General features: G+C 32.9%; 9 protein-coding genes, 2 long non-coding RNA genes and 3 pseudogenes across 19 annotated transcripts in view; 4 read left to right on the top strand and 10 right to left on the bottom strand.

Moving 5' to 3' along the window:
* LOC105761375 (ubiquitin carboxyl-terminal hydrolase 15) overlaps positions 1 to 4,148 on the top strand; it is a 7,606-nt gene extending 3,458 nt beyond the window's left edge. For 3 of the 4 annotated variants that reach the window (XM_012579168.2, XM_012579163.2, XM_052623195.1), the window contains 11 exons: positions 1 to 413; positions 492 to 643; positions 768 to 856; positions 1,353 to 1,438; positions 1,544 to 1,706; positions 1,866 to 1,989; positions 2,062 to 2,219; positions 2,303 to 2,387; positions 2,641 to 2,853; positions 3,058 to 3,119; positions 3,433 to 4,148. The exon at positions 1 to 413 is cut by the window's left edge and continues 104 nt beyond it. In XM_012579168.2, the coding sequence (XP_012434622.1) occupies positions 1 to 413; positions 492 to 643; positions 768 to 856; positions 1,353 to 1,438; positions 1,544 to 1,706; positions 1,866 to 1,989; positions 2,062 to 2,219; positions 2,303 to 2,387; positions 2,641 to 2,853; positions 3,058 to 3,119; positions 3,433 to 4,099 (2,212 nt within the window). In that variant the 3' untranslated portion in view covers positions 4,100 to 4,148. The remainder of the gene's footprint in view (positions 414 to 491; positions 644 to 767; positions 857 to 1,352; positions 1,439 to 1,543; positions 1,707 to 1,865; positions 1,990 to 2,061; positions 2,220 to 2,302; positions 2,388 to 2,640; positions 2,854 to 3,057; positions 3,120 to 3,432) is intronic. The other variant, XM_052623194.1, reaches the window with a different exon arrangement.
* Positions 4,149 to 6,504: 2,356 nt separating this feature from the next.
* LOC105761376 (rust resistance kinase Lr10) lies at positions 6,505 to 9,601 on the bottom strand. The gene is made up of 4 exons (XM_052623900.1): positions 8,862 to 9,601; positions 8,256 to 8,365; positions 7,821 to 7,850; positions 6,505 to 7,734 (listed from the first exon to the last, which is right to left on the bottom strand). The coding sequence occupies exons 1-4, from the start codon at positions 9,599 to 9,601 to the stop codon at positions 6,557 to 6,559; spliced, it is 2,058 nt and encodes a 685-aa protein (XP_052479860.1). The 3' UTR covers positions 6,505 to 6,556.
* A 1,061-nt stretch (positions 9,602 to 10,662) lies between these two features.
* On the bottom strand, positions 10,663 to 11,499 carry LOC128034886 (uncharacterized). Its single transcript, XR_008190972.1, has 2 exons — positions 11,276 to 11,499; positions 10,663 to 10,916 (listed from the first exon to the last, which is right to left on the bottom strand). It is a non-coding gene; the product is annotated as an uncharacterized LOC128034886 (long non-coding RNA).
* Positions 11,500 to 23,183: 11,684 nt separating this feature from the next.
* On the bottom strand, positions 23,184 to 28,591 carry LOC105761377 (LEAF RUST 10 DISEASE-RESISTANCE LOCUS RECEPTOR-LIKE PROTEIN KINASE-like 2.4). 2 transcript variants are annotated; one of them, XM_052624246.1, is made up of 8 exons: positions 27,656 to 28,591; positions 26,869 to 26,972; positions 26,741 to 26,770; positions 25,500 to 26,644; positions 24,250 to 24,342; positions 24,008 to 24,165; positions 23,709 to 23,770; positions 23,184 to 23,598 (listed from the first exon to the last, which is right to left on the bottom strand). In XM_052624246.1, exons 1-5 carry the CDS (start codon positions 28,345 to 28,347, stop codon positions 24,322 to 24,324), a joined length of 1,992 nt encoding a protein of 663 aa, XP_052480206.1. In that variant the 5' UTR covers positions 28,348 to 28,591; the 3' UTR covers positions 23,184 to 23,598; positions 23,709 to 23,770; positions 24,008 to 24,165; positions 24,250 to 24,321. The 2 variants fall into 2 exon arrangements, with proteins under 2 accessions (XP_052480206.1, XP_052480207.1); XM_052624247.1 differs by lacking the exon at positions 23,709 to 23,770.
* Positions 28,592 to 32,100: 3,509 nt separating this feature from the next.
* On the bottom strand, positions 32,101 to 36,027 carry LOC105761374 (LEAF RUST 10 DISEASE-RESISTANCE LOCUS RECEPTOR-LIKE PROTEIN KINASE-like 2.3). The gene is made up of 5 exons (XM_012579162.2): positions 35,019 to 36,027; positions 34,249 to 34,352; positions 34,117 to 34,146; positions 32,875 to 34,019; positions 32,101 to 32,145 (listed from the first exon to the last, which is right to left on the bottom strand). Exons 1-5 carry the CDS (start codon positions 35,708 to 35,710, stop codon positions 32,119 to 32,121), a joined length of 1,998 nt encoding a protein of 665 aa, XP_012434616.2. The 5' UTR covers positions 35,711 to 36,027; the 3' UTR covers positions 32,101 to 32,118.
* Positions 36,028 to 38,325: 2,298 nt separating this feature from the next.
* LOC105801349 (AT-hook motif nuclear-localized protein 24-like) lies at positions 38,326 to 51,209 on the bottom strand (annotated as a pseudogene).
* Positions 51,210 to 53,379: 2,170 nt separating this feature from the next.
* Positions 53,380 to 70,632, top strand: LOC105801348 (putative callose synthase 8). Its single transcript, XM_052623831.1, has 41 exons — positions 53,380 to 53,912; positions 54,254 to 54,354; positions 55,217 to 55,338; positions 55,457 to 55,538; positions 55,647 to 55,754; positions 55,997 to 56,116; positions 56,254 to 56,346; positions 56,433 to 56,524; positions 56,792 to 56,918; positions 57,820 to 57,957; positions 58,028 to 58,104; positions 58,220 to 58,376; positions 59,017 to 59,142; positions 59,216 to 59,333; positions 59,727 to 60,055; positions 60,723 to 60,775; positions 60,861 to 60,921; positions 61,751 to 61,832; positions 61,916 to 61,965; positions 62,339 to 62,425; positions 62,487 to 62,606; positions 62,696 to 62,787; positions 62,869 to 62,950; positions 63,030 to 63,190; positions 63,379 to 63,502; positions 63,607 to 63,701; positions 63,789 to 63,936; positions 64,161 to 64,312; positions 65,060 to 65,166; positions 65,444 to 65,614; positions 65,719 to 65,787; positions 65,924 to 66,092; positions 66,187 to 66,298; positions 67,143 to 67,262; positions 67,339 to 67,454; positions 67,910 to 67,993; positions 68,417 to 68,529; positions 68,622 to 68,851; positions 68,958 to 69,806; positions 69,919 to 70,104; positions 70,272 to 70,632. The coding sequence occupies exons 1-41, from the start codon at positions 53,645 to 53,647 to the stop codon at positions 70,500 to 70,502; spliced, it is 5,922 nt and encodes a 1,973-aa protein (XP_052479791.1). The 5' UTR covers positions 53,380 to 53,644; the 3' UTR covers positions 70,503 to 70,632.
* A 441-nt stretch (positions 70,633 to 71,073) lies between these two features.
* Positions 71,074 to 75,154, top strand: LOC105761363 (pentatricopeptide repeat-containing protein At3g14580, mitochondrial). 4 transcript variants are annotated; one of them, XM_052624585.1, is made up of 7 exons: positions 71,074 to 72,723; positions 72,942 to 73,463; positions 73,553 to 73,606; positions 73,723 to 73,846; positions 73,920 to 73,999; positions 74,109 to 74,163; positions 74,850 to 75,154. In XM_052624585.1, the coding sequence occupies exon 1, from the start codon at positions 71,126 to 71,128 to the stop codon at positions 72,374 to 72,376; it is 1,251 nt and encodes a 416-aa protein (XP_052480545.1). In that variant the 5' UTR covers positions 71,074 to 71,125; the 3' UTR covers positions 72,377 to 72,723; positions 72,942 to 73,463; positions 73,553 to 73,606; positions 73,723 to 73,846; positions 73,920 to 73,999; positions 74,109 to 74,163; positions 74,850 to 75,154. The 4 variants fall into 4 exon arrangements, with proteins under 4 accessions (XP_052480545.1, XP_052480546.1, XP_012434606.1 ...); XM_052624586.1 differs by having other exon boundaries at positions 71,074 to 72,728; positions 73,723 to 73,800; XM_012579152.2 differs by having other exon boundaries at positions 71,074 to 72,728.
* A 1,205-nt stretch (positions 75,155 to 76,359) lies between these two features.
* On the bottom strand, positions 76,360 to 105,201 carry LOC105761353 (putative disease resistance protein At1g50180). Of its 2 annotated transcripts, XR_008191089.1 has the most exons (5): positions 103,859 to 105,201; positions 103,714 to 103,779; positions 92,367 to 94,244; positions 91,965 to 92,190; positions 91,612 to 91,879 (listed from the first exon to the last, which is right to left on the bottom strand). XR_008191089.1 is itself a non-coding variant. In XM_052624145.1 (4 exons), the coding sequence occupies exons 1-3, from the start codon at positions 105,066 to 105,068 to the stop codon at positions 92,389 to 92,391; spliced, it is 3,132 nt and encodes a 1,043-aa protein (XP_052480105.1). In that variant the 5' UTR covers positions 105,069 to 105,201; the 3' UTR covers positions 76,360 to 76,463; positions 92,367 to 92,388. The 2 variants fall into 2 exon arrangements, 1 of the variants encoding a protein (XP_052480105.1); XM_052624145.1 differs by lacking the exons at positions 91,612 to 91,879; positions 91,965 to 92,190 and adding an exon at positions 76,360 to 76,463.
* On the bottom strand, positions 76,654 to 84,162 carry LOC105761357 (probable disease resistance protein At1g58602; annotated as a pseudogene).
* An 11,129-nt stretch (positions 105,202 to 116,330) lies between the features above and the next one.
* LOC105801347 (probable purine permease 11) lies at positions 116,331 to 118,009 on the bottom strand (annotated as a pseudogene).
* A 2,781-nt stretch (positions 118,010 to 120,790) lies between these two features.
* On the bottom strand, positions 120,791 to 122,134 carry LOC105801346 (probable disease resistance protein RXW24L). The gene has a single exon (XM_012632660.2). The coding sequence runs from the start codon at positions 122,132 to 122,134 to the stop codon at positions 120,791 to 120,793; it is 1,344 nt and encodes a 447-aa protein (XP_012488114.2).
* A 13,743-nt stretch (positions 122,135 to 135,877) lies between these two features.
* Positions 135,878 to 136,758, top strand: LOC128034855 (uncharacterized). The gene is made up of 2 exons (XR_008190921.1): positions 135,878 to 136,210; positions 136,468 to 136,758. It is a non-coding gene; the product is annotated as an uncharacterized LOC128034855 (long non-coding RNA).
* Positions 136,759 to 139,200: 2,442 nt separating this feature from the next.
* LOC128034714 (uncharacterized) lies at positions 139,201 to 140,913 on the bottom strand. The gene is made up of 4 exons (XM_052623535.1): positions 140,154 to 140,913; positions 139,924 to 140,033; positions 139,648 to 139,803; positions 139,201 to 139,596 (listed from the first exon to the last, which is right to left on the bottom strand). The coding sequence occupies exons 1-4, from the start codon at positions 140,911 to 140,913 to the stop codon at positions 139,201 to 139,203; spliced, it is 1,422 nt and encodes a 473-aa protein (XP_052479495.1).
* Between the last annotated feature and the right edge of the window lie 3,266 nt (positions 140,914 to 144,179).

Below are 144,179 nucleotides of genomic sequence, written 5' to 3'. Positions count from 1 at the left end.
GCATGAGAATCATAAACATCAAAGCCAATGCGGAAATAAGTCTGAACCAAAAAGCAACTATAAATTTTCCTGCCCACCATATTCTGCAAAAGATGGTCTGAGTGCACGTGAAGCTGAAAATGCATTATTCCAGAGTTCAGAGAATTTAGTCAATCGGGAAAATGGTTATAGTGGCGAATCAGTAGAATTAGACTGTTCTGGGATGACAGCCGTGAAGGAATGCACAAAAGCTAGAAGTTCGGTGCATTCCTTAGGACCCAAAATCTCTAAATCACCTAAATTAGCAGCGAAAGTGCCCGGAGAACAATTATTAGGACCCAAAATCTCTAAATCACCTAAATTAGCAGCGAAAGTGCCCGGAGAACAATTATGTCCGGAAATGGGGAGGAAGGGACAAATTCCAAATGAATTAAGTAATATTTTGGCTCTTCTTTCTTGATATTTAAGCCTTTTTTAATGTAATTTTTCATAGTTTTACGATTTTCATGCAGAAGTTTCGGGAATGGCGGGTGCCATTCCGGCACAAGGAACCAATGGGGCAGCTAGCGGTGGAATTATGGAGATGATGGGTTTAAAGAAGTCAACAAAGCCTGCCAGGAGCAGTTTTTCTGTGCTTTGTGGCGAGAGACGGAAGAAAATAAAGGTCAGTTTCATACTTTCTTTATGTTTATATATGGTCAATATCTATTGCATCCCTTTTAGTTTCATTTGGCTCTTGAATTGTGAAAGGAAAACTCTGACTATGATCCGTTATTGTGCCGTCTCAGACGCTGTTTCCTTATGAAGAATTTGTAAAATTTTTCCAGTGTGAAGCCTTCGACTTATCACCAAGGGGACTTCTAAATATAGGGAACAGGTATCAATGTTATTGCTTTATGGTCCTATTTTCTACCATATCTGCAATATTACTTGGAGTATGGTCTTCATTTTTCTTGAAAGCATCCATGCTCGGCACATATATGGACATGATTATGGATACTTCAAATACATGTGTTGTAGGACCATCAATTACATGTAAAAACATAGAAATGCAGATACTCATGTTGGACACATTCCTCATCTAACACACTCACCTGAGTCCGAGCAACATGACGTGTAGGATATATATGTTCCTATTAACAAAAAGAAAGAAATAATGATGATTGACTTATAGTTTAAGCGTGCTATACTTATTCTTGATTGTTAATTACAAAGTATTTGTAGTTCATTACCTAAACTTCGCGATTCAATAGTTCTACTTGTAATCCGGGGATGCGTTTTTTGGAGTTTCCTTAAATGGATGGCTTGTTCGTAAGTACATAAAATAATAGGAGCTAATGTTTTAAGGATTGATTGTTGTTTTTATTTTGCAGTTGTTATGCCAATGCTGTTCTGCAGTGTTTAACCTGCACAAAGCCTCTCAGCATCTATTTGCTGCGTCAATCACATTCAAGAGCCTGTACTTTTTTTTTAAAATTTTTATGTTCACTTGTTTGTTATTTGTACATGAGAATGATGTCACTGTTTGGCCACATGCATAGCATAACTTTTTAATTCATTGTAGGTTATGGGAAAGATTGGTGTCTTATGTGTGAGCTTGAACAACATGTGATGTTGTTAAGAGAGAGTGGGGGCCCCTTGTCTTCTACTAGGATCCTTTCGCACATCCGAAGTATTAATTGTCAGATGGGTGATGGAAGCCAGGAAGATGCACATGAGTTCTTGAGGTTTACATGATTCAATATCCAATATCCCCCCAAACCCTTAATTTTCCCCCTCATTATGTGTCGAGATTTTTGAGTTTTGCTTCATGTTTTTACGTGTTTATCATGAGAATGAAAATTTCATCTCCTTGGCTCTCTGAAAGTTCATTTCTTGTCCATTAGACTCCTGGTTGCTTCAATGCAATCCATATGCTTGGAGAGATTAGGTGGGGAACACAAGGTTGACCCGAGGTTGCAAGAGACGACATTTATACAACATACTTTTGGTGGGCGTCTTCGATCAAAGGTGTTTATAGTTACTTTACTTTGTTAGCCTTTTATATTACACAATATGTATGATCGATCTCCATGTAATCAGGTAAAATGTCTACGATGTTTTCATGAGTCGGAAAGATATGAAAACATTATGGATCTTACTTTAGAGATATATGGTTGGGTTGAATCATTGGAAGATGCACTAACTCAGTTTACGACACCCGAAGATTTGGATGGCGAAAACATGTACCGGTGTGGAAGGTGTGAAAACCTTATTTTATTGTGTTATTGAAAATTCCTTTGTTAGACTAGATCTGAATTTTTCTGGTTTATCGGCTCTGCAGGTGTGCCAGTTATGTTCGGGCTCGTAAGCAGTTGTGCATAGATGAGGCTCCTAATATACTGACAATTGTCTTAAAGCGGTTTCAGGTACCATTCCGCTCTACGCCATACCAACTCCTCTATTAATGTCATGTTATAAGTGCTATAGCATATCTCAGAACTTGCTATGTTGCTCCGACTTCTCATTTTTCTTGAAATATCCGTATGGTTATGGGAATATGACCTTCCAAGTCTCGCATTCCTGTCTCCGTATCTGTTGACTTGAAGTATTTGCTAAAACTGCTTTTTGGTTTGTTTGTTATTTGATGACTATTTTTTGATATGGCTGTTGCTTAATCAGGAGGGAAAATATGGGAAAATAAACAAGTGTATCACTTTCCCCGACATGCTCGACATGGTTCCTTTTATGACTGGAACAGGTGACATCCCCCCACTTTACATGCTTTATGCTGTTGTGGTGCATTTGGATACCCTGAATGCATCTTTTTCAGGACATTATGTGTCATACGTAAAAGATTTGCGAGGCAACTGGTTCAGGATAGATGATACTGAGGTATAAAAGATAGCCAGTGATTGTTTATTCGAACTATAGCTTTCGTTCTGTTATTCCATGAACATTTGTCAGCATGTTGTATATTTCATGAGTTAACACGATTGTTTGCATTTTTTTAAATATGTAAGTTCTAGCTATTTTGTCCGGATTCTTTTTCATTGCAACCGTATTGAAATACGGTTTTGATTCCCTTTTCATTTACAGGTATGTCCAGTCTCAATGAGCCAGGTGATGTCTGAGGGCGCATACATCTTATTTTACATGAGGTAGACACCCATCTTCCTTTCCGTGTTTTCTCCCTTATTTTTATTCCCTTTTCCCTTACTCGGTTTTCTAGCCATGTAGCCGGCTAGATTTTGTCGATATTGCCTTACAATGTTACTTCTTAGCAATTTCTTGCATCTTAATTATCACCAATCTTCTATGTGGATAACATATAAGTTATGTAATGTTGCGGCTTTAAATGTTGAAACTCCAGTCAGTTTTGTTGCTATAATATCTTTGTCGTGTTGAATCTTACTTTTGGTTTCTGTATTGATGCTCTTTTCTATCTCTTGAAATTATATGATTCTTCCAAAGGTCATGTCCTCGTCTTCAAAGAGAATTCACTGAAAAGAGCATACGGAAGCAAGTTCCTACTAGGCACCTCGTATCAAAAACCGAGAGGCCTTCACGAGCAGCACAAAGTAAATCTGGCAACTGCTCTGTTGGCCCCAAGCATGTATCAGATTTCAGTCCCAGAACTGCAACCGGTTGTTACAACCACAATGGTAATGACATTCTTAGGCAGAGCACAAATGGTAACATTCCTGATCCTATTAACATGGAGTTCTCCGATGCTACATCAAGTGATTGGTCCCTTTTCACAAGCTCAGACGAGGCATCTTTCACAACGGAGAGTGCTAGAGACTCATTCAGTACCGTAGATTATGCTGATGCAAGCAATGGAGATACGTTCTCAATCTTCAATAACTTATCAACACCGGAATCCTCCTCTTACAACACGGTTTCTTGTAGAATGTTTTCTACTAGTAGACCCTATACTCGGTTTGCGTTAGAGGAGACAGGTTATGTTTACGATTCATACTCATCTATGCAACCCGACTTTGGGTATCACGAGAACCTGGAACAGGTTAGTGATTCGTTGTCCGAATTTTCTTTAGCCAGTGACTATGGCTTGTTTGTAAAATACGGGAACAACCCGAAAAATAGTCTTGATAGAACTGCTAATTATGAACCCTACTAGTTCATGGAAATTCCTACTGATAATTGTTTTACTCCATTTTTGTTTTCAATGCTTTGTTGATCACATCAAAAGATGCAAAGTAAAGGAATACTGAAAATGTTTGTTCTCTTTTGAAAGATTGAATAGGGCAAGCACTTCTCTTGGGCTCTTTTTTGTGTTATTTCTTGCCATGTGACTCTGACTCTCGAATATTGGGTACGGGTATGCATTGTCTATGGAAATATTTAATTTTTTTACAGAAAAAATGTCACATTTGAGTTAATTTTAATTTGAAAACATAAATTTAAGAGATTAAATTAATTAATTAATTTCAATATCATAATATCAATTTGGTTATACTATTTAGGGATAATTTTCTTAATAATTTATTTAATTGATTTTGATGTTTTGAAATTTAAGATTTTAATATAAAAATTAAAAGGAGTAAATAAGTATATATTGACAATGCATTATTATATATTTTTATTTCTTTTTACTTTTTACTTTAATCTTGAGTAATTTTTACTCTGATCAATATTTAAAAAAATATTTTTTATAATTAAAATAAAACGATTTAGAAGTTAGGTGATCAAGATGAAAAGGTAAATGTGATATGGCGTGTATAGTCAACAACTATTGTTTGATGTTTAATGTTTGAGTAATTAGAATGAAAATACCTAAAATTAGATGACGAAATTGCGAGAATTTCATTTTAGGTAAACGTCTTAAAAATTGGATGACTAATTAAATAGTTTACTTTAATATTTTGTATATTTGTGTATATATAAAATATTACAAAACTATCATAAATTATATAATTTAATAAGATTTAACTTATTTTTAAAAAATTGATTTTTTTGAATAATTTTATTATAGATTTTGATTACATCATTCTTTTTGACACAATATAAAAATTAGATATAGATCATTTCAACCCGTAAATAAGAGGATAATGTACTTTAATACATTCAAACTTAAATCTTCTTACATTGATAATGATATTCATACCAATCAAAATCTATACAAATTTTGAATGTCAACATAATATCTAAAAGTTAAATTTCACGGTGTCTTGTTTTTGGGTATTTCCATAATGAAACGTAGCGCTTTGAAAATGGAAGGCAATGTGAACGTGAGCACAGTTGCCGCAATTGAGTGTCTTCTTCCCTTTTAATTATTTTCTTGTCCTAAAGTCTTCTCCTTTGAAAATAGAAGCCAATGTGAGCACACTTTTTTCCTTTTTTTTTTTTTTAAATATAGTCACACACATGTCTAAGTTGAAAACATTGTCAAGTTAAAATAGTTTTATATGAGAAAAGTCCTCCATTTTATTAATTACTAATAATCCTTAATTATTTAAATATTCTTTTTAAAGTATTTTTATACGATATTGGAGGTAACATGCTTGAACTAATACCAATAAGTGTACGAGAGAGTTGAGATAAAAATATTAGCATTATATTAATACGTCTTTTCATCAATTTGGTAATCAATTTAAATAGTAAATGTCAATTCAAATTAGACTTATTAGGTCAGGCTATTTGAATAAGTCCAAAAACTTGCTCATAACTTGAGAGGGTTGAGATAAAAATATTAGAATAAAAAGGAGCTTGGATAAAATAATCAATCCCGTTTAAAATATGAGTTAAGTTAAAGTTCTAATATTCAAAACTTGAGTTTAATTCATTTTGAAGTTTATAATATCTTTTAAATATTATGTAATTTATATAATGTTAAATTTTTATGTTTAGAAAATTAATAAAAGAAAGAAATAGCATGGTAATAATTATACTAAAAATAAAATATAATATGGGTGGGCCTAAACATGTTTGGTTATCTATTTATAAATAAGAACAAACGGCTTGATTATATTTAAAACTTGTGAATCAAATTGAAACATATGTATCTACGCCATAAACAATTTGGATATGATAAGTTTAAAACATATATTGTCAATAAAATATAGGAAGGTTATTTTTTAAAAATCCATCAAACCCAAGTTATTTATGCAATAGGTGCATGTATTTACAATTACAATCTAGTCTATGTATTTTAAATATATTTTAGATCGAATTTGAGCAAGCACTTAACACCCAATCTAATGATTAGTTTATAAAAGTACTTGATTGATACGATACCAATATTTTAATAACTCAATTAAAATGTTTTAAGATTAGGGATCAATCTAAAATATAGACCATAGTTCAAACTCATTTTATCCTATTAACCCTTGATTAATCTTATAATTTGACTTTGTTTTGTAATGAACATGATAACTTTTTAATACAATGCTTGCATATACTCATACTTTTTAAATATTTAATTCGAAAAAAATACGCTTAAGTGCATTTAAATCCACACTCTCTTAATTATTGTAACAATAATGATACTAATTAAATTAAAACTCGATGTACGAGATAAGACGCTTGTATAAATATAATCAGATCTAATATATTGCAATAATTAAAGTTTGATGGGTTACATAATATTTAAGCTAGATTCCTTTGAAGAAGAAGAAGAAGGAAACTTAGATGTCCCTGTAGTTGTAGTGCCATGTGATCGATCTTCGGCTGAATTGGTTGAATTATCATAGGATTGATCCTTAGTCGATACTTCAAAAGGAAGTTGAAAAGGTCTCGGAGGCATTTGGAGAAGCGTGACATCAGTTTCAAACATCTCCAAGACTTTGCTCATTGAAGGACGTTCGCTTGGCTTGATTTGTATGCACCAAGAAGCTGTGATCACCATCTTTTTCACAATAATCTTTTCATCATCCGTTACATCTTTCAAATCTATATCTTCTCCTCGATGATATCGGTCGTAAATCCATGATGGGAAGTATGTTTGACTTGTTTGTTCGACCAATGCATTCATATTCTTCCTCCTTCCAACAATTTCCATTAATAACATTCCGAAGCTATAAACATCGGCTTTATACGAGATGCCTCCGAGGTTTTTGTAGATTAGTTCAGGAGCAATGTATCCAATTGTACCTCGTGCTGCAGTTAGTGATACAATGCTATCATCTACAGAATATAGTTTAGCAAGACCGAAATCCGAAACTTTGGGTGTAAAGTTCTCATCTAAAAGAATATTGTGTGGCTTGATATCAAAATGTAAAATCTGCATATCACATCCTTGATGCAAGTATTCTATCCCTCGAGCAATCCCGTGTGCAATATCAAACATTTTTTGCCAACTTAGAAGTGCTTTATCATCTTTGCCAAATACGATTCTATCTAGAGATCCATTCGGCATAAAATCGTAAACAAGTGCTTGTTTTGTTCCCTCCACACAAAATCCAATAAGTTTCGCCACATTAACATGATGAATCCTTCCGAGTGTAGCAACTTCATTAATGAAATCTTGTCCATTACCTTTTACATTACCCAACAATTTTATCGCCACAAGATGATTGCTACGAAGCTTCCCTTTAAACACCGAGCCATAACCCCCCTCACCTAGCTTATCTTTGAAATCTCTCGTCATTTTCTTCACTTCATAATAAGAATATCTGATAGGCATTAAATTATTTTGACTTTGAAGAAACTCTTCAATTGTATCATCAGCGGATAAATGTCTCCTTCGGAATTTGATTGTAACAACCACAATCAAGATGAAAATCCCCACCAACATTCTTAATAGAATCACTCCCCCTTTTTCCAAAAAAGAAAATTACATTAGTCTATATCTTAGAAAATATTTAAATTTTTTCAATTTATATTTATATTTAAAAACATACCTGTTATTCCGATACACATGATATATGTCCCTGAAAAAAAAACATATAATTATATGTACATAAACAAAAGTATTGTAGATCGTTATATTAAAAAGTGATTATTGAAGAACGATATACCCTCAAATTTTGTCTCTTGACTCTGAAAAGAATTTACGAATGTTTCTTAATATCTGAAGAAGCAAAACCATGCTATCACGCAAAACTCTTCAATGGTAATGGACTCGTATGTTCAGTTATCAAGAGGCAATTCTAAATTATCTTCAGAGCCAGGGACAAAACTTTGAGAGTGCATCAATCTCGTTCTTCAGTACAATAACATTTAAAGACGATAATACATTCGTGTATTATCAACATGATGCTCGAACAATAACTTCATAATAATGAATTATAAAGACAATAAAAAAAGTAATACATAAAGAGATGGAGAAAGCTTACTATCAGTTTCAGGTGGAAAACCATTGAAAGCGGATATAAGCGGGCGATGGATAATGTAATATGTAAAGCTGTTCAGGTAGTCTATTAGGGCGTCTCGAACCTTCGCCAATCTAGAAACAATAGAAGAAGAAGATAATTTAGGGGTAAATTATGTATTAGAGATTTAAATAATGAATTAGCAAAATAATATTCATTTTTTTGTCTAAAATAATGATAAATATAAGTTAATAAAAAATGCATCCATACTTGTAATAATTACGATCTTTCATTATAATTTTTTGCAATAGAAGCTTTTTAAATGATATGATTCAACTCAACCTATTTAGATTATATAATTGATTTTTTTAAATTAAGTTGATTTGTCTTAAGTTTTTATTTGGTAATAATTTTATTTAAATTTATTTATAAAAAATATAAAAATTTATATCACATAAAATTTAGTTTATATATATAAACTTTAAAAATGTACTTTTCCAAAAATCTTTAAAAAATTAAGTGGTTGCTTTTAAAATTCGTATGATAAATTTAATAGATGGGTTATTATTTTTGTAATTATTTTTTATAATTGAGTGATAGCAGGAAAAAGAGAAGTTTAAAATGTCTCACATTTGAGTAAATGAAAGCTTGCCTGAGCAGAGATCTTGGCCCTGTGGATTGGACCAGGTCAACTCGAACCCCATTGATAGCTTTTCGTAGATTTCCGCAGTAGAAAGGGCTGTGATATTCTTCTTACCCTTAATCGGAATCCAATCGGCGACGACTGTGCAGGACTGATCGAAATCGCGAGGGAAAGTGGTGTCCCAATCTAAGAAATAAAAGAAGGAACCCGTCGGAAACGAATCTGACGACCTATTCCGGCACCGGTCGGCAGCGACATAGATCGATGAATTTACCGGCGATGTGCAATTCACAATATACAAAAATCTATATCGGTCCCTAAGTTTTTCATCGTCAATGAGCCATGCCGGGAAGAGAAGCTTCTCACAAAAGAAAAAATCTTCGTTGAATCGACCGGTCGGTGGAAGAGAGCAATTACCGGTGACCTGATTTTGATACGAAACTGTAAGTGTTGAATTTTCGTAAAAGATTTCATGGACTTGGAATTTATTATATCGCCTGTAGAACGTGAGTTGGTTGATATCGGCTTCGCAGTCGAGTTCGAAGCGGCGGTCGCCGCACTCCGGCGGCTGAGTTTTTAAGCGAAAAGGGTGGCTGATGTTAACGTTTCCACACTGAGTAACGCCGCAGCGCTTGGTCAGGGTCCTGGAGATGGAAGATTGGGGACATAGAAACAGAAGGAAGATGAGGATGAGGCTTGATAATAGAGGTAATTCTAGTTTCAGCATTGTGAAAAAATGTGATAGAATTTTGTTAACAAAATATATCTATTTTTGATTGGTTTTATATGGGTTTTTTACAAAATTATTATAAAATAAAAATAAAAAATAACTAAAATATTATAATTTTTTTTTACTTACCAAATTTTTTTATTTACTAAAATATATAAAAAAAACACTTGCAAAAAGTCTGCACCGAAAATGACAAGACCCTGGTCAAGCCAATGCCATTGGCGGATTTTAAGTCAACGAACCATTTAAAATTTTTTATTTAAGTGATTTGGTTGTTAATGTTTTTTTTATATATAAAAAAAGTCCTATCAGCGAGTTTTAAGTGACGATTCGACAATCAGTATGATGGGTCGATAGCCATCGATAAGTAAAAAGATATACCTTAGATTTAAGTCAATCTGACGGTCAGTGTCGGAGATCAGAGAAATAAGCTATTTGAATTTTTAATTCACGAATTCATGATATCCAAAGTTAGTTATGTAAAAAGAGCTTTTAATTGGTGCAGATAGTGCAAATAGAGAAAATCATATAATATCGATTTTAATAGTCCAGTGACTTAAACGAAAAATTTAAATAGTTCAATGACTAAATTGTAAGTGAACAAAACAAAAATTTATTTATAGTTTAATAACTAACTATGTAAGTTACTCTAAAATTAATTAATAATCTTTGACTCCTATAGTTGAATTATTATTTGATATTTGAATTATTCTTTTATTAGTTTAGTTTTTTATTAATTTGGTTACCATACTTTCATTTTGTATATCCATTATCCATCTGTACATTTTATGTTAAAAAATTAAATCAACTAATGACACATTATCATGGGTCAACGAAAGTAAAACAATTTATGTTTAAAAATATTTTTAAAATAAATAATTAAAATCCAAAAAGTTATATCGCTTATTCTATATATATTAAAAACTATTATTATGTTGACTAGATTCTATAAAATTTAATAATTAATTAATATAAAATAAATTTATATAATTTAATATGTATACTATATTAGTTAATTGAATAAATTACATTCAATTATATTTTTTTAAAAATTAAAATTAAAATTAAAATTATTATGTTTTAATTTCATAATCATATTTGTACAAAGCCCAAATTTGCCCCAGCCCAACAAACTAAATTAAACACAAAAAAAATAGCAAGCCCAATGGCCCAATCACCTAAAACATTTCAGCAAAAAACCCTAATCCCCAAACCTAGGGCGCCGCATCCCTTGCTGCTCCCATGTGCGCCGTACGCTGCTGCCATACCTGCCCTCTGCTCCACCTGTTCGCTGATACGTCTCCGTCAATGCCTGCAAACACGAAAAGGAAACAGAGACAGAAAATAGAAAGAAGCAATATGGACAATAGCTCTTTTGATGTTTCTTTCTTTTCTCTTTGGCTATATAAAAGCCAAGCACAGATTTGTAATAATGGGGCAATTTTTGTAAGGCAAAAATCACTGTAATCGGGGGGTTCTTTTTCTTTTTCTTTTCTTTTTTTCAACATTTGTAACAAAAATAGATTAAAACAGAAAATAAAAAAAGATTCAAGAGGATTGCCGTTATTTTTCATTTTTGTTTTCCTAGTTGTTTTATTTTTCTATGTTTGTTATTCTCTGTTTATTTATTCGCATATATATGTAATACAATAGGGAAAAAGAAAAACTCACCGGCCAGGGCTTCGAACGCCCGTTCTGACCCTTCATCGGCCGTCGGAAACGGTGGCGGTGCGGCGAGCGCTACGGCGGCGCGAACAGAACCCCAAGAGTCAGAAGTTTGAGAGGAAAATAAGAGGGTTTCTGGTTTTTTTAATGGTGGTTAAAATGTTTTTTTCTGAAAATTTTTGATTTAAATATCCTGACCCGCATTTGACCCGACCCGAATGCGGTCAGGATCCGCGTGTTATGCTTGGAGGGGCTATTTTCGCTTTTAGCCCCTCCGCTTTTTAATGCCTCCGCAATTAGTTTTTTTATTTCTTTAAATTTATCCCTTTAGTTTATTTTAGTTTTCAATTTAATCCCCTTTGAAGCTATGCGTTTTAGAGGAGAAGGGAAAATTTCCCTTCCAGCCCCTCTATGTTATTCGCGTGTTCAATGTGGTCCCTTCCCTTTAATTTATTTATGATTTAACCCCGAATTTCGTTTTAAATTTTTAGTTTAGTCCTTTCGTTATTTTGTTTATTTTCTTAATAAATTATTATTATTATTATTATTATTATTATTATTATTATTATTATTATTATTATATATCATTGTTATTCTCATTATATATTTTCATTTATATTTACTTATGTAATTTTAAATGTATGTGTCTTATTATATTAATATTATTATATATTTGCTTATATATGTATATACGTATATGTATATGTATCCTTTTCTAACTTATTTAATATATACATAAATACCTTTTTATATATGTATATCTATATATATGTATATCTATATACTTTCCATTTTTCTCACGAATATACGCATACATATTTATATATTTTATATGGCTTCTTTTATATCTATACATATATATATATTTATCTTATTTTATTTTATTTTTTTATATCTCACATGCACATTTTTATATGTATTATATATATATATTTATATAATATTTATACGTATTTGTGCATTTTATTTATATGTTATGGTTTATTATTTCACATGTTATCGATTGTTCTTTTTCTTTATTTTATTTTAGTATTATTGTCCGTATTATTTTTATACTTTTGTATTCATCATGGTTTTGCCATGCATAATAATGTAATTTGCTTTCACATTTTTACTACGACTTCGTGTTTTTATTTCACTCGATATAACAAAATTTGTTTTAAAAAATGGCACTTCGTGTTTAGATTCGAGAAGATCGTACCCTAACTTACTGGGTTTTTATTTTCACAATAAATCTAAATACACGAATCTTTTCAAACTCAAGTTTTAAACAATCTCGGGAATTAAGAAAAGATTGTGTCTTAACTTACTGGGCATAATCCATTTTCTAAACTCGAGATAATTAAACATCTTTTAAATAAGTAAATTTTGACATTCATTCGCATATCGGAATTCGAGACATTGTGTCCTAACTTCATCGGATACGATGCTTTCTTTCTCGATTAATGTGGAACGCGCCCCTTTTCTCAAAATTTTCAACATTTTATTACAAGGATCGTATTTTTAAATTTCTTTAAAGTTTTCAGTTTTTCAACACTAAAACATTAAGTAATCAACTAGGTACCATTTTTGGGCGTTACGAGGGTGCTAATCCTTCCTTGTACGTAACCGACTCCCGAACCCGTTTTCTGAATTTCGTAGACCAAACTCGTTGTTTTAATAAAATTAAATTGTTTATTAAAAACAACCGCTTTTAAAGGTGACCCGATCACACCTCATCAAAAAAGATTGGTGGCGACTCTCACTTTCGTTTTCATTTTTCAAAACCCAAGTCGACCCCGTTTTTCATCCAAAAAATGGTGTCAACTGGGGAAAAAATACGAGAGTCAAGCCACGAGTTGATTACTTCTTGTCTTTTTGTTAGAAATCAAAAACTTAGTTTAAATATACGATCCTTTCGTTGCAATTTTATTCATCTTTATTACGGTCTTCATCATTGTGATTTATAATCGCTGTGTTAGTTTAAGTTCGGATATATTTCTGCGCATTGCATTGCATGACCGTTGGTCACACCCTTTTAAGTGGGAGTGAGAAACTACGCCTTCGTGAGGTTTTCACCTCCGCATGGGATAGTGAATCGCTTCCGGGATACATCTGTACCTATGTCTTCGTGAGATTTTCATCTCCGCATGGCCATAGGGAAATGTATTCCCCTGAACTGAACTCGGTCTGCATGAACCTATAATGGGTGGGATCGAGGAATCTGCTGGTTCGGGTACCCTTGCTTTAGAACCAACCCTCATATAGTAGACTTAGGAACTTAACCTAGGTAGAGCCACTCCAAACCCTTAGTATCTACCTGATTAGGTACTTTTTGTTTTCTGTGCTTGCTTATGTTTTGTACTAACCCCTCTTGTTTTGTTTTGATTATGATTGTATTGCATCTGCATCTTAGGAAAAGGATATTGATTCAAATCCAATTACTAAATTAGAAAGTTTGTCATGGAATACGAATTCCTTGATAAAGTGGAAAACAATACGACAGCCTGAATATATTCTGAGAAGCACAAGAAGGACAATGGAAGAGTTCGTGACCTTGCTTCGTGGCCTGAAGATTCAAGGTGATTGTCTAAGAGTCTTCAACGTTCCAACTCCCTTAGAGAAGCTGACGAGCCTTATGAAGATGGGCAGATGATGGATCGCGATCAAAATCAAGACAACGAGCTAACAGTGGCATCTATTGGAAATTGGCGAGATTATCACAAACATGCGGATAAAGAAAAAGATCGATGTTGTCTCTTGGAATATAAGGGCGAGGCCGTACATGCGTCTCCTTTATGTAAAGGAATTTGCTTTCTAGAAAAGTTTCCTAAACGTAATTGAATCAGAATCAACGTCTCTTTAGGCATTCATTTTATGCATTTGCATCATATTGCATTACATGCATTAAAATCCATTGAAAGAGTCTAAACGAGTAAATTTATTTCAGCTAACCTGGAAAACCAACCAACCAAACACCCTTACGATATCCAAGCAAAGGCTAGAGAAATGGAACGAAGGTTGGAAAAATTAGAGCGAATGCAGATCCAGATGCAAGAGCAATTGACTGAATTTCAACAAGAGATGAGAGATCAGATGCTAGAATTACGGAAAACTATGATAAACCAGTTCAACCGATTGCTAGCTGGAAAGTCAAAAGAAGTACAAGACCCGGTGGTTTACTTTGGGGTTAATAATAAGGATCTTGTCTATTCCTCAGATTGTACTCCGACAAGTGTCCAGGTCCAGTCAGATGGGCGCCCACAAGGAGCATTCTTTACTATCGGATCCCAATATTATCAGACTGGTACATCGACACCAGTGAATTGCCTGACAGGCTTAGGATCCAATTTGAGGAACGATTTAGCTAATCCTGTTGCTAATCTAGCCGAAATAAAGCAGATGAGGGTAGAGTACCTAGATACTATAAAGGCCCCAAGGAAGAAGGGAAATAAACGGGATAATGCAAACGGATATAACCAGGGCCACTCAAAATCTATCACTGTAGGCCAGCCAAAGACAGAAAATACCAGACATCGGAGTCCTTTAAAGCAAGAATCTGGAGTGAAACCAGGTACCGAGAAACTTCAGTTCACACCAATTTCGACGTCATATAAAAAGCTGTATCAAAGCTTGATTGATGTGCATGTTGTTGCTCCTCATTACTTAAAACCCATACAGCCTCCGTATCCCAAATGGTATGACACGAACGCATAATACAACTACCATGCGGGAATTACGGAGCATTCAATAGAGAATTGCATTGCCTTCAAGAAGCTAGTCGAAAAATTCATCAACATGGGTATTGTCAAGTTGGGTGACTCATCTAGTGCAGAAAGCCATCTACCCAATCATATTGACAACGGGATGAATGTGATGTATGAAGAAGTGTTGGGAAATTTTCACATCGACGAAAAAGCAAATGAAAAGGGACCTTGTTAGATGTCCGCCCTTATAAATTTGGGAGCGTTCTAAGCAATTGGACTGCAGAAGAAATCCTTGTAGTTTTTGTTCTTATTTAGAGTAATGTTCAGAACAATTTTGTTATTTTTAGCCTAAAAACGATAGAAACTTCTTTGTGAAATAGGCTCATGTCTGAACGTCATTATAAAATACATCTTTGCATTCATTTTTGAGCCAATATTCTTTTATTCTTTTTGAATAATTATTCTTTTATTTTTTGGATTTTCTTCCACATCATCCTTTCATTCATAATTATATAGTACAAATTTATACATTCTTTTGTATATTTTTTGGTACTTGCTATGGGTCCCCAAATATCAATGACATGAATGACACTGCTACAGACTCAGATTTTCTTTTTGAGCAAGGCATGTGTTCAGAGGGATCTCATGACTTTGGAAATGACGTAGATTGTAGCTTACCTCCAAACTTGTTGAGGATGGTGGAGCAAGAGGATAGACAGATCCTACCTCATAAGAAATCTTTAGAAGTGGTGAGCTTGGCGAAGAATAGAATTGATATGACCGTAAAAGATGAAACAAGACCTCATTGAGTTATCTCAAGAATTAGAGGATGTCTTTGTACGATCATACCAGGATATGCCCGGAATAAGCGCTGATAATGAAATCTACACAACAGCACAACAGTGTGTTCAAGAAAATTCTTTGCCGGGGCAATGCCTTTCTCATTGAGTCAGCATGGCTTTGTGCATTTGAAGTCGAGTTTCCATCCCTTCAAGATGTTGTTGGATTTTATCCTGATTAAAGAGGAAGATCCAAAGTTTTCTGTTGTAGTTGTGCCCCAAAAGGCTCTATGAAAGAAATCTAATACCAAAGAAGGTTTTTCACATACAAGATGAAAGTGAGAGATCTTATGTGGAAGACTTTGGAATAACATTGATTCTGATCGAAAAAAATCAAAAAAAATTGAAAAAAAATCAAAGTCAAAAATAAGAAAAAAAGAAGAAAAAGAAGAAGAAGAAGAAAAGAAAAATAAAAAAATCAAAGTAAAAAATAAGAGTAAAGAAAGAAGAAAGAAGAAAAAGGAGAGGTCAAGGCGAAAACCCGCAAAGGGCGCTTTTACCAAATGTGGATTTGAGTTGAAAACCCGAAAAGGGCGACTCAAATTTTGAGTAAAATGGGGCATGGTTGTCACCCTTATCGAAGACTTCTAATGGGCATTGCTTCACTGTTGAGGTCATTAAACATATAGAGGCTGCTTCATGCGTCAATGTCATCACATGCCAATTCCAGAGAAGCTGGTATTGGAAAATACATTGAACTTGAACAATAGCACGATAGCTGAGGTCTGAAATCAATTCAGAAGCAGACACCATAATTCATCACTGAATTGCCTAGAGATGAACTTCAAGAAAATTGAAGAAAAATGACTGAGATTTGCAAGAACTGGCATAGGAAATTACCATTTGCCCTCATTGTTGTCGAACATTTGTATTGGGGCAACACCTCTCTCTTTGGTTTACAGGATTGATGTAGTTTTACTTATTAAAATCCCCTCTCTCTGGGTATTAGTTGAGCTAGAGTTGGAGGGGTCCAACCGCGACGTGATCAGTTGGACCTAAGAAAAGGGTTAAAAACTATTCATCAGGGTCGGATGTACCAGAAATAAATGATATGAGCCCATAATAAACAGGGTCGTCTCAGAGAATTCCACGAGAGGGCTGGATGTTGAACAGATCCTTCGAAAGGATTCTAGATGGAAATGAATGCTAAACCGGGAATGTCCCTATATTGTAAAGAAGACATTTTTCAGAGGAGCACTGATCTTGAGTGAGATTGCTAATCCTATAAGCTCGGATCTAGTCGAGAAATATTTCGTTTAAAGAAGAAGAAATGACCAAGGTGAAAACCCGCAGAGGGTACTTTGAGTCAGAAAAAAATATGAAAAATGAAAATGAAAAATGAAAAATGAAAAAGTAAAAGTGGAGAGGCTAAGGGAAAAACTCGCAAAGGGCACCTTAAGCCAAAGGGGATTTGAGTTGAAAACCCGGAAAAGGCAACTCAAATATTGATCAGAAAGGGGTGAAGTGATCAAAGCAACTCGAATCTTGATCAGATTGGGGCATGTGGTAATCTTGTTATACCTGAATCAATAGGAAAGGGTAGGCGACATCTTGGGGCATCGACAAAGCACTGTAGATCTCCTAAACACATGTGAAACTCAGAATGGTCTTCAAAAAGTTTGTATAGAGAAGTTCAAGCTGCGATACTTGGGGCACCCAATTTTTATATTATTTATATTGAATTTGTTGTTCTTGGAATACTTTATTCTTTTCCAAGATAAACATTCCCAATCAATTTCTTTATTATCCTTCTTTACTATTTTTGATAATTTATTCATTTTGAGCTATGCTCTGAACCGACTTTATTCTTATCCATTGTTATGACCCTTTTTTGCAAGAATGTTGCATTGGAATAATAATTAATAGACTAATAAAACTTTCACAAAGGAAATTTTGCATATTACTCTAAAAAGTTTCTAAAGAATATAAGAACCTGAAACAGGACTATTGTTTAGAACACACCAATTTTAAAGGTTGAAAATTTGAGAAGGAAAAGTCTAAACTTAGACTTTCTCTTTGGATTTTGTTGACAATTTGATTGAGGAAAGTGACAGGATGCAATGATCACCAGGCAAATAGGAAGAGGCTACCTCGGAGAAAAGAGCCTTCATTTGCGCATGTGTATTTGGTACGACACCTTAGCATTGGTGTAAGAGACCATAACGATTTAGATCTTGAATTGTGATAAGAGAGGATTGAGGAAAAGCCATATACCTTTAGATTACAGTGGAAAATGATGGTACAAATTTGGCGCCCCAATGGATTAAACTCTGAGGTTTACGATGGGGGCAACCTGATTAAATACTTCTTCAGAAAAGTCAGTCAAGCAAGAAGGCGTTGTAGCACATCAGTGATAAAGCCTTAATAAACTTCGAGTAATGACAACTTAAGCGGGATCATTCTCGAAAAAAATAAAATTCTGCATTCATGCAAACACCATTCACACATGTCTAGTTAGGAGCATTTGATTCATTTTGATCATGCCATCCTAATCTTTAGGCATAATTAAGTTCATTATACAGGTAATGTTCCCCAGAAAATAGGTCGAAGATGGTAGTCCTATCTGCCTAAGCAGTAGTGGAGCAAGTTAAAGATGGTAGATCTTATCTCCCTAAGCATTAGTGGAGCAGATCAAAGACGGCAAATCTTATCTTCCTAAGCAGTAGTGAAGTAGATTTAAGCCACCAGTCCTATCTCCCTAAGCAGTAGTGGAGCAGGTCGAAGATGGATCCTATCTCCCTAAGCAGAGTGGAGCAGGTCAAAGATGGTAGATCTTATCTCCCTAGCGATGGCGGAGCGAGATCGAAGACGGCGAATATTATCTTCCTAAGCAGTAGTGAAGTAGATTTAAGCCACCAGTCCTATCTCCCTAAGCAGTAGTGGAGCAGGTCGAAGATGGATCCTATCTCCCTAAGCAGTAGTGGAGCAGGTCAAAGATGGTAGATCTTATCTCCCTAAGCAGTAGCGGAGCAGATCGAAGACGGCGAATCTTATCTTCCTAAGCAGTAGTGAAACAGATTTAAGCCACTAGTCCTATCTCCCTAAGCTGTAGTGGAACAGGTCGAAGATAGTCATATCTCTCTAAGCAGTAGTGGAGCAGGTCAAAGATGTTAGATCCTATCTCCCTAAGCAGTAGTGGAGCAGATCGAAGACGGCGAATCTCATTTTCCTAAGCAAGAGTGAAGCGATTTAAGCCACCATCCTATCTCCCTAGCGAAGAGCGGAGCAGTCGAAGATGTTAGATCCTATCTCCTAAGCAAGAGTGGAGCAGATCAAGACGGCGAATCTTATCTTCCTAAGCGATGAGTGAAGCGATTTAAGCCACCGTCTTATCTCCTAAGCGAGAGTGGAGCAGATCGCATCAGGTATTATCTCCCTGAGATTACAGTGGAGCAGATTGAAGCTAGAAATCCTATCTCCCTGAGATTACAGTGGAGCGGATTAAAATAAAGGATCTTATCTCTCCGGGTTACAAGAGAGTAGATCGATGACGAGTCTTATCTCCCGAGATTACAATGAGCAGATTGAAGCTAGTAATCCTATCTCCCTGAGATTACAATGGAGCGGATTAAAATAAAGGATCTTATCTCCTTGAGATTACAGTGGAATAGACCGAAGAATTTCAGATCTTATCTCCCAAGGTGGAGAATATTGAAGATGGCAGACTTTACCTCCCTGCAATTACAGTGGAGTACATTGAAGCCAGTTTTTCTATCTCCTTGAACAACAGTGGAATAGATTGAAGATTACAAATCTTATCTCCCTAAGCAGTAGTGGAGCAGATCGAAGATAGCGAATTTTACCTCCCTAAGGTTACAGTGGAGTACATTGAAGCTACAGGCCGTATCTTTCTGAAGTGCAGTTGAGTAGAGCGAAGCAACAAGCCACAGTGGACTGAAATAAAGCTACTTGAAGAAGAGAAGCACTCAAAGAAGTCAAGACTTGGCATGATCGGGAAAATTTGGTCGTTCTTGGTCTTTGCTTTGTTCTCGTTACACGACAACGAGCAAAGAGGGGCAGCTGTACAAAGCCCAAATTTGCCCCAGCCCAACAAACTAAATTAAACCCAAAAAAAAATAGCAAGCCCAATGGCCCAATCACCTAAAACATTTCAGCAAAAAACCCTAATCCCCAAACCTAGGGCGCCACATCCCTTGTCGCTCCCATGTGCGCCAGACGCCATACATACCGCCTCCGCTCCACTGTCATTGACACGTCTCCGTCAATGCCTGCAAACACGAAAAGGAAGCAGAGATGAAAATAGAAAGAAACAATATGGACAATAGCTCTTTTGATGTTTCTTTATTTTCTCTTTGGCTATATAAAAGCCAAGCACTGATTTGTAATAATGGGGCAATTTTGTAAGGCAAAATCACTGTAATCGGGGTTCTTTTTCTTTTTCTTTTCTTTTTTCAACTTTTGTAACAAAATAGATTAAAACAGAAAATAAAAAAGATTCAAGAGGATTGCAGTTATTTTTCATTTTGTTTTCCTAGTTGTTTTATTTTTCTATTTTGTTATTCTCTGTTTATTTATTCGCATATATATGTAATACAATAGGGAAAAAGAAAACTCACCGGCCGTGGCTTGAACGCCTGCTCGACGCTTCGTCGGCCGTCAAAACTAAGCGATCTTGGCGATGCACTGGCGGCGTGAAGAGAACCCCAAGAGTCGAAGTTTGAGAGGAAAATAAGAAGGTTTTGTTTTTTTAATGGTGGTTAAAATGTTTTTTCTCGAAAATTTTGATTTAAATATCCCGACCAGATTTGACCCGACCGAATGCGGTCAGATCTCAGTTATGCTTGGAGGGCTATTTTCGCTTAGCCCTCCGCTTTTTAATGCCTCCGCAATTAGTTTTTTATTTCTTTAAATTTATCCCTTTAGTTTATTTTAGTTTTCAATTTAATCCCTTTGAAGCTATCGTTTTAGAAGAGAAGGAAAATTTCCTTCCAAACCCTCTATGTTATTCGCGTGTTCAATGTGGTCCTTCCTTTAATTTATTTATGATTTAACCTCAATTTCGTTTTAAATTTTAGTTTAGTCCTTTCGTTATTTTGTTTATTTTCTTAATAAATTATTATTATTATTATTATTATTATTATTATTATATATCATTGTTATTCTCATTATATATTTTCATTTATATTTACTTATGTAACTTTAAATGTATGTGTCTTATTATATTAATATTATTATATATTTGCTTATATATGTATATACGTATATGTATATGTATCCTTTTTCTAACTTATTTAATATACATAAATACCTTTTTATATATGTATATCTATATATATGTATATCTATATACTTTCCATTTTTCTCACGAATATACGCATACATATTTATATATTTTATATGGCTTCTTTTATATCTATATATATATATATATATATATATATTTATCTTATTTTATTTTTATTTTTTTAATATCTCACATGCACATTTTTATATGTATTATATATATATTTATATAATATTTATACGTATTTGTGCATTTTATTTATATGTTATGGTTTATTATTTCACATGTTATCGATTGTTCTTTTCTTTATTTTATTTTAATATTATTGCCCGTATTATTTTTATACTTTTGTATTCATCATGGTTTTGCCATGCATAATAATGTAATTTGCTTTCACATTTTTACTACGACTTTGTGTTTTTATTTCACTCGATATAACAAAATTTGTTTTAAAAAATGGCACTTCGTGTTTAGCTTCGAGAAGATCGTACCCTAACTTACTGGGTTTTGATTTTCACAATAAATCTAAATACACGAATCTTTTCAAACTCAAGTTTTAAACAATCTCGGGAATTAAGAAAAGATTGTGTCCTAACTTACTGGGCATGATCCATTTTCTAAACTCGAGATAATTAAACATCTTTTAAATAAGTAAATTTTGACATTCATTCGCATATCGGGAATTCGAGACATTGTGTCCTAACTTACTGGATACGATGCTTTCTTTCTCGATTAATGTGGAACGCGCCCCTTTTCCCAAAATTTTCAACATTTTATTACAAGGATCGTATTTTTAAATTTCTTTAAAGTTTTCAGTTTTTCGACACTAAGACATTAAGTAATCAACTAGGTACCATTTTTGGGCGTTACGAGGGTGCTAATCCTTCCTTGTACGTAACCGACTCCCGAACCTGTTTTCTGAATTTCGTAGACCTAACTCGTTGTTTTAATAAAATTAAATTGTTTATTAAAAACAACCGCTTTTAAAGGTGACCCGATCACACCTCATCAAAAAAGATTGGTGGCGACTCCCACTTTCGTTTTCATTTTTCAAAACCCAAGTCGACCCCGTTTTTCATCCAAAAAATGGTGTCAACAATATTATTAGCGAAACATTACAAAATTTTTAAAAATAAAAAAAATAATTAAATATAATTTAATTAACACATATAATAAATCGGTACATCCCCCCGGTAAAAAAACTAGTTAGATTTATGAAAAAAATTTATCATAGTTTGGGATGTTTACTGCAATGAACGCCCAATAAGCTTAAGAGCACGTTTGGTTCGCTGTATTGGAATAGAGGCGTAATGGAATAGAGGGGTAATTGAATATAGGCGTAATAGTAATTCAATTGTTTGGTTGAATGTAATGGAATAGAAGCGTAATAGTATTCTTGTGTTTGGTTAAATGGAATGGAGGTGTAATAGCATAAGGGAAAAAACTAAAATGACTAGAATACCCTTAGCAGAAATTTGTTTAGGTAAATGATTATTGTTATTGGTATTAAATTTTAATAAGATTATTAATATCAATAATAAATAATTTAATCATATTTTAACATAATTATTATTAAATATATTTTAATTAAAATATATAATTTAATAAAATTCTTAATAATCAATATTCTTATATGAATTTACTAAAATCATAATATATGATACTAGAAAATATAATTTAACATAATTGTTATTAAATATATTTTAATTAAAATATATAATTTAATAAAGTTCTTAATAATCAATATTCTTATATGAATTTACTAAAATCATAATATATGATACTATAAAATATAATTTGAAATAATTATTATTAAATATATTTTAATTAAAATATATGATTTAATAAAATTCTTAATAATCAATATTCTTATATGAATTTACTAAAGTCATAATATATGATACTTTATAAAATTAAAATTAAGTTCAATATCATGAATCAAAAGCTCAACATTGTATAAAATTATTATTAAATATAAATGAAAAGAAATTAAATTATAATTCAACAAGTTTAGTACTATACAAAAACAATTCAAACACCACCAAAGTTTCACAAACTAGATACATAAAATAACATAAAGAAATCTACTCAAACTCATTTTCTCCCTAAACCACAAATCTCCTAGTTTTCCATGCTCATGGTCGTGCAGTAAGATGATAATTATCATGATTTATCATTTACATATATCCATAAAAAAATCAAGCTAAAGTAACAGCAAAGGAATCACAGTCAATCAAGTTCAAAGCATGGAAAAATTGTTTCAATTGTTAGCCTTGCAATTGAAATCATACATCCCCCTTTAGGTATATCATTAAACAAACAGGACAGCTGTTTATACGCCCCCTTTTGACAACTTCAATCACATATATACATCGAAAAGCTTGTAAGATGAAAACTTCAATCGAACTACCCCCTTTTGACAGCTGTTTATACGCTCCCGATGTTCAGCTGACGAGGTTTTTCAATACTGCTTCGGCCCGATGCTCGAATTTAGGGAGTGCCCATTCATGTTAGACTATGTCAAGACCATCTGCATCATTCGCTGTGTATCATCCATTGCTGCCAAAAGAAATCACAATTTACAGATGAGATAAACAATGAGTCCACAACCAGAGAAAGTGTAGTACACAATCTAAAATAAAATGTAACAGGAAGTTCATGATCCTAACCATTTTCCTCTCCCAGAATCAGATTAAATAAACCCCTCAAACTAAACAAATTGAGGAAATACCTACAAATGAAAGAATTTGTGAATAAACTGTAGTATTAAGCCAAGAAAGTCTATAAAAATTAGAAGAGCTCAGAGAAAAAAACCAATAGCATGAGCGGCTACTAACATAGCTCACATCAACTGTGCTAAGGAGAGAAAAAAACCAATACCGTTTACATTGACAAAAAGATGAGCAACAATTCTCAATTTCTTCTGTAAAAATAAAAGTAAGCGATTAGTTATGGCGACAAAACATACCAAAGCAGTTGCGGTGCATGCAATGGATGAAGATTGTTTTCTACTTCTTCCTACACTAGGTTGTGATTGCAAGCCAAGTTCCCATGGCCTAATCCGAGTCGGAATTCTAACCAAGCCACAACGGCTACTGCATTCAATTCGTGACTCTAATCGATGTCCTGCCGAAAACCAATAGCAAATTTTATCATCATTAATCTAAGAAAAATTGAAAGAATAATAAAATAAAGTTCCAAGAAAAATACCAGTAGATAATGACGGCCGCAAGGGGGTAGTAACACTAGCAGCCAGCATTTTGCAAATAGCTACAACAAAGGCTATTCAAATAAGAACAAACCCTGAAAAATATACGAAAGATTGCATTATTAGATGAAATTTCAACGTTTAAAACAATGAAACCCCATTAAAAGAAACTGAAAAACAAATCAACGTGTAGGGATTAATAATTAACAACCCTATAGAGGCTAAAAGAACACAAAAGAAACTGAAATAAAAATGACCCAATTATTTTTTATGATTCTCAAGAGCAAAAACAACCTCAATAGGCATAATTAAATTCAAATTAAAATAACATCCATGGAATTCAATACAACAGAAATTAAAGGAGAAACAAAAAGAACTTGGAACCTTGAAGAAGGTGTTGGGCAGGAGAAAACTGGAGAAAGCAAAGGAAGATGCCGACTTTAAGAAAGGGACGAGAAGAACTGGGGAATGGAAACCCCACATCTAGGAAGAAGGAGAAGAACAGGGCTCAAATAAATGCCGTAAAATCCTGCCGACTTTGAAGGCTGTTATTTTTGTAGAGATGTGGGCGTGTGGAGAACTATGAGAAACAGAGGGAGCAAATCGGCAGAAACTGTGAGAAACAAAGGGAGCAAATCGACAGAAAAGAAAAGAAAAGAAAAGAAACAGAGGGAGCAAATCGGGCGAAACGCTTAGGGCAAATCGGCAGAAGCTAGAAGGAAGGAACAGAAGAGGCAAAGGGGAACAGAAGAGGCAGAGGGTAAAACAGGGAGGGTAAAGTGAAGCAGCACCTAAACTGAACAAAAGGGACGGATTAGAAATCGATGGATTTCACCGATTAGGTTAGTAATGTATTACACCCGTAATAGCATAACATGAACCAAACAACGGAATGAAGGGAGCTTAAGTGGGGCCCACCGATTAGGGGTGTATTGGCAGCCAATACACCCAACCAAACATGGTGTAATTGTTTTTAATAAGATAACACCATTTATATGTTTTTATATTATTTAAAATAAAAAATTTTATTTTTATTTTTCTAAAAAACAGTACTTAAAATAAGATTTTCTAATTATTAATACATCAATTTTTTTTATAAATATATAACATTTTAAACACGATTATAATATACAAACGTATCATAAAGTATATCAGAGCTCGAAATATAAGAAAAAATAAAAATAAAAAAACCAAATTAAACCAACCATGGTCAATGAATCATACATGAAAAGGTAGCTTACAATATACTTACGGTAATTTCATTTGAAGAATAGAGTAAATAAGATGTCTCATCAGTTGAACTATCATGGGGTTGATCTTTGGTTGAAGCATAGGATTGAGTAGCCGTTGCTACTTCAAAGGGAAGTTGAAAAGGTTTCGGAGGCATTTGGAGGAGCTCGACATCCGTTTCGAACATCTCCAAGACTTTGCTCATCGAAGGACGATCGTTAGGTTTTACTTGTACACACCAAGAAGCTATTATCACCATCTTCTTCACGATAATCTTTTCGTCATCCGTAACATCTCCCAAATCTACATCTTCTCCATGATAATATCGATCGTAAATCCATGACGGGAAGTATTTTTGGCTTTCGTGATCGGTAGATGTTTTCATATTCTTCCTCCTGCCTATGATTTCCATTAATAACATTCCGAAACTGTAAACATCGGCTTTATATGAGACGCCTCCAAGGTTTTTGTAGACCAATTCAGGAGCAATGTAACCTATAGTACCTCGTGCTGCTGTTAGAGATACAATGCTATCATCTACTGAAAACCGTTTAGCAAGACCGAAATCTGCAACTTTTGGTGTAAAGTTCTTGTCTAAAAGAATATTGTGCGGCTTGATATCAAAATGTAAAATCTGCATGTCACATCCTTGATGTAAGTAGTCGAGCCCTCGAGCCACCCCAAGCGCAATATCAAACATCTTTTTCCAACTTAAGTCAACCTTATTTTCTTTTGCGAATATAATCCGATCTAGAGATCCATTCGGCATAAAATCATAAACGAGAGCTTGTTTTGATCCCTCAACACAAAATCCAATAAGTTTCGCCACATTAACATGATGAATCCTCCCAATCGTAGCAACTTCATTGATGAAATCCTGGCCATTACCTTTTGCCTTCCCCAATAACTTTATTGCTACAAAATAACCACTACGAAGCTTTCCTTTAAACACCGAACCATAACCGCCTTCGCCTAATTTATCCTTAAAACCATTACTCATTTTCTCTATTTCGCGATAAGAATACCTTATCGGCATCAAATCTTTTTGACGTTCAAGAAACTCTTCGATCGTATCATCCGCACATAAATGTCTTCTTCTCCATTTGTAAATAACAAGTCCAATCAAGCAAATTATCCCGGGCAAAGTCCTTGCTAAGATAAATCCTCCTTTAAAAAGAAAATTAAGTTTCAACATATTAGTATTTTTTTTAAATATCTAATAAACTCTTTAAATATTCATTTTAGCTAAAATTTAAAGCTTACCTGTTATTTGAAGACATAAAATATAAGTACCTAAAAAACAATAAAAGTAAGAAAAATAATTAATTGAATATAAGGGAAAAAAGGAAAAAAATTACAAATAATAAGGAAGTTTTGGAAATTAACCATACTTTTAGGTGCATAATATGAATCATGGGCAATATGGTGGCCTTTGAATAAGTAATGGATGAAGCTGTCAATGTAACTTTGCAAGGCATATTCCAAGTCTCCTAACCTGAAAAATATTTGTAAATAATTAAGAGAAAATATACCTCATTTTAAATTAAAATGGTAAATATATATTTATAAAAAACAATAAAAACTATACATCTTTCTCTTTTCTGGTTACTATTCACAAATTTAAAATTTAATCTTTATATTTTTTCAAAAACTTCATACTATCTTTTTTTTTTAATTTCAAGTTTAATTGTTAATATTATAAAATTTATCAGTGTAATATTTTAAAATAAAAATATTCATTTCGTAATAATATAATTAAAAATGATGTTATAATCAGGACGTACCTAGGAGAGGGCAGACCCTTGGCTCCTCTAGAATGAAAAAATTTCATTTTAGCCCTTTAAAGTTTTTAAAATTTTAAATTAATAAAAGTAAAATTACATTTTGACCCCTAAAATAATAAAAATTTGATTTAGACATTTAAAAATTATAAAGATATAATCTATTAAAATGAAGAAATTATATTTTATTATCGTAAAAATTACAATTAATTTCGACTCCCTTAAAAAAAGTTTCCGGTTTCGCCCTATAACAAAATAATTTTAATAATTGAACTTAAATTTTAAAATCTGAAAAATAAAGATTACTAAAAGTAAAAGTATATTAAATTTACAAAGAATATAACCAGACGATTATAATGAAGTACGAATATTAATTTTTTTTTTATATTGAACTTACAAGGCATGGATAGGACTGGCCTGCTGCGACTTGGAACCGAAGCTCCAAGACAATTCGAACCCCGGCTTTAACAGCTTCTCGTAGATGTCCGAAGTAGAGAAGCCACTTATATTCTGAACCATAACAGGAACCGTAGCTTCGATTCTGCAAGACTCATCGAAATCTCGAGGCGAAGTTCGTTCACCCAGAAAATAAACGTATGAATCTGGTGGCGGATCGGAACCGGAAGAGTTAACGGGGCAACGCGAGGCATCAATATACAAAGATGATTTAATCGCCTTTGTGCAGTTCACTACATACATGAAACTCAATGGGAAAACCCAAGGATACAGCCTTTTATCCCAGAACAATAAGGAGCCGCGAGGAAGGGAACAATCATCCACAGCGAGGTTTGGGTCAATAGCTCGGATCGTAGAGTATTCGTACCAGATCTTTTGGACGTAGAATCTGCCATGGTTTAAGGATAAAACGGTGCGGTTGTTGCTGTCGCAGTCGAGTTCCAATCGAGGTTCGCCGCAGTTGGGAGGTTGGGTTGGTAATCGAAAAGGGTAGCTGATTGTGACATTTCCACAAACAGTTGAGTTGCAATATTTGTTTCTGGTTTTGGCCACACAAAGTTCCGGGAATTGAAGTAAAACAACAATAGCGGCCACGAGGGCATAGATTGGAAGCTGTGGTTTGGGTTTTGGCATGGCAGAATCTGGATGAGGAGAGATTGGAAGGTACAGAAAGAAACAAAAAATTTTGACAGTATATTGAACCAGATCGCCATCCTTGAAAACAGAGAAAGTCAAATGCCATAACTGAATGGGGGATACCTTTTATCAAGTTGATATTAAAATAATGCAGTGTATAAAAACGAATTGTTCGGTTTTGACATCATTGGGAAATAGCGTTCATCTTGTACTCATATATTATGGGATCAAATCTTAATGATGTGTACGGTGGAAATTTGGGTATCCACTGTGGATAATAATAATTGATTAATTCATTTTGTAGGTGCTCTTCTAAATAAATAAGCTTTATTTTTATAGACGAAGATCAAATCCCAATATTATTATTAAGAGATTAGGGAGCAACAATCACGTTATATTTCATAATTTCTGTAGGTAAATTATTAAAATAATCAATTTTGTTTCTCTCAAGTTATATTTAAGTCACTTATATTTAAAATGTTACGTTTAATCACTTATATTATCGTGTTGTAATATTTTAGTCACTGAAGGTTAACTTTCGTTAACAGTGTAACGGTAAGCTGACGTGATACGTTAAATCATCATTTCAAACGAAAATTTTAGGTTAAATTATAGAATTGGTCCCTATATTTTTTTATTTTGAGCAATTTTTTTTTCTTTTACGTTAAAAGAGATGGAGAATGGAGGAAAATAGAGGGAGAACCGGAGAAGTAAAAGAGAATGGAAAAAAAAAGGAAAAGAGAAGGAAAGTTAAAAGAATATAAAAGAAAAAAATAAATTGCTTAAAATGATATAGGGACCGATTGTTTGATTTAACCTAAATTTTTTGTTTAACGTGCCATGTCAGTTTACCGTTACACCACTAATGGCAATTAACGGATCAGTGGCTAAAATGTTACAGCATGTTAACGCAAATGACTAATACGTAATATTTCAAACATAAGTGACTAAAATACAACTTAAGGGAAACATAAATAACTATTTTGATCATTTACCCTATTTTTTAAAAAGTTTTAATAACAAATTTCTAGTTCACAATATCAAATTCAAATTAAGAAACTGTATGTTTAGAGAATCATTTAGTAATTGCAAATTGTTGTAATTATTTATAATTATATATATATATATATATCAAATTTTAGTAATTATTATTAGTTGTCTCATTGGATTGAATGTAATCAAGAATTTTAATTAAAATTAAAGTAATTAGAAGAATAATTACAAACAATTACACTCAAATATAATTATTTTATAGCTTTTGTAAATACATCTTATGTTATTTATGTTTAAAAATATTTTTATACAATAATAATTAAATTTAGATCATATATTTATTTTAAAAATATAATTATATGTTTTCTTTATTAATCTTGTTTGAATATTTTAAAATTTTTAGCGGTGAGAGAGATAGTTTTCATGCATTTATGATTGACCAATGATCAACTAATTATAATAAAGAGTATGTGTTTAATATTAAAAGGGAATAACACAAAATAGGATGCAATAATATTTAGAAAAATTGCATCGAATGTTTATTTTTCTTGTTAATTTTATTAGTAATTGTATTGTGGAGTACTTCTTTAGACGAACATATACATACTATAATTTAATTTTAAAATTTGTTACTTGCTTAGAGAATTTTTTTCAAGGATTATTGATAAATTTTTTATAATAATTGATATTTTTTTAAATTTAAAATTATGTAATTGTATTATTATATCATACCATAGATGCAAAGGTAAGGCCTATGTGCCTTGGTTGGTGGTTCAAAACCCCATAGGTGCAATGTGCATAATTAATATTTTGCACAATATTGACACCTTTTTTATGAACTTGTAAGTCATATCTCTACCAATCGAGGTGCTTCTTAAACTCCGTTAACCCCTTTAGGCTCTCCTTAGAGCATGGAAGACAAAATCCCTACAAAGACAATACCGTCTATTGTGCGTATGAGACACTCCAAGGCAAGCACTAACCCTCAACAAATTTCAACAATATTTTTTGTATTTGGGTTGAGCGAGTATTTGGTAGGAGTATTCAAATGGTCAATTCGATTAATACTTGAACAAAACTATCGTTAATCAAATTAACCGAAATTTTAAATCTTTTAATTATTAACCAAATTGAATTTTTTGAAACTCATTAATCGAACGAATTAATTTCAATTAATCAATTGAATTAACAAAAATTTATACATGTTCTTTTAGTTCAAAAATTTTAAATATGACAAAATAACAATGTTGTTTTCTTTGTTTTTAGTTTAAAGAAGTTTAAAAGAAAACAAAAATAACACAATAGCAAAACTAAATTAAAAACATAACGGCAATGAAATAATCGATATTGAAATGAATATGAAATTATAAAAAATAAACTAGTTACTCTAATTCTATTTAGGTCATTCTATTTTTTTAATTTAGTCATTTTAATTAAGATAATTGTTCGAATTAGTAACTACTATTACAAATTTTATTAATTACTAACGAATTGCTGATATGACACGTTAGCCCATTAAGTGACTGACATTTAACATCTTTGTAATTAGTTAAAAACACTTTGCTTTTTTTTTTTTTTTCTGTTCTTTCTCTTCTCTTGCTTCTTTTCCTTTTTTGTTTTCTGAGATGGCAGATGAGCCTTTTCTCAGCCATTTAGCGAAGATGAAACAAAACTCGGAAAATGTTGCTCAACAAACCCAGATTTCCTAGTTATAAATCAAGTTTTTTGTTTATCATTCTCTTGGCTATAGTTGAGGCTTGAAGATGAAGCTGAACTGAATTCTCCAAGTAGTGGTAATTAATGGAGATTGTTAGCAAGAACGGAGGGCGACCACCAGTGGCCCAGAATGCCTTACTTGGTAATTGAATAGAATTGAGAAGATTTGATGGTAGTCTATGAAAAAGGGGCACATTTGACTCCTTCAAGCTGTGTTGTGCTTCAATTACACCTGGCGACGATTCATCGTCAATGAGCCATGCCGGGAAGAGAAGCTTCTCACAAAAGAAAAAATCTTCGTAGAATCGACCGGTCGGTGGAAGAGAGCAATTACCGGTGACCTGATTTTGATACGAAACTGTAAGTGTTGAATTTTCATAGAAGATTTCATGGACTTGGAATTTATTATATCGCCTGAAGAACGTGAGTTGGTTGATATCGGCTTCGCAGTCGAGTTCGAAGCGGCGGTCGCCGCACTCCGGCGGCTGAGTTTTTAAGCGAAAAGGGTGGCTGATGTTAACGTTTCCACACTGAGTAACGCCGCAGCGCTTGGTCAGGGTCCTGGAGATGGAAGATTGGGGACATAGAAACAGAAGGAAGATGAGGATGAGGCTTGATAATGGAGGTAATTCTAGTTTCAGCATTGTGAAAAAATGTGATAGAATTTTGTTAACAAAATATATCTATTTTTGATTGGTTTTATATGGTTTGGAGTGAGTATGCCAAGGTTTCAAACTATTATTAATATTTGTGAAAGTCCACGCGTGAAGCTAATCAACTTTATTAGTGAATAAATTATGAGTAAGTTTTGGTTTTCCTAATTTAATTATAAAAGTTATAATTTGGTCAATAAATTATTTAAAAAATTTTATTTAAGTGATTTGGTTCTTAATATTTTTTTGTATATAAAAAAGTCCTACCAGTGAGTTTTAAGTAACAATTCCATAGTCAATATGGTGGGTCGATAGCCAGCGACGAGTAAAAAGATATACCTTAGATCCAAGTTAATCTGACGGTCAACGTCAGAGATCAGAGAAATAAGCTATTTGAATTTTTGATTCACGGATTCATGATACCCAAACCTAGCTATGAAAAAAGAGCAAACAGAAAAATCATATAACATCGATTTTAATAGTCCAGTGACTTAAACGAAAAAATTAAATAATTCAATGACTAAATTGTAAGTGAACAAAACAAAAATTTATTTATAGTTTAATAACTAACTATGGAATTTACCCTAAAATTAATTAATAGGCTTTGACTCCTGTAGTTCAATTATTATTTTGATATTTAAATTATTTTTATCAGTTTAGTTTTTTATTAATTTGGTTACCATACTTTCATTTTGTATATCCATTATCCATCTATACATTTTATGTTAAAAACTTAAATCAACTAATGAAACATTATCATGGGTCAACGAAAGCAAAATAATTTATGTTTTTAAATAATTAATTAAAAATCCAAAAAGTTATATCGTTTATTTTATATATATTAAAAATTATTATTATGTTGACTAGATTTTATAAAATATAATAATTAATTAATATAATATAAATTTATAAGTTTTATATTATTTAAAATGAAAATTTTATTTTATTTTTCCAAAAACATTACTTAAAATAAGATTTTCTAATTATTAATACAGCAATTTTTTTATAAATATATAACATTTTAAACACGATTATAATATACAAACATATCATAAAGTATATCAGAGCTCGAAATATAAGAAAAAATAAAAATAAAAAAACCAAATTAAACCAACCATGGTCAATGAATCATATATGAAAAGGTAGCTTACAATATACTTACGGTAATTTCATTTGAAGAATAGAGTAAATAAGATGTCTCATCAGTTGAACTATCATGGGGTTGATCTTTGGTTGAAGCATAGGATTGAGTAGCCGTTGCTACTTCAAAGGGAAGTTGAAAAGGTTTTGGAGGCATTTGGAGGAGGTCGACATCCGTTTCGAACATCTCCAAGACTTTGCTCATCGAAGGACGATCATTAGGTTTTACTTGTACACACCAAGAAGCTATTATCACCATCTTCTTCACGATAATCTTTTCGTCATCCGTAACATCTCCCAAATCTACATCTTCTCCATGATAGTATCGATCGTAAATCCATGATGGGAAGTATTTTTGACTTTCTTGTTCGGCAGATGTGTTCATATTCTTCCTCCTTCCTATGATTTCCATTAATAACATTCCGAAGTTGTAAACATCGGCTTTATATGAGACGCCTCCGAGGTTTTTGTAGACCAATTCAGGAGCAATGTAACCTATAGTACCTCGTGCTGCTGTCAGAGATACGATGCTATCATCTACTGAAAACCGTTTAGCAAGACTGAAATCTGCAACTTTTGGTGTAAAGTTCTCGTCTAAAAGAATATTGTGCGGCTTGATATCAAAATGTAAAATCTGCATGTCACATCCTTGATGTAAGTAGTCGAGCCCTCGAGCCACCCCAAGCGCAATATCAAACATCTTTTTCCAACTTAAGTCAACCTTATTTTCTTTTGCAAATATAATCCGATCTAGAGATCCATTCGGCATAAAATCATAAACGAGAGCTTGTTTTGATCCCTCAACACAAAATCCAGTAAGTTTCGCCACATTAACATGATGAATCCTCCCGATCGTAGCAACTTCATTGATGAAATCCTGGCCATTACCTTTTGCCTTCCCCAATAACTTTATTGCTACAAAATAACCACTACGAAGCTTTCCTTTAAACACCGAACCATAACCGCCTTCGCCTAATTTATCCTTAAAACCATTACTCATTTTCTCTATTTCGCGATAAGAATACCTTATCGGCATCAAATCTTTTTGACGTTCAAGAAACTCTTCGATCGTATCATCCGCACATAAATGTCTTCTTCTCCATTTGTAAATAACAAGTCCAATCAAGCAAATTATCCTGGGCAAAATCCTTGCTAAGATAAATCCTCCTTTAAAAAGAAAATTAAATTTCAACATATTAGTATTTTTTTTTAAATATCTAATAAACTCTTTAAATATTCATTTTAGCTAAAGTTTAAAGCTTACCTGTTATTTGAAGACATAAAATATAAGTACCTAAAAAAACAATAAAAGTAAGCAAAAATAATTAATTGAATATAAGGGAAAAAAAAAGAAAAAAATTACAAATAATAAGGAAGTTTTGGAAATTAACCATACTTTTAGGTGCATAATATGAAGCATGGGCAATATGGGGGCCTTTGAATAAGTAATGGATGAAGCTGTCAATGTAACTTTGCAAGGCATATTCCAAGTCTCCTAACCTGAAAAATATTTGTAAATAATTAAGAGAAAATATACCTAATTTTAAATTAAAATGGTAAATGTATATTTATAAAAAAGAATAAAAACTATACATCTTTCTCTTTTCTGGTTACTATTCACAAATTTAAAATTTAATCTTTATATTTTTTTTAAAAATTTCATACTATCTTCTTTTTTTTAATTTCAAGTTTAATTGTTAATATTATAAAATTTATCAGTGTAACGTTTTAAAATAAAAAAAATTCACTTGGTAATAATATAATTAAAAAACGAATTTGTAATCAGGGCATACCTAGGGAGCGGGCAGGCCACTGGCCCCTAAAATGAAAAATATTTTTATTTATGCCCTTTAAAATTAAAATTTTAAATTAATAAAAATAAAATTACACTTTAACCCTTAAAAATAATAAAATTTTAATTTAATTCATTAAAAATTATAAAAAATATAAATTTTTAAAATGATAAAATTATATTTTTATTATCGTAAAAATTACAATTAATTTCGACCCCTTATAAAAAGTTACTGGCCCTATAACAAAATAATTTTAATAATTAAACCTAAATTTTAAAATCTAAAAAATAAAGAGAACAAATTACTAAAAATAAAAGTATATTAAATTTATATTCTAGTATCAATATTAATTTTTTTTTTATATTGAACTTACAAGGCATCGATAGGACTGGCCTGCTGCGACTTGAAACCGAAGGTCCAAGACAATTCGAACCCCGGCTTTAACAGCTTCTCGTAGATGTCCGAAGTAGAGAAGCCACTTATATCCTGAACTATAACAGGAACCGTAGCTTCGATTCTGCAAGACTCATCGAAATCTCGAGGCGAAGTTCGTTCACCCAGAAAATAAACGTATGAATCTGGTGGCGGATCGGAACCGGAAGAGTTAACGGGGCAACGCGAGGCATCAATATACAAAGATGATTTAATCGCCTTTGTGCAGTTCACTACATACATGAGACTCAATGGGAAAACCAAAGAATACGGCCCTTTATCCCAGAACGATAAGGAGCCGCGAGGAAGGGAACAATCATCCACAGCGAGGTTTGGGTCAATAGCTCGGATAGTGGAGTATTCGTACCAGATATTTTGGACGTAGAATCTGCCATGGTTTAAGGATAAAACGGTGCGGTTGTTGCTGTCGCAGTCGAGTTCGAATCGAGGTTCGCCGCAGTTGGGAGGTTGGGTTGGTAATCGAAAAGGGTAGCTGATTGTGACATTTCCACAAACAGTTGAGTTGCAATATTTGTTTCTGGTTTTGGCCACACAAAATTCCGGTAATTGAAGTAAAACAACAATAGCGGCCACGAGGCCATGGATTGGAAGCTGTGGTTTGGGTTTTGGCATGGCAGAATCTGGATGAGCAGAGATTGGAAGGTACAGAAAGAAACAAAAAAGTTTGACAGTATATTGAACCAGATCGCCATCCTGAAAACAGAGAAACTCAAATGCCGTAACTGAATGGGCAAGTTGATATTAAAATAATGCAGTGTATAAAAACGAATTGCTCGGTTTTGACATCTTTGGGAAATAGCGTTCATCTTGTACTCATATATTATGGGATCAAATCTAATATGTGTATGGTGGAAATTTGGGTATCTACTGTGGATAATAATAATTGATCAATTCATTTTTGTAATCGGTGCTCGCTTTTTTTTTATAGACGAAGATCAAATCCCAATTTTATTATTAAGAGATTAGGGGAGCAACAATGACGTTATATTTCATAATTTCTTTAGGCAAACTATTAAAATAATCAATTTTGTTTCTCTCATGTTATATTTAAGTTACTTATATTTAAAATGTTACGTTTTAATCACTTACATTATCGTGTTGTAACATTTTAGTCACCGAGAGTTAATTGCCGTTGACAGTGTAACGGCAAGTTGACGTGGCACATTAAATCATCATTTTAAAACAAAATTTTAGGTTAAATTATAGAATTGGTCTCTATATTTTTCTTATATTGAACAATTTAATTTTTTTTCTTTTACGTTAAAAGATATGGAGAAGGGAGAAAAATAAAGGGAGAAGTAGAAGAGAATGGAAAAAAAAGGAAAAGAGAAGGAAAGTTAAAAGAATATAAAAGAAAAAAAATTTGCTTAAAATGATATAGGGACCAATTTTTGAATTTAACCTAAATTTTTTGTTTGAAATGATGATTTAATGTGCCACGTCAGTTTATCGTTACACCGTTAATGGCAATTAATGAAATCAGTGGCTAAAATGTTACAACATGTTAATGTAAGTGACTAATACGTAATATTTCAAATATAAGTAACTAAAATAAAACTTAAGGGAAACAAAATTGACTATTTTAATAATTTATCCTATTTTTAAAAAGTTTTAAGAACAAATTTCTAGTTCACAATATCAAATTCAAATTCAGAAAGTGTATGTTTAGAGAATCATTTAGTAATTGCCAATTGTTGTAATTATTTATAATCATATGTATGTGAAATTTTTGGTAATTATTATTATTAGTTGTTGTCATTGGATTGAATGTAATCAAGTATTTTAAATAGAATTAAGATAATTAAAAAATAATTACAAATAATTACACTCAAATATAATTATTTTATATTTTTTAAATATATCTTACTTTATTTAAGTTTAAAATATTTTTATACAATAATAATTAGATTTAGAACATATATTTATTTTTTAAAATATAATTATATATTTTTATTTATCTTGTTTGAATATTTTAAAATTTTTAGTGGTGGGAGAAATAATTTCCTTGCATTTATAATTGACCAATGATCAACTAATTATAATAAAGAGTATGTGTTTAATAGCAAAGAGGAATAACACAAAAATGGGATGTAATAATAATTAGAAAAATTGCATCGGAGGTTTATTTTTCCTGTTAATTTTATTAGTAATTACTAATTGTATTATGGAGTACTTCTTTAGATGAACATATACATACTATATATAATTTAATTTTAAAATTTGTTACTTGCTTAGAGAATTTTTTTCAAGGATTATTGATAATTTTTTTATAATAATTGATACTTTTTTAATATAAAATTTTGTAATTGTGTAATTATATCATACCATAGATGCAAAGGTAAGGCCTATGTGCCTTGGTTGGTGGTTCAAACCCCTTAGGTGCAATGTGCATGATTAATATCTTGCACAATATTGATACCTTTTTCATAAACTTGTAAGTCATATCTCTATCAATCAAGGCGCTCCCTAAATTCCGTTAACTCATTTAGGCTCTCCTTAGAGCATGAAAGACAAAATTCCTATTAAGACAATACCTTCTGTTGTGCGTATGAGACACTCTAAAGCAAACACTAACCCTCAACAAATTTCAATAATTTTTTTTTTTTGTATATGGATTGAGAGAGTATTTGGTAGGAGTATTCAAATGGTCAATTCGATTAATACTTAAACCAAACTAACGTTAATCAAATTAACTGAAATTTTAAATCTCTTAATCAATAACCAAATTGAAATTTTTTGAAACTCATTAATCGAACCAAATTAATTTCAGTTAATCAATTGAATTAACAAAATTTATACATATTTTTTAGTTCAAAAATTTAAAATATGATAAAATAAATACAATGGCATTGTTGTTTTTCTTTGTTTTAGTTTAAAGAAGTTTAAAAGAAAACAAAAATAACACTACAGCAGAACTAAATTAGAAACATAACGGCAATGAAATAATCGATATTGAAATGAATATGAAATTACAAAAAATAAATTACACCCATGGATACTTTAAATAGAGTTTATTTTATTTTAGTTATTTTATTTTTCTTAATTTAGTTATTTTAATTAAGATAATTATTGAATTAGTCACTACTATTACAAATTTTGTTAATCGGATTGCTGATCGCCTGTCAAATTATTAACATATGGCCTCTTTGTAATTAGCTAAAAACACTTTGTTTTTACTTTTTTTTTTTTTTTGTTCTTTCTCTTCTCTTGCTTCTTTTTCTTTTTTGTTTTCTGAGATGGCAGATGAGCCTTTTCTCATCCATTTAGCGAAGATGAAACAAAACTCGGAAAATGTTGCTCAACAAACCCAGATTTCCTAGTTATAAATCAAGTTTTTTGTTTATCATTCTCTTGGCTATAGTTGAGGCTTGAAGATGAAGCTGAACTGAATTCTCCAAGTAGTGGTAATTAATGGAGATTGTTAGCAAGAACGGAGGGCGACCACCAGTGGCCCAGAATGCCTCACTTGGTAATTGAATAGAATTGAGAAGATTTGATGGCAGTCTATGAAAAAGGGGCACATTTGACTCCTCCAAGCTGTCTTGTGCTTCGATTACACCTGGCGACGATTCAATTGCATATCGAAAGTTGCGATGGTTCTTCTTCTTCCATTGGAAGTCGTTCATACGCGACGTTACTATATGAAGCTTCCATAATCACAATAGGGCCCAGACAAGTTAGTGTTCGATAACATTGCCACCCATGATCTGCCCTTGCCCACCAACCAAATATATGGTTAGACCTGTGGCTGCAGGAGGTGCTGGTGGAGGCAAGAACGAACCCGACAATGATAACATCTCGAAATGCCCATGTAAGCTCATGATTGCACTAGTCGAGGTTGGTTGCCGAAGTGTAATATTAGTAACATTCCTAGTTCCGCTCATAGCGCAAACGCCTATTTGGTGTCACCGAGTGAAGGTGGATGCGCTCTCTTGACTTAGAAATTTGTCATGTTTTAGTTGAAAAATTTTGGATAAAAATTCCTTAGGTTTTTATTCTTATTAATACTTTGGATGATTTAAGTTCATATATGATATCAAATTGATTATAGTAATATATAGTAGAGATTAGCTTGGATTAGATCAAGACAATCGACTTCCCAAGTTTGGTAGATTAGAGATCAAATTAGGTAAAATTTGGAAGCATATATTGGAGATTCAAAATTTATTCTGAGCTCTTTGAAGATAATCTATACAATATTTTTAAGGAAAGATTGATTGCAATTGATATAGTATGTTAGCAAGTCTCAATTCATTATAAAATGAGGAGACTTTTATAGGTAATATACTATCTGAAAGCACTTATTTTTGTTCATTGTGAAACCTTTTTTGTGAGTGTATTAAGTGTAAAATCAAGTGTATCTTGATGAGTGTTAGATATTATAATTACTTGTTGTATAAGTTACTAATATAGTGGATAAAACCTGTAGATATAAGAAAATCGAATTGGGTAAAAATATTATGTGTTTTTACTTTGTCTTGTTCATACTAAGTACTTGACACTTGTCTTAATCTTAACTTCCGACCTTGCTCAAATTTACTTGCAAATATAATTTAATAAATTTTATTTTATTATTTAATTTGAATCCCAATCGAATAATTCTCCTTTTGTAAGATCTATGTCTAGTTAACACTATGAAAATCACATAATTAAAAATTAGGCAACACGAGCCCCGTGCCTTATTTGTCTTCTTTTCTCATTCTTAATTTGCATTGGACAAAAAAGTTATCAAAAGCTTTTGCTTATCTTATAAAGCTCTTTTACCTTTAAAACCACTTTTATTTTTCTTCATTAATTATTCTGCATATTCCTTAGCCCCATTGTTATACTTCATAAATTACTTTATATAGCACAAAATATCCTACGAATATAATAATTTTATGGAATAATAATTTATTTAGCCCTCTAACTTTGTAAAGAAGCCATTTTAGCCCTTCATTTAATTTTTATTTTTTAACATTTAAACTTGTGTTATTTGTCAAAACACCTTAAAATAGATGAAAAAAAACGTTAACTTTAATGATGTGATATCCATGTGAACGTTATGTCAGTAATTAATTAAAATTTTAAATTTTAAAATTTTAAAAATATATTTTTAAAAATGATTAAAATTAGTAAAAAGTACAAAAATATAAGAAATATTTTTAAAATATTTTTTAATTTTAAAAAATTATTAACTGTTGACATTGCATGCACATGACAATCCACGTGCATGCCACGTTAACAAATATTAATTTTTCCATCTGTCATGGGGGAGATTTGACAAAAAAAAAAAGAAGACAAATTCAAGGCTAAAAGAAGTAGAGCTAAATAAGGGACTAAAATGACATTTTTTTTTGTAAAGTTGAAAGGTCAAAAAAGTCATTATGCCTAATTTTGTTAAATATAAAATAAATATGATGGAAAAAGTTATAGTTATCATCATATTATTTGTTTTAAATAAAGGTGTGTTTGATAAATTAAAATTTAACTGCTGAAAATTTATATACTGAATTTTGCTATTAAATCTTTTAAGTGTTGAATTTATATTAAAAAATGTTTGATAAAATTAAATATTGGTTTTTAAAAGATTATTTGTTTTAATTTTAATCTTATTAATATAATATTTTATATTATTTCAAATAATTTTGGATGAAAATGTAATTTGCATATTTTTTAAAAGGTAATTTATTTCAATTTTAAAAAAATAAAATTTAATGTTTTCTTCGTTAAAATGATTATCAATCACATTTAAATTTTTAAACGTTGAAAATTTTCAATTTTCATTTTCAATTTATCAAACGCACCCTAAGGTTAATATATAGTGTTAATTATAAATATCATATTTTTACTTAGAATTTTAATAGTTTAATAATTTATATTATATTTATATCTACATAATTTAATAATAAAACATATGTACACAAATTATAAAAATATACCCGAAGTCTTTTTAATATTTTTTTCCAATTTGTAATTGTTGTTTGGGCAGATTGCAAGTAAATTAATTAATTAATTGATGCAAAAGAAAGTGAAAAGAATGGACACCATAAATGAAAAGGAAAGAAACAAAGAAAAGTGTGCATTCCAACTATAATTAAAATTTTATAGAAATTAAAAGAAAATTTTAAATTTTATAAAATAGTCAATCATAGGTTTTTGTTTCGATTTCTATTTTTATTGATTTTAAATGGTCTGCCAAGAGATTGTTCAATTTTATATCCAAATCAATATATTAACCAGTTTTCGTTTTAATCGGTCTGATTGACTGATTCGACCCGATTAAGATAAGAATATATATATATCAGGTGTAAAATTATCAAGTTTAATCTCAATTTACAGAGAGAAAGTTCAATAATTTAGTCTCTTTTTTGTTTTCTTTTACCGTTATTTTAGATAAATATCAAAATTATACATAAATTTTAATTTAATGTGTGATGTCTCATATAAACTCTGATTTTATTTGATTTTATACATGAATTTAATTTTCACAAACAATTATGTTAATCCAATTTGATGTATTCATTTCTTTAATTGTGTATAATTGAATCAAAATCAAGTTTCATGTATGTGTATATATATACCATATTTCAAGTTTCTTGTGTATAATTGCACGGGTAAACTACACCATTAGTTACTAAACTATTTAAAAGCTTTTATTTAAATCATTGGGCTATTAAAATCGATGTGATATGACTTTCTCTATTCGCACTGCTGCACCAACTTAAAGCTCTTTTTCCCCTTCTCTTCTACAATTCAGTTTTTTTTCATGAAATAACTTTGGATGTCATGAATTTGCGAATCAAAATTAAAACAATTTTTTTCTTCGATCTCCAACACTGACCATCAAATCGATTTGGATCTAAGATATGTTCTTCTATTCGTTGTTGGGTACTGATCCATTGTACCGATCTCGAATCGTCATTAGAAGCTCGATGGTAGAACTTAAAAAAAAAACTTAATAACCTAGTGACTTAAATAAATTTTTTTGAATAGTTCAGTGACTTAAATGAAACTTTCTAATAGTTAAATTACCAAATGATAACTTTTTTTAGTTAAGTGGAAAAAATGAAAACTTACCCATAGTGACACATGAGAACTTAAATGTGTCTATGATGAAAATAGGAGATATATCAACCAACATGCAAAAGCATTTGATTTGGAAAATAGGTAAAACTGCAGTAAACATATCGTGGAGGTTCTTATACTAGGTATCATATTGCATTTTGTCTTTTCAACTAATAAAATAAACAAATTAGTCCTTTTACATTAGATGAAAGAGTAAACTTGTACTTTTTTGTTAAAAATTTAATCAATTTCAACTATTAAAAACTAACATGACTGATAGAATAATCAAATAGTGACATATGGCATGTCACGTGTACCTTATACTGACGTACAAGGACCTTTTTTAACAGTAGAAATGAAAGAAATTTTTAACAGAAGGATCAATTCGATCTTTAATATAGTATATGAACTAATTTGCCTATTTTTTTAATAAATGAGGCAAAATGTAATTTGAATCCTAATATAAAAACCAAGAAGATACTTCTACCGAAAGAATGCATAAATCTAGTTGATGCATTGCTCTTGTTTTATATAGTAATATTGTAAAAAAAAAAATAGAATGTTGATAATGACAATGTATCGCAATGAAAAGAGAAAGAAAAATAAAGAACATACATATTTTTAAGTGGAAACCCTTTCGGGAAAAAACCACGAGTAGAAGAGAAGATAATTCACTATGTCGAATTCGAATGATTACAAGAGGAGTAAACTATGTCTATTTATAGGCTCGTAAAACCATATCCTAATAGGAATGTAGTAAGATTGAAACACCTTGTTCTAATCAATATCAAATAGATGGAGTTTAATAAGGTTTTAAAAAACCTTATTCTAAAATAAAATAAAAGAAGTGTAGTTCTATATGGGTTTTACTTTTATTTTATTTTACCACTTTATTTTATTTAAATAAGGATTCGAGTCACTTAATTCTAACAATCTCCACCTTGACACGAATTTTCAATGAACAAGTTCTTCATCGCGAACTCTCAACGAACAAGTTCTCCACTTTTTTCCATAAAACCCCTTAAGGGTTTAACTTCAACAATGAAGACCAACCAAGTCTAAGAAATGCTCAAACTTAGTTATAAGAAGTGACTTAATCATCATATCTATAGGATATTCATGAGTACTAATTTTGCTCACAACAATATCACTGCGAGCAATAATATCACAAACAAAATAATACCGAACATCAATGTGTTTTGTTCTCTCATGAAACATTTGATCTTTTGTAAGGAAGATAACACTTTGACTGTCACAAAATACTGTACTGATTTGAAGGTCTTCATTGAGTTCACTAAAGAGTCCATTCCACCAAATGGCTTCTTTACAAGCCTCAATAACCGCCATGTACTCAGCTTCAGTGGTAGACAAAGCGGCTATAGTTTGCAAAGTGGCTTTTCAACTGATTGCACAACTTCTGATTGTAAAGATATAATCTGTGAGAGATTTTATTCTATCAAGGTCTCTAGCAAAATCAGCATCAACATACCCAACGACTTCAGCTCTAGTTCTTCCAAACTGTAAGCAAACATCAGTAGTACATCATAAGTATCTTAAAATCCACTGAACTACTTTCCAATGTTCTTTAGTGGGATTCACCATGTATTTGCTAACTGCACTAACTGCATATGATAAATCTGGACGTGAACAAACCATAGCATACATAAGAGATCCCACTGCACTAGAGTATGGAACATGTGCTATGTACTCAATCTTATCATCGGATTGTGGAGACAAAGCCGATGAAAGTTTGAAATGGGCTACTAAATGAGTACTAACAGGCTTAGCACTTTGCATATGGAACCTGCAAAGAATTTTCTCAATGTACCCCTTCTAACTTAGGTACAATTTTCTTGCTTTTCTATCACTGAAAATCTCCATACCAAGTATCTTCTTTACTGGTCCCAAATTTTTCATCTTAAATTCTTCACTTAGTTGGGTTTTAAACTTTCTTATCTCTCATTTATCTTTCACTGCTACCAACATGCCATCAACATAAAGGAGTAGATACACAAAAGAACCATCACTGTTTTTCTTAAAGTAAGCACAACTGTCAAAGCTAATTCTTTTGAAATCATGAGAAGTCATAAAAGAATCAAACCTCTTATACCACTGCCTTGGTGAAAGTTTCAAACCATAAAAGGGACTTTTTCAGTAAGCAAACATAATCCTCTTTTTCTGAGATTGTAAAACTCTCTAGTTGTTGCATGTAAATATCCTCATCAAGTTTTCCATGCAAAAATGCAGTTTTTACATCTAACTGCTCAAGTTCAAAATCATGCATGGTCACAATACCAAGAAAAAATCGAATCGAGCTATGCTTCATAACTGGGGAGAACACATCTGTGAAGTCCACTCCTGGAATTTGACTGTAACCTTTTGCAACAAGCCTTACTTTATATTTGGGTTCTTCAACTCTTGGAGTCCCTTCTTTTTTTTTAAACACCCATTTACAGCGAACAACATTTTTGCCTTTAAGAAGTATCACAAGATCTCATGTTCTTTTTTTGTGGAGTGATTCCATCTCTTCTTGCATAGTAAACATCCACTTTACTGAGTCTTCACAACTAACCGCCTCAGAATAATTATATAACTCTTGGTTTGCATCTATATCTTTAGCCACATTTAAAACATAAGCAACTAGATCAGCCTCAGCATATTTCTTTGAAGGTTTAATCTCTCTTCTTGTTCTGTTTTTGACGATAAAGTATTGTGGTGAAGAAGCAACTCTATTCTAAATTTTTGTACTGGCTTGAGGAGTTGACTCTGTTACAGATTCTGGATTAATCTGATGCTCCACCTACTTTTGATGTTCTTTATTGGAAGAGTCTTTAAGAGATAAGTTAGGTAGCACAACAATTTTATAAAAAACAACATCTCTGCTAATCACAACTTTTATATTTTCAGGACACCATAACTTATACCCTTTTACACCAGCTTTATAACCAAGTAAAACACATTTAATAGATCTCGATTCCAATTTTCCATTATCAACATGAGTATACGTAGGACATCGAAAGATCTTTAAATCAAAATAATTAGCAGGATTACCAGACCATACCTCTTGTGGAGTCTTTTTCTTAATGGCAATGGATGGAGACCAATTGATCAAAAAACATGCAATAGAGGATGCTTCAGCCCAAAATGACTTTGGTAAGTTAGCATTCGACAACATACATCAAACTTTCTCCATGATCGTTCTGTTCATTCTGTAACACCATTTTGTTGTAGAGTATGACAAACTGTCAAGTGTCTCACGATCCTTTCTGACTTGCATAGTTCATTAAACTCATCAGAACAGAACTCTAAGCCATTGTTTGTGCGGAGGTGTTTTATTTGTTTTCTCGTTTATTTTTCAATCATAGTTTTCTAAGACTTAAACGCAGAAAACATATCGTTTTTCTACTTCAGGAAAAACACCCAAACTTTTCTGGAAATATCATCAATAAGTGTTAATATATAATTTGCTTCACCTCTCGAAGGTATTCTGGATGGCCCCCATAGATCAGAATAAATATACTCCAACATTCTCTTTGTGTTATTGATTCCTCTAGTGAATAGAGCTCTCTTTTGCTTCCGAAAAATGCAGTGCTTACAAAACTTCAGTTTGCAAATTCCTTACCCATTAAGAAGTCATATTTTGCTCAATTCTGCTATGTCATTCTCACTTATATGCCCTAAACACATATGCTAAAGTCTAGTAATATCATCATCTGAAAAGGAAGAAGAAGTGACAACTGTATCACCAGTAACAGTAGAACCCTGTAAAACATATAACTTGGCAGTCTTTCTCTGCCATTTCATTATAACAAGGGAACCTTTAGAAATCTTTAAAACCTTACTTTCAACTGTGTATTTGTACCCTTTTGAAAAAAGAGTACTTAACGAAATTAAATTTCTCTTCAATTCTGGAACATGTCGTACGTCACTAAGTGTTCTACAACTCCATCAAACATCTTAACTTTAATTGTTCCAACACCTGCGATTTTACACGAATCATTATTTCCCATCAAAACAACACCTTCAGACACTATTTTGTAAGTTGTAAATCAATTCCAATTGGGACTCATGTGGAAGGTGAAGTCCGAATCAATGATCCACTCCTCGCTCACTTTAGAATTGTTGATAGAAACAACTAGAAGTTTACCATCGTTGTAGTCTTCTATAACATCATCTTCACCAAAATTTTCTGGTTGTTTTCCTTTTTGATTCACAACCTCCATTTTGATCTTGTTCTGTAGCTTATAGCACTTAGATTTAATGTGCCCTTTCTTTTTGTAGAAGTTACAAGTTTTACCTCTGTTTGAAGACTTTAATCTACCATTAGATTTACTACGAGGATTTCGTTCCTGTGTCTTCCACAATCATCATTAGCATTCTAATTTTGTCTCCTACGAACAATGAGACCCTCTCCCTGAGAGTCGATTTTAACCACAAGATGCTTCATCTTATCATACGAGGTTAAAGGATCATATACTTCATCAACTGTGAGAGACTCGCGGCTATATAAAATCGTGTCTTTAAAGGTTGAATAAAACGGGGGCAACAAATAAAGTAGAATCAACCCTAGATCTTCCTTATCATACTGAACCTCCATGGCTTCCAAGTTTGAGAGAATTTCTTTAAACACTGTTAAGTGTTCGTGTACAGATGCATCATCCTCCAAACGATGAGCATAAAGACGCTGCTTCATATGCAGCTTGCTAATTAGAGTTTTCTACATACATATTTGTTCCAGCTTCTTCCATAATCCAACGGCGATCTTCTCCTTCATCACATCTTGTAAAATTTCGTTAGTTAAACAGAAATGTAACTATGTTAACACCTTTCTATCATTGCGCTTCTTCTTTTCCTCCGTCAATGTCGAAGGCATATTATCTACCCCTAGCAGGGCTTCCTCTAAGTCCATCTGTGCAATAACTGCCTGCATCTTTATCTGCCACAACGCGAATCTGGTGTTGCGATCCAACAACGAAATTTTATACTTCAAAGATGTCATTATCGTGATTGAGATGAACAACCAGGAAGCTCTGATACCAATTTATGAAAAAAATAGAACGTCGATAATGACAATGTATTGTAAAGAAAAGAGAAAGAAAAAAAAAGAACACACAGATTTTTACGTGGAAACCCTTTCGGGAAAAAACCACTGATAGAGGAGAAGATAATTCACTATGTCAAATTCGAATGATTACAAGAGGAGTAGATTATGTCTATTTATAAACTTGTAAAATCATATTTTAATAGGAATGTAGTAAGATTGAAACACCTTATTCTAATCAATATCAAATAGATGGAGTTTAATGAGGTTTAAAAAAAACCTTATTCTCAAAAATAAAAGTGTAGTTCTATATGAATTTTATTTTTATTTTATTTTATCACTGTATTTTATTTTAATAAATATTCGGGTCACTTAATTCTAACAAATATATATGAAATTAATGTGTTGTTTTAGTTTTGTTGTTTCTTGGATTAGTAGTGATGGAGAGAAATTGGTAGATGCATGCAGAATTGCTTCAGTGTTGTAGGAAGTACTTTATGGCTGGTCCTCAGATTCTATGATTTAGCCTTCTTTACCATAGTAATTTGTGATTATATCTGGATTTTGTTACTATGCTTCCCATCTTTTGTTTTTTTTTTTCTCCCTTTCAAGGCCCATTCTGACAGAGAGATCGGAAGGTAGAGATGGAGACGAAAGAGACTGACAGTAGATTGAAGCAAAAATTGTCATCTTTGAGAGCAATGAAAGTCAAATGCCAACTGAATGGAATACCTTTTACGAAGTTGGTGATATTATAATAATGTACTGTATGAAAACCAATTTGTTAACGTCTAACTTTTAAAAATGTAATAAAATTTAGGGTTATAAGTTGTTTTTCCTTTTTTGCCACCAAATTTAAATATAATATGGTGACTATTATAAAAAAAATTACATTTGATTTCGGTGTTTGATTTATTGGTTAAGGAACTATTTGGATGGATGGTGCGTTTATTTGCAATTAGTATAAAAATAACGGTGGCGGTGAAATTAGATACTGTAACGATATTGTAGCGTAAGACAAAAAAAAAAAAATTAAACGCATCACATTAGAGGTAAACATAAAAATTATATATGAATATTGTATGTGTGACAATGATTTGCTTTTGAAAGTGGAGTGTAACTTACCTAAAAAAAAGTTACATTTAATACTTAATTTGGCTAAGTTTTGAGATATAGTTTAAAATATTAGTATTTTTAACAATAATTTTAAAATTTTAAAAAAATATTTTGAAATTATAAAATATAAAAGTTCCCAAAGAATAAAAAGATTTCTTTTCAAATTCAATGTGATTGTTTACTTGTTGACAAATTGTTTACCTTCTAATTTTATGTATATATTAAGAACAGGCTTCTAGTTTACCATATCCAACTCAAACCTAGATGCATTTAGAAAGTAATTTAGGGTTTGTTTGAATAACATAAAGTAATTGAATGAAAATATAATTATTAAAGTAATAATTATGTTTTCTTGTAATTATAAAAATTATAATTTCCTAGACACATTTAGTTGACAAAGTGTAATTATCTTAATTTTCTATGTTATGTTTGGTAATATAAATTATAATTATATAGTTACATAATTTATATATATTTTTAAAATTAATTACTATAAAAATTATTAGTATGATAAAATAATTTCTAAACAAGTAACAAAATTAAAATTAACTTATCATATGTATTATTTTAGTCTAAAAAGTAGCCGATAATAAGATTACTAATAAAAATAACAAAAAGTAAATAAATATTATGTGCATTTTATCTAATTGTTCTAGTGCATATTTGTTGGGTTGTTCTCTCTATAACATATAACATATACTCCTTATTGTTGCGCCTCTTGGTCCTTAACCGAGTTCATCATCATTTGAATCTGAATTTACATCATTAAGATTATAATGACCCTTTTTTTTCATTCACTCTTCGAAGTATGAATCATCTCAATTCCACCTATAATTGAAGTTATGAAATACGTAACATGTTAGAACGATCCAACCTTTTTTTTTTTTTATGCTATACTAAAGTGATGTGGTTAATATGAGAAATATTTTTTTAGAATAACAAATGTCTTCTTAATCACATTTTGAAGCATTGAATGTCTCAAATTTAAGAGTTTGTGAGTTGTCTATACTGTTTGTGTCTAGCACTATTCTCTCAAATGGTATCATACCCCACAATATGATGCAAGAAAATATTTTATATTTGCATAATTAGCATTAACTTATAATATTTGAGTTCACAGTCTAAATAGCTTATATGTTTAATTATAAAAACTTATATAAACTTAATTTGGAAAAATAATTATACTAGTTTATATCCATTTTTATAATGTGTAAATTAAGTAAAAGATAATATCAAATTTATAATATATAATCTTTATAAATAATGTTTTATATATCAAATATTATTTTATAATATATAATATGGACAAATAAATAAGTTATGTTCATACTTAGTAACCATAATTTTCTACAAATAAACATATCATAATTTAAATTTTTTATAACATGTAAAAATAAACTTTTTGACCATGACTTTAATTTTTTAGGATTTAAATAATATAATTTTTGTTATAACTTTATAAAATATAAAATTATTTTTATAATATATTTTCTAGGATTTATAATATAATATTTTTGTCATAACCATCCTAAGCATTCATGCATGTCAAATTTTAAATTATGACTTAACCCAAAAGGCAACAATTAAATACATTTGGTTAAAATTTGCTATTTATCTTACACTTCGCATAAAATTGTAGATTTAGTCCATGTTCTTCAATTGATTATTCTTAGTCCCTATGCTTTTGAAATTTCATCCTTGACATAGAACAGCAGCAGCCAAATCCACAAACTTATATTTTTTTAGTAATGTGAAAATAATAAATTGATATGACATTACATATATGATAATATGTTTGTCAAATTTTTTAAAAATAACAAAGCTTAATGAATTTAGCAATTACCGTGAATCTGAAACTCATGCATGATACAAAAATTAATAGTAAAAAAGATACATCTATACACAATTAAAAAAGTCGGTGGACATATATATATATATACACACTTTACTTTAGAAGGTGACCCACAGAGAACCTACTTTGCTCCATGAGATAATTTCAGTATATACTTAAATGGAGCCATCGGCCAACCTTTATGGACACTGAAAAATACACCCACTCTCTGTTTTATAATAAAGATTCTAATCGGATCAATAATCATGAAATTCCTACTTTATGAGAAAGTATTAAATTTCCATTTTCATTAATCTAAATTTTAATATTAATAAATTTTAAAATATATTGATAATTGATAATAATTTTATATTTTCAAATCCAAATAATAGAGTTTAACACCTTTTGTGATTTTAATAATAATTATACTTGAATTTATATAAAATTATGTTTGGCCAAATACTTATTGTAGTATAAAATATTTGTCTCAATTATATATTTATAGAAGTTGACATTAGATTTATTTTTTATATAATGCTTATTTTTACTAATAATTTTAAAATTATTAAACAAAAAATAGTTTAAGTGTGCTCAAATCCTTGTCCTCGTTATTGTTGTAATAGTAACAATACTAATTGAGTTAAGGCTCAATCTACAATATTAGATTTATTAATGAGTAAAATTGAGTCGCAATTCAATTTAAAAATCACTCTTAACTCGAAAATTTATGAATTTGATAATAACAAAATATTATATATATTAACGAAGCTTTGGAATTATTGATAAAGACTAAGACTCTAAATTTTGAGTATATAGATTCAAGTATCTGTCTAATTATTAAATGACCAAAGCACTCCAAAAATCATCTTCTTCAAATAAATGATATGGTAGAATTGAATCAGATACAAGCCACTCTCCCTTACCGGTTTAATAGTGGTCCCTTTCAACAGGCGCCATATCGCAAGGAGAGCACGTTCCGTGGCATTTAATTTAACAGCCATTTCTCTCAGGAACTTACCCACAAGGTAAATATCATAGTTAATTTCATCCTTCACCCCAACGTCCCCATCAAGCATCGATTTAGCATCCTCTTTCTCGCGCAAAGACAATCCTTACAAAGCCTTATCCATCCCCAACCAAACCCCTTAATTGCAAAACCGCGAGGGGCAAGATTGAGAGAATTTTTTCGTATGATTAGTTAAGTAAACTTATTTTTGATAGCCATTAACTCATAAATAGGAGGATAACGCGCTTCAGCACACTTGAACTCACGTTCTCCTGCATTGATAACAATGCCCATGCCAATCGAGCTAAGACTCAGGTGAGTTTGGATGGACGATACGTTTACCTGCGGTTAGTGTAAAAATAATGGTGGAGTTGATATTAGATACTATAGCAATACTGCAGCGTGAGACAAAAAGCAAGTTAAACACACCATACCGCACCAAAACTCCACATAAACTTGATATAGCACAAAAATATCATACCGATATAATAATTTTATTAAATATAAAAATAATATAACAATCATATTCATACGAAATGTTTTAAATATGATTAATGTATGGTGTTAATTATAAATATCATATTTTTACTTAGAATTTAATACGTTCAATAATTTATATTAGATTTACATTTACATAATTTAAAAAAAAAAAACCCACCGCAGACACGATATATACACAAATTATAAAATCTACCCAAAGTTTTTCATTTTTTCCCCAATTTGTAGAAGTTGTTTGGGCAGATTGCAAGTAAATTAATTAATTTAATAATTAATGGAAAAAGAAAAGAATGGGCACCATAAAAGAAAAGGGTCCCTCTATAAAAGAGAAAAAAAAAACAAAGAAAACTATGGAGAACTCACATATGGTTCTCTTGGTTTGATGCCTTTTCCCCCTTTATTTCCTTTTCCTTAATGTATAATCAACACTCTTTTTTTGGCCTCAAGTATAATCAAAACTTTTGTTTGCTGACTTTTTAGTTTTATTGTAAATCATATATATATTAATTTTATTATCGAGTTAAATTAAATTCAAGTTGTAACAAATTTGAGTTGAAAATTTTGAGGTTTGAAAGCTTATATCGAGTTCAATGAAATTACATTTTAAAGTTTGAGTTGTATTCGAGATAACTATTCAATTAATTGAGATTTTTGTTAACGTAGTAAATGATGAACTCAATTTTCATACTCGATTTTATTTTAGATTTTGATAATTTGTGCTTTAGCTTCAAGGAGTTTAAATTGAAAATTTTAATAACAATTAAAAAACTTTGTTAACCTTGCGATTTATTTGAATCAAGTATTAAATTACTAAAATTTGACTTGATCAAACTATTTGATCTTGATTCAGAGGGTTGTGTATGTATTTTGATGTTTCGTATTTTATATCAACCATATTTGAATAATTATAATTAAAAAGTAATTATTACAAAATACAATTAAATTGACAATTAAAATATATTTATACCTATATCAAAATAAATTTAAACAAAACCCAATAAAGCTACTACCTAAATTTCAATCCTAATAAACTTAGACTTCATACAATATAAATGATTAAATATATTAAGGAAAATTATCTTAGACATTATTTATAGAGTTTATGATATGATTAGTGTTTTATAAGTGTAGTAAAAATAAAAATTAAAAATATAAATAAATGTGACATTTTTACGCTTTCAACTAGTTTATAAAATTTAAAAATTCGTGTAAAATAAATATTCATATATCGAATATCTTTTTGGAAAAAAATATTATATATTTTTATTGTAATTACATCCCGTGATTTAATAATTGGATCTAGGGACGAGGCCTTGACCATCAAAATTAAAAAATTGTGCAATTTAATCCTTTTATGAATAATGAAAAATTAAATTAATATATGATTAAATTGCACTTTGATTTCTTCTAAAATTAAAAAAATTATGTTAATCCTTGAAAATAATAAAATAAAAACTTTATAATTCAATTTCGACCCATTAATGAATCAATGGTTGAAAATGTTAATTTACTGATTTTTAGTTCAATCGAGTTGATTAGTAATGAAATAATAATTAAATAAATAATTAAAATTAAAAAAATTATAAAACCGGACTGAACCGATCCACTGGTGTAGTCCCTTTCTCTGTTTTCTTCTACAGTTTACTTTTCTTTATTTAATAGAACTAAGAAAAAACCAGCCATGCATCACACTTTTAAAAGCCCCCCCTTCTTCTCCCTTCTCTGTTTTCTTTGTATAAAAAACACAAAAGATTCAAAAAAGCAAAAGCAGAGACAGAGGAAAAAGCTTGAACACCAAACCACACAATCAAAATTTCACAAATCATCTTTCCATTTACCCATCCCAAAAAAGCAGAAAACACTCCCATTAAGCAAACTTTAAAGCAAAATGCAAAGCCAAAGCCAAAGCCAAAGCCAAAACCAAAACCAAAGCAAAACCATCACAATCCCACTCCTTATATACCCTTTACGCTCATTAGTCTTTCCCTTTTCACCACTGCTGAAAACATGTCGAATGAGATTGTCCCTGTTGATGATCCCATTGAAGAACCAAAACCCAACAAGAAACCAGTCGTTTACGATGAAGATGAAGGGAGTGAGGGTGTTATAAAATCACTTCCTTATTATGGTGAAAGTAGTAGTAGTGGAAGTGGTGGGTATGTTCCTGAAGTGTTTAACAGTGAAAGTTTACCTCCTACTTTGACTTCTGAAATCCAAAGGTTTCTTAGAGTTGCTAATATGTTGGAATGGAAAGCCCCTCGTGTTGCTTATCTTTGTAAGTATAGATATTTAGAGATCTAAATAGCAGTATTATGGTTGCTCTTTTGGCTGTTTCTAGTTTATTTACTGACCATATAGTTTGTCTAATGAGATGTTTGTATTTTGAAGACCGGAAATTCAGTTGATTTTATGGGGTTATGAAGTTATGGCTTTTGAATATTTTTGGGTTGAAATCTGTTGTCAAATCCCATATGCTGTGTTATTAACTGCTTCAAGATGGTTATCTCATTTGATAATTTATATAATTTTACATTATTCATTCAATATATTTGTTATGAAGTTCAGAGTGAAGGTATATAATGCGTTCAGCTCTAATTATGTTGCTTTTTGTGGCAGGTCGTTTTCATGCTTTTGAAATAGCACATAACTTGGACCGTAATTCAACAGGAAGGAAAGTTAGACAGTTTAAAACCGTGCTTCTTCAAAGGCTTGAACGTGTAAGAGCTAAGATTGAAGCTCATCTTCCACGCTTAAATTTATAATGTTGGTTATTTAGGTAGCTTTTTTCGCATTGATTGAGATGACATAGGCTAAGATGATTGTTAGTCAATTGTATGTTTGGTCATTACGCTATCAATGAGGTGCCTTGATCCCATGTTCATTACTTTCCTAATTTGTGCGTAAAGCATCCGCATGCTATTTTCTATACATAATTTGAATAAAATGGGAAGTCCAAGTAACATAGTTCTCCAATAGGAAGGTAACAATGTAAGTAACCGACTAGAAATTTGTAAACTTAGAGCAGCATCATGGTTCCAAGGATGAGGCTTTGTGTCTGTTTGAGCTTTGTAGAAAACTGTTAATGGATCAGTCCCTCAGTAGAGCTACTCCAGACCCACCTAGCCAAATCTCTTTAAAGCATCCCATCAAATGGGGTTAATTCAGGATGCTGCTACTGACCCCCAAGTTAATCCTTTACCACAAATTTTAGATTGTATGGAATATCTTGAGGCTAATTAAGGGCACAAACCTGCATGTGAAGCATGGCTAGATGCAAAGAAATTGATTTGTAATAGTGGTGATGAGATATGATAAATTTAATTAGAAGAAAATTGAAGTTGTTGAAAATGACTAATTGCTAATAATTAGAGTCATTTTATGCACCTTTGCTCCACAATCAGTTTTCAGTTATTCCCCATAAAATGCTTTTTCCAGAAAATTCATTTTAGCAGTTAAACTGCATGTATTTCTCACGTCTATTCATTTTCTTTTCCTAGTATATGGCCATTTGGGATTTTAACCCTATGTTTATTTCTCTATTTAATTTATTATCCCTTTCTTGCTTTATATGATTGATAGGATGAAGAAACTTCAAAAACAACCAGGCTGGAACAGAGTGACTCACGAGAACTTAAACGTGTTTATGATGAAAATAGGAGATATATCAACCAACATGCCGAAGCATTTGACTTGGAAAATAGGTAAAATGCAAAATTTTGCTGATGCTTTGCTCTTGTTTATATAGCAATATATATGTCCTCTACATGAAATTAACGTGTTATTCACTTTTGTTCTGTTTCCTTTTTCTTTCTGGATTAGTCATGGAGAGAAGTTGCTAGATGCATGTAGAATTGCTTCTGTGTTGTATGAAGTACTAAAGACAGTTATAGCTGGTCCTCAGGTTCTATTTCCCCCCTATGATTTAGCCTTCTTACCATAGTATTTTGTAATATCTGGATTTTGTTACTATGCTTGTCATCTTATGTTATATCTCTTTTTTCCTTTGAAGGCCCTTGCTGACAGAGAGAGCATTCAAGCTAGATCTGAGTTGTTTGCCTACAATATTCTGCCACTTGATCATGGAGGTATTCAGCAAGCAATTATGAAATTTCCTGAGGTCTGACACTACACGAATACACTCTGGTTTTCTTTTTTCTGTCCACTTTTGTCTCTAAGAGGTAGTTGTCACATGATTTTGCAAAAAACTTCAGCACCTGTTTCCTCTGCTGTTGAACCTTTGCGTTGTTGCAGTTGGAGAAACTGGTCAATTTTGCAGTGAATTTCAATATATCGATTTATATTCATGTTGACATGTGGTTGCAAGGAATAGATTGGTCACAAACGAATGAACTTTTGCAGATTAAAGTTGCTATTCAAGTTATTCGTAATGTCCGTGGTTTACCCTCAACCCAGAACCTTCCAAAACGTGGGACTTTCGTAGATTGTTTTGAATTTCTTCAGTATTCTTTTGGGTTCCAGGTATTCTGAAATATCTTCTTTTATTTCTCTGTTTCTTTTCCATGGGAGGACGCATGATTTAACAGTTATGAAATGGTGTTCTTTGTGTTCCTAATGCATTGAAGAAAGTGAAATTCATATTGTGCATTGTTTTTCAGAAAGAAAATGTAGCCAACCAGAGGGAACATCTTGTTCTACTCCTTGCTAATGTCCTTTCTCGGCACTCTCGGAAGCAAGCGTTGGCCTTGAAGGTGATTTAGCTTCTTTCCTGTTTTAAATTTTAAACTGTTTTTGGCTTAAAAATTCTTTGCATTTGACTTGCATATTATGATGTCAGACAATTGATGCGTCTATTGATGAGCTAATGAGAAAGTTTTTCAAAAATTATACAAACTGGTGCAAATTCTTGGTCAGAAAAAGCAATATCAGGTAAGAGAGTGAATGGAATTTCTATTTTTCTCTTTAATCAGTTTCTGTTAATTTCTTTGCCGTTAATTTCTTCTGTATCTTTATTGTTACATAACAAAGAATTCTAAGGAATCAAAGAGGGTATGAACGGTAGACCTCAACCCTCTCATGAGGGTTAAATTCTAGGCCAGGCCTAAGTTTCATTAATCCCTTTGATCTGAAGATTCTCAGTGATTTCCTTTTAGATTTTCAACTTTCATGAAACAACTGTATTATTTCTCCTTGCAGGTTGCCTTGTGTCAAACAAGATGCTCAGCAATATAAAATTCTATATATAGGTCTTTATCTTCTTATTTGGGGAGAGGCTGCGAACCTGCGATTTATGCCAGAATGTCTTTGTTATATCTTTCACCATGTAAGCTGAAAAATCTAGTTCTGTTGATTAATTCCTTATGGTAGAATTCAGTCATGGTTCTAGTATAGAGAGCATAAACCATGTTAGTGAAAGACTCAGATCATTGCAGATGACTGAAACTGTAAGAGTTTGAAAATGATTATGTCTCGTTTGGATGTTGGAAGAGCTATAAGAATCAATGATATCACTTTAGTAACTTCATAATATGTCTATCACATATCTTCTCTTCTTTAGGACATGCTAAGTATTATGTTTTGGTGCTTCCTGTGTTCTTATATTAAAGTTGGCCCCACCTCCTATAACCAATTGATTTTTGGTTGGATGTTTTAACATGGTATCGGAGCCCAAGTTCTATTAGGTGTTCTTCAGCCCAAGTTCTATTAGGTGTTATTCCTGTCTAACCAAAACTGCGGTTAAAGATCCCTGGTAAGGTTGTTACATGTGTGGGCTCAATAAGCTACTTGTGATGAGGAGTATTAAGTGGCGTTATCCCACATCGATTAAGTATTGGGTTTCTTGTGATCTTATGTTAAAGTTGGGCCCCTCCATTCCACCTATAGCCAATTGGTTTTTAGGTTGGATGCTTTAATAGGAAATTTAAAAATGAAAGCATTAGAATAGTTATTGTACTGGAAATTGACTATTGTATAATCACAAATATATTCTATTTTTCTTTTATTATAGGTTTAATAATCTGAACCTTAGACTGTTATGGAATAGATTAATATCAATCATCAATAGATGCAGCAATCAACCTGTAAACTTCACTTTAGGTTTGAAATAATTTGGTGATTTGCATGAGCATTTATTCACTAAGTGAACTCCATTTAAGATATAAGTGTACTGCATGTTATTGCAATTATTGACAATTCTGTGATATCCTTTTGCGGCTTTAAATCAGATGGCATATGAATTGCACGGTATGTTAACTGGTGCTGTTAGTATGACAACTGGTGACACAATCGAGCCAGCATATGGAGGAAGCCGTGAGTCTTTCCTTAGCAATGTGGTTACCCCCATATATGAAGTCATACGTGAGGTATTGCTTAGTGTTTAGTCTCATACTTCCAGTTCCCTTGAAGTATCTAATTTTCTTGTTGAAACTGAAGGAAGCTGAGAAAAACAAATGTGGAACAGCTGACCATACTACATGGAGGAACTATGATGACCTGAATGAGTTTTTCTGGTTAGGTTTCCATTCCTTTACTTTTTAAATTGACTTTCTGCTTTGCCTTGTCCAGAAATCATTATTTCAAGAAGTTAAGACATAGGGGTAACTATAACTCTCAAAATTTCTTCAGGTCTCCTGATTGTTTCCAAGTAGGTTGGCCTATGCGTACGAAGCATGATTTTTTCTGCACAAGTTCTCCTAAGAAGAGCAAAGTTAAGAATTCTAGGAGTGCTAGAGAACAGAGGAAGGAAAAAGAAACTGAAGATGAAGAACAGGGGTTAAACGATGTAAGAGACCCTCTCCATGAATGACTAAATTACTCTACTATCTAAAATTTGTGTAACAGCCATCTGCTGTGTTTGGCCTTGGACGATTCCAGGGAACATATTCAGCTGTACTTAGCTGATCATTGTAATCCTTGTTTTCTCGATGTTAGAACTAAATTATTTTCATTGATAAGTGATTGGAAAAAGAAGTGGGAGGAGGGGATGGGGTGAAGAACATTGCTTTGATGTGCTTTGAAGAACTTCACACAAAGAACCAGTATCTAACTCTTTTAGATTGAAAAGTTTGCCAAGTAACTTGAGAATATGAGTCATTAGACTTGAGAATGAGCCATCTTCAGGATATCATACTATGCAGGACAAGGACTAGAAATTCTGTCGTCTATCCTGGTGTTCAAGATTGTCTTGATACGAGCACATTCCACTCAAGCATTTAAATGTGTATCATTATGTGTTTGAATTTGGCTCCGGTAAAATATCCTGAAGATGGCTTCACATTAGTTGTGCTTCATTGTTCCTGACTTACAATACTTTCATCTCTATTCTTGTTTCTTGTATCTCTGTCTGACTGTCAGCCTTCTAACTACATAATTGACATATGACCAGCATTTCTGTCTCTGTTGTGCTGCTTTTTCTCCAACAGGTAACTTCGGAGGAGAATAGTGAACCAAAGTGGTTGGGGAAGACAAATTTTGTAGAGATCCGTTCCTTTTGGCAAGTTTTTAGGAGCTTTGATAGGATGTGGAGCTTTTTTATACTATCCCTTCAGGTTAGTTTACTGGATGACTGCTACTTGTGATATATATACTGGGTTAGGATCATCAGATTGGTTTTCTTTTCAGGCAATGATAATTATGGCTTGCCATGATGTTGGATCTCCACTTGAAGTGTTCGATGCAGTAATATTGGAGGATGTTATGAGCATCTTCATAACATCTGCGATTCTTAAGCTCATACAAGGTATGAGCTAAAATAGCTTACTATATACATTTAGTAATGAACATGGAAATTACCAGTTCTGAAGAGGAATGCAATAAAAATGTTCTCCTCCCTCTCCCCTCCTTTTACATCACATTCAAACAATTTGCCACTGAGGAATAGATGCAACTTAAGGAGCATACTCTAGTAGAGCAAGTTAATGATTTATTTTTCTGAAAAATAGGTTAAGGATATAATTTCATTGGAGAAATTTAAGGTATCAGCTAATACATACGTGAACACATATATGCATAGACATATATATACGTTTATATGTATGTTTGTATGCCTCTTTCAAATACATCCATCAGATGTATGCATATGCATGAATATGTACACAAAGAATGTGAATCTTATACATCATTGGACCTGCAGCAATTCTAGATATTACCTTCACATGGAAAGCAAGAAACACTATGGAGTTATCTCAAAAACGGATACAATTGCTAAGGCTTGCTTATGCGGTGATATGGACCATTGTTCTTCCTGTTGTTTATGCTCAGTCTAGGAGGAAATATACTTGTTATTCCACACAATATGAAAGCTGGATTGGAAAATGGTGCTATTCTCCCTTTATGGTTGTTGTGGTAATATACCTAATAACTAATGCAGTTGATCTAGTCTTATTTTTTGTTCCGGCTGTTAGCAAGTACATTGAAATCTCAAACTGGAGCATCTGCAGAACTATATCTAGGTGGACACAGGTAGAGATCATTCTTTTTTGTAATTCCTCTTTCTGGTTAAAATTTGTATATTTATATTGAATCATTCAATATGCTGTTGTAAGATAGTAACACGATCAACAAGTTCCAACTATAATAATACTTACTATAGTTGATTGTTCTTTTCTAATATGTAAGTAAAACATGAATTATTAGCTGCTTAAACCATACCAAAATTGTTACTTGAAATTCCTGTAAAGTGCTAAAGTTAAGTAAACAACTGTTCTCAAATATTTCTTAAATACCTTAATTTCCTTGCTAATATTCATAGTCAACACAGATAAAATTTGGTAACACAAAGTAAAAAGCTCTTGTTTTGTTTGTGTTGTAAAACTATTCTAATGAATTATTTGAGATAAATTTTGTTTTCTTGGAAGCTAGAATTAGCTCTTAAAAAAAATGGCTGTTCCTTTGCTAAGAATTTTTTTGTAGAATGATCCCTTGCTTTCTCTTGATTTATTATTTACCATTTTGTGAATTTATCGTAAACTTTCATCCTGAGTGTTGATAGCTTCATTTTCATTAATTACTTGAAAAGTTTTTGTAGCATATGATTTTCAGCTTATGCCGTACTATTTCTTTTTTGGTCCATTTTCTCATCTTTAACCTTACTTGGCAAATATTGCTTAAATTTCTTTTCATTTTGTAGCCTAGACTATATGTTGGGCGGGGAATGCAGGAGACTCAAATTTCTCTTTTCAAGTATGATCTATGCTCCCATTGCGAAGTTCAGTAAGCATCATTTAAAAAAATCTCCCCTAATATTTGTCTTTTTATTACAATGTAGGTATACCTTTTTCTGGATGCTAGTGCTCTCAACCAAGTTAGTGTTCAGCTACAGTTTTGAGGTGAGTAACAATATAACTGCATCATGCTGTGTTAAGAGATCACAATACCAGTGAATGCTTTTACTGTTTAAGTAGATGAATTCAGTTATCATAGGAAGAACCAGCATCTCTCAAACTGTTGCATGTAATTCTGTGGTGAGAAGCTAATATATAGCATTAAAAAAGAAGGGAAAGCTACAGTGCTGCTAAAATGCAGCATTCGTTTTTCTGATTACATAATCATAAAATTATTCATGAGATACTTTTATATCATACAAGACTTATTTAGACTCACAAAGATACTACTTTATTATACAAAACTTATTTAGACTCACGTTTCATGTGACATAACACCGAGAATCTAATAGTTAGGAATTTCTTATGTCATTACATATGCTCATCATGATTTTTTGGAATTGATGCTACTGGTTGCTACAAATCAGTAGTTAAAGTTTGCTACAAATCAGTAGCTAAAGTTAAAAGCTCAATCCTGTTGCCCTGTTAACCAGCACTATGTTGCTATGGTTCATCTTCAGTACTATTTTCACCTTTCTCTTTTGTGGTGGCCTAAGCCATTTGATTCATTAGTGATTGTTGTAAAATGCCAAATGTTCTTTACATTTTTCATTTCAGAATCTACTTTATGAGATGAAACTAGAAATAACAGACAAAATTTATTCGAGAAATCTGACAATATGATCTTTTTATTTGATGCATGGATATAAAGCTAGTGTTAAACAATTTGGTTTTGTATACATAGAAAACTTGTTCTTTCTGAGTTTGGTTATGGTTAGAAATGTGCTTATGTATTTCCAATTTTTTATTTCTTACTACTAATTAAACAATGCAGATAAAACCCCTAATAGCACCAACAAGAGAAATTATGAAAATTGGTGTGCAAACATATGACTGGCATGAGCTTTTCCCCAAAGGTACTCTTCAACTTTGTGTGTGTGTGTTTAAGAGCTAAATTTGAGCTGTATTTTTATTAAAGAACATTTGTATTCTCTTCCAGTAAGGAGCAATGTTGGTGCTATTGTGGCAGTGTGGGCTCCCATAATAGTTGTAAGTTCTCCCAAAGATTGACAACTTCTCTTTAACCTAGGAAGTTAGCTGGACTAAAACTTGTTTCCAATCAATAAATGTATTGCTTATCTACATGATGAAAACAGCATCTGCCTGATCTCACCATTGAAAATGAAGAACTTAACTTAATAATGAGCATATTTTCTGGCAGGAACTGAAACTGCAGTTTTCTGCTTGAAAAGAAAAGGCAAAGTTAGTTCTTGGATCTTAATTACCTTGTTTGATGACAAATTTTGAAAGGAAAAAGGAAATCTGAAATTACAGATTTTAACTAGTAAATCAGTCATAGTTACTTTGTTCAATAATGCTTTTTAATCCTTATCATTCGTACACTCTTTGGAAATTATCTCAGGTGTATTTCATGGACACACAGATATGGTATTCTGTTTATTGTACAGTCTGTGGAGGACTTTATGGCATTTTGCATCATCTTGGTGAGGTATGGCTTTATTTTCTTTCATAAGCAGCATACCACTAGACTAACTCCACATGTTATATAGATCCGGACATTGGGAATGCTGAGAAGTAGATTTCATTCCTTGCCTTCTGCATTCAACCGCCTCATCCCACCACCATCAAAAAAGAGAACAAAAAGTTTCCTCCAGAACATATTTTGCAAGGTTGAGATCCAAAACTTGGAATATCAATGATAAATTCTTAGGGGATATTGTTTTCTCCCTTTCTGATTATTGAACTGATGTTAGCGCAGGTGTCCAAAAGTGAGGTATTGGATCTGAAGTTTGTTCTAGTCTGGAACCAAATTATCAGTAATTTTAGATCAGAAGACTTGATAAGCAATAGGTTCGTTTTTTTCCATTGCATGAATGCTTCTTCAAGGAAATATCATACTAATTAACTCTGAAACATTTCTTTTGACTACAGGGAAATGGATTTGATGACGATACCTACATCTGGGCTGTTTCCTGAATTTATTCGCTGGCCTATTTTCCTTCTTGCAAATAAGGTATGGTTTTTCATATGAAAATAATTTTTGTTTTTGTTTCACCATTGGTCTTCCTCCTTGATGTTGCTCTGTTTTTCAGTTTTCAACAGCACTAAGCATTGCAAGAGATTTTGTGGGGAAGGATGAGAAACTTTTTAAAAGGATTAGAAAAGATGAGTACATGTACTTTTGTGTAAAGGAGTGCTATGAGTCGGTGAAGTACATCCTTGAAGTTCTTATTGTTGGTGACCTTGAAAAGAGGTATGAATCAACATAAGCAACATCATGTATGCATGTTTTATTCCTTTGTATGACATTCTTGTTGTGGCAAAAAAAAATTTCTTTAACAAAATGTTGCAGTCTTGTTTTTCTTGTTAGGCGGATAAATTTGAAATTATGAGTGCTCTCTAGCCTTCGTAATTTGTTAACTTGTATATTTCTTTTTTCAGGGTTGTATCAAACATCGTGAATGAAATTGAGCGAAGCATTGCAGAATCAACTTTTCTTCAAGATTTCAAGATGAGTGCACTTCCGGCTCTACAAAACAAATTTGTGGAGTTGCTTGAATTGATAGTAAGTGTTATAGTACTAAAGCTAAGCTGCAAATAATTGCCCCCCCTTTTCCCTATCAAAACCGGTAAATGGAATCTCAAAACTTGTTACATGGTATAATATAGGCTGAGGGAGATAAAAATCAAAATGGTAAAGTTGTGCAAGTACTCCAAGATATCTTTGAGCTCGTAACAAATGATATGATGGCAAACGGTCACAGGTTTCATGCTTGGACTCTTCTCTCGTACCATTTCTGAGAGATAAATTGTATTCTACTTTTTGAAATCCATCCTTTAAATGCATGCAGAGTAGTGGATTTGATAGAATGCTCCCAAGAAGCTGTGGATGATTTTACTGTTTTCTCTAGAAAGATAGAACCACAATTATTTGAATCTGCTGCTAGCAAGACCTCTATATGTTTTCCTTTGCCTGATGATGGCCCTCTTACTGAACAGGTGATGGTTTCCTCTCATGTGTTCTTTCACAATAGGGTTTTTTTGCTAATTTTTCAGTATGATAAGCATTTAAATGACTTGCAGAAAGATGAGCACTCATGTTATGTATTTATGCCATAGTAAGCCTGCATGCAATTTATGCATATATTTAGCATATGCAGCCTTACAGGCTTCTGATAGAGAAATATATACTTACAATTTGAATTTGAATTTTTATATGACAGATTAAGCGGTTGCATTTATTGCTTACTGTCAAAGATAAGGCAATGGACATACCTGCAAACTTAGAAGCCCGAAGGCGTATTTCGTTCTTTGCTACTTCACTCTTTATGGATATGCCTAGTGCTCCTGAAGTGTGCAGTATGATGTCTTTCAGGTTGAATTGTCTTCTCTTGTTATTATTCTCTTGGTTACTTGACTCTGATTGATGATAGTCTTCAAAATTTTAGGACTGAGACACAGGTTGAACCTAACCTTGGTTACCATGCTACTTATCATGCAAAACTAATTGAAGTATTATCTATTTAGATAGAAGTTACATGGAATTCTCGAATTTTGTTTATTCTTGTATTGTTAAGATTCAGATTCTAGTGTTGGATATAAATTAATGTGCTTCTGCGACAGGTTTTTCAATTCTCCATGAGCCTTTACTATTGGTAGAACATCATATTATTATATTTGTCTAAAGCATATAGTTAATTTCTCTGTGCTTTGTGATTATGCTAACAAAATTGTAAGTATATAACAGTTTAAGTAGGCTACGTATATGTAAACAGTTTCCCATATCCTCTTCATTTGACTCTTTCAATAAGATTTTCCCATTAACAGTACTCATATTGTATTACTCTCTGTTATAAAGTTAGCAATCTTTCTACGTGAATTTTGGTTCATAATTGCATTCTTTGTGGTGCTGCGTGAAAAGTTAAAGATGCCAAGTTGTTCTTTGTGTTTTGTCCATGTATTGTATTTGTCACTCTTGCCAATGTCAGTTACTTGCATTAGTATTATGATGGGAATTTTTGTTGTAATAACTAAGAATCACTATAATGTATCATTTACAACCTTGCTTCATCAGAGTAACAAGCCTTTTAGACTCTGAACCAACATATTCTGTTTAATACAGTGTTATGACCCCCCATTATATGGAGGATGTCAATTTTTCGATGAAGGAGCTACAATCAAGCAAAGGACAAGTTTCTATCATCTTCTATATGCAAAAAATCTTCCCAGGTAATAAAATATTATCTTTGTAGAAAATCATATTGAAAACTGTGTTACTTCAACTTTATTTTTCTGAAAGTACCCACTTCCGACACCCATGTCTGATGCTTATCCAGACATAAGTACATATGACCCTTCAAATTGATGGAAAAACTTAAACAAAATTGAGCATACTTGTGTAAGGCACATATCTGGGTCTGATACTTGTAACTGTGTCTGAGTAGCAAAGATTGAAAATCCATTTGAATACATCTCCACGTGCATAACATTCCTTCATTTTTCTTAGATGAGTGGAAGAACTTTTTGGAGCGTATGGGATATCAAAACTTTAATGAACTAATAGATGATGGCAAGGAGGAAGAGATTAGAAAAAAAATTAATGAACTAATAGATGATGGCAAGGAGGAAGAGATTAGAAAGTGGGCTTCTTTTCGTGGCCAAACGCTAAGCAGAACAGGTGCTTGAAATTTCTTAGTAAAATATATTAACAAGCTTGCAAGTGAAGCTTGAATTGCTTGTAAATATATTACTAATTTATTTCTTTTCCTTTCGATGTGGCAGTTAGAGGAATTATGTACTATAGACAAGCCTTAAAATTACAAGCACTTCTTGAAATGCCTGAGTATAAAGGTTAATGATCCTCTGCTCATAATCTGATGTTTAATAAGTATTCTATCAGATATGGTTATAAGTTAATGAGAATGATTAAACTAATCAGCTTTTATTGCTCTTATTTTGTTCCTCGTGGCTACTTGTGCTTATCCAGACGTTCTTGAGGATGTTAATGTTTTTGAACGAAATAATCCCAAGTCATCTGCGGAACTAGATGCCTTAGTAGACATGAAATTCACGTATGTTGTCTCTTGTCAAATGTTCGGCTCACATAAATCTTCTGGGGACCCTCGTGCAGAAGACGTAAAGGATTTGATGATAAGGTAACTTATCTAAATATGATAAAACTGCATAAATATTGAAACATAAGATGTATGTTAGAAATCTAAATAACGAAATACAGTTTCTTCTCTGTAGGTATCCAGCTCTACGTGTTGCATATATTGAAGAGAAAGAAGAAATAATAGGAGATAAGCCTCAAAAGGTTTATTTTTCTATTCTGGCAAAAGCTGTTGGTACTTTTGATCAGGTATTAAGTCAATCAAGTTGTTTAAACATTATTAGGTTGATGTTAAATTAACAAAAAAGCTCCTAAATTTTATCACTTACCAAGGACCAATTAAGCCCTTATACTTTTATTGCCCCTAAATAATACCTCAACCTTTAATTTTTTCCCGAATAAGTCTATAACCTTTAATTTGTACATAAATAAGCCATTAACATAAATTAATCTTTCATATGAAATAAAGGATTATTTGGTTATAAGTCAAAAGGATATGGATTTGTTTAGTTATCATAAAAATACAGGGGATTACTTAAGAAAAGTGAAAAAGTTCAGGGATTACTATGGAAAGATATGTTTGGTCTTTGCTCCAAGTAAGATGTCACAGTTAGAGGAATTGTGTACCAATACCTAAAATGCATGCCAACATAGGATTAGTACACAATTCCTCCTTTTGAGATTAAAGAATTAAAAATATAAATGCCGTGTCAGTTTATTGTCTAGCAAGATTGGGTTCAATAACATTCACAGTATAACGTCAAAAAGCATACTTGTCCACATGGAGTATACCATGTTACTCTGACTATTTTTCTTGAAGTACCATCGTTTAACACATATTTGAACATGCGTATGTGGGCCGAATCCTCCAAATACATGGAAGAACTTAGAAAAAAAAAATGAGCATACCTGTGTCAAGCACATGCCTGTATCTGAACCTCACCTCTAAGTCCTAGTAGCTTATTTATATCTATTCTTAAATTAAGTGATCATATGGATATTTGTAAAGTCGTAATTCCTGTTAACATGCCCTGTTTGTGATTCTATACTAAAGTGCAGTCTTAAAGCATATCTCATTAGTATCCTTCTACAGGTAATCTATCGCATAAAGCTTCCTGGTCCACCAATCATCGGTGAAGGGAAGCCAGAAAATCAAAACCATGCCATAATCTTCACACGTGGAGAAGCTCTCCAAACAATTGACATGAACCAAGTAGGTTCTTGCTCCAAAAACTGAAAATTTGTTGCTTTGCATGCATTTCTAGTCTCATGCTGGTCCAAAATTTCAGGACAATTATTTGGAAGAAGCTCTTAAAGTGAGAAATCTTCTGCAAGAGTTTCATCATAACCGTGGGCGGCGCCCTCCTACAATACTTGGTCTGAGGGAATACATATTCACTGAAAGGTTTAATCCTTTGAACTCATAAAAATGATAATAAGAATCTGTCAGTGGACATGTTTTCATGTATTAGCTAATGCATGAATATTTAGCAAGGACCGAGCAAGAATGAGAAACAACCTAGCAATATCTGAGAACTCGAACACAGGACAAATATAATCTCTATTAAACCAACTTCACAAACTGTTAAAGTGGTATTATCCCAGAGCTGTTAAGTATTTGGTTTTCAGTGGTCTTATATTAAAGTAATATCCCTTAGTTTTAGGGTAGATGCTTCGACACAAACATAAGGAATCACAGAGGAATTAGACTATAGATATAAGATATTATTTCAAGCAAAATTGGATTTAGTTTTTATATCATCATGTTTCATTTTTTGTGGAGGAATCCATCATTCATTTATGTGAAACCGGAAGTTTTTTGTCTCCTTAATGACTGAATTACATTCTTTCAAACTGCAGTGTTTCTACTTTAGCATGGTTTATGTCGTATCAGGAAACCAGCTTTGTCACCATTGGTCAAAGGCTTCTTGCCAATCCTCTCAGGTAATTGATGCTGTATTTCATTTTGCAGATATCGGTATATCATACTACTTATAATCAACTGCATGTGTCTTTCTTGTATCTGCTATCATCTACATTACGGTACTCGACAAATTAACATCAACAGAATTATTATTTCGAGCAATCTTATCTTGGTTTTGCAACATCTACAATATTTGTTTTTATCGAATATACAAACAGGAGTCAACCCTTATCTACCCTTAACGCCTAGCCACCCTGGTCGAAGTAGGAGTTAGTTTCATATTCTTGGTAAAGTTACCGAATTGGGTGTCTTTGTGATGCCATATTGTCAGTGTTTGTTCACTACTTCTTGTTAGCCTAAGGCCTAGATTGTTCTATTCTATAATTACTTGATATCAACCAATGTGTTTATTGCTTTATTCTTCACTTTCGATTAATATACAGGGTTCGCTTCCACTATGGGCATCCAGATGTATTTGATAGGCTGTTTCACATCACAAGAGGTGGAATAAGCAAAGCATCAAAAACAATAAACTTGAGTGAGGATGTTTTTGCCGGTAGGTTTTGTGAATTCCGATATTGTATACCAACCGTTTAGTCCTAGACTTGTGGTTTCCTTGCAGTGAAATATATTTGATACCTTGTGTAGGATTTAATTCGACCCTGCGACGGGGATGTATTACATATCACGAGTACCTGCAAGTTGGCAAAGGTCGTGATGTAGGTCTTAATCAAATCTCAAAGTTCGAGGCCAAAGTTGCTAATGGGAATAGTGAACAAACTTTAAGCCGTGACATACACCGTCTTGGTCGTCGATTTGATTTTTTTAGGATGCTATCTTGCTATTTCACAACCATTGGATTTTACTTCAGCAGCCTGGTAATTCTCTCACACTAAACAAGGTTACCTGATCCGATTCCTATTTATCTCTGTATGATGCTTTTCTGATTTTTGCCTTTCCCGCTTATGATCTGTAAAAAACCAGATTTCTGTACTCGGAATTTATGTGTTCCTCTACGGACAACTATACCTTGTTCTTAGTGGACTAGAAAAGGCACTCCTCATTGAGGCTAGAATGAAAAACATTGAATCATTGGAAACTGCTCTTGCTTCTCAATCGTTTATTCAGCTTGGTCTTTTAACTGGCTTACCAATGGTAATGGAGATTGGACTTGAGAAGGGATTTCTTACGGCCCTTAAAGATTTTGTTCTTATGCAACTGCAGTTTGCTGCTGTTTTCTTCACTTTTTCCCTTGGGACAAAAACCCATCATTTTGGTCGGACAATTATGTATGGCGGAGCTAAGTATATACCTACCGGACGTAAGGTTGTGGTGTTTCATGCCAGCTTTACTGAGAACTACAGATTGTATTCACGAAGCCACTTTGTTAAAGGATTTGAACTGTTGCTCCTGTTAGTGGTTTACGATTTGTTCCGGAGGTCCTACCAGAGTAGCATGGCATATGTATTAATCACGTACTCTGTTTGGTTCATGACCATGACTTGGTTATTTGCACCATTTTTGTTTAATCCTTCCGGATTCGAATGGGACGAGATTGTAGATGATTGGAAAGGCTGGAATAAGTGGATCAAGGAGAAAGGTGGTATTGGGATTCAGCAAAACAAGAGTTGGCAATCTTGGTGGAATGATGAACAAGCTCACCTTCGTCGTTCAGGATATGGTGCTAGACTGTTTGAAATTCTTCTTTCGATTCGGTTCTTCTTGTATCAGTATGGCTTGGTGTATCATCTTGACATCTCCCAACAGAGCAAAAATTTCCTTGTTTATGTGCTTTCCTGGGTTGTGATTCTGGCAGTTTTCCTGACGGTCAAGGTAAAATTCATTCAAGTATCATAATGCTCAAGTATATTGAGTTTTATTTTGAAAATTCCGAAGTAGCCTTGAATTTTCTGCATGGATAACTCGATCTCTACATGACATACAGGCAGTGAACATTGGAAGGCAACTTTTCAGTGCTCGTTACCATCTGATGTTTAGGTTCTTTAAAGCATTCCTCTTCCTAAGTGTTTTCACCATTGTTATCACTCTCTCAGTCATCTGTGAACTATCGTCCAAGGATTTACTTGTCTGCTGTCTTGCATTTCTGCCGACTGGATGGGGTCTGATTTTGGTATGTCTAGTTGACTATGTTACTCGAATTCAAGAATAAGTATCAAATACGGGCATGCCCAAGTTTTTTTTCTAAATTTGTTCATATATTTAGAGGACCGGCATATAGTATTTGTCTAGAGTTTGCATCTTTTGCCTTATTCCCTCTGACATTTTAGTTCCCTTCAGGTTGCTCAAGCTGTGAGGCCAATTATTGAGAACACCGGACTCTGGCAGTTCACTGAGGTATTAGCTAAGGCATATGATTACGGAATGGGATCGATCCTTTTCTTTCCAATTGCTATATTGGCATGGATTCCGATCTTTTCGGAATTCCAAACTCAATTCCTTTTCAACCCGGCTTTTAATAGGCATCTCCAAATCCAACCAATTCTTGAAGGGAAGAAGAAGCAAAAATAAAGTTCTGACATTCATAAACATTCTGCCCATTAATTTATTTGTACATTTCAAAGAGAAATAATATATAGTTGTAAATAACAATGATTCATTACTCCAAAATAATACACCTCAAAAAATTTCAGTAGATAAATTATTTAAGTTTTGCATCATACAATCTCCTAATATTTTCCAACCTTTTACTACTTTTCCAATCACTTTGCGCCCTTTACTTTCATTTCTCTATCACTTTAATCCATTGACCATTTCTATATAAAAAAAAAAATAGTGCATGTTTACGTGTTGGTCACTTAATTAATAATAAAATTCTCACTTTGGTCCTTATACTATAGTGATCCTCGTGTGTGATCATTTAAGCCAATTGATTGCGACTACGTGGAGGGTTAAAGTATATGGATGAATACTATGATATAGGAACGCTAACACATGGGATTTACGGAAATGATCAATAGACTAACATGATGGACGAAATGAAAGTAAACAGACAAAGTGAAGGAAAAGGGTCAAAATGAGATTTTTACTATATTACAGGGGTCAAAACAAGTATTAAGCCTTTCCCTTACCCTATATACGTTTATAGTGCGAATGGCAGAAAGCTTCTAGCTCTCCAGTTTCTACTTTCTCCAATGGCCAAACGCATGATTTCACGTTCCCTTCTTTCTTCCGTCAAAAGCTCTTACCCCCAAAATTTTCCCTCACTTTTTCACCATCCAATCACCACTAAAATCTCATCTCTTAAACCCCTTTCGGTTTTCTCCTCATTTTCCAGCTACCATCAACCAACCCACACCACTTCCCCTCCTCTTTTCAAACTAACCCACAAAGACTGGCTCTCCCCGACCGAAATCCTCAAAATCTTTGACAACCTTAAAGATCCAAACTCTCTCATTTCAGTCCTAGCCCAATACTCAGCTCGCAAGGATTATAAACCAACTGAACCTCTCTTCACTTTGCTCATCAACAAGCTCGCATATGCCCAGGATTTTGATTCCATTGAAAATATAATGGAAAAACTCAAACGTGAAAAGGCCTGTCGTTTATCAGATGAATTCTTCCAGAATGTGATTAAAAAGTATGGGCATATCGGAGGTCGAATCAAAAGGGCAATCGAGATCCTTTTTAGCATGCCAGAATATGGGACTTGGCCTAGTGTTAAAATCTTCAATATCGTATTGAGCTTACTCGTATCGAACAAACTATTTGATGTTGTTCACGAGGTTTATGGGAAAGCTCCCAAATTGGGTGTTGAAATCGAAGCTTGTACTCTGAATATTCTCATTAAAGGGTTGTGTGAAAATGGGAAATTAGAGTTTGCATTCCAACTGCTCGATGAATTTCCTAAACAAAGGTGTAAGCCTAATGTTAGAACTTATTCTACTTTAATGCACGGGTTGTGCGATAAGGGAAAGGTTGATGAAGCTTTTGAGTTGATGGGGAGGATGGAAACGGAAGGAATCGATGCTGATGCTGTTAGCTTTAATATCTTGATTTCAGGTCTTAGGAAACAAGGTAGGATTGATGAAGGTGTGAAGCTGTTGGAAATTATGAAAAAGAAAGGGTGTTATCCCAATGCAGGGTCTTATCAAGAGGTGTTGTATGGTTTGCTTGATGCTGCGAGGTTTATGGAAGCAAAGGAGATTATGGGGAAAATGGTTTTCGAGAGGGTTAATCCTAGTTTTGATTCATACAAGAAGTTGATTCATGGTTTTTGTAAGGGGAAGATGGTAAAGGAAGTTGATTGGGCTTTGAAACAAATGGTACGCCATGGTTTTGTTCCGAAAATGGGAATGTGGATTCAGATTGTTGACTGTGTTTTTGCAAGGAATAAGAACAACACTTGTGATTGCAGTTTACTTGGTGAAATCATCAATAGCTAGCAGCAATGCGATGTTAAATCAGTTATCTTGCGGGTTCAGCTTATGTTACTTGAGCACGGATATGAGTATAGGATAAGAATGTCATATCTCCACACCAGTACATGAATATGTGTTGAATATAAGTGTCAGATACAGTTTTACTTCAAGAAAAATTAAGAAAATTGATTTGGCTTCGAAACAAATGGTACACCATGCATTTGTTCCTAAAATGGGGATATGGATTCAGATTGTTGGCTGTGTTTTTGCAGGTAATAAGAACAACACTTGTGATTGCAGTTTACTTGAAGTCGTCAAAAGCTAGCAGCAGTGATATAAATAGCAATAGCAACTTCACCCTGTTGCCATCCGTATGGTATTATTAATTAAATTGTTTTTCTAGACTATATTAGTATACTCAGTTCTGTTACTTGTTGATAATATTGATAGTACTTCAATTAATGAATTGTTGGTATATCAGTATTACTCTATTAATCTTCATCTCCTTTCACGCACACATGAAATTGCATAGACTATAGCAAGAAAACCTTTTAAATTTGCATTTCTTTCCACAACTTTAAATGGGCAGTAAACCAGAGACTGAAGATCAGATACGTCCACAATGATGAATGCTGGTGAAGTGATGCATAATTTCAACAGAATAGAGGAAGAAAGAAAAAGAGAGAAGAGAAAGAGAATCGAGGAAGAAGAAAGAATTGATTTCCTTCACAAAATGGCATATCTGCTCATTTCCCATGCCAGTTTCTATTATGGCTAAGAATTGGCAGTTACAAAGTCTGTTATAGGGCTGTTCCTTGAGCAGTTGTAACAAACTGTCAATATGCACCGTTTTCATTCAACATCAAACTTAGTTTCATTAAACCCTCAGCCCTAAAACACAGCGTTCAACTAACTTTAGCTAACATTTTTATTTCATAACATGAAACTACTCATAATCAACTCATGGATCGACCACCATCGACTCGTGGTCTTCCCATCATCTTCATGGTGGACCACTTACTCCTTGAGGATGACGAGGTCTCACAATCTCTCTCTCTTAATATAAAAAGCAGCCAAAAAACAAGAAAATCATTTAAAAACGAAGAAAAAGGTATGCCTTTGTTTATGGACTCAGCTTGCTTGTGTAGCAAGAAAAGTGAATATAAACAATGTATGTGATTCCTCCATTGCTTCTTGTAGATAATAGCAGAACTTGATGCACTTTTAACGCAAGCTGTTACCCAATATTTAGAGGTTCAAGATTTCAACTTTTTCTTTACTTAAATAATACACCATTAACCCACTTTCTTCATGTCTATCTGTGTGTGTGTCTTTATATATAACTTGGACTGGAACTTTTCATCCTTTAGGTTCTCAAGAGGTTGATGAATTCCCGTTTGGCGCAACATGGCAGACTTGGACCTATGTATCTCAACATTGAAAGACAAGTATCATTTCGGATGTTTCCTAGTGGTGCTAGATTCAATGTCTTAGGTTAGCAGTGATTTTAATCCTTTCAAGTATTGGTGCATTGTTTTTATTAATATTTGCCTGTAACATGTTTCAGGATTTTCCTCTGAAAATGGACTCAATAATGCAGCCATGATGGGCTATGCCTTTGATCCAAATAAAAATTATGTTTTCGTGGTAGGTTTGCAGTAGAAAATCCTTAATTTAATTTCTTATCATACTTGGTATCCGCATGTTTCAGTTGATCTTGAAACTTATGACATGATATGTTTGAAAATTTCATTAGATCGGGAAGTTGTCTGGTGGTGAACTTTGTTGTGTCATCACTGAAAATCTTGCAGGTATATACGTTATTGAAAATTCCTTAACAGCTGTAATGTATTATCTTTGTTGTTTTAGGATTCTGGCTCTTGTTGTTGTGGATATTTATTGCAATTGATTGCGATAGTATTCGTTAACATGATGTGATTGCAAACATGTTTGTGACTGCAATTTTAATCACAATTATATGTGTCATGTTGTTATAATCAAATATTGTCATTGGATTAAAGGTTTTCTTTCTATCTTCTCATCCTCTTTGCCAAAACAATCATCCTTAATATGGGTATATATATATGGCTGTGAAGAAAGTATATCAAGCCTTTGAAGAAACTTCCTTGTTCTTGGTTGAAGCTAGTGCCTTTTGAGTGCTAGATATTTCTCTACTGAGTTTGAGATGGGTATTTTGGGTACATTCTATATATTTGTATCTAACATTCATCAAGAGTTTTGGATATTTTGCATGTTTAGATAGAATGACATGTTTTACTTTACTCGAACTTAGATGTAAGTGTTAGATATTGATGTATTTAATATTTCTTCCAAGTATTTTCATATCATTATTGAAGAATCCTGCATGTCCCATGGTCATGTGTTGAGTCAAACTAACATAGCTTTTAATCCACGTAATCATCTTCTACATATGTTATATACATATATTATCATGTGTGATGTTAGCTTAGTTGTTAGAAATGGTCGGTTTTTGCAGATGATGAAGATCCTAGGATGCGTGCTGAAGCCATTGCAGAAAGGATTTGTCAAGTGCTTGAACGTAATTGGAATATCTAATTTGTTCACCTTGTTTGCTCAACAGCTAACATTTTTTCTCCTTGATTACCCAAAATAGTCATACTAACAAATGTGGCTGTGATTTTGTATGGTAGTTTGCAACATTCATATCTTAGCTACTGAGATTTTATCACACCTTGAACTACAAATAGTTAGCTGTTATTCGCTCGTATCCTAATCCGAATAAGATATTGAATTTTATAAATATTTAACGTTGGGTATTAAGAGATTTCTCCCATGTCGACCCTATATTTAAAGATTTGGACATTTCCATGTGCACACATTATATGTTCAATATTTTCATTGAATCCCAATTACATTTCGAATAAAAGATAAATGAAGATTCTTGCAGTTTTTAATTTGAACTTATTGAATAAATATCATTTGAGTTAATTAAGTGGATGTGAAATTTTCAATCGATTAAGTTGGATTTGAAATCTTGGTTCCCTTGAATATATATATTTTTAGTTTATTATCATCTAGATATTGTTGGTAGATATAAGAAGCAAAGCATGAGGATACAAAATCTTGAATCTAAATATCGATTTTGGAATCTTTGATTCCTTGGATTCCTTTGCCTTTTATAAAGCATAGCTTGCTAAACCATTTGATAAAAAATTCAAATTATATCTTCTTCCTTTTTTTTTTTTCTTTTTTATTTTTGTAAGACAATGTAATTTAGAAGTGTTATTAGTTGGTAAGATTTAATTTTTCCTATTTTTGCTTTGGAAGTGTGGGGATGAAGTGCAACCATTAAACCTAATATAATATCGTAACAATTAAGATTATTGAGTTAAGGATGACGGAAAAGATTATGTTGAATACCAATCGACTTGCATAAAATAAGAAAATATGTTGAAACGGAAATGTGTCCAACATACATATATTCAATTTTTTCTAAAATATGTATATATTAAAAAGATTATATTCTCCATATTCAAATATATATCAAACAATTATATTTAAGTAAACTGAAGAGTAGAAATGAACATAGACAACGAAGTGATGAATTTTACAATAGAAAAGCATGGTCCTGCCTTGGCTTCTAAATTCTAATATTACATTAAGTACATATAAAAAAAGAGAGACTCAAGCAGACTTAAGTAGGGAAAAAAAAGAAAGAGAAAGCAAAGCTAAAAAATAAATATAGGAATGGTGACCGCAAACGAAAGCTACGTGGGAACAAAGGTGAGTGACGTCTCCTTATCTGCAATTTTATGTTTTAAAAGACAAAAATGAATGTGTAATTAAATTAGATTGAAGGAAATTGAAATGGAGGAGAGGTTTGGTACCTTGCTAATCCAGACACCTCCCATTCTTCCAATACCTTATCTTGCAACCGTTTTATTGTAATTTGACGAAAACAACAAACAGTCAACCAGTCTGATGTCATCAACCATAGATATATACAAGAGAGAAGATAATTCCAAATCTCACCATATAACACACTTTCACACGCCACTTATAATAGGAGTTTTAAATCTAGATTTGATCCCGTGAATAGCAGTAGCAGGTGAAAAAATGGCGTCTTTACCTGAAAAGCAAAACTAAAAAGATCAATGTCTGACTTCCTTTGACTTTTAGTAAATGTAATTATTCATTAGTGTGTTGACAAATGGAGTGAGAAGGTGAGACATTGTCAAAAACGAAAGATATATAAGCAGCAAAGAAAGTAGGAATCATTTCCTAAACTAGAGGTTATGAAATTACCTCTCAATTATCATTCAATATAGGTAACAGGCATGGAATATGATATTAGGAACATGTTTGACTTTGTAGAAATCTTCTCCTCCTTCCTCCAATCTATGTTTGAATGTCTTTCCCATTAATGTAACCTTCAGTTCTTTGAGGGTTGTAATGAACCTCAATCCCTCTGGAAGCATCTTCAAGTGACGGCATTCCCAAATCTCCAATCGCTGAAGAGAAGGCATGGCTCCTTCATCCACGTTCCACTCCTTCAAATTGTGGAGACCCGAAAGGCTTAGAGACTCAAGTTTAGGGAAACCCTGAGCAGAGCAAAACATTTCCTTTCCTTCGAAAGACACGAGTTTAAGAATCCTTAAGTTAGGCAGCTTCTCTAGTGTTGGCATTGGATCTTCCTCAAGGTTGTACAAACTTAATTTTATGTCAGCGAGATTTGAAGACAAGGAGTGGCAATCTGGTAACTTACTTATATTTGAAACTATAATCAACTTGCAAATACTTGTACAGCCAGAAAAGAGACGGCCAAATGTTTTGGATCTACTGATCCGTGTTCGCCATAGTTAATAATAGACAAGGAATGAAGATATTTACTTCCGATTATGGGTGGATTCTCGCCCAACTCCTCCTCATTGAAATTTTCAATATAAAAGGGCCCATAAATCTCCAACTCTCTAAGATTTGTCATGTTGATAAGATCCTTCAGATAACAATTCTTGGTGTTGAAGTTCACAAGTGTTAGGTGTTTTCTTAAAGTACCCAACTTCAACTTAGTACTGCTTTTACAATTGGAAGGGAGATATAAATGTCTTAGTTGCTCCATCCTCCAAATCACATTAGGTACATGAATTCTGCAATTACCAACTCTTAAATCCAAGGTTTGCAAGCACCTTAAGTTGCCTAGAGATGATGGCAACTTTGACCATTGGAATTTAAGATTCCTTAGACTCAAGAATCTTAAATGGACGAGATTACCTATAGCACTGGGTAACATCCACCCTCCAAAAAGATCAGGTGTTCTTCTTATCTCATAGTTTAGGACTCTTAGCAATTTAAAGTTGTTGAACATGTATCTACAAATTCCCCGAATTTTATGACGTCTTGTAGAACGTGCCAAAATCAGAAGAATAAAAAATAGTGGCTTACAACAATCGTCATAGTGTTTTTTAACGTAATTCAACACTTCCAAGGGCAAAGATTTTTCTAATGCCTCCTCCGGAAAGAATTGATTGAAGAACAAAAGTGACCCAATATTTGGATTTTTAATGCATTGTATGAAAAAAAACTCATGCACAGAAACCCTACGAACCTTCCGAATCATAGATAATGAAGATGCATTCGATCGATCAACAATGAAGACAAAATTTTCTTGTTTTGCCTTTGACAAGCAAAGATCTCTCATCAGATCATGCCTGGAAGGTTGCCACATCTCTTCTTCGTACTTGAATCATGCACCTTTCCACAAGCTCCATTAAATAAGATTCCGCCACATCTTCCGCAATTTCCCCACCGTCTCTTTCTTCTTGCTTTGATGACACAATACCTTCAGCAACCCATAATTGAATCAATCTATCCACATCTATCATATAATCCTCCGGAAAATGGCTTAGATAGAGGAAACATGGTCTTAGATAGGGAGGCAAATCATCATAACTTAATGCTAACACATCCTCTGGACCTTGCCTCTCTTCAAGTATGATTTTACATTGTCAGATATCTTTTGCCATTCGTTTAATGAATTATTCTTTGTAGCCAAAATTCCTCCCAATACAACAATGGCTAATGGCAGCCCTGGACAATGTTTAACCATGTTCTCTCCCAACTCTTTTATTTCCTCATCGATATAATTTCCTGTATAAAAAATTAGGAATAAATTTAAAAAAATAAGAAAAATTAGGAATTAATTTAAGTAGGTAAAAGAAATGCAAAAATAGATGAACTCAAACTTATATTTTATTAATTTATTAAATAATATTTAATATAAATTCATCACTTATAAAATTTAGTTTTTATTACGGTTATTAACTATACTTAAAAAATAAATCTATTTGAAAACTTTGAATACTTTATGGAACAGTCAATACTAAATAAGAAGCTTCACTCTAATTAATTTAAGAGGAGATTCAAATAAATATATAATTTATTATATAAAAAGATTATTTAATTTTAAATTGGATATCCTGTTAGATACAAATGAGATTATAAATAAGGATTAGAAAATTGTGTTGAGAGAATTTGGAGATGAAATTATAAGATTTTACTTATATGGTACAAGTTAAGCATATAAAACAATTAAATTAATCTCTTATTTTACGAATGATTTTAGCGAATTTTCTATCATAATTATTGGGAAATTACTAAGAAGGATGTTTTGGAAGCGATTAAGAGTTTTTTTTAGGGAACGGAAATTTCCAATGGGTTTAAATGAGATTGAGATAATTTTAATTCTGAAGACTAAATGTTTTGAATTAATTACATAATTTAGACTAATTAATCTTTATAATTTTGCCTATAAAATCATATCGAAGATCATGGTGAATATATTGAAAGGAGTTCTAGGGGTAGTGATTATGAATAATCAAAGTGCTTTTGCGGTAGGTAGACAAATACATGATAACATCTTAATTGCTCAAGAGGTTTTCATCATTTGAAATTGAAGAAGAGGGGTAAGAAATATGAGGTTGCTTGGAAGCTATATGACAGAGTAGAGTGGAAATTTCTGGAAATTATTTTAAGAAAAATGAGATTCGCTTTAACATGGATTGATTGGATAATCGAGTGTGTGAGGAATGTTTCTTACACTTTGCTTATTAATGGTAAATCTAGTGGAAAAATCTATCCATCTAGAGGTCTAAGGTAAGGTGACCCTCTATCACCTTACCTCTTCCTTTTTGTTGTGAATGTCCTCTCTCGTATGATTATTAATAGAGTCGAGTCTAGTTTTATTTCTGGGATTAGCCTTGGTAGTCATTATCCAATAGTAGAAAAATGAGAGACGAATTCATTGAAAAGCTTGGAGGACTTGCTCTACTTGCAAAACAATCTTGACAGTTAGTCCAGGATCCTGATGCTCTTTGGGCTAGGATTTTAAAAGGACTTTATTTCCCGACTTCTAATTTCCTTGAAGCTAAAAAGGGAGCTAGGTCATCACGGGTATTGAGTAGTGCTCTTGAAGGGAAAGAGTTTTTAAAAGGAGACTTTGATTTGGCAAGTGCTAAATGGCAAAAGCATCCGTATTTGGGAAGATATATGGTTGCTGAGATCATTTGTTTAGAAGAACTAAATTGGGACTTACCCAGTATCTCAATATGGTTAGAAGAAATTGAAATTACGAAATTTAAAGTTCCTCTTCATGAAACAGATGAACAAGATAAATTGGTGTGGCCGTTTACAGCTGTTGGTCAATATCCGATGAAGTCATGGTACAAGGAGTTGAGAAAGCACTATGGAAATGAGTCTTCTTTACAACCTTCCAGCTCTCACTTAATTGATAGGAGCACTTGGAAAGCTATTTGGAGCTTACAGGTACCGAAGAAAGTTAAAATTTTCTTATGGAAATTGTGTCATAATGCCATTCCATCTCGTTTTAATCCGTGGAAAAGAAAGTGCGTTTCGAACTCAATTTTGTTGTTAATGTGGTATTGAAGATGAGACTTTGAACATATTATTCTTAGTTGTAATTGGGTTAGGGGAATATAGTATGAGGCTTGTTTTGGTCTTCAAGGGCTAAATGATCAACTCAATCATTTGACAGATGGTTCTCAAAGTTGTTACAAATGCCTTGTATGAGGGAGGATTTCAAAGTTAGAATTGTTTTCACTTGCTAGCACATCTGGAAAGCTAGGTGTGAGCTTACAATTGGAGGTGTGAAACTTGGTTTGGAGAGAATTATTCGAAGGATTAATTGCTCCATGAATGAATTCTTATCTGCTCAATGGATCCTCTGTTCAAACAATAACTCTGATCGAACTAGGAAGTCAAAAACTTGTGCTGATATTTGGGAGAAACCACCAGAAGGTTGGGTTAAAGTTAATTTGTGATGGGGCATTCGACACCTTAATAGCTTGTGCTGGTATTAGAGTAATAAGCTGAAATTTAAGTGGGAAGATGCTGGATGGGATTGGTAAAAGGATTAAGTAGATTCATGTGAGGTTGTCGAGGCTAAAGCTATGGTTGGATGGATTGAATTAGCTATGAAGAACAAATGAACCAATGTGACAATCAAGACTGACTCCCAGACTATTGCTTCGAATATTAAGAAGAAGAGTCAAGATCGAAGATGGAGATTAAGGCTAGTCCTTCAGGTTTTTGATAAGCTGGTCATGCAACTTTCTTCTTTGAAAGTCAATGTTATCAGACGAGAAGCCAATAGGTTAGCGGATTGGTTTGCTAAATAGGGTCGTAAAGAGATGTGCTGGTTGTTCGAATCAACTACATCTTTCTTGGGCTTTACTCTTGATAAGAATGGTTTACGTGCGCCTCCATCTTTCTGATGCAAGGATCCAGGATAAACATATAAAAGAATACCACGAAAGTGGTTAAGAAACTAAACAAACATATAGTCCAATAATTAAGATAAGGTAATAACTTACATTAGGATGATCCTAAAAATTAAAATTTTTTTGTCTCATCATCAAATTTTAAAGACATGAATTATTATACACTCATCCATAAAGATATTATTTTATGGGCTCTTCTGACTACATTATTTATGGTCCATTTCTAATTATTTAATAACATTTCAACAATTTTTTCCATGTCATTGACACATAATTTTGGTAATTTTTTTACCCTAAACCTTGAATCTTGAATTCTAAAACCTAGATCCAAAACATAAAACTCCAAACCCTTGAATCATGAATCCTAAAACTCGTAACCCATAATCCTGAACCCTTGAACTTTAAACTTGAACCTCGAATTCTAAACTTTAAATCTCGAATCCAAACCTTAAACTACGAGATTCGGGGTTCAAGGTTTAGGTTCAGGGTTTCGAGTTTAAGGTTCGAGGTTTTGGTTCAGGATAAAATAATTATCAAAATTATGTATTAATGACATGAAAAATATTGCACAAAAATTACTATTTTTTAAAAATTGGTTGCACAAAATAAAAAAATATTAACTTACGAAAAAAACAAAATGATTAAAATTTGTAAAAGAAGAAAAGATGTTTATTTATAATTTAAAAAATTATTTATTTTAAATAATTTAATTAAAGTTAAGGGTAAACTACCAAAATAGTCACTTTTGTTTGCTTAGGTTACATATTAGTCACTTATGTTTGAAATGTTACGTTTTAGTCACTTACATTATCTTGTTGTAACATTTTAGTCACTAAGTCATTAATTGGTGACAACAGTGTAACGGTAAGTTGATGTGGCACATTAAATCATCATTTCAAACAAAAAATTTAAGTTAAATTCTACAATTGGTCCCTATATTTTTTCATTTTCAACAATTTAAAAAATTTCTTTTATGTTCTTTTAACTTATTTTTTCCTTTCTCTTCTGCTTCTCCCTCTATTTTCCTTCCTTCTTCATTTCTTTTAACATAGTTTTTCTATGTTTTCCATTTGTAACTAGTCCACAAGCTCGCCTCACTCGAAAATTTTAAATTGTTCAAAAAAATAAAGCATAGAAAAACCGGGTTGAAAAAAATAGAGAAGGGAGGAAAACAAATGGAGAAGCATAATAGAATGGAAAAGAAAGAAAGTTAAAAAAATAAAAGAAAAAAAATTAAATTGCTCCAAACAAAAAAATATGGGGACCGATTGTATAAATTAACCTAGAAGTTTTGTTTGAAATGATGATTTAAAGTGCCACATCAGCTTACTGTTACACCGTTAATAGAAAATAACGGCTCAGTGACTAAAATGTCACAATGCGATAACATAAGTGACTAAAACGTAATATTTCAAACATAAGTGACTAAAATGTAACCTGAGCCAAACAAAAGTGACTCTTTTGGCAGTTTACCCTTAAAGTTAAATTAAGTTGGAGAAATTATTAAATATAAATGAGTGTAAAATAATTCTTAATTATCTTAAAAATTTAACGATATAACACTATTTTATTGGTGCCTAAAACTATATTTTTAAGATGACCCTAATATAATGTATTCCCGATAAGTAATAGCGAAGTTATTAAAAATTACAATATAAAAGATAATAAATTTACCTATTAATTATATTTACGTGCATGTACCATTAATTGATAAACTCCAAAGCCTTGATTTCTTTTATTTATTTCATATTAAGGTTTTGAAATTTTAAATAAAATAGATTTTATATATTTTAATTTTAATTATTGTCAAAAAATTTAAAATGAAAATAAATTTAGCATATAACAAGAATTTTGCTATATCTATATTTACCTGTTTGAGGAAATACAATCTTTTGAAACAATTCCCAACTTTGTTGATTGTTTAGGCACTTCAACTCTGAAATAATATACATAGTTATTTTTCATAAAAGGAATAAGAGTATTCAATTTTACCTAATTAAGAAAATTTTACCTCTTATGTCAGCATATGAAACTATCCCCTTGTTTCTAGAGGTGAGCAATATCTTGCTATTGCTGTCACGGCCCGTTGCAACTGGAAAGGCAGGTTTTAGACTATCCCAAGCTTCACTGGTCCAAATATCATCAAGTATCACCAGACACTTTTTAACCTCCAAAATGTTATACAACTTCTCTGCTAATGCTTCATCTCTTATCTTCCTGTCCTCTTTATCTAAAGTTTTGAAACCATATAGAATGTCTTCCCAAACATTTCTTTTCTGGCATGGTTGAGAAACATATAAAAAAGCCAAGTGATCGAAATAATCAATGACCTGACTATGGTGATATATTTTCTTGGCGAGATGGTCTTTCCCAGACCACCCATACCCCATATTGTAACAACCTTGCATCTACTTTCCCTCGTAAGAACTTTGACCAATCCCTCGGTATCATCAACTAGTCCAACAATATTATCATCCATAATATGTGGATAGGGCCGCCTTAATTCTCGTCTTTCAGTTGAAGAACTTGATACTTCTCCTCTGTCCTTTACTCCGTAGGCCTGTAGTTTTCGGACCAAGTCGTTGATTCTTTCTTTGATTTTCTCGATTTTGACCTGGTTTTGTGGAGCGCCCATCCCTCTTTCAAACAGCAGGGTGATCTTTTAATACAACTCTGAAGACCTCCTTTGTTTTTGGATCCAATCTTGAGAGCAAATTCCTCGACAACATCCTCGGCATCATAAGCAAGCTCTCTGATTTCAGCAACCCAAAGACGAATCATCTCATCCTTTGATTGTTTTGTCTCGGCCTCCATTAAGTATCTTTGCATCCATTTGAGCTCTGTTTGCAGACGATCAACTTGCTCCTCCACGCCCCATAGGAATATGGCTTCCTCAGTTAGCAGGTTGCCAATTGTTGTCACTGCAGATGTCACAGCAGACAAAGCCATAATAGTGATCGAGCTCAGAAAATTCTTTAAAATCTTGAATTTGGATTTCAAGATGTGAGTGCCGCAATCTTGCTGGGAAAACAATTGCAAGAAGCAGTACTTAATTATAAAAACAATTTCAAATCATTGCCCTTTTATACTTTTAGTAGTAATAGTTCTATTAAATTTAGAAAAAATTAGAAAGCAGCATTAATCATCAATAGAATGAGAATACAAGCAAGAAAGCTATATTCCTATGTACTTTATAACCTTGTTTGTATATTGTCATATGTACTTTTTATGAATATAACTATGTATATTTTCACTTATAAATTTGTATATATAATTTCATTTGTTATTTATATATATAATTTCATCTTTAATTAAAAGAATTTTGTATATATAAATTATATATATAATTTCATTTGTTATTTATTTATAACTCAATATTTTTATTTTTAACTTTTACATGTAAATAAATTGACCCTTAACGGATCTAACATTTACTTATTAAAAATATATTAAACGATTAAATATATTTTTAAATAAATATGTTAATTCTATTAAAATTTGACAAAAACAGAGAAATTAGGCAAAGATGGAGAAATTTCGTTGTGAGATGGATTAAGATAAGGTACAGCACAAAAATGGTCATCAAATTATTGATTTTATTCTATTTTGATCACTTAAATATTAATTTTTATTTAGTCATTAAATTTTAGAAATTAAATATTTTGATCACTTCCACATTAGTTGCAATTAGATGAGTGACAAGAAATTGATATGAACTTGTTTTTATTGATCTAATAACAAATTTAGACCCTAATGTTTAGAGATTCCGTCAATTTGATTATAAATATAAAATTTCTAAAAATTTAATCCTCAATATTTACAAAATTTCTCAATTTAGTTCAAATTCTTAAAAATAAAAATAAATTTAAGCTCAAAATTTCCGAAATTTGTCAATTTAGTTCTAGTTCTAAATTTAGCCCTCAATTTGGTATCAAATGTTATAATTAAAATAATAACTCAATCAATATTATATAATTATTAAAATATAATTAATTTTTATAATATATGATACTTATAACAAACAAAACTCAAGTTGAACATTCTAACTTGATTTAATAGATTAGGTTAGAGATTTTTATTTATTTAATTATGAATGTAATAAGCAATTAAAAATTGATTATGCAATGTTCATCTTCTTCTTCCTCCACGCCCCCTAGTCCCCCACTCACAAGTCACATAATCACTTTTTACTATGTGGATTAACACACTTCCGTCTCTCCTTTGCTTTTCCTTCATTTAACAAAAGGAAGGAGCTGAAATTCAGGAAATTTGAGTAGAATAAAGGGAACTTCAAAGCTTAAAACCCAAACCCTTTATGGAGTTATCATATCATTGTGCTATGTCAACAGTTGCAGTGCGGTGTTGCTGCCTCGGTTTGGTGGACCTGAGGTGTTGCAGCTTTGATCCGATGTGTCTGTTCCTGATCTTAAGCCCAGTGAAGTTCTTGTTCGAGCCTGAGCTGTTTCTATCAATGCCCTTGATTCCACCAGAGGAAGTCCCTCCTTGCTGCATGTGAAGAATTTCTTTTTAATTAAATTCCTTGTTCGATTTATTTGATTTTATTTAATTTGCTTAATTCATCCATGAGTTGGTTTTTTCGTTGCCATGAAAATGTGAAGAGAAAAGAAAAGACTTTAAAATGTTGGATGGAGCTAGATTTTCTTTTATATACCATAAAATATATCTTTCCTTTTCTAAAATTTTGGAATTAAAATTAAATTTACAAATTTTGAGGACTAAATTTATTGAAATTTTTAGGATTTGAACTCTAACAATAGATTTTGTAAACATTTAGGGTTAAATCTATTGAACATTTTATATTTAAAATCAATTTAATAGAATGTGCAAACATTAGATGATTAAATTTGTTATTAGACCAATAAAAAAGCCCACATTAACTTCCTATCACTTATCTAACGATAATTAATGGGAGAGTGATCAAAATATTTAATTTCAAACAATTTAGTAATTAAATTGAAAAAATTAATAATTTAGTGATCAAAATAGAACGAAAGCAATAATTAGGTGACCATTTTTACAATTTACCCATTGAAAATATAGGATGGTAAGGGCACTTGAAAAATAACAAAAATGATAAGGTGAGGAAGCATATTTGGAATATTTTTTTAAAGCGAGGATTACAAATAAAATTAAAAGTTGGCAGTTCCTAAGGCTTCAAAATTGGTAGTTACAAAGTTTGTTACAGGCTTGTTACTCAACTAGTTGTATCAAACTTTCAATACGCACCGTTTTCATTAAACATCAAAACGTTTCGTTTCATTAAACTCTCAACCTCAAAATGCAGCTCTCAAGTAACTAATTTTAACTAACATCTTTTTTCCATAACATGAAACTACTCATAATCAACTCATGGTTTGACCACCACCGACTTGTGGCCTTCCCATCAAGTTCATGCTTAACCACTTACTCCTTGAGGATGATGAGGTCTCTCTCTTAATATATATATATTAGGGCTTTTTGAACTTAAATTGAATAAAAATTTAAAAAAGCAGCAACGAAAAAATCATTTTAAAAAAAGTGAAAAAGTTATGCCTTTGTTTATGGTTTTGGTTGACTTGTGTAGCAAGAAAAGTGAATAATATATGTATATATATATATATATATATATATATATATCGTATAGTTTTTGAACTTGAATTGAATGAAGAATCTAAAAGCAACAACAGTAAAAAAGGAAAAAAAAAAAAGGTATGCCTTTGTTTATGGTTTGGGCTTGTTTATGTAGCAAGAAAAGTGAATATAAGCACATATAGTTTTTAAACTTAAATTGAACGAAGAATCTAAAAACAACAAAGAAACAAGAAAGCCATTTAAAAAGGATAAAATGTATGCATTTGTTTATGGTTTCAACTTGCTTGTGTAGCAAAAAAAGTGAATATATATATATATATATATATTTAGTATGGTTTCTTGAACTTGAATTGAATGAAGAGCTTTAAAAACAACAAAGAATCAAGAAAATCATTAGAAAAAGGAAAAAAAAAAGCATGCCTTTGTTTATGGTTTTGGCTTGCTTGTGTAGCAAGAAAAGTAAATATAAACATATATATATATATATATTTAGTATGGTTTTTTGAACTTGAATTGACTGAAGAACTTAAAAAGCGGAAAAGAAACAAGAAAACTATTTAAAAAAGGCAAAAAAAGCCTATTCCTTTGTTTATGGTTTTGGATTGCTTGTGGAGCAAAAAAAGTGAATATAAACGGCATATGTGATTCATACATTGTTTCTTGTAGATAAGCGTGGACCTTTATGCACTTTTTAACACCAGCGGTTACCCAATATTTAGAGGTTCAAGATTTCAACTCTTTCTTTTAGTTAGAACCCTTTTTCTTTACTTAAATAATACACCATTAATCCACTTCCTGTGTATTTCTATGTGTATATATAACTTGGAATAGAGCTTTTCATCCAAAGTAGTCATACTAACAAATGTGGCTGTGATTGAGTGGTATTTTACAACATTCATATCTTAGCGATTGGGATTTTCTCACACCTTGAATTTAAAATCGTTAGCTATTTTTCTCTTGTATCATAATTTTGAATCATAGACATTTTAACATTGAGTTTTATAATGAAAACAACATGATTATACTGAATTTTATAAATCTTTTAGCATCGAGTTTTAGGATATTTCTCCTGTTTCGACCTTACATTTCAAGACTCGAACATCTTGACTCACACATCCCTAAAGAATGAAATGCAACAATTTATTTCTTATTGAATTTCTGTTAGATAATGTAATTTGGAATTTCTACATTATGTTTACTCGTTTGTTTTCTTTGTGATTTAGTTTATCTTATTGAATTTTTGTTAGATAATGTAATTTGGAATTTCTACATTATGTTTACTCGTTTGTTTTCTTCGTGAATTATATGTGTTGACATGTAATTAATCGGTGAAATTTGATTTTTTCCTTCAAAAGTGTCAAGATAAATTGCAACCATTAGACTCTATCGTAACAAATATTATTGAGTTAAGGATTAGGATACTAAACAATGAAAAAGATTACATTGTATACCAATCAGGTTACCCAAAATGAGAAAATATGTTAGAAATGGAAGTGTTTTAAGCATATGGAGCTGAAATAAATTCGTTGAATGGAGCATTCCAATAATGTATATAATACATATATTTAATTTAAAAATATATATATTTATATATTAAGATATACAATATACGTCATGAACATTTAATTAAGGAAAAGAAATATTAACAAAAATTAAGGTTAGTCAGTGCACTTTTAATTTGATCAATTTTAATATGTATATTTTTGAATTTGTCAACTTCAGTTTCTGTATTTTTTAATTTTGAAATTTTAGTTTTAACTTAAATTGTAGCAATTAAATTTATTTGGTTAAATTCAATTACTAGTCCTATACTATGAGTATAGTTATAGATTTAGTCTATATTCTCCAATTAGATCATTTGAAGTCTCTCTACTTTTTGAATTTTGAAATTTCAATCTCCACACGAATGAAAGTCGTTCATCCATTAAGTGGAATTCTGGTGAGTATATGTGAAAATAACAAGTTGACATGGCATTACACATATAATAATTTGTTTGTCATGTAATATTTTGAAAATAACAAAGCTTAACTTAATGAATTTAACAATTATCATTTGGCGAGGATTAAAATTTTCAAATTTGAAAAGTACATTTATTAAAAATGACCAAACTAAAGCATAGAGATTATATCCACAACTTTTGTGAAGTACAAGGACTAATGGCATAACTTAACTTATTATTTTCCATATTATGAGGAATGATTGAGAAAAAAATGATTTTACAGAAAAAATCCCTAAACATCATCTCATGTAACGGGTTGAGCGTTTAATCGAATCTTGTGAAAACAATTTCAAGTACATCGAGTTAATGAATCCTATTTTATCATCTTAACTTGATTTGAAATTTTTTTTAATCAAGTTGAGTGAAATAAAATTTAAGTCGAGTTAAATAAATTTATTCGAGTTAAATTCAAAAAATTAAACATGTCAAAATGAAATCTTCTTAACAATATGCCTCAACTTCAAATTAGTAAATAGAACCCAAACTCTTGGCCTAGTGACATTGGGTGATCACCTCAACAACTCAGGTTGTGGGTTCGAATCAAAAGGACAACTGAGCTATCGCAATTTGATATGTCAATTTAGGGTTCCTCATTATACTTAACGAGCTTGTTTTCAAGCAAATTAGTGTTTTTTTTCCGTAGTTTACTGTAGATTTTTATTTTTATTTTTAATAAAATTTATGATTGAATCAGTTCAATAGAATCATATTATATAACTCAATATTTTTATTTTTAACTTTTACATGTAAACAAATGATTTTAACGGAATTAACATTTACTTATTAAAAATATATTAAACGATTAAAGATATTTTTAAATAAAATGTTAATTCTATTAAATTTGACAAAGATGGAGAAATTAGGCAAAGACGGAGAAATTTCGTTGTGAGATGGATTAGGATAGGTTACTGATATAAAAATGGTCATCAAATTATTGATTTCATTCTATTTTGATCACTTAAATGTTAATCTTTTATTTAGTCATTAAATTTTAGAAATTAAATATTTTGATCACTTCCTCATTAGTTTCAATTATATGAGTGAAAGGAAATTGATATGAACTTGTTTTTATTGGTCTAATAACAAATTTAGCCCTAATGTTTAGACATTCCATAAATTTGATTCTAAATATTAAATTTCCAACAAATTTAATCCTCAATATTTACAAAATTTCTCATTTTAGTTCAAATTCTTAAAAATAAAAATAAATTTAAGCTCAAATTTTTGAAATTTGTCAATTTAGTTCTAATTCTAAATTTAGCCCTCAATCGGTATAAGATGTTATAATTAAAATAATAACTCAATCAATATTATATAATTATTAAAATAAAATTAATTTTTATAATATATGATACTTATAACAAACAAAAATCAAGTTGAACATTCTAACTTGATTTAATAGATAAGTTTAGAAATTATAATTTAGTGATTAAAATAGAACGAAAGCAATAATTAGGTGACAATTTTTATAATTTACCCATTGTAAATATAAAATGGTAAGGGCACTTGAAAAATAACAAAAATGATAAGGTGAGGAAGCATATTTGGAATATTTTTTTAAAGCGAGGATTACTAATAAAATTAAAAGTTGGCAGTTCCTGTAAGGCTTCAGAATTGGTACTTACAAAGTTTGTTACAGGCTTGTTACTTGACTAGTTGTATCAAACTTTCAATACGCACCGTTTTCATTAAACATCGAAACGTGTCGTTTTATTAAACTCTCAACCTCAAAATGCAGCGGTCAACTAAAATTTTAACTAACATTTTTTTGCATAACATGAAACTACTCATAATCAACTCATGGTTTGACCACCACCGACTTGTGGCCTTCCCATCAAGTTCATGCTTAACCACTTACTCCTTGAGGATGATGAGGTCTCTCTCTAATATATATATATATATATATATATATATATATATAGATTTGGTAGATATAATCCCTACAGAATGAAATGCAACCATTTATTTCTTTTTGATTTTTTGTTAGATAATGTAATTTGGAATTTCTATATTATGCTTACTCGTTTATTTTCTTTGTGATTTAGTTTATCTTATTTAATCTTCGAGATAAACATATCCTGGATTATATGTGTTGACATGTAATTAATCGGTGAAATTTAATTTAATTTTTTTGTTTTCTGCTTTGGAAGTGTCGAGATGAATTGCAATCATTGGACCCTATCGTAACAAAGATTGTTGAGTTAAGGATTAGGATACTAAACAATGAAAAAGATTACGTTGTATACCAATCGGGTTACCCAAAATGAGGAAATATGTTAGAAATGGGAAGTGTTTTAAGCATATGGAGCTGAAATAAATTCGTTGAATGGAGCATTCCAAGAATGTATATAATACTTCATCAACTACTAGTTCACCAATATTTAAGATGAATATCAAACTTGAATATGTGTCCAACATACATATATTTAATTTAAAAAAATATTTATATATTAAGATATATAATATACGTCATGTACATTTAATTAAGGGAAAAGAAAGATTAACAAAAAAATTAAGGTTAGTCAGTGCACTTTTAATTTGATCAATTTTAATATGTATATTTTTTGAATTTGTCAACTTCAATTTTGTATTTTTTTAATTTTGAAATTTTAGTTTTAATACTAGTCTTATACTATGAGTATAGTTATAGATTTAGTCTATTTTCTCCAATCAGATCATTTTAAGTCCCTCTACTTTTGAATTTTAAAATTTTAGTCTCCACATGAATGAAAGTCGTTAATCCATTAAGCGGAATTGTGGTAGTAATATGTCAAAATAACAATCGACTTGCATAAAATAAAGAAATATGTTGAAATGGGAAATGTGTCCAACATTCGTGTATTCAATTTTTTTCTAAAATATGTATATATTAAAAAGATTATATTCTCCATATTCAAATATATATCAAACAATTATATTTAAGTAAACTGAAGAGTAGAAATGAACATAGACAACGAAGTGATGAATTTTACAACAGAAAAGCATGGTCCTGCCTTGGCTTCTACTATTACATGAAGTACATATAAAAAAAGAAAAAGACTCAAGCAGACTTAAGTAGGGAAAAAAAAGAAAGAGAAAGCAAAGCTAACAAATAAATATAGGAATGGTGGCCGCAAACCAAAGCTATGTGGGAACAAAGGTCAGTGACGTCTCCTTATCTGCAATTTTATGTTTTAAAAGACAAAAATGAATGTGCAATTAAATTAGATTGAAGGAAATTGAAATGGAGGAGGGGTTTGGTACCTTGCTAATCCAGACACCTCCCATTCTTCCCATACCTTATCTTGCAACCGTTTTATTGTCAAACAGTCAACCAGTCTGATGTCAACAACCATAGATATATACAAGAGAGAAGATAATTCCAAATCTCACCATATAACACACTTTCACACGTCACTTATAATAAGAGTTTTAAATCTAGCTTTGATCCCGTGAATAGCAGTAGCAGGTGAAAAAATGGCGTCTTTACCTGAAAAGTAAAACTAAAAAGATCAATGTCTGACTTCCTTTGACTTTTTATAAAAGTAATTATTCGTTGGTGTGTTGACAAATTGAGTGAGAATGTGAGACATTGTCAAAAACGAAAGATATATAAGCAGCAAAGAAAGTAGGAATCATTTCCTAAACTAGAGGTTATGAAATTACCTCTCAATTATCATTCAATCTATTAGCCACAGTTTTGGAATATGATAGAAGGAACATGTTGGACTTTGTAGAAATCTTCTCCTCCTTCCTCCAATTTATCTTTGAATGCCTTTGGCATTGATTCAATCTTCAGTTCTTTGAGGGTTGTAATGAACCTCAATCCCTCTGGAAGCATCTTCAGTCTTTTGCAATACGTGATCTCCAATCGCTGAAGAGAAGGCATGGCTCCTTTATCCACCTTCCAGTCCTCCAATTTGCCGAGCTGGTCAAAGATTAGAGACTCAAGTTTAGGAAAACCCTGAGCAGAGCAAAACATTTCCTTTCCTTCTAAAGTATATTCGAATTCAAGAATCCTTAAGTTAGGCAGCTTCTCTAGTGTTGGCATTGGGTCTTCCTCAAACTTGCACCATCTCAACCTTATGTAAGCGAGATGTGAAGAGTAGTGAGACTCTGGTAACTTACTTATGTCTGCTGCTATACTCAACTTGCAAATACTTGTACAATTTGAAAGGAGGTGGGCCAAATGTGTTGGATCTATTGATTCGCCCGCCCTGTCAATAATAAACAAGGAATGAAGATATTTACTACCGATTATGGGTGGATTCTCGCCCGACACTTTGAAATTTTCAATATTGAAGGGCAAATTTATCTCCAACTCTCTAAGATTTGTCATGTTGATAAGATCCTTCAGATAACAATTCTTGGTGTTGAAGTTCACAAGTGTTAGGAGTTTTCTCAAAGTACCCAAGTTCAACTTAGTACTGCTTTCACAGTCGGAAGGGAGATATAAATGTCTTAGTTGCTCCATCCTCCATATCACATTAGGTACATGGATTTCGGGAAAATTAACTCTTAAATCCAAGGTTTGCAAGCACCTTAAGTTGCCTAGAGATGATGGCAACTTTCTCAAGAAGAACTCATGATCCTTTAGACTCAAGAATCTTAAATGGATGAGATTCCCTATATCACTGGGTAAATCCCACCCGAGCCAAAAACAATATGACCTTCTTTTGTCATAGTTTAGGACTCTTAGCAATTTGAAGTTGTTGAACATGTATCTCCAAAATCCCCGAATTTTAAGATATCTTGTAGAACCTACCAAAATCAGAAGAATCCAAAATAGTGGATTACAACAATCGTCATAATATTTTTTAACGTAGTTCAACACTTCCAAGGGCAAAGATTTTTCTAATGCCTCCTCCGGAAAGAACTGATTGAAGAACAAAAGTGACCGAATACTTGGACTTTTAATGCATTGTATGAAAAAAGACACTTGCACAGAAACCCTACGGACCTTCCGAATCATAGATAATGAAGATGCATTCGATCCATCAACAATGAAGACAAAATTTTCTTGTTTTGCCTTTGATAAGCAAAGATCTCTCATCAGATCATGCATCTGAATCGTCTTGACCTTTGAGGTCACTCTGATCTCTGAGGCTGCCTCATTTCTTTCTCGTAGTTGAATCATACACCTTTCCACAAGCTCCGTTAAATAAGATTCCGCCACATCTTCCACAATTTCCCCACCATCTCTTTCTTCTTCCTTTGATGACACAATACCTTCAGCAACCCATAATTGAATCAATCTATCCACATCTATCATATAATCCTCCGGAAAATGGCTTAGATAGAGGAAACATGGTCTTAGATAGGGAGGCAAATCATCATAACTTAATGCTAACACATCCTCTGGTCCTTGATTTTTGCCTCTCTTCAAGGATGATTTTACATTGTCAGATATTTTTTGCCATTCGATTAACGAATTTTTCTTTGTAGCCAAAATTCCTCCCAATACAACAATGGCTAATGGCAGCCCTGCACAATGTTTAACCATGTTCTTTCCCAACTCTATCATTTTCACATCGATTATATTTCCTGTACAAAAAATTAGGAATAATTTTTTAAAAAATAAGGAAAATTAGGAATTAATTTAAGTAGGTGAAAGAAATGTAAAAATAGATGAACTCAAACTTATATTTTATTAATTTATTAAATAATTTTTAATATAAATTCATCGCTTATAAAATTGAGTTTTTATTACGGTTATTAACTACACTTAAAAAATAAATCTGTTTGAAAACTTTGAATACTTTATGGAACAGTTAATATTAAGTAAGAAAGTTCACTCTAATTAATTTAAGAGAAGATTCAAATAAAATATAATTCATTATATAAAAAGACTATTTAACTTTAAATTGGATATCTGTTAGATACAAATGAGATTATAAATAAGAATTAGAAAATTGTGTTGAGAGAATTTGGAGATAAAATTATAAGATTTTACTTATATTGTACAAGTTAAGCATATAAAACAATTAAATTATTCTCTTATTTTACGAATGATTTTAGTGGAATTTTCTATCATAATTATTGGGAAATTATTAAAATGATGATTTGGAAGCTATTAAGAGTTTTTTTTTAGGAAGGAAATTTTGATGGGTTTAAATGAGATTGAGATAATTTTAATTCGAAGACTAAATTTTTGAATTAATTACATAATTTAGACTAATTAATCTTTATAATTTTGCCTATAAAATCATATCGAAGATCATCTTGAATATATTGAAAGGGGTTCTAGGGGTAGTGATTATGAATAATCAAAGTGCTTTTGTGGTAGGTAGACAAATACATGATAACATCTTAATTGCTCAAGAGGTTTTCATCATTTGAAATTGAAGAAGAGGGGTAAGAAATATGAGGTTGCTTGGAAGCTCGACATGAAAGAGTAGAGTGGAGATTTCTGGATACTATTTTAAGAAAAATGAGATTTGCTTTAACATGGATTGATGGGATAATCGAGTGTGTGAGGAGTGTTTCTTACACTTTGCTTAGTAATGGTAAATCCAGTAGAAAGAACTATCCATCTAGAGGTCTAAGGTAAGGTGACCCTCTATCACCTTACCTCTTCCTTTTCGTTGTGAATGTCTTCTCTCGTATGATTAGCCTTACAGTCGAGTCTAGTTTTATTTCTGGGATTAGCCTTCGTAGTCATTATCCAATAGTGTCACATTTGTTATTCGTGAACAATCTCTATTCTTTTTGGAAGCTAATTCGTTAAATTGTAGGAGAATGATGAACTTTCAAGAATACTGTACAGCTTCTGGACGAAGGGTCAAGTACGATAAATCAAGCAACGTTTTTAGTGTGAATACTCTTGAAGGGTCAACGAAAAGTTGATTCAAGAAGAGACTAATATAGAGGTGGCAAATAATTCGGGCGTCTACTTGGGTGTCCCTTCTTTGTGGGAGCTTTCGAAAACATTAACTTTGAGGCATATCAAAGATAAGGTCCTCACTTTCACCAAAAAAAAAAAAAGGTCCTTACCAAACTTGAGGGCTGAAAGCAGCAAACGATATCTTGAAGGGGAAGGGAGGTTCTTATTAAAGCAGTAGCATGCGCTTCAATGTATACAATATCTTTTCGAATTTCCTAAAAAATTATGCGTGGAAATGAATTCAGCAGAATGAAAATGAGAGACGTATTCATTGAAAAGCTTGGAGAACTTGCTCTACTTGCAAAACAATCTTGACAGTTAGTCCAGGATGTTGAAGTTGGTCAGCATGCAGCCAACACTTGATCGAAAGCAAGCCATGAAGGTAGAGCAAGGTAGATGCTACAGCAGCAAGCTCGGTTGATCAAGTTTTGTTCATTTTGTAACATTTTAGTTAATGAAATGTAATTAGTTCATTTGGAACAAGGTTAGGTAGATGATTGATGTACTTTGCTGATGTATGAGCTGTTAATTCAGCTTTGCTTGTATGCACAAGTTAATTTCTTCAAGTTTCAATGCTTAGTGGTGTTAGGTAACCATTAGGTGTTTGTTTACTTTTTTTTGACAAGCTTAGTGCTTGGTTTATGTATTGGCATTATGCCATTGTTAATCTAATGAATGAAATCAGCTTTGTTCATCAAAATATACTCTCCAATTTCCTTAGCTTGTTTCTTCTTTCTTTTGCTCGAATCTGTTTGTTTGCTCAGCAAGCACCGAGGCTTGTTGCATAAGACACAAGCTAAGCTTGTCTGTTTCTGTTCTAACACCAACAATTGGTATCTAGAGCCTATTACTTAAGGGATCTGTTATACAAATCCATGGCTTCATCAAGCTTTTCATCAGTTGCACCTCAAGTCTTCAATGGAGAAGGCTATCACATATAGGTGGTCAAAATGATGACCTACCTGCAGGCTTTCGATCTGTGGGAGGTGGTCAACTCAGATGTTGAACCAGAACCACTTAGAGCCAATCCAACAGTGGCTCAGATCAGGCAGCATGCTGATGAGAGGACCAAGAGGCATAAGGCCATGTCTTGCATCCAGAACTCAGTGTCAGATGTGATCTTCACAAGGATTATGGCTTGTGAAACACCAAAGTAGGCCTGGGACAAGTTACAAGAGGAGTTTCAAGGGACAGAGAGGACAAGACAGCAACAGTTGTTGAATTTGAGAAGAGATTTCGAGAATTTGAAAATGAAGGAAGAAGAAACTGTCAAGCAAGACTTTGACAGGATTATGGCTATGGTTAACAACATTAGGCTCCTTAGAGAGCAGTTTAATGAAGCTAGGATAGTAGAGAAGGTCATTGCAACTTTGCCTGAGAGGTATGAGGCAAAAATCTCATCTCTCGAGAACTCAAAGGACTTGTCCAGCATCTCCCTGACAGAGTTGATTAATGCTCTATATGCTCAAGAGCAGAAGAGAGCAAGCAGACTGGAGGAGCATCAGGAAGGTGCCTTTCAGGCAAGAACAAATACTGCCTACAAAGGCAAGAAGGCCTGGAAAGATAAGCCAAGATTTGATGCTGCAAGAAAAGAGGGTCAGACTTGCAAGCACTGCAAAAGGGCTGGTCATCCAGAAGAAAAATGCTGGTTCAATCCAGATGTTGTATGCCAGCATTGCAAAAGGAAGGGTCATGTTGAGAGAGTCTGTAAAAGCAAAGGTAAACCAATGCAGAGTCATTCCCAACAAGTGAAGGCAGAAGCTCGAGTGGCCAAAGAAAACAATGATCAAGAGGAGCAAGTCTTTGTTGTGGCATGTTCAGCTGGACAGGGAAGGCTCTCAACTGGTTGGCTCCTAGATAGTGGATGCACCAACCATATGACACCTGATGCTGCAATCTTCAAGTTATTGGACAGAAGCTGCAGAACCAAAGTTAAAATTGGTAATTGCCACTTCATAAAAGTAGAAGGCAAGGGTGATGTGCTGATATGCACTCCCACAGGTGCCAAAGTGGTTTCAAATGTGCTTTTGGTGCCTGAAATTGACAGGAACCTGCTCAGCATAGCTCAATTGCTGGAGAAAGGGTATTCTATAGTGTTCAAGGACAATCAGTGCCAAATTAGTGATCCAAGTGGATCCAAGCTAATGACAGTCCCTATGGCTGATAAAAGCTTTGTAGTTGACTGGACAAAGGACTCAGACACTGCCTATGCAGCAACAACAGATGAATCCAAGCTTTGGCATCAAAGGCTTGGTTATGCCAATTACAAATCCATGGAACACATGTGTAGGAGTGGTTTGGCTGAAAATTTTATAAGTGCAGTCCAAAACCTGGAAGTGTGTGAAGTGTGTCAGCTAGGGAAGTAGGCCAGACTTCCATTTCCCTCGAATCAAGCCTAGAGAACTTCTGAAAGACTGCAACTGGTGCACACTGATGTGTGTGGCCCCATGAAGACTGATTCATTAAGTGGAAATAGGTATTTCATACTGTTTATTTATGATTTATCGAGATATTGTTGGCTTTACTTCTTGAAACAGAAATCAGAAGTGGCCTCTGTGTTTTGGAAGTTTAAAACAACTTCTGAGACTGAAACAGGCTGCAAGCTGAAGACCCTAAGGTCTAATAATGGGACTGAATATACCTCAGCTCAGTTCCAAGCCCTCTATGACAAGGCAGGTGTTAAACATCAGCTTACCAACACTTATACACCTCAGCAAAATGGTGTAAGTGAAAGGAAGAATAGGAGCTTGATGGATATGGCTAGGTGCTTGATGATTCAGAAGAATCTGCCCAAGAATCTATGGGCTGAAGCAGTTAACACTGCAACCTACATTCAAAACAGACTTCCAACCAAGGCTCTAGCTCAGAAAACTCCATTTGAGGCTTGGTTCGGATTTAAGCCATCACTGGCTCATCTGAAGGTCTTTGGATGCATCTGTTATGCACATGTACTTGCTGTTAAAAGGGACAAGTTGTCTGAAAGGGCTCGACCTGGTGTTCTAGTGGGCAACAGTACTGTCAAGAAGGGCTATAGGATCCTGGATCCTTCAAAAAACAAAGTGACAGTTAGTAGGGATGTGATATTCGATGAAAGGTCATGTTGGAACTGGGAAAGACATGAACCTGAGGAAATTACTGAAGAACTTGCATCAGATCAAGTTGGAACAGACCAAAATGATCCTAAAATGGACATAGATGATGAACCAATCAGGGGCACTAGACCATTGGCTGAGATTTATGAAAGGGCTCATGTTGCTACAGTTGAACCATGTAGATTTGAAGAAGCTGAAGCTCAGGAAGAGTGGAGGCAGGCAATGGCTGAGGAGATCAGCATGATTGAGAAGAACCAGACTTGGGAATTGGTTGATAAGCCAGTCAAAAGGAAGGTTATTGGAGTTAAATGGGTGTACAAAGCCAAGCAAAATGCAGATGGAAGCTTGAACAAGTTGAAAGCAAGGTTGGTTGTCAAAGGATTCAGCCAGAAATATGGCCTGAACTACTTGGAGACCTTTGCACCAGTGGCTAGGCTTGACACTAGTAGACTGTTGATTGCCTTAACAGCACAGCTCAAATGGAAGATCCATCAACTCGATGTGAAATCAGCTTTTCTGAATGGCTTCTTAGATGAAAACATCTATGTTGAACAACCACAAGGGTTTGAAACAGATGGCAAGCGGCACATGGTATACAAGCTGAAGAAAGCATTGTATAGCTTGAAACAGGCTCCGAGGGCCTAGTATAGCAGAATTGATGGCTACCTAGTTGATTTGGGATTCAACAGGAGCAAAAGTGAGCCAACACTCTATGTCAAGAAGGAAGGGACACAAACACAGCTCATTGTGTCCCTGTATGTTGATGACTTGCTGGTGACAAGAGGTGATCAAGCAATGTTGGTTGACTTCAAGACCAAGATGCAGGAGATGTTTGAAATGTCTGATCTAGGGGAGATGTCCTATTTTCTTGGAATGGAGGTGTCACAAATGCAGAAAGGGATATTTCTAAGTCAGAGAAGCTTTGCTTTGAAGATTCTAACCAAGTTCTCTATGCAAAACAACAAGGCAACAAGAACTCCAGTTGTTGTTGGAGAAAAACTATCGAGCCAAGGTGATTTTGAGAAGGTTTGTGAAACAACCTACAGAAGTCTAGTTGGTTGCTTGTTGTATTTAACTGCCACTAGACCAGACATAATGTATGTTGTAGGATTACTCTCAAGATTCTTGCATTGCTGCAATGAGAAGCATTTTCAAACTGCTAAGAGAGTGCTCAGATATGTCAAAGGCACTTTAAGCCATGGTTTGTGGTATTGCAAGGAATGAAATATGAAACTAGTGGGGTACACTGATAGTGACTGGGCAGGCTCGATAGATGATATGAAAAGCACCTCAGGGTATGTTTTAATCTTGGTTCAGCCATGTTCTGCTGGAGCTCGAAGAAGCAAAGCTTGGTGGCTCAATCTACTACTGAAGCAGAGTATGTGGTAGCTACAAGTGCTGTCAACCAAGCCATTTGGCTAAGGAAAATCTTAATTGATTTGAATGTTCAACAGAAGGAAGCAATAGAGATTTTTTGTGACAACCAATTTGCTGTTGCAATTGCTAAAAATCCAGTGTTCCATGGTAGAACAAAGCATTTTAGCATTAAACTCCATGTTGTTCGAGAGATGTAGCAAGCATCAGAAGTAAAATTGATTCATTGTAATTCAAATGATCAACTTGCTGATATTTTGACTAAGGGTCTTAATGCTACAAGATTCGAGTGCTTAAGGAGTAAATTAGGTGTTTGCACCATGCTAACCAAAGAGGAGTGTTGAAGTTGGTCAGCATGCAGCCAACACTTGACAGAAAGCAAGCCATGAAGGTCGAGCAAGGCAGATGCTACTAGCAGCAAGCTCGGTTGATCAAGTTTTGTTCATTTTGTAACATTTTAGTTAATGAAATGTAATTAGTTCATTTGGAACAAGGTTAGGTAGATGATTGATGTACTTTGCTGATGTATGAGCTGTTAATTCAGCTTTGCTTGTATGCACAAGTTAATTTCTTCAAGTTTCAATGCTTAGTGGTGTTAGGTAACCATTAGGTGTTTGTTTACTATTTTTTTTGACAAGCTTAGTGCTTGATTTATGTATTGGCATTATGCCATTGTTAATCTAATGAATGAAATCAGCTTTGTTCATCAAAATATACTCTCCAATTTCCTCAGCTTGTTTCTTCTTTCTTTTGCTCGAATCTGTTTGTTTGCTCAGCAAGCATCGAGGCTTGTTGCACAAGACACAAGCTAAGCTTGTCTGTTTCTGTTCTAACACCAACACAGGATCCTGATGCTCTTTGGGCTAGGATTTTAAAAGGACTTTATCTACCGTCTTCTAATTTCCTTGAAGCTAAAAAGGGAGCTAGGTCATCATGGGTATCGAGTAGCATTCCTGAAGGGAAAGAGTTTTTAAAAGGAGACTTTGATTTGGCAAGTGCTAAATGGCAAATGCCTCCGCATTTGGGAAGATATATGGTTGCTGTGAGTTAAAGATAGGAAATTAAAGCATCCTGGAAATATCGATGGATCCTCACCAAAAAGAGTTGCTAAGATAATTTTTTTAGAAGAACTAAATTGGGACTTATCCAGTATCTCAATATGGCTAGAAGATATTGAAATTGCGAAATTAAAAGTTCCCCTTCATGAAACAGATGAACAAGATAAATTGTTGTGGCCGTTTACAGCTGTTGGTCAATATCCGATGAAATCAGGGTACAAGGAGTTGGGAAAGCACTATAGAAATGAGTCTTCTGTACAACCTTCCAGCTTTAAATTCACTTAATTGATAGGAGCATTTGCAAAACTATTTGGAGCTTACAGGTACCGAACAAAGTTAAAATTTTCTTATGGAAATTGTGTCATAATGCTATTCCATCTCGTTTTAATCCGTGGAAAAGAAAGTGTGTTTCGAACCCAATTTGTTGTTTTTGTGGTATTGAAGATGAGACTTTGAACATTTTATTCTTAGTTGTAATTGGGTTAGGGGAACATAGTATGAGGCTTGTTTTGGTCTTCAAGGGCTAAATTATCAAACTCAATCATTTGACAGATGGTTTTCAAAGTTGTTACAAATGCCTTGTATGAGGGAGGATTTCAAAGTTAGAATTGTTTTCACTTGCTAGCACATCTGGAAAGCTAGGTGTGAGGTTACAATTTGAGGTGTGAAACTTGGTTTGGAGAGAATTATTCGAAGGATTAATTACTCCATGAATGAATTCTTATCTGCTAAATGGATCCTCTGTTCAAACAATAACTCTGATCGAAATAGGAAGTCAAAAACTTGTGCTGATATTTGGGAGAAACCACCAGAAGGTTGGGTTAAAGTTAATTTGTGATGGGGCATTCGACACCTTAATAGCTTGTGCTGGTATTAGAGTAATAGGCAGAAATTTAAGTGGGAAGATTCTGGATGGGATTGGTAAAAGGATTAAGTGGATTCATGTGAGGTTGTCGAGGCTAAAGCTATGGTTGGATGGATTGAATTAGCTATGAAGAACAAATGGACCAATGTGACAATCAAGACTGACTCCCAGACTATTGTTTCGAATATTAAGAAGAAGAGTCAAGATCGAAGATGGAGATTAAGGCTAGTCCTTCGGGTTTTTGATAAGCTGGTCATGCAACTTTCTTCTTTGAAAGTCAATGTTATTAGACAAGAAGCCAATAGATTAGCGGAGTGGTTTGCTAAATAGGGTCGTAAAGAGATGTGTTGGTTGTTCGAATCAACTACCATCTTTCTTGGCTTTACTCTTGATAAGAATGGTTTACCTGCGCCTTCATCTTTCTGATGCAAGGATCCAGGATAAGCTTAGAGAATACTGTGCTTTTTTCATGTTAGTTTATCTGGTTTAGTGTTTTAGACTTCCTATGTTTGGTTATTCTTTCTGGAATGAATGTTTTTGTGGCAGAAAAAAAAAAAGAGAATTGATTAATTATTATTTTAATTAAGTGATGTTTGAGTACTGAATTTAAATTATAAAATCAATTTGCATTTCTTAAGGAAAAAAAACATATAAAAGAATAGCATGAAAGTGCTTAAGAAACTAAACAAACATATAGTCCAATAATTAGGGTAAGGTAATAACTTACATTAGTATGATCTTAAAAATTAAAATTTTTTGTCACATCATCAAATTTTAAAGACATGAATTATTATTATACACTCATCCATTAAGAAATTATTTGATGGACCCTTCTGGTCACATTATTCATGGTCCCTTTCCAATTATTTAATAACATTTCAACAATTTTTTTCATGTCATTGACACATAATTTTGGTAATTTTTTCACCCTGAATCCAGAATCCTAAACCTTGGATCCAAAACATAAAACCCCAAACTCGCAATGCCAAACCCTTGAACCATGAATCCTAAACTCGTAACCCATAACCTTGAACCCTTGAACTTTAAAACTTGAACCTCGAATTCTGAACTTTATATCTCGAAACCAAACCTTGAACTGCGAGATTTGGGGTTCAAGGTTTAGGTTCGGGGTTTGAGTTCAGGGTTCGGGATTTTGGGTTCAGGATAAAATAATTATCAAAATTATGTGTTAATGACATGAAAAATACTGCACAAAAATTACTATTTTTTTAAAATTGGTTGCACAAAAAAATATTAACTTATGAAAAAACAAAATGATTAAAATTTGTAAAAGAAGAAAAGATGTTTGTTTATAATTTAAAAATTAATTATTTTAAATAATTTTATTAAAGTTAAATTAAATTGGAGAAAATATTAAATATAAATGAGTGTATAATAATTCTTTGTTATCTTAAAATTTAACGATGTGACACTATTTTATTGGTGCCTAAAACTATATCTTTTAAGATGATCCTAATATAATTTATTCCCGGTAAATAATAGCGAAGTTATTAAAAATTATAATAAAAAGATAATAAATTTACCTATTAATTATATTTAGGTGCGTGTACCATTAATTGATAAACTACAAAGGCTTGATTTCTTTTATTTATTTGATATTAAGGTTTTGAAATTTTGAAATAAGATAGGTTTTATATATTTTAATTTCAATTATTGTCAAAAATTTAAAATGAAAAATAAATTTAGCATATCACAAGAATTTTGCTATACGTATATTTACCTGTTTGAGGAAATACAATCTTTTGAAGCAATTCCCAACTTTCTTCATCTTCTAGGCACTTCAACTCTGAAATAATATACATATGTAGTTATTTTCCATAAAAGGAATAAGAGTATTCAATTTTACCTAATTAAGAAAATTTTACCTCTTATCTCAGCATCTGAAACTATCCCCCTGTTTCTAGAGGTGAGCAATATCTTGCTTTTGCTATCAACTGGAAAGGCAGGTTTTAGACTATCCCAAGCTTCACTGGTCCAAACATCATCAAGTATCACCAGACACTTTTTATCCTTCAAAGTTTTACTCAACTCATCTTTTAAGTCTTGATCTTCTTCATCTCTTTTCTTCCTACCCTCTGCTAATTCTTCATCTCTTTTCTTCCTATCCTCTGCTAATTCTTCATCTCTTTTCTTCCTAGCCTCTGCTAATTCTTCATCTCTTTTCTTCCTACCCTCTGCTAATTCTTCATCTCTTTTCTTCCTATCCTCTGCTAATTCTTCATCTCTTTTCTTCCTACCCTCTGCTAATTCTTCATCTCTTTTCTTCCTACCCTCTGCTAATTCTTCATCTCTTTTCTTCCTATCCTCTGCTAATTCTTCGTCTCTTTTCTTCCTATCCTCGACATTTGAAGTTTTGAAACCAGATAGAATGTCTTCCCAAACATTTATTTTCTGGCATGGTTGAGAAACATATACAAAAGCTAAGTGCTCGAAATAATTTCTAATCTGAGGATGGTGATATATTTTCGTGGCGAGAGTGGTCTTTCCCAGACCACCCATGCCCCATATTGTAACAACCTTGTATCCACTTTCGTTCGTAAGAACTTTGACCAATCCCTCGGTATCATCAACTAGTCCAACAATATTATCATCCATAATAGGTGGATAAGGCCGCCTTGATTCTCGTCTTTCAGTTGAAGAACTTGATTCTTCTTCTCTGGGCTTTGATTCCTCAACTCCGTAGGCCTGTAGTCGTCGGACCAAGTCGTTGATTCTTTCTATGATTTTCTCGATTTTTGACCTGGTTTTGTGGAGTGCCCATCCCTCTTTCAAACAGCAGGCTGATCTTTTAATACAACTCCGAAGACCTCCTTTGTTTTTGGATCCAATCTTGAGAGCAAATTCCTCGACAACATCCTCAGCATCATAAGCAAGCTCTCTGATTTCAGCAACCCGAAGACGAATCATCTCATCCTTTGATTGTTTTGTCTCTGCGTCCATTAAGTATCTTTGCATCCATTTGAGCTCTGTTTGCAGACGATCAACTTCCTCCTCCACACCCCATAGGTATATGGCTTCCTCAGTTAGCAGCTTGCCAATATTTATCACTGCAGATGTCACAGCAGACCAAGCCATAATAGTGAGTGAGCTCAGAAATTTCTTTAAAATCTTGAATTTGGATTTCAAGATGTGAGTGCAGAAATCTTGCTGGGAAAACAAGTGAACGAAGCAGTTCTTATTTAATGGAATGAGAATACAAACAGAAAGGTAGGTAGGTAGAACAAAAGTAGAGTTTATTTGTTTAAATTTTTTTTTTAAATTTAAAAGTAAAATGAGTGGACGACTTTATCAACTCACTTTCACTTTACCTAATACTAATCTTTATACTTTGATGACCCCTTGTATAATGCCTTCACATAGACAGTACATAATTTTAAAAAAATATTAAACTGATAAAAATATCATTTATTTTTACCATATTATTAAATTAACATTTAAAAACAATTATAATCAATTTAAAAGTGAAAATATATGATTGTAGTTATATTGAAACAAAAGTTGTGATAATCATAATAAATTTAAATTTATTATTTGAAAAAGAAATATATATAAAATAAAAAAGTTGTGATATATATTTAAATTTTTATTGATCATATTTTATCATTTAAAATATTATTTATATATTCAATTAAATTTTATGAATAATTAATATTAGTTACTTAAAATTTAAAATTTATATTTCATATATTAAAATATTAACAACTAATTATAATAAATTATTTTTATATTCTTACTAAGATATCATAATATTAACTAATTTAAACATTATTTAAATACATATTTTTACTTTATAACATAATATCTAAAATAGATATTTTATTTATCAAAAGTACTTTTTACAGTAATACTAAACACTTAAACCTTAAACTAAACTTTTAAAAGTACTCCTCAAAATTACCATTTTACAATACTTTTTAAAAATACTTTTAAAAGGAACACTAAACTAACAAATTTCCCAAAATCAATACTTCTTTCTTGATCCGCTGATTATAAAATTGGAAAAAGGAAGACTAGGAAAGTATTCTATTTAGAAGTATATAGTCAGTCTTACTTAATTAGAAAAAAAAGGAAGAGTAGGAAAATGAGGGAGGACTTAATCAACTCACTTCCACTTTATCTAACACTAAATAAAAGTGGAAAAAAAAAAGGAAGACTAGGAAAGTATTTTATTTAAAAGTATATAGTGAGTCTTATTTAATTAGAAAAAGGAAGAGTAGGTAAATGAGTGGAGGACTAAACTTTATCTAACACTAATCTTTATACTTTGATGATCCATAGTATATGGCCTTTACATATACCCTATAAACATTTTTTTTGCCACCATGTACAATGTATATTTATAATCTATCCATATTATATATATAAAAGTACAATTTAAAAAATGTATCTACAAAAATATCTTTTATTTTTCGTCGTATTATTAAATTGATATTTAAAATAATTATAATCAATTTTAAAAAATGGAAAAAAATATATCATGATAGTTATACTAAAATAAAAGTGTAGTTGTCATAATAAATTTAAATTTATTATCTGGATATATATATATATATAAATTAAAAAATTGATAATATTGTAAACTTATTTGAATTTTTAATTTGATAATCGGATCCAGGATGTTATCTTTTAAGTTACATTAAAATAAAAAATTTTGATAAATTTTAAAAGGATATGTATTCGGATACAAGCAATTGAAGTGCTTTTCAATTCTTGACAACAAAACTAGTGAGTATAAAAAGGTATATTGATTTTCTCATGTTTTAATTTTTATTTATTTTAAAAATTTATTATCCTTATTTATTTTATTTTAATTGAAGAACAAACTGAGGCTCTAACAATTTCTTTTATTTATTTTTGCTCAATAAGTAATTAGAATAAATTACATTTTTCCTTATTTTTAATTAAGAATACTTATGTAATAAAATGACTGAACCTAGACACAATTGATGGAAGGTTCATATTGCAGCTTAGAGGGATAATTCGTGATTTATTTGTTGATTTATTTAGGTGATGAATATAACAAGTAAATCAACTGAAATTTTTAGTAAATTATATTGAACTTACAGGGAATTTTAGCTACAAATAATTAGATGTAACACCCCCTACCCGTATCCAACACCGTAATAGGGTACGAGGCATTACCAGAACACATACACTTGTAAATGTATTTAACCGAGTTATAAAATTTCATCTAAATTAAAAACTTCAAAATTATTAACATGCTTTTATAACTTTTCACAATATATCCTCAAAATATTATAATCTTAATAAATATAGCCTATGAGACCCGATACATACTCATACAAGTCAATGTTTCATTTTCATTTCATTCAATTTGCAGTTTCTCATGCTCACAATTTAAATCATATCACTAGCAATTTTCCATTTAATTCACGTACAATTCAATGCCACTAAGTTTAACACTAATACGTAATTACCATTTAATTCAATGTTTATTGACTATACCATTCATTAACACGTTTATGAAATTCTCAATTCAATAACTTATTCTATTTCATATCTAAACCTTACAACATAAGTTTTTAGTAATTATTTCACATTCATTTCAATTTCCCATTCCATTTTAATAATTTATCCATCATCAATTTCCGTTGTCAATTCGTTTTTTTATAATCAATTTACGTTAGAGTCTTTAAATACTCACTTCATACACTAAATCCATAAATATTTTTCAATAACTTGTATTCAATTAAATTCAAATATTATTTCACTATTTCAAATTATTTCATTTTCACTTCTCATTTTACATCATTTTATATTATCAAAATCTATTTCATAAAATTTATCATTATCGACATTAAATCACACACATACTTTTCATTACAATTATCACCACTAATAAACAATTCAATCTTTTAATATTATAAACTAATTATATATAACTATCATTCTTATTTCTTTATTTCAAATTTCACTTTTCACATATGTCTTATCATTCGATTTAGTTTTATCAATAACTTTATTTCATTTGCCCTATTAACTTGACTCGGACTCGACGGATACACGGATTCCAACCAAACACACCAATATACGAGAATCGATATGTAGCGAGAATAAGATTCAACACACAAAGTGCTGAATCATGAATAAGATATGATAATAACGATTCGACACACAAAGTGCGAATCGATACTTGATATGATAACGATTCGACACACAAAGTGCCGAGTCGATAATGATAATGATAATGAGATCCGACACACAAAGTGCCTAGTCGGTATAAGATATGATATCCGACACACAAAGTGCGAATCGATGTGATATGATGAGTCGGCACATAAGTGCCTAATCGATGGCCGGCAAATACCCGTACTCTTCCATATCCTATGGCATGCCAACTATATCCGACTAGCCCGACTAGTTAATAGGGTATTTAATTCACTTTCAAAGATAAATTTCCATCTTAGTTCAAGATCAATTATAATTTCTTATTTCAATCGGTTTCACAGTATTGCAGTAATTCATTATTTCAGTATTTTCACAGTTCAATGCAGTATACATAACAATATTCAGTATTCCGTAATTCAGTTCAGTATCAGTCTCACATATCAATTTCCACTTTCTCAGTTTCAATTCCAATAAAATCCATATCAATCACCAATTTCAATATTCCAGTTTAATTCAATAATTCAATTCAAACCATTTCAATTTCTATTCAATAATCACATTTCAATGCATAACTTATAAATTTAACGTGACATAATTCAGCCATTACTTGGCCAAAGCCTAAGCATGTATACCAAATATGTTAGCCAAATACACATATAACATAAGCATTATAAGCATGGATGAGCACAACATTTATTAATGTGCCACATTTACCAACAGATGTTAATTCCTAAACCATTCATGACATTACTTCATGCCCAATCATATACCAAATATACTATTCACATGTAATATGAAACTTTATTTTCACAAATGAGCTTAAACCATATCCAATAATGCACAAATATAAACATCATTTCTATTTTATCGTTTATCAATTATAATCAAGCATATAACCAATTATACACAAATCATTCATACATTTCCCAATTTTCCTCCTCCTCCTCTCCATTCCACATCCTTAATGTGTATAATACACTTAAACAACATTAACTATAATTTCATTATTCACTCACATGTATATTCAAAACTGTTTATTCGAGTCAGAGTCACTAAATTATTTTTATCCAGAGCTACAGAGCTCCAAATTAAGATCCATAAATTTTCCCTAAAACTAGATTCACATATCTTATTACCATAAAATTTTCATAATTTTTGGTTCAGCAAAATAGTACAGTTTATTCTTTAAAGTGTCCCCTGTTTTGCTGTCTGACAGTTCCGACCACTCTTCACTAAAAATTAATTGTCTCACTGTACAGAATTCGGATAATGTTTCCGTTTATTTTTTCTGAAAATAGACTCATTAAGGATTCTAACCATATAAATTATAACTCATAATCATTTTTGTACAATTTTTAATGATTTTCCAAAGTCAGAACAGGGGAACCCGAATTCATTCTGACCTTGTCTCACAAAATCCATTATATCTCATGATTTACAATTCCATTGCTTACACCGTTTCTTTTATAAGAAACTAGACTCAATAAGATTTAATTTCATATTTTTATTCATCCTCTAATTCAATCTCTAAAATTTTTGGTGATTTTTCAAAGTTAGACTACTGCTGCTGTCCAAAACTGTTTTAGTGCAAAATGTTGATTTCTATTTTGCCCAAAATTTCACAGTTTATACAATTCAGTCCTTTCTCAATTAATCCCTCAATTGATCTAATTCTCTCAATTAATACTTTACCTAGACATTATAAGTTATTTCACAACTATTGAAATTCAGAATTTCCACATATAGCTCTAACTTCAAACTCTTTTACTATTAGGTCCCAAACATTCACTTTCTATTCAATTCTTTCAATAAAATCAGCATATGAACAATTTAAAGCTCTAATTTCATGCTAAATCATCATATACTTCCAGCACATATTCATATCAACTTTCAACTTCTTTCATAAAACCAAAAACTAATGAATTCAACAAGTGGGCCTAGTTGTAAAAGTCATAAAAATACAAAAATTTCAAGAAATGATCAAGAATTGAACTTACTTGCAGTAAAAATATGAAGAACCAGCTTGAGAAACCCTTCCATGGTGTTTTAGCTGATGAGAATTCAGAAAAATGAAGAGAAATCTAGATAATTTCACTTTGGTCCTAACTTTATTAAGTAAATTTTGCAATATTCCAATTTTGCCCTTAATTCTCCTGATTTTCTGCCTTTGCCGTCCAGCCCAAATAGACATTGGGTCTATTTTCCTTTTAATCCCTCTTCCTTTTATCATTTAAGCTATTTAATCATTTACTATAATTTTGCATTTGTTACAATTTAGTCATTTTTGTTCAATTAATTATCGGAACTTTAAAATTTCTTAACGAAACTTTAATACTAACTTTTTAACACTCCATAAATATTTATAAAAATATTTATGGCTCGGTTTAAAATCTCTGAGGTCTCAATACCTCGTTTTCGATTCTAATTATTTTAATATTTATTTCTAGTGCACTATTCACTATTTCAAAATTTTTCCTAACTTCACATTTAACTTATACTCACTAAATTAATAATATTTTCTACTCACTTGTCGAATTTAGTGATCTCGAAGCCATTACATTTTTTTCTCGTCGGATTTGTGGTCCCGAAACCACTGTTCCGACTAGACCCAAAATCGGGCTGTTACATTAGAGGTGTTCATAAATGCTTAATTAAAATTTTAGGTCCACTTGGGTTTGGCATAAAAAATGGATCTAAAATTTTTTCCAAGTTCGGTCCGGATAAAAATGTTAAAACGTGGTCCGGTTCATATAAATTTTGAAAAAATACATCAAAAATACTAAAAATATTAAAAATATATATTTTCCAAAAAATTGAAAATAAATTTAAAAAAATATGTATACTTAAATAATACTAAGATAGGTGAAACTTAACAAGCAAATGCCTCTAAAATAATAATAAAATTAACAATAAAATAAGAGTTATACAATAACAACATAATAGTGAAATGGTAGCAAAATAGTGAAAAAAATAACAAGAAAATAACCAAAAAAACTGCAGTAAAAAACTACAATTTTTTTCCATATTTGGGCCGGGCTCGGCCAAAAAAGCTTTACATGAGGCCCCGAGCCCTGGCCTATTTTTTAAACGAGTCTCATTTTTTTGTTTAAATTTATTTTTCGAACCTATATTTTTATCAAACTCTACTATTTTTAAAACCAATTCTGACCCATGAGCAGTTATATAAATAACCACGCATACTGCCGATCGTAAACATACGATTCATCAACAGAATTTAGTTTTTTTTTTAAAAGCGAGTTTTTTTCTAATAAAATTCACTCTTAATTTTGCATCTTTTCTATTTTATTCTTTTAGATGTATTTAAGTTTTCTTCTTAATTTGGGTCCGTGACCAACAAATATATATTTAAATATTCGTATTTATAAAATAAAATAATTATTATAAATATAATTATGTTTAGTATTTTATTTAAAAGTATATAGTCAGTGTTATTTAATTGGAATAAAGGAAGAGTAGGTAAATGAGTGGAGGACTTAATCAACTCACTTCCATTTTATCTAACACTAATCTTTATACTTTGATGATCCATACTCCATAGTATATGGCCTTTACATATACCGTATAAACATTTTTTTGTGCCACCACAATTTATATTTATAATCTATCCATATTATATATAAAAAAGTACGAATTTAAAAATGTATCTACAAAATATCTATTATTTTTCGTCATATTATTAAATTGATATTTAAAAATATTTATAATCAATTTTAAAAATATTTGGAAAAATATATCATGATAGTTATACTAAAATAAAAGGTGTAATTATCATAATAAATTTAAATTTATTATTTGAAATATATATATTAAAATTAAAATCTTGATAATATTGTAAACTTATTTGAATTTTAATCGGATCCAGTGTTATCTTTTAAGTTACATTAAAATAAATATTTTCTGATAAATTTTAAAAGGATATGTATTTGGATATAGGCAATTGAAGTGCTTTCAGTTCTTGACAACAAAACTAGTGAGTATAAAAAGGTATATTGATTTTCTCATGTTTTAATTTTTATTTATTTTAAAAAATTATTATCCTAATCTCTTATTGAACTTTTTGAATTTTGATTTTAAATAATTCCCCATTTTATTTCTTTCTCGTCTTCTAAAATATCAATTTTAGTCCTTTAGATTTTTTAAGCTCTTAAATTTTTAAAAAATGTGAAAGTTTTCATCAAATCACCTTGTTTTCCATATTATCATTTATTTTTATTTTTTATGAGATAATTAAAGAGATATTTTCAACTTTTAAATAAAATTTAAAATTTATCAAAATATTGCTAAAGAAATTTTTATAGTAACTTATAAATAGGTTATTGATCGGCTTCCTCAGTAATTGTTTGGGAGTGTATTTAGACACTCTTTAAATAGAGGAAACATAGTCTTAGATAAATAGATAAATCACCGTAACTTAATGTTAACACACCAAAATTCCTCCCAAAACAATAATGGCTAATGGAAGCCTTGCACAATGTTTAACTATGTTTTTTTTTCCTTTTAACTCTTTCATTTCCATATCGATTCTATTTTATGTATAGTGAAAATTAAAATGAATTTCAGTAAAAAAAGAAATGTAAAAATAGTTGAACCCAAAAATATTTTAAAAAATGTACACTTATATAATTTGTAACCATTAGATTGTGGGAGTTTTACCTAGGAGACATCCATTCATCATTTGGGTAAACACCCAATTTTCACATTTAAAGTACTTCCCAAGTTAATATTAAAAAACATTTTAAAGTTCCCTTCAATTTTGTTTTATGGTTAGTTTTCGTTGTTATTAAAGAGCTTGCTTGAGGATGTTGTTGAGAATTTTGCTCTCAAGCTTGGGTCCAAAAACAAAGATGGTCTTCCAAGTTGTATTAAAAGATCAACGTGCATTTTGAACGAAGGGTTGTAGCTCCAAAAAATCAGGTTAAAGATAGAGAAATCATAGAAAGAATTAACGACTTGATCCAATGATTACAGACCTCTCATATAAAAGAATTAAAGGATGGAGAAAAAGTATCAAGTTCTTCAACTGAAAAGCGAGAATTAAGGTGGCCTATCCTCATATTATGGATGATAATATTCTCGACCACTCTTGCTAAAAAAATGTGTCATCATTGTCAGGTTATTGATAATTTCGATCACCTAGCTTTCATATATATTTCTCAACAATGCTAGAGAAGTTTAGAAAAATATTCTATTTGGTTTCAAAACTTTAATTGAAAATAACAGGAAGAAAAGAGATGATGAATTAAAAAGTAGTTATTTAAAGTTTCAAAAGATTGCATTTTCTCGAACAGATTTAATGGGTAACAATATTTCTTAGCCACAAAAAGTTTCATTCAAGAAGAATGAACAAACAAAATGCAAAGTTTAAAAAACACTAATAAATATGTATAATTTTAGTTAAAGTTTATTGTTATAAATATCACAATGGCTTAGTTTTAAGGAAAATTTTTAAATTTTTATTGCGCTTAAAAACATTATTTTCTAAAATGATTTTTCCAACCGTTAGGACCTTAGCTATCCTACTTCTAAAGTTTCAGCTCATGTTCATACATCAGGTGATTAAACTACTTGTTGGACATCATGTTTTTGCCATGCTTGGATGGCAATTTGAACATACTTTCAAAACAGCTCAAGATCAATTTAAGTGCTAGCATTTTTTAGTATGTAATTAATGTTTATCTATTTCTAAGCAGCAAATAAAAGGGAAATTCGTATGGAATGAACATTCTTATCTTTTCGATTGGCTTAGAGAAAAAGAGTAAAGAGTTTGAGATTACTGAATATTCTTATATTTATCTTATCCCTATCACTTTACTTGAAAACCAAGTTTGATGTTTTACTTGGATATGCGTCTTTGGAGTTGCAATTATCTATTGGGAGAGGGGAAAATGTGCTTTAGCCCGTAGTTGTACTTGATAAATTGTTGAATAAAATTAATTTTTGAGCGAGACTCCGCAGATGAAAGATTGATGAATTCAAACTACATTGACAAATATCGTGTATTGAATCTCTCTTTACTTATCTCTTTTTCTCACGTTTTAGATTTGTGTTTATTTCTCTCTTTCTTTACTTCCTACATTAATGTGTTTATTTACCTCTACTCAAATATTTGTCTAAACATCAAATTGAAGAAAGAACAAACTGAGGCTCTAACAATTTCTTTTATTTATATTTGCTTAATAATTAATTAGAATAAATTACATTTTTAATTTCCTTTTTTAATTAAGAATATTTATGTAATAAAATGACTGAACCTAGACATAATTGATGGAAGGTTCATATTGCAGCTTAGATGGATAATTCGTGATTTATTTGTTGATTTATTTAGGTGATGAATATAACAAGTAAATCAACTGAAATTTTTAGTCAATTATATTGAATTTACAGGTGAATTTTAGTTATAAATAATTAGAGGTGTTCATAGTCGCGCCTAACTAAAATTTTAGGTTCATTTGTTAGACTTGGGTTTGGCATAAAAAATGGATCTAAAATTTTTTCCGAGTTCAATCCAGATAAAAATGTTAAAACGCGGTTCGGTTCATATAAATTTAACAAAAATACATCAAAAATACTAAAAATATTAAAATATATGTTTCTCAAAAAATTGAAAATAAATTTTAAAAAATATGTATACTTAAATAATACTAAAATAAGTACAACTTAACAAGCAAATACCTCTAAAATAGTAACAAAATTAACAATAAAATAAGAGTTATACAATAACAACATAATAGTGAAATTGTAGCAAAATAGTGAAAAAAATAACAAGAAAATAAAAAAAAAACTGCAATAAAATAATGCAATTTTTTTGCATATTTGGGCCGGGCTCAGGCCGAAAAAGCTTTTCTTGCGGCCTAGCTTATTTTTTAAACGAGTCTCATTTTTCTGTCTAAATCTATTTTTCAAACCTATAATTTTACCAAACTCTCCTATTTTTCAATCCGATTTATAAATAACCACACATACCGTCGATCGTAAACATGCTATTCATCAATAAAATTTAGTTCTTTTTAATAATTTAGTTGAGTGATTCAATTTGAAGAGTTTTATTTATCAATTTTCTTTGGAGAGTTTTTCTAATAAAATTCACTCTTAACTTTTCTTCTTTTCTATTTTATTCTTTTAAATGTTTTTAAGTTTTCTTTTTAATTTGGGTCCGTGACCAACAAATATATATTTAAGTATTCGTATTTATAAAATAAAATAATTATTATAAATATAATTATTTTTAGTAAATATATTTATTATTTGATTTTTGAATAAAATTTATTTATTAAAATATAAATTAAAATTTTAAAAATAAAAATAATATATTTATTAATTTAAAAACTTGAAACAATATGAAATAAAAATTACGAATATGTTTAGAAAAGAGTAATTAAACCTAGGTCTCAAAATTGAAATCATTATTATTTAACATACATTTAATTAAAGAAGCTAATATATTAAAAATATTCATTAAAAAATAAAAGAAGCTTAAAACAACATGAAATATAAAATATAAATGTAAGGAATTGAGCCTGATACTCAAGGATAAAACCACCAACGTATAATCATTCAACCAAAGAAATTAATTGTATTAAAAAATAAAAAATTGTAACTTAGGAAAAGTGCGTCCAGCTAGGCATACTTTCACGTTCTCTCTCCTAAAAACTACAACAGAATTTTTTTATAAAAATTGGTATCATTGCTAAGTTCCGCTTAGTGCTTAGAGGATTGTTTCCGTCAATGCAAAAAGTAAACAGTCAATGGACTTCGTTATATTCTCAAGGTTCATTTGTCAATAACTCTTTTGCACATCATAATATAGGTGGGGAGGAATAGAATCTTAAAAGAAAGTAGCATTAATACATATCTTAAAACTTACATTAATTTCTCATAAGTTTGTTTTTATCAGCACACCAACTTACTTTAGCAATAGATTTTGCTACAACATTAATTATATGGTAAATAAAAGTTAAGTTGAGTCTCAATATCTTTCACCTCTAAATTATTTTTCATATTTAAAATTTGTAATATTTGTATACTTAAAATTGGGAAAATATAAATTTTAGATCTAAATAACCATACTCATTATTTTGCATTTATCTATAATTTGGACAAAATAGAAAATGAGAAGAGAGAGTAACCTTTTGATTTTCTTATTAAAAAAAAACAATTACTTTGATTTGGAATCTTCAATCAATTAAGTTAAACTTCAGTTTTTGAATCTTCGATTTCTTGGGATTCCTTTTTCTTTGACTTTTTATCATCAAGATATTGTTGGTAGATATAAGAAGCAAATCCCCAAAGAGTGAACAACATTGCCAACACCTTAATTGCATCCATTTTCTCCTTATAAAGCAGGACACCAACAACTGGAACAAATGGCAAACTAAGCATGCTCACAACATTTGAGAACAAAGATGACACCAAATAGATCAATCCCACTACTCCCACTGTACAAATCTGCCATGCCAAAGCTATTCCAATCAAACTCACTACATAAATCACCTTCCCTTCATCAAATTTCTCCATTTCGGACTTTAAATCCATGAATTCCAAACTCAGAAACAACCCCAACAAGCAAACGAAACTCGAAACCAATGAAGTGTAAATCTGCATTTCAAACACAACACTAAATGTGTCCTTTTTCAGTATTTTGTCAAATGAGAATTGTGTTAGAGACAGCAATAAAGCATAGCCTGCAGAAGCACCAACTATTGATATAAACCCAATGGAATGTTCATTCTTTCGTACTGGATTTTTCTCATCTCTTTTGGTCTCAGAACTGTCGGGATGAATTGCAACCATTGAAGCTGATACGGTAATGAAGATGATCAAGTTAAGCGTTAGGATACCGAGCTTTTCGCAGTTGATAACCACCAAAAAGATGGCGTTGAATACCAATTGGCTTGCACAAAGAAGGGAATATGTTGAAATGGAAAGTGGTTTAACGCCAACTGTATACATGAAGTTATCAATGGCTAGCAGACAACCGAGGGAAAAGTAGACCACATAATGGGTTATGTTGTTGGAGGAGCTTGGGGACTGCTTGTTAAATTAAGGGAAGAAGAGAAGTGGGAGGTAAAGGAGAGGGAAACCAGCTGTTTGCATGAGAGATGCCATCCATTTACTTTTTCCTCCATTGTTGAAGTAGAATTTGGTTAACAGAACGGCTGCAGATTGACCGGATAGGAGGAATAAGATGTTGAGTGCTATTAGAAGCCACGGTTTCCAGCGGTTGTCAGGGCTGAATATTGGAGGTTGATCGGCGGTGGTGGTGGTTGATTCCTCTGGATGAGGTGTTTGAGGTTCTGCAATGGCATGGGAGGACATTATCAGAGATGGTTCCTGAATTGTTTTTAAGACAAAAAGAAAGGGTGCTGCTGCAGCATATGGTAGCTAAGTTATTTGAAAGAGGGTATGGGTGTCGTAGACAAGTATGCCTGCAATATCTTCATTTCTTTCCATGACCTTGGCAGGTCATACCTTCGTACTAATGTCTTAAATCTTAATAGTCCTAGCTATAACACATTGCTGCAAGAGTGAAATCTAGGCCTTAATTTTATTGATGACAGGTATGGCCTGTGTTTCTCTGTTCTTCATTTTTCCTCACATTCATACATGACTAGAAGGTATGATTTTTGACATGTTCATGACATTCAAGTTTAGAGCATTTGTTTGATTAATAGGGAAGTTGTTTGCGATTTAAATAGAAACTGCAACACCAACTTTACTGGATCATTATTTTACGGTTTCAGCTAGAAATCATTCAGACAACATCTACAATAAACACGAAATGAACATGTATCTAAATAGAGAGAAAGGACAGAGGTAGAAGAAAAAGAACCTGATTTGCTGTCATGCTGAGCTTCAATTATTTCCATTAGCTAATCCAAAATAAACCCAACACAACAGTAATTGAAGTAAGGATTTGCAGCTGTCATTTTAATATGTTTGAGGACATTGAAGTAAGGAAAGGAGATTTTATCCAGAACTGATTCAATTGTCCCATTTAGATCCATCAGGTTGCAAAGATAAGTGGACTAAATTGATTAATTGGTAGAATAAGTCTAGATTAATTACAATCATGGATATTAATGAACTATTGTTTGTCATTTCTGATTGATTTGTCTACCAATTTTATACTTTCAATTTATGTTTAATCATACTATCATAATTAAGGAAGTAGCTATTTAGACTTAGTTTTGCATATTCTTTGTTAATGTTTAATTCAATTTTAGTTCATACTTTCTTTGAGTACAATTTTTGAAATATTTTTGTATTTCATTATAAATCTAGACTATATTAGTATACTCACTTAATTCTGTTACTTGTTGATAATATTGATAGTACGTACTTCAATTAATGAATTGTTGGTATATCAGTATTACTCTATTAATCTTCATCTCCTTTCACGCACACATGAAATTGCATAGACTATAGCAAGAAAACCTTTTAAATTTGCATTCCTTTCCATAACTTTACATGGGCAGTAAACCAGAGACTGAAGATCAGATACGTCCACAATGATGAATGCTGGTGAAGTGATGCATAATTTCAACAGAATAGAGGAATAAAGAAAAAGAGAGAAGAGAAAGAGAATCGAGGAAGAAGAAAGAATTGATTTCCTTCACAAAATGGCATATCTGCTCATTTCCCATGCCGGTTTCTATTATGGCTGAGAATTGGCAGTTACAAAGTCTGTTATAGGGCTGTTCCTCCAGCAGTTGTAACAAACCGTCAATACACAACGTTTTCATTCAACATCAAAACTTATAGTTTCATTAAACCCTCAGCCCTAAAACACAGCGTTCAACTAACTTAGCTAACATTTTTACTTCATAACATGAAGCTACTCATAATCAACTCATGGATCGACCACCATAGACTCGTGGTCTTCCCATCATCTTCGTGCTTGACCACTTACTCCTTGAGGATGACGAGGTCTCACACACTCTCTCTCTCTTAATATAAAAAGCAGCCAAAAACAGGAAAACCATTTAAAAACGGAGAAAAAGGTATGCCTTTGTTTATGGACTCAGCTTGCTTGTGTAGCAAGAGAAGTGAATATAAACAATGTATGCGATTCCTCCATTGTTTCTTGTAGATAATAGCAGAACTTTATGCACTTTTAACACTAGCTGTTACCCAATATTTAGAGGTTCAAGATTTCAACTTTTTCTTTTCTTAAATAATACACCATTAACCCACTTTCTTCATGTCTATCTGTGTGTGTGTCTGTCTATATATAACTCGGACTGGAACTTTTCATCCTTTAGGCTCTCAAGAGGTTAATGAATTCCCGTTTGGCGCAACATGGCAGACTTGGACGTATGTATCCCAATATTGAAAGACAAGGATCATTTCGGATGTTTCCTAGTGGTGCTAGATTCAATTTCTTAGGTTAGCAGTGATTTTAATCCTTTCAGGTATTGATTTCTTGCATGCTATGTTTTTGTACTTATGCTTGTGCATTTTTTTCTTAATATTTGCCTGTAACGTGTTTCAGGATTTTCCTCTGAAAATGGACTCAATAATGCTGCCATGATGGGCTAGGCCTTTGATCCTAATAAAAATTATGTTTTCGTGGTAGGTTTGCAGTAGAAAATCCTTAATTTAATTTCTTATCATAATTGGTATCCGCATGTTTCAGTTGATCTTGAAACTTATGATATGTTTGAAAATTTCATTAGATCGGTAAGTTGTCTGGTGGTGAACTTTGTTGTGTCATCACTGAAAATCTTGCAGGTATATACGTTATTGAAAATTCCTTAACAGCTGTAATGTATTATCTTTGTTGTTTTTAGGATTCTGGCTCTTCTTGTTCTGGATATTTATTGCAATTGATTGTGATAGTATTCGTTAACATGATGTGATTGCAAACATGTTTGTGACCGCAATTTTAATCACAATTATATGTGTCATGTTGTTATAATCAAATATTGTCATTGGATTAAAGGTTTTCTTTCTATCTTCTCATCCTCTTTCCCAAAACAATCATCCTTAATATGGGTATATGCACACATATATATGGGTATATGCACACATATATATGGCTTGTTCTTGGTTGAAGCTAGTGCCTTTTGAGTGCTAGATATTTCTCTACTGAGTTCGAGATGGGTATTTTGGGTACATTCTACATATTTGTATCTAACATTCGTCAAGAGTTTTGGATATTTTGCATGTTTAGATAGAATGACATGTTTTACTTTAATCGAACTCAGATGTAAATGTTAGATATTGATGTATTTAAATTTTCTTCCAAGTATTTTCATATCGTTATTGAAGAATCGTGCATGTCCCATGGTCATGTATTGAGTCAAACTAACATAGCTTTTAATCCACATAATCATCTTCTATATATATATGTTATATACATATATTATCAAGTGTGATGTTAGCTTAGTTGTTAGAAATGGTCGGTTTTTGCAGATGATGAAGGTCCTAGGATGCGTGCTGAAGCCATTGCAGAAAGGATTTGTCAAGTGCTTGAACGTAATTGGAATATCTAATCTGTTCACCTTGTTTGCTCAACAGCTAACATTTTTTTCCTTTTGATTACCCAAAATAGTCATACTAACAAATGTGGCTGTGATTTTGTATGGTATTTTGCAACATTCATATCTTAGCTACTGAGATTTTATCACACCTTGAACTACAAATAGTTAGCTGTTATTCGCTCGTATCCTAATCCGAATAAGATATTGAGTTTTATAACGAATGGCAATAATAAACAGGGAATGAAGATATTTACTACCGATTATGGGTGGATTCTCGCCCGACTCATTGAAATTTTCAATATTGAAGGGCAAATTTATCTCCAACTCTCTAAGATTTGTCATGTTGATAAGATCCTCCAGATAACAATTCTTGGTGTTGAAGTTCACGAGTGTTAGGAGTTTTCTCAAAGTACCCAACTTCAACTTAGTTCTGCTTTTACACGTGACAGGGAGATATAAATGTCTTAGTTGCTCCATCCTCCATATCACGTTAGGTACATGAATTTCGTAACCACCAACTCTTAAATCCAAGGTTTGCAAGCACCTTAAGTTGCCTAGAGATGATGGCAACTTTGGCCATAAGAACTCAAGATCCTTTAGACTCAAGAATCTTAAATGGATGAGATTCCCTATATCACTGGGTAAATCCCACCCGGTCCAAAAACCATATGACGTTCTTCCTTTGTCATAGTTTAGGACTCTTAGCAATTTGAAGTTGTTGAACATGTATCTCCAAAATCCCCGAATTTTAAGACGTCTTGTAGAACCTGCCAAAATCAGAAGAATCCAAAATAGTGGATTACAACAATCGTCACAATGTTTTTTAACGTAGTTCAACACCTCCAAGGGCAAAGATTTTTCTAATGCCTCCTCCGAAAAGAACTGATTGAAGAACAAAAGTGACCGAATATTTGGACTTTTAATGCATTGTATGAAAAAAGACTCATGCACAGAAACCCTACGAACCTTCCGAATCATAGATAATGAAGATGCATTCGATCGATCAACAATGAAGACAAAATTTTCTTGTTTTGCCTTTGATAAGCAAAGATCTCTCATAAGATCATGCATCTGAATCGTTTTGACCTTTGAGGTCGCTCTGATCTCTGAGGCTGTCACATTTCTTTCTTGTAATTGAATCATGCACCTTTCCACAAGCTCCATTAAATAAGATTCCGCCACATCTTCCGCAATTTCCCCACTGTCTCTTTCTTCTTCCTTTGATGACACAATACCTTCAGCAACCCATAATTGAATCAATCTATCCACATCTATCATATAATCCTCCGGAAAATGGCTTAGATAGAGGAAACACGGTCTTAGATAGGGAGGCAAATCATCATAACTTAATGCTAACACATCCTCTGGTCCTTGATTTTTGCCTCTTTTCAAGTATGATTGTACATTGTTAGATATCTTTTGCCATTCGTTTAATGAATAATTCTTTGTAGCCAAAATTCCTCCCAATACAACAATGGCTAATGGCAGCCCTGCACAATGTTTAACCATGTTCTCTCCCAACGTTTTTATTTCCCCATCGATTATATTTCCTGTATAAAAAATTAGGAATAATTTTTTAAAAAATAAGGAAAATTAGGAATTAATTTAAGTAGGTGAAAGAAATATAAAAATAGATGAACTCAAACTTATATTTTATTAATTTATTAAATAATTTTTAATATAAATTCATCACTTATAAAATTTAGTTTTATTATTTGTTATTAACTACGATTAAAAAATAAATCTATTTGAAAACTTTGAATACTTTATGGAATAGTCAATACTAAGTAAGAAACTTCACTCGAATTAATTTAAGAGGAGATTCAAATAAAATATAATTCATTGTATAAAAAGACTATTTAACTTTAAATTGGATATCCTGTTAGATACAAATGAAATTTATTATAAATAAGGGTCGAAAATTGTGTTGAGAGAATTTGGAGATAAAATTATAAGATTTTACTTATATTGTACAAGTTAAGCATATAAAACAATTAAATTAATCTCTTATTTTGCGAATGATTTTAGCGAATTTTCTATCATAATTATTGGGAAACTATTAGAAATGATGTTTTGGAAGCTACTAAGAGTTTTTTTTTTTAGGAAGGAAATTTTCGATGGGTTTAAATGAGATTGAGATAATCTTAATTCTGAAGACTAAATGTTTTGAATTAATTACATAATTTAGACTAATTTATCTTTATAATTTTGCCTATAAATCATATCGAAGATCATGGTGAATATTTTGAAAGGAGTTCTAGGGTAGTGATTATGAATAATCAAAGTGCTTTTGTGGTAGGTAGACAAATACATGATAACATCTTAATTGCTCAAGAGGTTTTCATCATTTGAAATTGAAGAAGAGGGGTAAGAAATATGAGGTTGCTTGGAAGCTCGACATGAATAAAGTATATGACAGAGTAGAGTGGAGATTTCTGGAAACTATTTTAAGAAAAATGAGATTTGCTTTAACATGGATTGATTGGATAATGGAGTGTGTGAGGAGTGTTTCTTACACTTTGCTTATTAATGGTAAATCTAGTAGAAAAATCTATCCATCTAGAGGTCTAAGGTAAGGTGACCCTCTCACCTTACCTCTTCCTTTTTGTTGTGAATTCTTTTCTCGTATGATTAGCCTTAGAGTCGAGTCTAGTTTTATTTCTGGGATTAGCCTTGGTAGTCATTATCCAATAGTGTCACGTTTGTTAATCGCGAACGATCTCTATTCTTTTTGGAAGCTAATTCGTTAAATTGTAGGAGAATGATGAACTTTCAAGAATATTGTGCAGCTTCTGGACGAAGGGTCAAGTACGATAAATCAAGCAACGTTTTTAGTGTAAATACTCCCGAAGCGTCAACGAAAGGTTGATTCAAGAAGAGACTAATATAGAGGTGGCAAATAATTCGAGCGTCTACTTGGGTGTCCCTTCTTTGTGGGAGCTTTCGAAAACATTAACTTTGAGGCATGTGAAAGATAAGGTCCTCACTTTCACCAAAAAAAATATATATATATATGGTCCTTACCAAACTTATGGGCTGGAAGCAGCAAACGTCATCTTGAAGGGGAAGGGAGGTTCTTATTAAAGCAGTAGCATGCGCCTCAATGTATACAATATCTTTTCAAATTTCCTAAAAAATTATACGTCGAAATGAATTCAGCAGAAGGAAAATGAGAGACGTATTCATTAAAAAGCTTGGAGGACTTGCTCTACTTGCAAAACAATCTTGACAGTTAGTCCAGGATCCTGATCTCTTTGGGGTAGGATTTTAAAAGGACTTTATTTCCCGAATTCTAATTTCCTTGAAGCCAAAAAGGGAGCTAGGTCATCATGGGTGTGGAGTAGCATTCTTGAAGGGAAAGATTTTTTAAAAGGAGACTGTTGGAACAAAGAGACAATAACAGGCTGTTTTGTATCTTGCTTGAATAGCAAGCCTCGAGCCTTGGTGAAGAAACAAACTCAGAAGCAAAAACAGAAAATGAAACTAGCTAGTGAATAACAGAAAAGAGAGAAGAAGATTGAATGAAAAATGAGCTGATATTTTTCATTAACACACTGACAAGGCATTAAGCCATTACATATTTTTAGTCAACAAGTAAAACAAACAAGTAATCACCTAATCAACTACCTAACTCCACTAATTTGCATTGAAACTTACAAGATTAGCTTGTACAACTTGCATTGTTGACTTTTCAGTCAATCAATATCAAAACATTTACCTACTTAGTTCAACATGAACTAGATTACAAAACAATCAAAATGGAACTAAAAACGACAAGTGGATTGGCGACTTCAAATTTGATTCTTTGCACTCCATGGCACCTTGCGCTCGCTATTTCTTGAGCATGACCACCTTTGCATGTCGTGCATGGCCACCTTTGCATGGGAACTAAACTTAACACTCCTCCTTAGTTTCCATGCTAGTAACACCTAATTCCCTTTTGAATTTAACAAATTTAGACACATTGAGTGCCTTTGTGAAGATATCAGCAATTTGCACTTCTGAATTGCAATGAATCAGCTCGATTTCATGAGCTTGTTCCATCTCCCTTATAACATGCAACTTAATATTGAAGTGCTTGGTTCTACCATGAAAAATGGGATTTTTTGCAATTGCAACAGCAGATTTGTTGTCACAATAAATCTCTGTTGCCTCTTTTTGGTTTTGGTTTAAATCAGCCAAGATTTTTCTAAGCCATATGGCTTGATTCACAGCGAGATCTTGGTGACAACATATTCAGCTTCTGCTGTTGATTGTGCCACCTGACTTTGTTTCTTAGAACTCCAGCAAAACATGCCTGAGCCAAGACTAAATGCATATCCGGATGTGCTCCTCATGTCATCACTCGATCCAGCCCAGTCACTATCAACATAGCCTATCAGCTTCATGTTTTCAGCCCTTTTGAACAATACACCATGATCAATGGTGCCTTTGATGTATCTTAGCACTCTTTTAGCTGCTTGAAAGTGCTGATCATTGCAGCAATTCATGTATCTCGATAGCACACTAACAGCAAACATGATATCGGGTCTTGTTGCAGTCAAATACAACAGACTACCAATGAGACTCTTGTACATAGTCTCGCAAATTGGTTCACCACTCCCTTGCCTCGAAAGCTTCACTCCAACGACCATTGGTGTGCTTGTTGGCTTGCGTTCTTCATAGAGAACTTATCCGGGATCTTCATAGTAAAGAACTCGACTAAGAAAGATTCCTTTTACATTTGCTTCACTTCCATTCCAAGGAAGTAGTTCATTCGCCTAAATCGGACATTTCAAACATTTCCATCATTTTCTTTTGAAATCTTCCAACATTCTTCTATCTCCTCCGATTACCAATAAATCATCAACATAGAGTGACAGGATAAGCTGAGTTTCAGCTTGGTTCTTCTTCACATACAGTGTTGGTTCACTGGGACTTCTCTCAAATTCCAAACTGAGCAAGTAAGAGTCAATTCGAGCATACCAGGCTCGAGGAGCCTGTTTCAGGCCATATAAAGCCTTTTTCAGTCTGTACACCATGTGTTCTTTGCCAGTGATCACAAATCCTTGAGGCTGCTCGATGTAGATCTCTTCTTCCAGGAAACCATTGAGAAATGCAGACTTAACATCTAGCTGATGAATGGTCCACTGATGTTGAGCAGCCAAGGCAACTATCATTCTAACTGTGTCAAGCCTGGCTACCGGTGCAAATGTCTCCAGGTAGTCCAGACCATACCTTTGGCTAAATCCTTTGACAACAAGCCTGGCTTTTAGCTTGTTCAAACTGCCATTTGCATTCTGTTTTACTCGATAGACCCATTTTACTCCAATGGTCTTCTTTCCAGCAGGTTTATCAACTAGCTCCCATGTCCGGTTCTTCTCAATCATGTTGATTTCATTGACCATAGCTAGTTTCCCACCTTCATCGCCTCGGCCTCTTCAAAGCTGCTAGGTTACGCTATTGCAACTTTGTGCCCTTTCATAAATATCATCTAGGGCCTTGTGCCTCTCACAGCACATCATCAACATCCATTTCGGTCCTAGTGCTCAAGTTCAACTTGATTAGGCACTAGGTCTTCAAAGCGCTTACGCTCATTTTCTCCTAATTCCAGAAGCTTTTTCATCAAAGATGACATCTCTGCTCACTGGACTTTGTTTGTCAAGGGATCCGAACCCTGTAGCCCTTCTTGGTGAAGTAGTAGCCTACTAGAACACTGGTTGAGCCCTTTTAGAGAGCTTGTCTCTCTTTCTTTCTTGGTATTTGTGCATAACACGAGCAACCAAACACTTTCGGATGTGCCAAGGAAGGCTTGAAACTGAACCAAGCCTCGAAAGGTGTCTCGGATGCAAGAGCTTTGGTAGGAAGCCTGTTCTGAAGGTAAACAGCAGTGTTTACTGCCTCAGCCCACATGGTCTTGGGCGGTTTCTTTTCAAACAGGAGACATCTCGCCATATCCATCAGGCTTCTGTTCTTTCTTTCAGCTACCCCATTCTGTTGAGGTGTGTAGACATTTGTAAGCTGATGTTTGATACCAGCATCATTGCAAATGGCTTGAAACCGAGTGAAGTGTACTCGATGCCATTATGCATCTTATCGATTTGACTTGCAACTTTGTTTACATCTCTGCAGCTTTTAAACTTCACAAACACTTGAGCTACCTCGGACTTGTGTTTTAAGAAGAAAATCCAGCAAAACCTTGTAAGATCATCAATGAAGAGGATGAAATACTTTTTTCTTTGAGTGATTCGATCCTCATCGGACCACATACATCGAGTGCACCATTGCAGATCTTCGGTAGCTCTCAAAAGTGAATTTGTAGGAAATGGCGGTCTTGCTGTTTCCCCATCCGCAAACTTCACATACATCATCATGCTCCACTGAGCTGGTGAAGTTCTCTGCCAAGCCCTCTTTGGCCATTCGAGCCATTGATCTGAAGTTGGCATGTCCAAGCCTTTGATGCCAAAGCTTGGAGTCATCAACAGAGGCTGTATATGCTGAGTTTGAGTCATTTGCCCAGTGAACCTCAAAGCATTTATCGGTCATTGTGGATCGTCATAAGGCTTGATCCACTTGGATCGATAATGTGGCATTGTTTGTCCTTGAACACAAGAATAACCTTTCTCGGCGGTTGAGCTATCTTTGAGAAGGTTTACATCAATTCGCACCAACAAAGACATTTGGAATGATCTTGTTGCTGTGGGAGTACATATCAAGACTTCTCCTCTTCCTTGATCCTTATAAATGACCATTTCCAACCTTGACCTTGGTTTTATAACTTCATCCAAGGTTTTAAACAAGGAGGCATCTGGTGACATATGGTTAGTGCAACCACTGTCTAACAACCAGCCTTTTGAGCATTTCTTCTCAACAGCTAAGCGAGAAACAAAGAAAGACACATTCTTCTTGGTCACTCTTGTCCTCGGCTACTCGAGCTTCAACCTTTGATGCTGAAATTGATTACGCCTTGGCTTACTCTGCTTTTCTGAGACCCTTTTAACATGGCCCTTCTTTTTGGTGTTGGCATCTGCATCCGCCTAAACCAACATCTGTCTTTGGATGACTGGCCTCTTGCAATGTCTGCAGGCTGGTCATTACTCCTTCTGATGTCGATCTTAGGCTGTTTTTCCAAGGCCTTTTGCCTCTTGGAGCATTGAAGCTCGAGGCTTCTCTGGCCTTGGCATTGAATGCACCTTCCTGGTGATCTTCAGCTCTGCTAGCTCTCCTTTGTTCCTGAGCATAGAAAGTGTTGATTAGCTCAGTCAAAGAGATGGTAGCAAGGTCTCTGAGTCCTCTAAGGAGGATATCTTGGCCTCATATCTCTCGGGCAAAGTGGAGAGGACCTTTTCCACAATTCTTGCCTCATCAAAGTGCTCACCAAGGAGCCTTATCTTGTTAACCATTGCTATGATTACATGCGCATCTTGCTTCTTTGTTTCTTCTTCCTTCATCTTGATTCTCGAAATCCTTCTCAAATTTAATAGGCTCTTTGTTGCCTTGTTCTCTCAAAGTGCCTTGAAACTCCTCTTTAAGCTTATCCCAGGCTGTTTTGAGTCTCACAGCCATAATTCAGTGAATATGACATCGATACGATTACGGATGCAGGACATGGCTTTATGCCTTTTGGTCCTCTCATCAGCATGCTGCCTTATCTGAGCTACTGTGGGATTAGCCCTCAGTGGTGCTGGCTCAGCATCTGTGTTAACAACTTCCCACAGATCAAAGGCCTGCAGGTAAGTCTTCATCTTGACCAGCCATATGTGGAAGCCATCTCCATTGAAGACTGGTGGGGCTGCTGGTGAAAAACTTGAGGAAGACATTCAGCTTTCTTAGTTTAATACAACAGGTCCACTAAGAATGAAGCTCTAGATACCAATTGTTGGAACAAAGAGACAATAACAGGCTGTTTTGTATCTTGCTTGAATAGCAAGCCTCGAGCCTTGGTGAAGAAACAAACTCAGAAGCAAAAACAGAAAATGAAACTAGCTAGTGAATAATGAGAAAAGAGAAGAAGATTGAATGAAAAATGAGTGATATTTTCATTAACACACTGACAAGGCATTAAGCCATTACATATTTTTAGTCAACAAGTAAAACAAACAAGTAATCACCTAATCAACTACCTAACTCCACTAATTTGCATTGAAACTTACAAGATTAGCTTGTACAACTTGCATTGTTGACTTTTCAGTCAATCAATATCAAAACATTTACCTACTTAGTTCAACATGAACTAGATTACAAAACAATCAAAATGGAACTAAAAACAGCAAGTGGATTGGCAGCTTCAAATTTCAGTTGCTGCACTCCATGGCACCACTGCTTGCTGCTATTTCTTCGAGCATGACCACCTTTGCATGTCGTGCATGGCCACCTTTGCATGGGAACTAAACTTAACAGAGACTTTGATTTGGCAAGTGCTGAATGGCGAAAGCATCCGCATTTGGGAAGATAGATGGTTGCTGGGAGTTAAAGATAGGAAATTAAAGCATCCTGGAAATATTAACGGATCCTCACCAACAAGAGTTGCTGAGATCATTTGTTTAGAAGAACTAAATTGGGACTTACCCAGTATCTCAATGTGGTTAGAAGATATTGAAATTGCGAAATTAAAAGTTCCTCTTCATGAAACAGATGAACAAGATAAATTGGTGTGGCCGTTTACACCTGTTGGCCAATATCGGATGAAGCCAGGGTACAAGGAGTTGAGAAAGCACTATGGAAATGAGTCTTCTTTACAACCTTCCAGCTCTCACTTAATTGATAGGAGCACTTGGAAAGCTATTTGGAGCTTACAGGTACCGAACAAAGTTAAAATTTTCTTATGGAAATTGTGTCATAATGCTATTCCATCTCGTTTTAATCCGTGGAAAAGAAAGTGTGTTTCGAACCCAATTTGTTGTTTATGTGGTATTGAAGATGAGACTTTGAACATATTATTCTTAGTTGTAACTGGGTTAGGGGAATATAGTATGAGGCTTGTTTTGGTCTTCAAGGGTTAAATGATCAAACTCAATCATTTGACAGATGGTTCTCAAAGTTGTTACAAATGCCTTGTATGAGGGAGGATTTCAAAGCTAGAATTGTTTTCACTTGCTAGCACATCTGGAAAGCTAGGTGTGAGGTTACAATTGGAGGTGTGAAACTTGGTTTGGAGAGAATTATTCGAAGGATTAATTGCTCCATGAATAAATTCTTATCTGCTCAACGGATCCTTTGTTCAAACAATAACTCTGATCGAACTAGGAAGTCAAAAACTTGTGCTGATATTTGGGAGAAACCACCAGAAGGTTGGGTTAAAGTTAAACTGTGATGGGGCATTTGACACCTTAATAGCTTGTGCTGGTATTAGAGTAATAGGCAGAAACTTAAGTGGGAAGATGCTGGATGGGATTGGTAAAAGGATTAAGTGGATTCATGTGAGGTTGTCGAGGCTAAAGCTATGGTTGGATGGATTGAATTAGCTATGAAGAAAAAATGGACCAATGTGACAATCAAGACTGACTCCCAGACTATTGCTTCTAATATTAAGAAGAAAAGTCAAGATCGAAGATGGAGATTAAGGCTAGTCCTTCAGGTTTTTGATAAGCTGGTCATGCAACTTTCTTCTTTGAAAGTCAATGTTATCAGACGAGAAGCCAATAGGTTAGCGGATTGGTTTGCTAAATAGGGTCGTAAAGAGATGTGCTGGTTGTTCGAATCAACTACATCTTTCTTGGGCTTTACTCTTGATAACAATGGTATACCTGCGCCTCCATCTTTCTGATGCAAGGATCCAGGATAAACATATAAAAGAATACCATGAAAGTGCTTAAGAAACTAAACAAACATATAGTCCAATAATTAAGATAAGGTAATAATTTACATTAGAATGATCCTAAAAATTAAATTTTTTTTGTCACATTTTCAAATTTTAAAGACATGAATTATTATACACTCATCCATAGAGAAATTATTTTATGGACTCTTCTGATCACATTATTCATGGTCCCTTTCCAATTATTTAACAACATTTCAACAAATTTTTCCATGTCATTGACACATAATTTTGGTAATTTTTTTACCTTGAATCTATAAGCCTAAACCCTAGATCCAAAACATAAAACTTCAAGCTTGCAACCCCAAACCCTTGAACCATAACCTAAACTCGTAACCCATAACCCTGAACCTTTGAATTTTAAACTTGAACCTCGAATTCTGAACTTTAAATCTCAAATCCAAACCTTAAACTATGAGATTCGGGGTTCAAGGTTTAAGTTCAGGGTTCGAGTTCAAGGTTCGGGGTTTTGGGTTCAGGATAAAATAATTATCAAATTTATGTTCAATGACATGAAAATATTACACAAAATTACTATTTTTTAAAATTGGTTGCACAAAAATAAAAATTTTAACTTATGAAAAAACAAAATGATTAAAACTTGTAAAAGAAGAAAAGATGTTTGTTTATAATTTAAAAATTAATTATTTTAAATAATTTAATTAAAGTTAAATTAAGTTGGAGAAAATATTAAATACAAATGAGTGTACAATAATTCTTTGTTATCTTAAATATTTAACATGTGACATTATTTTATTGGTGCCTAAAATTATATTTTTAAGATGATCCTACTATAATTTATTCCCGTAAGTGATAGCAAGTTATTAAAAATTATAATATAAAAGATAATGAATTTACCTATTAATTATATTTAGGTGCGTGTACCATTAATTGATAAACTACAAAGGCTTGATTTCTTTTATTTATTTGATATTAAGGTTTTGAAATTTTGAAATAAAATAGATTTTATATATTTTAATTTTAATTATTGTCAAAAAGTTTAAAATGAAAATAAATTTAGCATATAACAAGAATATTGCTATATGTATATTTACCTGTTTGAGGAAATACAATCTTTTGAAATAATTCCCAACTTTGTTGATCGTTTAGGCACTTCAACTCTTTTGAAACAATCTTTTATTTTTCATCATATTATTAAATTGATATTTAAAAGAATTATGTCCATTTGGGCTTATTTTCAATTTATGTCCCTCCTCATTTAACAATGAGCTATTTAATCCTTCTAGTAACTTTTACACATTTTTCAATTTAGTCTTTTTTACTTAATTGACTACCCCAACATTAAAATTTTCTAACAAAATTTTAATACCATTGTAATAAGGCCCAATCGGCCTGGGCTTAAACACAAAAAGAAAGTAGCCCAATAACCCCTAAACCTAGCAGCAAACAACCCAATACATCAAAATTAAAAGAGAAACCCTAGCCGCAAGAGGTCCCCCGCCACCAGCAACCTCTCCAAGCGCCGTAGGACTCGGAGATCAGCCCTCCACGCGCGCCAAACTCTCCACGAGCACCTGAAAAACGGACTCAAAGAGTCCAAAAGAAAAGAAACAGTGAAAAAACGGCACTTGTATTGGATTTTTTCGGGCTATATAAGGCCGACTTTTTATTTTTGTAAGGGGACGGATTTTTTGATAGGGAAAATCGGGAATAAAAAAGCAGTAAACTTGTTTTTTTTAAAGGTGAGTGTTTTTTTTTGTTAAAAGTGTCTATCGTTTTACATTGTTTTCATTTTTCTTTTATTTTTCATTTTGTTTCACTTGAAATAATAAAGAAAAGGGGAAAATCTTATCCCATTCACCGAGGACGCCGGACCGGTGGCCGTTTCCGTCGTGATCGGAGCGCCGGCGTGGGCCGAGGGTGGCGCGAGGACGCTAGGGTGAAACCCTAGCAGAGCAAAATGGGGGCTGGGTTTTTTTTCTTTTTTTCATTTCGGTTTCAAATGATTTTGAAAAGGAAAATATGGTTTTAAATGACATGCAAAACGGCGCCGTTTCGTCCAGGCCCTGACTCGTGCGGTGACCCAACCCGAAGGGGAGGATCTGCGCGCTCTGACGTCACTTGGGCTATTTGCGCAATTGGCCCCTCCTGTTTGCAGTGCAATTCAATTAGACTTGTTTTGTTTTCTTAGAAATTGGGCCGCACATTTAATTTTTGTTTCAATTTGGCCCCTCCTGCGCCGCGTTTTGGAGGTCTGGGTAAATTGCTCTTTTGGGCCTCCGTTGTTAAGCGCGTGTTCAAGTGGCCCCTTTTCTTTTTAAATTTTATTCAAAATTCGCTCCATTTTTTTGTTTTTAATTCAATTTAATACATTCTGTTTTTTATCATAATTATGCTTTATTATATTATTATATTATTATTATTATTATTATTATTATTTCTATTGTTGCACATTATTATTTATTACTATTATACTCTTATTACGCATATATGCAATATATATATATTACACGTTAATACATATATATTATATATATACTTTTTGTACTTTATTCTATTTTCATTTTTTTATATACATAATTTATTAATGTATTAGACTTACTTTTTATTTTATATTTTATTCTCGTGACTTATGTGCACACATTTATATTTACACCACATATTTTTCAAAATACACATTTTTTATATATATACCTATACGTTTTTTTAAAATTACGTACACATACATGTTTTAAATGCACATGTTTTTGTTTCATATTTTATAGTTCAAAGTATGCATTTTTATAAAAGACCTATATATTTCACATATTTGTTTTGTGAATATATACATGTGCATTTTATACCTTTTTTTAATACGTTTTTTTGTTTATTTAATTTATTCTATTCCTTTTTTTCATGCATTCCTGTATATGTGAGTTAGATATATATGTGTACACATATTCGTAAATTTATTTGAATATTATACCCCTTTGTATATATTTGTAAATATTTATTCATATTTGTCTTAAACTAGAGTATTTGTTTTATGTTATGCCTTAACCCTTTTTAGCATCTTTTTCAAATATATTTTCTGATTTTCTCAAAGTGTTTAGACTATCCTATTCTACAAACTCCAAAATGTTTGGCATTCATGATTCTCGTGAAATATCGTGTCCTAACTTACTGGATCGCGATTATTTTTTCGATGAGTTTAGAAAGCCAAGTATTTGTTTTGTAATAAATTCAAATTTTAAATAAAAACTTATTCGCGGGAATTAAAATGTTGGGTCCTAACTTACTGGTCATGACATTTTCTTCTCGAAATAAGAATTTTCAAAAACAAAAGGCAATGTTAGGGTATTTTGAAGATTTAAAAACATTGTGTCCTAACTTACTGGGTGTGGTGTTTTATTTCTTTGAAATAAGAATTGTCATACTATTTTAATCCATTCATGAAATAAAAAGTTTCCTTTTAAAATATTTTCAAATTTTCGACACCAAGGCATTTTAAAAATCAATTTGGTACCAATTTTGGGCGTTACGAGGGTGCTAATCCTTCCTCATGCGTAACTGACTCCCGAACCTATTTTCTCAAATTTCGTAGACCAAAATTATTTTTAAGGTGGGTCGATCACACCTTAATAAAGGATCGGTGGCGACTCCAGTTTTTGTTTTTTAAGTCGACAACTAAAATTTTTGTTTTCAAAAAACGGTTTCGACAGCTTGGCGACTCCGCTGGGGAGATATTAGAGAGTCGAGCCATAAACTAATCATATTTGTCTTTGTGTCGAAAATTAAAAGTTTTTAAAAAAATTCATGAGTTCCCTTTGCGCTCATTGATGTTATCATGGTATTTTGGAAACCTTGCATTTGCATTTTGCATTTTCGCCCTTAAGTGGGAGCGAGAAACTAGCCCTTCGTGAGGTTTTCACCTCCGTACAGGGTAGTGGATCGCTTCCGGGATACATCCGTACCTATGTCTTCGTGAGATTTTCATCTCCGTGCAGCCATAGCGAAATGTGTCCCCCTGAACTGAACTCGATCTATATGAGCCTATAATGGGTGAGGATCGAGGAATCTGCTGGTTCGGGTACCCTTACTCTAGAAACTAAACCTCATATAGTGAGTGTAGCGACCTAAAAATTTTGGGCACGGGCGCTAGTCGAAATAGTTATTGAAACTTTGAAAACGAAGTTTCGATTTTATTTAAAAAAGAGTCGCCACCAATCTTTTTTCTAGGTGTGATCGGACACCTACAAAACTCTCTTTTTAGAAGAAAATTTTATTTTTAAACTTTTCTAAAAAAGAGGTAATTTTAGGTCCACGTAAAAATCCAGAGAAAATTAGGGTTCGGGAGTCAGTTACGCGCGAGGAAGGTATTAGCGCCCTCGGGACGCCCAAAATTGGTATCTCGTTAAACGCATGTTGTCTTAATTTTCAAACATACCAGTTCCATTTAATATTTAGTCGTGATCCGATTGAAATACGAGAACACTTTTTTTTTAAAAAAACACGAGAATTTTGAAGCGCGGAATTTCTTTTTTTTTTAAAACAAAAGTTTTTTTTAACACGAGAATTTTTGAAAACACGAGAATTTTTAAACACGAAAATTTTAGAAACACGAAAATTAAGACATTTTTTTTTGAAACACGAGAATTTTTTAAATAGGGAAATTTTAGAAACACGAAAATTTTTTTTACATGACATTTTTTTTGAAACGTGATTAAAAAACGAAAGTTTTGAAATGCGAGAATATTTTTGAAACACGAAAATTTTTTTTTCACGAGAATTTTTGAAACACGGAAAATTTTATTATTATTATTTTGAAGCACGAGAAATTTTGAAGACATGAAAATTTTGAAACATGATTTTTTTTAAAAAAACCGTATTTAACACGAATCGATGATATTCACCCCGATATGGCAATGAAACCATCGAATTAGTGTTAAATTAATTTAATTTAATATTTAATCAAGATTCTATTAAAACACGAGAAATTTTTTTAATGCGAGGATTCTTGAATATTTTCGATTTTTAGAAGGGCGTCCCGTATTTAACATGAGCTATCAATATCCACCCAACATAGCGATGGATTCGGTGACTCGATGCTAAATCGGTTCGTTGCCTTATGCATTAAAATTTTATTATTTTATTTTTATTATTTTTTAAAAAAATATGCAATTAAAATGACATAATAATATTTATGAAAATTATTTTAAACATACTAATTTAAATTAAATAAAACACTATTTAAATATATTAAATAAAATAGATTAAAAGGAAAAATAAAATAAAATAAAATTACCCAAAAGGCCCTCTTCTCTTCTCTCTTTTTTTTTGCCTTGCTTTGGGCCTCAGCTGGCCTGCTTCAATGCTACCGTTGGCCCATTGGTGCTGCTAAGTATTGGGCCTGTGCTGGATCGGCCCACTAGTGGTGGGCTGCTCGTAGCCTACCAAAAAGTGGGCTGCTGTTTAATTCTTTATTTATTTTTTTATCTTTCTTTTTCTTTCTTTTTCTCTCTTTTTCTTTCTCCTTTCTTCTTCTTCTTCCCTTTGCTTTTTCATTCCTTTGAGCGCCCAGCCGCGTCGCTTCTCCTTCGTCGCCCACTGCCACCGTCGACTCCTCCTCTCGGTGGTGCTAGCCTCGGCGTTTTCTCCTCTTCTTCTCTCCTCTTTTTTCTCTTCTTTCCCTTATCTTCTCATATCTTCTCCCTTTGGCTTTCTCTTTTTCTTCTCTTCCCCCTTTCTTTTCTTTCTCTTTCGAAAGCCCGGAAACTAGAGGCAACGCCGCCTCTCCAAACCGCCGTTCGCCACTCGATCCTCTTCCGCCTTAAGTGATCGTGATAAAGGTCGGGATCTTGCTATATTTGTTGTTTATTTTGCCTCTTTTTTTTACTATTTTCTTTGGTTTTGATTGCTTGTGGATTGTGGAGTTTGGTTTTTTTCTTGATGAATGAGGAATGTGGATGAGGACCTAAGGAAAAATCAGCCGAATCTTAGAAATTTTGAAGCTTTTTTTTCTCTGTATTCTTTTTTTTTGCCCCCCATTTCTCTCTTTTGCTTCTTTTTAATCTCCTTGTTTTGTCCTCTTCTCCTTTGTTTTCAGGTGGCAGCAGAGAAGGGAAGCAAGGCCGATTGGAGGTGTCAGGCGTGGAAGGCGTTGCACGCAAGAACGCAGATTGAGGGCCGTCTTGTCATGCCAGAAGGACCAAAATGTAACGCGCGCAAAGTTTCTGGGGCAAAAATGTAATTTTAGGAAAATATAGGGCTCAAAGTGTAATTTTGAGAAAGTTTAGGGGTTGAAATGTAATTTAGAAAAGTTTAGGGGTTGAAATGTAATTTAGAAAAGTTCAGGGGCCAAAATGTAATTTATATTTTTTGTTTTGTTTTTTTTTCATTTTTCAAAATTTCATTATGACTATTTTATTAATATTTAAAACAAAAATTAAAACAATTAAAAATGAGTTAAAACAAACCCAAAATTTAATCCTAATGGGCCCAATTATCGGGCCCATATGAGACCAGCCCGGCCCGAAATCCTACTCGGGCAAAATTCAGTGATTACAGCTGCCCCTCTTTGCTCATCCTGTGAAACAGGGATAGGGCAAAGACTTAAAAGCACTGAATTTTGCTCGACCATCCAAAATTTTCTTTTTATTTGAAAGGCAAAAATCGATAATACCTCGGCGTGCGACCCGGGGCTCAACTCACCTCTCGAATTATGAGTTGACTTTTTTGAAAAACAGAAATTTAAAAGACCTCAGGATGACTCGAGGCTCAACTCACCTCTCGTATTATGAGTTGATTTTTTTGAAAAACAGAAATTGAAAATACCTTAGGATGACCCGAGGCTCAACTCACCTCTCGCATTATGAGTTGATTTTTGAAAATGGAAATTTAAAAGAAATACCTCGGCATGACCGAGGCTCAACTCACCTCTGTATTATGAGTTGATTTTTGAAAAACAGAAATTTAAAAGAAATACCTCGGCATGACCCGAGGCTCAACTCACCTCTGTATTATGAGTTGATTTTTGAAAAATGAAAATTTAAAAGAAATACCTCGGCATGACCCGAGGCTCAACTCACCTCTGTATTATGAGTTGATTTTTGAAAAACGGAAATTGAAAAATACCTCAGGATGACCCAAGGCTCAACTCACCTCTCGCATTATGAGTTGATTTTTGAAAATGGAAATTTAAAAGAAATACCTCGGCATGACCGAGGCTCAACTCACCTCTGTATTATGAGTTGATTTTTGAAAAACGGAAGTTTAAAAGAAATACCTCGGCATGACCCGAGGCTCAAGTCACCTCTGTATTATGAGTTGATTTTTGAAAAACGGAAATTTAAAAGAAATACCTCGGCATGACTCGAAGCTCAACTCACCTCTGTATTATGAGTTGATTTTTGAGAAACGGAAATTTAAAAGAAATACCTCGGCATGACCCGAGGCTCAACTCACCTCTGTATTATGAGTTGATTTTTGAAAAACGGAAATTTAAAAGAAATACCTCGGCATGACCCGAGGCTCAACTCACCTCTGTATTATGAGTTGATTTTTGAAAAACGGAAATTTAAAAGAAATACCTCGGCATGACCCGAGGCTCAACTCACCTCTGTATTATGAGTTGATTTTTGAAAAGCAAATTTAAAAGAAATACCTCGGCATGACCCGAGGCTCAACTCACCTCAGTATTATGAGTTGATTTTGAAAAACAGAAATTTGAAAGAAATACCTCGGCATGACCCGAGGCTCAACTCACCTCTGGCAATATGAGTTGATTTTTGAAAAATAGAAATTTAAAAGAAATACCTCGGCATGACCCGAGGCTCAACTCACCTCTGTATTATGAGTTGATTTTTGAAAAAAGAGATTGAAAATATTTCTTGAAAAAGCGGGTTTCAAAAACATCGTGAAACTAAAAGCCTTCTTCTTCATTGATTACATGCGACTTTCTCCCGGTATTCCTTGCTCTCTTGGTATACTGTATATGTCATGTATGATGTTATTATGATATGCACGTGTTTGTCCTAAATGCTTTCGTGTCTACATGATCATGCCATGCACCCTAGGTCATTTGTCACATGCCCCACTTTTGATTTTCGTGAGGTTCGCATTCATTTCCTCAATTCGACTTTTCTCTCGGTTTGTACTCATCCTCAAGTTACGTGAGTAATCCACATTTCTCCATATATCACTCTCTTGCCCCTATTTGAACATTGTTCACCTTTGGGCCCTTGTACTTGTCAAATTCTCATCCGTAATGTTCAACATTTCTTTTGTTTAGAGTATGTCATCTTTCTATTTATCATTTAAATGAATCAAACACGAGATGCATGGAAAAAATGGCAAAGTAGGCATGAAAGAAAATACCTCACATTCAATTTTTCAAAAGCAACAAACAAAGAAAATTGACAAGGAATAGTTCAAATACAGAAAGCATCATAAAGAAAGGAAAGTGAATTCAATGGCCACGAATGCTCTAGATATCCAACGCTTAAACTCCTCCACGTTTCTTCATCCTGAATCTTTTCGAGCATGGCTTCCTGTGTAGAAGATTTCGAGCTTCTGAGAATGCTTCAAATATTGTAACTTCGCCATTCGACTCCCCGTTCGAGTCGCCTTGCTCTTTAAGTCCGAATCTGCTTCATTAGGACGCCCTTTCGGGTTTTCATCCTAATCCTTTTGTTTATCAAGACGCCCTTTTTGGGTTTTCATTTTGATTTTGATTTTGATTTTTCTTTTTTCTTTTTTTGTTTTTTTTGTTTTTTTGTTGCTTTTTTTTGTTTGTTTTTTTACCTCTTTGTTTTTTTTGTTGTTTTTTTGTCTCTTTTTTTTAGGCATAATATTTCTTCACAGCATCTGAGTTCACTGGATTAGGTAATTCTTTCCCATCCATCTCAGTGAGAATCAAAGCTCCTCTTGAGAATGCCCTTTTTACAACGTATGGCCCTTCCCAATTTGGCGACCATTTTCCTCGAAAGTCTTTTTGTATCGGGAGGATCTTTCTTACAACGAGCTCCTCTTCGCGAAATTCTCTTGGCCGTACCTTTTTATCATGGGCCGTGATCATTCTTTTCTGATACATCTGTCCATGAAAAATTACCTTCAAGCGTTTCCCTTCAATAAGGTTTAGCCGATCATATCGAGCTTGAACCCACTCTGATTCTTCTAACTTTGTCTCCATCAAGACACGCAGGGATGGGATCTCTACTTCGATAGGTAGAACGGCCTACATCCCGTAGACCAGAGAAAAAGGAGTTGCCCCTGTAGACGTCCGTACAGAGGTTCGATATGCGTACAAAGCAAGTGGTAGCTTCTCGTGCCAGTCTTTATATGTCTCAGCCATCTTCCTGAGAATCCTCTTAATGTTCTTATTAGCCGCTTCTATTGCTCCGTTCATCTTTGAGCGATAGGGCGAAGAATTATGATGCTTTATCTGAAATTGCTCACATACTTCTTTCATCATCTTGTTGTTCAAATTTAAAGCATTATCTGAAATGATTCTTTCAGGCAGACCATATCGACATATAATCTCCTTTTTTAAGAACCTACAGACTGCAGCCTTTGTCACATTAGCAAACGAAGTGGCTTCTACCCACTTTGTGAAGTAGTCTATAACCACAAAGATGAATCGATGTCCATTGGAAGCTTTCTGGGAAATTGGCCCTATAACATCCATGCCCCACATAGAAAAAGGCCACGAAGAAGTCATGACATGGAGGGGCAATGGAGCTGCATGAATTTTATCGCCATAAATTTGACATTTGTGGCACTTTCATGCGTAACCAATGCAATCATTTTCCATCGTCAGCCAATAATAATCAAGTCTCATAATTTGCCTAGCCATGGTGAAACCAGTGGCATGCGTTCCACAAATCCCTTCATGGACCTCTTCAAGTATCTTTTTAGCTTCAACAGCGTCCACGCACCTCAGGAGCACTTGATCTTTCCCTCTTTTGTATAGAATATCCCCGTCAAGAACAAATCCAACCGCCAATTTCCTGATTGTTCTTTTGTCATTCTCGTTTGCTTGCTCGGGGTACCTTTGATTCTTGATATACTCCAAGATATCATGGAACCATGGTCGTCCATCTGACTCCTCCTTAATACTAAAACAGTGTGTGGGGGTCTCATATATACTCATTTGGATGGGCATTATCTCAGTTTCTCTGTTTGCTTTGAACACCGAAGCCAAGGTGGCCAGAGCATCAGCCAATTGGTTCTCTTTCCGTGGAAAGTAGTTAAAAGTCACTTCATAGAACTCTTTGACCAATTCTGCAACGAGATCGTGATATTTGATTAATTTCGAATCCCCCACTTCCCAATCTCTACGGATTTGGCGAATGACTAATGCTGAGTCCTCGTGCACTTCAAAGATTTTGATTTTCCTCTCAATAGCTACACGAAGTCCCATGATGCAAGCTTCATACTCTACTATATTATAGGTACAGAAGAAGTTTAATCTGGCAGTGAGTTGGTAATGGTCCCCTTCAGGTGACACTAAGACTGCTTCGATCCCATGCCCCCAATGCATTCGATGCACCATCGAAGCTCATCTTCCATGATTTCTCTTTTGGTGACTCACCATTTTTTCTGAAATGCACATCAAGTCTTCATCTGGGAAATCGAATCTCAAAGGCTTGTATTCTTCCGCTGTTCGACTTGCTAAGAAGTTAGCTATCGCGCTTCCTTTTATCAATTTTTGGCTCACATACACGATGTCATACTCAGTCAGTAAGATCTGCCATCGTGCCATTCTTCCTGAGAGTGCAGGTGACTCCACCATGTACTTTATTGGATCCAGTTTTGAATTTAACTATGTCGTATGATACAACATGTATTGTCTGAGCCTTCGAACCGTCCAAATCAATGCGCAACAAAACTTCTCAATTGAAGGGTACTTTGCCTCATATTCTGTGAACTTTTTGCTGAGGTAGTAAATTGCCTTTTCACTTTTCCCTGACTCATCATGTTGCCCCAGTACGCAACCCATTGAGTTTTCAAATACGGTCAGATACAATATTAAGGGTTTTCCAAGGATCGGCAGTACCAGCACCGGAGGATTAGACAGATATTGTTTTATCTTGTCAAATACCATTTGGCACTCCTCATTCCATTCTCCCGGATTATGTTTTCGGAGGAGTCAAAAAATTGGATCACACTGATTGGTAAGTTGGGCAATGAATCGAGCAATGTAATTCAACCTTCCTAAAAATCCTCTGACTTCCTTTTGTGTGCACGGAGGTGGCAGTTCTTGTATAGCTTTTATCTTGTCTGGATCAACTTCAATACCTCTCTCACTGACAATGAAACCTAACAATTTTCTCGAAGTAGCCCCAAATGTACATTTGGCCGGGTTTAGCTTCAACTAGAACTTTCTTAGCCTTTTGAACAGCTTCTTGAGATTTCCAACATGCTCTCTTTCTTCCCGAGATTTGGCAATCATATCATCGACATAAACTTCTATTTCTTTGTGCATCATATCATGAAACAACGTCACCATGGCTCTCTGATACGTTGCCCCAGCATTCTTTAGTCCGAATGGCATACCTTATAACAGAAGGTTCCCCACATTGTTATGAATGTAGTTTTCTCCATGTCCTCAGGAGCCATCTTTATCTTATTATAACCTGAGAAGCCATCCATGAAAGAAAACAGAGAATGCTTTGCCGTATTATCCACCAAAGTGTCGATGTGTGGTAAAGGAAAGTTATCCTTAAGGCTTGTTTGATTCAGATCACGATAATCCACGCACATTCGCACCTTGTCATCTTTCTTTGGTACCGGGACTATGTTAGCTACCCACTCTGGATACTTGGAGACTTGTAGGAAGCCAGCGTCAAATTATTTCTTGACTTCTTCTTTTATTTTCAACAGCATTTCAGGTCTCATCCTTCTTAGCTTCTGTTGAACAGGTTTGCATTCTGGTTTCAGTGGGAGCTTATGGACCACAATATCTGTGTTCAACCCTGGCATATCTTGATAACACCAGGCATTCATCTTTATACTCATGGAGCAAGGCGATCAAATCCCGCCTGGTGTTTTCTGAAATGGAAGTCCCAATCTTCACTTCTTGTTGCTTTTCTTCATTTCCCAAGTTCACTGTCTCAAAAAATTCTTGATGGGGTAGAATCTGTTTCTTTTCTTGTTCAACCATTCTCAGTAAGTCAGGAGGCCGGTCACAATTTTTAGCATCTTCCTCGGCTTCAAATTCTCCTAAACAAACAGCCTTCTCGAAATCGATTTCAGGACTTGTAACGGGATTGTTCATGCCATGGATATCTGAGCACTTGAAAGACGGATAGAAAAAACTGCTATAGGGGAGCATCAAAGTATTGGAATCAACACACACAATGCTATGAAATGAGATACATGGAGAGAAAGGATATGAAGCGATGGGGGGGTAATTATGAAATTGATGGAAATGAAAAGATCATGACAAAATGCATCTTCATTAATGTTCATTGAAATGATAAAGAGCAAATATAAGCTCTTACAAAAGGAATCCCATTATTTAGGAACACACAAAACAATGGAGAATTAACATTGGACATTACTCTGGAGAGGACTTAGAAACTACAATGAGGTCCACAGCAGTCTAATTGTTCAAAACATATCTTGGGGGATAGGGGTGTATCATTAAAACATCCTCAATTGTATCACTCTGGTTGAGCTCAGCATCCATAGCTTTAGATCTTAAATGCGTCTATAAGAATGACGTGATTCCAGACTTGTAGTGTCACAACTGTGGATTATGCGGTTCTAGCCTTATTGAATGGTTAGGGTGATATGTACACGCAATGCATGCATGAATGAATGAATGACAAGTAAATGTTAGTCATGAATAAATATACAAGAATTTGGTGTTGATTTCAAGATAGCCCCATATTTTGGCGTTTCATTAATCAAAAGAGCACATTACAAAACATTTTTCCATCTTGGACTTAACAGTTACACAAATTCACTGGCCACATCGCCTTGTTTCTTCACTCGTCCTAGGAACTCCGACATGCTTGATCTTTGGCTTAGAGAGAATTGCCAACTGAGAGTTTCGGCATCATCTGATAATTGCACAATTTGCATAACTGCCTTGCGAATTTCATTGACTAAACTTCAGCCCATGTGTCAGTCATCCCTGTCAACTTCATTAGCTTTTTCTTGAAGGTCATCGGTTTAGGCTTCTTCACATATATCTTGTTGAATTGTACATTGTCAATGCGAAGCAGAGCGGCATACTCTTCTATGGTTGAAGTCATGTCTTCCTGTTTGAAAGTGAAACACTGATAGGCTAGGTCCCAGAATCGAATCATGGCTTGAATCAACTGCTCGTTCACATTGATTGCTATCAAGTGAGCTATGTCCCCGTACTTTTCAGTGAAAATGCCTCTGGTATCTGAGTCCCACTGTTTCCAAATCCTAGTCAAGTCTTCGAGATCATTCTGACGAGCATTCAAAGTCACATGCTCAGGAAGATCAAAGATGTATCCTTCTTTTAAACTATCCCCTTTCACTTGCTAAGTCCTCAAAGATCAATCTCGAACTACGGCATTTTTCTCGGTTACTTGTGTAATTGACTCCTCCATCAGAAACCCGTTTTTGGCAACCAATCCCTAATCAACACCTTCCTAATGAGATGACTACGATGCATGATGAAAAATAAAATAAAGAACAAATAACCTTGGTTAGAGATCACAACAGATATAAACAGAAGAAAAAAGAAAAATAAAGACTATGGAAAATTTAACAAATTAAGCTATTTAATCATGCAATTTGGTGGAACAGACCCACATTTTTTGTTTGCCCCAACATGCT

This window comes from Gossypium raimondii, chromosome 11, assembly GCF_025698545.1.
Source record: "Gossypium raimondii isolate GPD5lz chromosome 11, ASM2569854v1, whole genome shotgun sequence".
Classification (NCBI taxonomy): Eukaryota; Viridiplantae; Streptophyta; class Magnoliopsida; order Malvales; family Malvaceae; genus Gossypium; species Gossypium raimondii.
Note: the sequence above shows the minus strand (reverse complement) of the source record. Positions and strands in the feature narration are given on the sequence as shown.

Bases quoted from the DNA above. Each gene is read 5' to 3' on its own strand.
- LOC105761363 (XM_052624585.1), top strand. From the start codon at position 71,126: ATGGCCAAACGCATGATTTCACGTTCCCTTCTTTCTTCCGTCAAAAGC.
- LOC105761353 (XM_052624145.1), bottom strand. From the start codon at position 105,068: ATGGCTTGGTCTGCTGTGACATCTGCAGTGATAAATATTGGCAAGCTG. The intron at 103,780-103,858 runs GTAAAATTTTCT...ATATTATTTCAG, and splicing joins TTCAGATGCTGAGATAAGAG to AGTTGAAGTGCCTAGAAGAT. The intron at 94,245-103,713 runs GTAAATATACGT...TTTTTTGTACAG, and splicing joins GATTGTATTTCCTCAAACAG to GAAATATAATCGATGTGAAA.
- LOC105761376 (XM_052623900.1), bottom strand. From the start codon at position 9,601: ATGCTGAAACTAGAATTACCTCTATTATCAAGCCTCATCCTCATCTTC. The intron at 8,366-8,861 runs GTGAGACATTTT...TATTGTTTCTAG, and splicing joins AAGCTTTCATTTACTCAAAT to ATTGGCGAAGGTTCGAGACG. The intron at 7,735-7,820 runs GTATGTTTTTAA...TTTTGGAAAAAG, and splicing joins CATGTGTATCGGAATAACAG to GGGGAGTGATTCTATTAAGA.
- LOC105801348 (XM_052623831.1), top strand. From the start codon at position 53,645: ATGTCGAATGAGATTGTCCCTGTTGATGATCCCATTGAAGAACCAAAA. The intron at 62,426-62,486 runs GTATGGCTTTAT...CATGTTATATAG, and splicing joins TTTTGCATCATCTTGGTGAG to ATCCGGACATTGGGAATGCT. The intron at 63,191-63,378 runs GTATGAATCAAC...TTCTTTTTTCAG, and splicing joins GTTGGTGACCTTGAAAAGAG to GGTTGTATCAAACATCGTGA.
- LOC105761374 (XM_012579162.2), bottom strand. From the start codon at position 35,710: ATGCCAAAACCCAAACCACAGCTTCCAATCCATGGCCTCGTGGCCGCT. The intron at 34,020-34,116 runs GTAAGCTTTAAA...TTCTTTTTAAAG, and splicing joins TTTATGTCTTCAAATAACAG to GAGGATTTATCTTAGCAAGG. The intron at 32,146-32,874 runs GTAAGTATATTG...CTTTTTTCATAG, and splicing joins ATTCTTCAAATGAAATTACC to CTAGGTTTGGGTATCATGAA.
- LOC105761377 (XM_052624246.1), bottom strand. From the start codon at position 28,347: ATGCCAAAACCCAAACCACAGCTTCCAATCTATGCCCTCGTGGCCGCT. The intron at 26,973-27,655 runs GTAAGTTCAATA...AATATTTTTCAG, and splicing joins GCCAGTCCTATCCATGCCTT to GTTAGGAGACTTGGAATATG. The intron at 26,645-26,740 runs GTAAGCTTTAAA...TTCTTTTTAAAG, and splicing joins TTTATGTCTTCAAATAACAG to GAGGATTTATCTTAGCAAGG.
- LOC128034714 (XM_052623535.1), bottom strand. From the start codon at position 140,913: ATGGTGCATCGAATGCATTGGGGGCATGGGATCGAAGCAGTCTTAGTG. The intron at 139,804-139,923 runs GTCTGTAGGTTC...GAGCAATTTCAG, and splicing joins CTAATGTGACAAAGGCTGCA to ATAAAGCATCATAATTCTTC. The intron at 139,597-139,647 runs GTACGGACGTCT...TACGGGATGTAG, and splicing joins TGTACGCATATCGAACCTCT to GCCGTTCTACCTATCGAAGT.
- LOC105801346 (XM_012632660.2), bottom strand. From the start codon at position 122,134: ATGGTTAAACATTGTGCAGGGCTGCCATTAGCCATTGTTGTATTGGGA.